The sequence below is a fragment of the Camarhynchus parvulus genome, chromosome 1A (assembly GCF_901933205.1).
Source record: "Camarhynchus parvulus chromosome 1A, STF_HiC, whole genome shotgun sequence".
In the NCBI taxonomy this organism is placed as follows: Eukaryota; Metazoa; Chordata; class Aves; order Passeriformes; family Thraupidae; genus Camarhynchus; species Camarhynchus parvulus.
This window is the reverse complement of record NC_044586.1, coordinates 55,005,673-55,127,568: the sequence shown is the minus strand read 5'-3', so window position 1 is coordinate 55,127,568 and position 121,896 is coordinate 55,005,673. Positions and strand designations below refer to the sequence as shown.

At 42.1% G+C, this 121,896-nt stretch overlaps 2 protein-coding genes across 3 annotated transcripts; one reads left to right on the top strand and one right to left on the bottom strand.

The window, feature by feature from the left end:
* Nucleotides 1-3,466: 3,466 nt before the first annotated feature.
* LOC115910471 (histone H2B 5-like) lies at nucleotides 3,467-22,399 on the bottom strand. The gene is made up of 2 exons (XM_030960652.1): nucleotides 22,269-22,399; nucleotides 3,467-8,050 (listed from the first exon to the last, which is right to left on the bottom strand). The coding sequence occupies exon 2, from the start codon at nucleotides 8,016-8,018 to the stop codon at nucleotides 7,638-7,640; it is 381 nt and encodes a 126-aa protein (XP_030816512.1). The 5' UTR covers nucleotides 8,019-8,050; nucleotides 22,269-22,399; the 3' UTR covers nucleotides 3,467-7,637.
* A 359-nt stretch (nucleotides 22,400-22,758) lies between these two features.
* On the top strand, nucleotides 22,759-99,131 carry GRAMD4 (GRAM domain containing 4). Of its 2 annotated transcripts, XM_030960378.1 has the most exons (20): nucleotides 22,759-22,851; nucleotides 46,944-47,154; nucleotides 55,410-55,530; nucleotides 68,552-68,672; nucleotides 76,083-76,144; nucleotides 78,043-78,175; nucleotides 78,676-78,701; nucleotides 80,533-80,624; nucleotides 82,151-82,242; nucleotides 83,185-83,233; nucleotides 84,057-84,128; nucleotides 85,456-85,499; nucleotides 85,598-85,707; nucleotides 86,924-87,078; nucleotides 88,315-88,347; nucleotides 91,044-91,191; nucleotides 91,649-91,742; nucleotides 92,812-92,896; nucleotides 94,628-94,696; nucleotides 95,249-99,131. In XM_030960378.1, the coding sequence occupies exons 1-20, from the start codon at nucleotides 22,823-22,825 to the stop codon at nucleotides 95,348-95,350; spliced, it is 1,848 nt and encodes a 615-aa protein (XP_030816238.1). In that variant the 5' UTR covers nucleotides 22,759-22,822; the 3' UTR covers nucleotides 95,351-99,131. The 2 variants fall into 2 exon arrangements, with proteins under 2 accessions (XP_030816238.1, XP_030816239.1); XM_030960379.1 differs by lacking the exon at nucleotides 88,315-88,347.
* Nucleotides 99,132-121,896: the final 22,765 nt, after the last annotated feature.

The following is a 121,896-nucleotide window of genomic DNA, read 5'->3' as shown; positions in this document are numbered from 1 at the left end:
TCCTTTTCCTTTTCCCTGATGAAATCCTTTCTTATATTCTTTTAGTAAGTTTTAATATATCATTTCCTTTGAATATAATCTATATCATAAAATAATAAATCAGCCTTCTGAAGCATGGAGTCAAGATTCTCATCTCTTCCCTTGTCCTGGGACCCCTGCGAACACCACCACACTCTACTGTGGAGCTCCCACTTCAAGCTGCAGTTGTTTGGCTCTAACCCAGGGCCAGAGTGCAAGTCAGCATGGGAGCAGCTTGGACTTAGTGTGAGTACAGTGGATGCAGCGTTTGCAGGGTGTTTGTAGAAGAGATGGGAGGATCCTGCATCTCTGAAGTCAATATTCAGATGTGACTTTTTATTACCTTGATGACAGGAGAAATGAGTTGTGAGATACATGTTCAGCCCAAAAAAGCAACCTCCCAACAAAGCAACCATCTTCCTCTCAACATGCTCAGGCAGCCCTCACTGTTGTAGGCCTCCCACTTTGCTATAACTTAGTCATGCCTCAGAAAGCTTTGTGCAAGGGCAGGTTTTATCGGGATGGAGCAGTTCAATAGCTTGTTTCCATCTGTGCTTGCAAGACCAGGATTCCTTGAACCCCTTGAATACTACGGCAATCCAAACCAAAAGCCTACCAAAAAAAAAAAAGTTTCAATACCCTCACATTTCCTTTGCTTTAGTGAAATTCAGTGTGGTGTACTTATGTTCCCTCCTTTTTTGTTTTTCACTTCCAGGCACTGTCAGGCAAAGACTGGATGCTGGGTGCTTGTATCAGCTGCACTCGTAGCTCTCCCATCCAGAGTGAGTTTTTCAGAGGCAAGCATTGTATTCACCAGAATGTGCTGAGTCCATAGGACAGGTTAGGTCAGAAACATCTCCTGGTTTATTTGAAAAGTTGTGCTGGACATTTTTCTGAGTGTTGGCAAATAGGGCTGTGCTTTGTATAAAGAATGCTTTCCACACCCGATTAGGAGGAGGTTTAATGGCCCATAAATGGGAGCAGCGCCCAGAAGATGAGAAAGTTTTCCTGCCCCAAGGCTGGATGTACCCAAAAGATTGATGAGCACCCACAGTGCAGCAAACTCAACACAAATCCCTATAGGAGGGTGACTTGGTGTCTTTATTGGCAGACAAAGTGATTTTACAGCAGCAGCACCCTGATGAGATGGCTGTATCCAAGCTCTCTGACCAGCACACAGGATATGTGTGCCCAACTTTGCAATTGCTTTGAGTATGAGAGATGATGCCCTCATGTCTGCATCACATTTCCTGTGCTGCTCTTGAATTGGTGACATGTGCTGGCTCTGGATGTGCTTTTTGTACCTTTTCTGGTAGCAGCTACACCATCCATGCTGCTCCAGCCCTGGCCATTACCAGGATTCACTCCCTGTCCCTGCTCCCCTGTCTCCAGACAGCAGCACACTGTGGGTGCTGGCATCTTGGTAAGCTCCTCAGAGAGTTCTCACCAGCCTCTGTCAATCTTGCAGCAGGCACAGTCTCCTGCCTTTGGTCCCTTCTGGCACCTCACACCCACCCATTGCCATTCCCTTCTCATTCCTACCAACCTTCCCATTTCTATTACTATTGGAATATTCTTCTTTTATTTGAAGACAGTTAAATCTGTAATAATTTTTTTCTGAATGAATTTCAGTAAAAGACTTTTTGTTGCCAGGGAGTGGAATTAGCATTACAGACATTTAAAGACAGGAAATGGTGTATTTTTTTTTAAAAATCAACTGCTTCAAGGGAGAAAATGAGAAATGTTTTTGAGAACAGCTTTCCATTATATGAGAAAGGAGAAACTCCATTTCTCATTCTCACAACATCTGTGCTTATTAACCCTAACTATTTTAGAAACAAAACATCTCTTACATCTTTCATGTAATCCAGGGTAACAGAATCCACACAACCATCAAAGCAAGTGCAGGAGCACACAGAAAAATGAGGTAAAAAACTTTCTTTCATGCTTAGATCTAAGCCCCATAGACCTAAGAAAACTGCCTGAAACTCTTTACAGTTCATGTGTGTACAGACCAGCCCTTTGGTGCATCCAACCCAAAATCCTGTTTCCAGCTGTGGCTGTGATAGAACAGGCAAGAAAGACTGTGGGGATAGGACAGACACATATAGTCACCTCTTTTCTGTATTCTCTCAGCCTATAATAGTTTTCAGCACAGTTTATGTGTTCAGCAGGACTTAAGACTTTTTCTCCCAGTAGTTTGTCCTTGAACCAGTTCCAGCATCTTCAACAGCCATTGGCAAAGGCTCTACAGGTGGACTGCTCATTGCATGAAGGGCTGCTCCTCTAAATTCAAACCTCTTCCTCTCATCAGTTATTTTGATGTTCCCGAGCTCTTCTACTTGGTTCTGCCAACATTCATCTGGCACCTGAGTCCACTTAATGGTCTTTGAATAACCAGTCAGTAATTATTAGATAATAACTGGATAATTAAAAAAAATTATCTCCCAACATCCTGGAGAAGCATGACCATAAAGTTATGCGCTACCTTTTATAACCTGGTTTGGGTCTTTGTGATACTTTGGTGTCAGCTGTTTTGAAAGTGCATGTGGGTGTGTCTCTGGAAAGGAGCATGAAAATGGAAATCAGTACAAGTAGCAAAATTTATTTCCTTGGAAATAAATACTTCGGATCAGCTAGTTATAGGTTGGGATTTTTTTCTCTAAATACTGATTTTTCCCAATTATGTTAACCTTGCATTTTTTTAGAGACATTAGAAACATCTTTAGCTCCGATTGCTGTTATCTGCCATGTCTGAAGTCTTGTTTCTCCAGCAGAGAGTGACCAGCATGGCCCATGCATTTCCCACTCCAGTGAATGCATTATGATGCTGATGTCCAGCAGGTAAGTGCTTCACTGGAGTGTATTTACCAATCATTCTTTAAAGGGATGATCTTTATTTTTCTGGAGTTTTCAGATGCTACATCTCATCCCATGGCTGTTGCCTATAAACTTCTCAGAGTCCAAGAAAAGATGTTTCTAGTGCTAGCAATTGTTAATTGAGATCAACAGAAATTCTGCGTGTGCATAAAACACTTCTTCAGCCACAGGATCTCACATTGTTCAGTCCAAACTGTTCCTGCTTGGGGGTAATGATGGGTGCCAGGCAGAGACACCCCAAGCAGGAGAGTGGCAAGGACAGATGGCAGGCTCAGCTCTGCCTGGGACAAGATCATTAGAAGGGCTTGAGCAAAACAGGCGTTGATGTTGCACTCATGTTTGGCTTGAGTGACACCCATGAGGACTCCAGTGGCAGCCTGTGATATCCCTTCAGTCAGGGGCTCCTCTGGTTTTTGATTGACCCTCTGTCAGATCAGTTGTGCTCCATCTCTGTTGGAAGGGTGGCTGCTGTCACCCCAGGCCTGGAGGAAATATGGAGAGGGAGAAATGCAGGGCTTGGGGAACACTAGTGATAAGGCAGAAGCAAAGACACTCCAACAGCTGGGTACCATTGACTTCCAACAGGTTGGAAGTTACATTTTATTTAGACACTTAACAGAAAGCAGGTAATTAGCACTAAAGTCATAACCCAGCAGCAATTTAACATGGATCATACTTGATGTAACACTTATTGTCAGAAAAACTCTGTGTACATAAGCCCAAGAGATACCATGCATGGAGTAAGCATGAAAGATTGCTCCCCAGGTGGTGGTCCCAGGAAACTCTCCAAATTCTGTCACAAAGTGGCTTTTATTATTCAGTTCCCATTCCTCCTTTCCCTGTAAACAATTTGATCTGGATGTAAACCCTCAGGAAATGCTGTGATGGAACAGAAGCTCAGGGCTATGCAGAGGCCATGCCAAACTCTGCTCCAGGGGTGGCAGGACTTGGGGCTGCCTCTCACCAGAGTGAAGGGTGCACAGACCACACAACTCCACTGGGCAGGACCCTTCAGTGTCCCTTGTGGGGCACACAGCTGTGTCCAGGACAGGCACTCGTCCTCCACACTGGTTTCTGCTCGTTTTCCCCAAGCTTGACTAAAAACCTGTGAGTCCTGAGCAGGAGCAAGACTCCATGCAGGGGACACTCAGCTCCTCTATAGGCTGAACTCTGCTGTGGAAGGCAGATGGACTTTAGGCCCTTCTGGGGAAGCAGGGTGGAAAATCAGATCTATAGCAGCTTGTTTTCTCTTTTAAAGTGTACATGAAAACAAATAACAAATAACAAATACAGTGATATCCTTGGGGTTAACAGGAGGTTAGTATCAAGGCTGTATTACCTTTTTCATCTTCCTTTCCAACTTTCAATCTGTAGTTGATTTACTTTAATTGGCAAAACACAGGCATGGCCCGGAGATGCTTTTGGGACTGCAGAGGGGATCAGGCAGGGACAGTGGGCCTTGGTATATTATCTTCAATTTTAAAACATTTTCTCAATTCCAGAGCTGGAAATATGTATTCTTTAAAAGCACGGATCCCGTAGTGCAGAATCCATCTTCTGCAGCAAACCTCCTTACCAGGAAAGTGTGAAGTATGTCACACCTCAGATTGCTTAGAGGACAATCAATCCTTGAACTTTCAGACCACCTTCTGCTGCCTCTAATATTAAGGCTCAGCCCAAGCTTATCACATTCAAACTAATTCCCATTTAATGCCGAGGATGGTGTCCTGTACATTAACTTCCCAAATGCTTTCTGTGTCAGTCCTAGCTTATACCAGCCTCGCCTTTCCTGGATCATCCCTTCCCTTTGCTGGCACAAATGTCTGCACAACAGTGACAGAACAGAGCAGCCTCTAGAACAGGGTTAAAACAAAGCTTGAAAGAAAGGAAAAAAATAAAAAAGGTTTGTTTTTACATGGATCAGTTCTTCAATCCTGTGCTTCACATTGTCAGGAGTGAGTGAAAAAAAAATAAAATGGACAGTGAAGAGAAAATGATGAATAAAAAGACAACCTAAACTATAAATGCATGGACATGATCAGTCTCAGTCACATGGCTTTAGACAATATAAAAATGTTATTTAAGCCTTCAAGTATTTTTGTAGCTTTAAATCACTGGTTCTCCTCCCTCTGAAACAATCTCCAAAAATGGAGAATGACAACAGTGGCAGAAGAAAATGGGACCAGTACTCTGAGTATGGAGTGAGCAGCTCCCATCTGAGTGCCCAGCCTCATTCCTGGCTCCCTGAGCTGCCCAGGAGACCCTGGAGGGCCAATGCCTCATTCTGTTTTCCTGATTTCTTGCAGCCTGTGGAGACTCAAGCGGGGCTCTGCTCAGAAGAGTGAGAGTTTAGAGGCTGTGCCAGGTGATCCTGGGAGATGTGTCCTGGCTCAAACACACTGCTTGGACTGGAGAGGGCTCATTCCACTCTGAATTCCTGCCTTCAGTAGAGCTCCCCACAGGGATAAATTCTGACCTGCAGCTCACAGGGACAGAGGAAGAAAGTTCCAGCAATGCCACCCAGCCCTTCACTCTCAACAGCCTCCCTGATGCATCATCCACTGCCTGGAATTCTCGTGGCACAGGTGTCAAGGATGGTGGCTCTGGGCTCACTGCAGGTACATGTTCACCTTTGGTATCTGATTCTGACTGTTTGATAGGAAACAGAAGGAAGTGCTAAGCTGTCACCTGCAAGGTGTCCTGGCCAAGAAGCCCAGGTTCCCAATGCCACTGACACTGAATACAGGTGCTGTTGCTGGGAGCTGCTCCTTGTGGGTGCTGGCACCCAGGGAGATGGGTTTGGTTCTTTCTGAGAGCTGTCAGCAGAGATTGCTGCTGGCACCAGGCTATGAGACACAACTGTGTAGTATCACTGAGCAGAGGGTGGGATGAAAGGCCCCTCTCAAGTGTGGGGTGCTCACACCCAAAGCAGGGTGTGAGCACTCCACATATACAAACTGACCTTCACTCTTGCACAGAGACCCCAGGCTGCTCCCAGGGCTATGCCTCAGACCAGCTGGAAAAACAACTGCAATGCAAATCTTCTGGAGCTGCAGAGTCCTACAGCTCCAAAAGCAACATAAGTTTGCCAAAGGTCTCAATCACTCTCAAAGTGTAAAGAAACAGGATAAAGGCAGGGGAAAGACAGAAATGTACTGCAAGGCTGTTATTTTGGGATATGAATTCACCTTTTAATTAAAAACAAGGTCCTGAAGCTTAGGGAGAATCTGCATCTAGTTCTGGATCCTATCTTCTTGCTGCTCCTTTTATTTACAGAGTAAGTTGCAGAAAGCTGTTGTTATTTTAGACATGAATATTTTTTATTTGACTGTTACTGCCTACCAGAGGCTTTGATATTTTTTAATGTTGTCTAATTTTGTGGTTTGAGTAGGAAGCTTCAACTTCACACCAGTTCTACACAGGCCCTTCTGCTATCCAGCAGTCTGGGCAAGATAAACCTGTAACCAAGACATTCCTCCCTTAACCTCTATGGCTTTATCATGATTTTATTATTGCTCACCTTACTGTGGACTTTGAAAAGATATGGGGAGTATTTGAAGTAGTTTAAAACTATTTATTCTTTTAGATATCTGGGATGCAGGCAAGTGTCCCTATATATCCACCCAGCTCCCAGTTTTGCTTTTGCTTTCTAACTGCTGAATGAATCAGGGAGGGCAGGGGCAGGCAAGCTGCCTGCAGTGATCTCTGAGGGGAGTGAGCTTCCTCCCACCCCTCAAAATGCACTGACCACCTGTGCTCCCACACCAGATACCTTCCCAAATCCTCAGTCCCTGCCCCAAACATCTGTGCTGCTTGTCCTGCACCACCCTATTGCTCACATGAGAGGGCACCCCCACGGGCACCACCCCATCTTGCCCACACTTATGGTGGAAGGGAACACCCAGGCAGCATCAAGGCAGGAAAAGTCTCTGAAAAGCAGCAGAATTAGCAATGTCTTGCATGCCAAAGCAAGTCCTAAGGCAGGCAAAGCAGCAGCCAGGAAAGACAGAGACCCACTCCCAACATCCCACCTTGTCCATCCCCCCACCTCAGCACAAGGTGGGAGGCAGTGGGCAGCTCCAGCACCCTCATCCTGCTCCATGGCTCATCCATCAGGACCAAGGAGGAGGATTAGTGCTTGCTATCAACGTGGGCATCTGCCTGCCTGCCAGGCTTGCTCTTTAAAACAGGCTGTCAAGCACAGATAGCTGTTGAATCAATATGTGCCTGGGAGCTGTTGATGCCACTTCTGCCAGCACGGGGTGGGCTGAGGCACTGCACACCAGGAGGGATTCAGGCTCTGAGAGAGAGGATGCAGCGCTGACTCCTCAGTAGCCATGTCAGATGACTGTGAGAAAGCAGTCAAACAGGAAGACTTCAGTGAGGGTGTCTCTGTGTTGCTGCTGCCAGTCCCCCCTCCCAGTGCCAAACAGGAATGTTTGCCAAGCACAGAGGAGACTGGATATACCATGGCTGGTCAGTTCTTTGAATGAGATGTAAAAGCAGGGGCCTCCACTGCCAGCCTCGGCAGATCCTTCCCACATCCTGAGCAGATGATGAAAATCAGCTGACATCCAGATCGCTGTCTCCTCCTCTGGGCAGCTTCTTGTGCCCATCCCCAGGCTGCAGATTGCTGTGGACAATAGCTGTGACCATTCACCAGACCATGGCTGCCTGCCTGTGCTGGCGTGGAGGGCCCTGCGCTCGATGGTGCCGCCGCAGAGGGGACAGCCACGCAGCTATTTGGAGCTGGTGTACTTGGTGACAGCCTTGGTGCCCTCGGACACGGCGTGCTTGGCCAGCTCGCCGGGCAGCAGCAGGCGCACGGCCGTCTGGATCTCCCGCGAGGTGATGGTGGAGCGCTTGTTGTAGTGCGCCAGGCGCGAGGCCTCCCCGGCAATGCGCTCAAAGATGTCGTTCACGAAGGAGTTCATGATGCCCATGGCCTTGGAGGAGATGCCCGTGTCAGGGTGCACCTGCTTCAGCACCTTGTAGACGTAGATGGAGTAGCTCTCTTTCCTGCTTTTGTGACGCTTCTTGTCGCCCTTCTTCTGCGTCTTTGTCACGGCTTTCTTGGAGCCCTTTTTGGGGGCTGAGGTTGACTTTGCTGGCTCTGGCATCCTGAGAGCTCTTTTGCTGGGTCTTGGAGATGCTTGGAGAGAAAATAAAAAAATTCTAATTATTTTTTGACCTTCTACAGAATAATTGTACTGCAAGATGAGAGAGTCTGAGTTGGAGGCAAGTAACAGCTCAGAATGTGAGACGAACACTCTATGACCCTGCAAGAGCATTTTTGAACTGCCAGCATTTCTGAACTGCCAGCAAGAATTTCTCTGGCTGTGTATGACTTTTTGTTGTTTTCTGTTTAAATACCTACAACGCTGGCCTTGTCAACATCTCTGAACACAAGCCTAATTGGCATCTACTCAGTAAATATGAGATGGAGCCTGAACATCTTTCTGAGAGAACACTGCAGTTCCAAAGAAAACACTAACTGCAGCATGGATTAAATAAAATCCTGCTGGAATAGGCCCAAGACTGTTGCAAGGTATCACTGCAGGCACATGAGACTGGTGAAAATTATTTCACATGGCTTACAATCTCAAACAAACTCTTTTTATTTGCATGTAGTTAGAAGTTTACTTTGAGAGTGCTTGCATTTCTGTGGCTATTGTTTGACACCATGCTTTCCAGTGAAATATAAAAAATAATACAGTTTTAAGCTAGCTGGCTGAGCTACAGGAATACATCAGTATTCACATTTGCTATCAAAAATACCAGAGAGTAGAAAAGCTTAGAGGAGGTGGCAGGAATCACCTGGCCAAGAAACAGAAATGTGGATAGGAGTCAAAAAGCAAAGCGCATTCAGGGTACATGTTGATGGAAAAAAATATTTCCTGTTATTTGATACTTTTTGCTTTCAAGAGAGCAAGCCTTTTCTGGACAGTTTACACCAAAGATGCCTGATCCTCCCTCTGAGTTTTTCTTCACTAGGTCACAACGTGCAGAGCCATGACCTGCAGCTGACTGCTCTCATCCAGAAGTGCAGTAAAAACCCAGTCTGTAAACCCATGAAAAAACTGTGTGCCTCCCCTACACTACAAATTTACATGTGCTTTACTTCATGGGCCAAGGGGAATAACAACTGTGTTGCAACCTGGTAAATGGTTTTGTGTTTCAGAGAACACTTCAAATGCTCCCTTGAAAGACAAGGCTCCTCCAGGTTTTGCTGGAGGATGAGCTTACAGCATCACCCCAGGGCCTGGGTTTTATTGCTCTGCATCTCCTTTGAAGATGGCCTAGGAATTACAGTCTGCGGGCCAAGAGAGACTAGTAGAGAAAAAAAGAGCTTCAGGGCTGATGGCACATGGGAAATGGATAGAAGTAAACAGAAGAGAGAAAGCTGGGATGTAACATATGGTCTGCACACTCTGAGTATCAGAGAAGGACCTAAACAGTGCCTGTGCCAAGGCAATGGCTGCATGCTCAGCCCTGCCTCTCCTCCTGGGGAGAGAGGGAGTGGATGTCTGATTTCTCCATCTGCAATCGCAGCCAGATGCAGCAGCACTGCTGCAAACAAGCCCAGACCAAGTTCCTGGTTGCTCCCTGTGGGAGGAGACACCTTTGATCCTGAGGCTGGATTGATGTGCCCACCCACACCTCAGCGGGTACCAGCTCCTGCTTCCAAATCCCCTCCATGGCTCCAAATCAGCCTGTGTGGCGCTGCCTCCCACCCGCAGCGAGCACCAGGGCTGGGCTCTGCTCTGGCAGCCCCTGGGCAAGGGCCACGCTGGGCACTGCAGGCAGGGCTGTGCCCAGCTGCAAGGGCAGGCTGGCATTGCTTGGGATGCTGTGCAGTGGGGAAGAGAGGTCTCCACCACAGCCCTCCAAACACCCTCCTGTCTGGAAGCCAAATTCAGCACTAGTGTCCTTAGAGCTGGGTTTCTGCTCCAGAACAGCAGTTCCTTCTCCAAAGACATGATTTTCATGTGATAAGTTTTTGACTCTGCCACCTCATGTCCTTTCTTAATTTTTTTCTGGCATTCTTCCCAGTGGTGGCATTTGGAATGGCAAGTGCTGGACTGCCCCAAAAGTTCTGGACACCTTTCAAAACTGACACCTGCCCACTTAAACACAACATTTTCTTCCTCGGGTGAAATCACAAGTTTTCTTCCTTTTCTTATCTATTTGGGAAACAGTCTTGGGAAAAGAAATCCCCTGTTAGTAGACTTGAAAATATGCCTTTTCAATGGAAAATGATTTTTCTACAAGAAGAAATAACTGTGCACTTGCTCCTTTTTCTTTTGAGCTCATTTCCTGACTGGAAAACACCACAACTGAAAAATGCAACGAGTATTTCTTGAGCATTTAGAAAAGTATTTCCTTCTAAAATAAGTATTAATTCTTAAGTGCACTTCTACTGCAGCTTTAAAAAAAATGAATAGAGCCTAACAGGCACAGAGTGATTTCACAGGGCTCCAGAACAGGTCACATCTACAGGACATCTCCATCCATTTGATCAGCCAACACCCTTGGGTAGCACAGCCCAGACCTCACTCCCCTCCCATGTATGGCTGCAATGGGGGAAGCAATGATGCTGAAGTTCAGAGATCAGCACAAAACCTTGTGCTTCTCTCCACCCATTTCTTTGCAGCTGACTGTTTAACAGGCAAATAAGACCTTCTTTGAAAACAGGTTGTGTTCTTTGTGGTTTATTTGGGCAGTGCCTAGCAGGCAGAGCCTGAGTGCATTTGCCAGGTGCTAAATAAATAATGTTAATAATGGTCAACAGTATCACCAATCCTTCTGTCAACAGTGCAGTGCAACCCACAGCAGGTGCTGCTCTGGTACAAAGACAGAACTAGTGAGATTTTTCCCAAAGTGTCCTTGTGGAGAGTTTGTTGAGGAAAACAAAAAGTGACCTTCAAAAGCATGGTTTCTTTTCATAAAAATAGTTGCATATCTTTGTTTCCTCAAGAAAAAAAAAAAAAAAAAAAGAGAGAGTTGGAGAGAGAACCTGAAGAGGTTAATAATTATTGGTTTTTATTTTGGAAGTGTTGCCAGCATGACTGACTTCTCCACCATGAGGCAGACCAAGCATTGGGTGCAGCTTGCTCAGAGAGGCTGTAGGATCCCCATCCTTGGAGATACTCAAAATCTAACTGGACAGAGCTCTGAGAAACCCACTGTGGCTGACCCTGCTCTGAGCATGGAATGGAATAGATGTTTGCCAGAGGCAACTCCAACCTCATCCATTCTGTGACTTTTGGAGACTGAAACTGGGTAGAACTTTATGAACACTTTATGAGCTGTGTTCCCTTGATTGACATCTCCCATGGGATAATGCAGCCTGAGATTCCCACATGGATCCCTCAGAAGAGATGATGTTCACCTCCAGGTCCAAGCCACTGAGGTCCCTGGGATGCAGGATACGGCCATGCAAGAGAAGGCATTTTCAAGCAGCACATTTGGAAAGTTTCAGGTTTTTGAGAAAAATCTCTGGGAACGTTTTTTTCTTTATGGCTTTGTATGCTCTGAGTTATCAGTGCTGGCAGTTTTTTCCTTCCTCAGAAAACCAACAACAAAACCAACCACAATAATTTTTCCAGCCAGTTCCAAGCAGCAGCCTGAGTGCTGCCAGAAACCAGAGCAGTGCCAGTGACAGATACATCTTCCTTTGTGCTGACACTCCTTTCTTCAGCATCATTAAAGGGAAAGTGAACGGAAAAACATATTCAAAGATACAAATCACCACAGTCTCTCAGATCTGAAATGGGAGAGGAGCCCTGCTGAGAAATCCCATGTGGAACCTGATGCTGTCTCCTATCCCGAGGCTTGATATATCAATGGAGAGAGACAAGCAGGGAAGATGTTTGCTCATTTTCGGCCTTGCTGCTGAGTCTGTAGGAGCAGTGCCAAGCTGCTGCCAGCAGTGTGCATGGGTAACCGTGGGTGGACTGTGAGCTGCCCTTCTGGACCCCTCCTCATGCAGGGCTGGAAACAGCACTTGGATTTTTTAAACTTTTTTTTCTTTTTGAAAGCTGTCCTTGCTGTGATGAGCTCTGGGGCATTCACTTTATATCCTCATGCCCTTTTTGTAATTTCCAATTCAACCATAAAAGTTACATTTGTAGAATCAGCATTTTGTTCTTAGGAGGTTTTGGTGACAAATTAAATATTTGTAGGAAAAAACTCAAGCTCTCATCATTTTGACATCTGAAATTCTGATATTTGTTAATTTTCTGTTGTTCTACTTTAATCCTTCCTAGAACCAACAGATACCTGCTGACAATTCTGCCTCTTAAATAAGAATGTTCCATCCATTCTGTCCAATTATTGCCCCTTTCCTCATTTTCTCCTACTATATAAAAGAAAGAATATTTGGCTTTATTCTTGCATGCCAAGAAATACTAAATGAAATTTGCTGCTGCTTTTTGTTTAATTTTATTTGAAACACAAAGGGTAAAAAATCAGTGAACGTTTCCACCAAAAGGAAAAGCCTTTCTAATGGATTCACCTGCTCTGAAATGCTTGTGAGATCTGGTAAATATAGTTTACAAATTACAATGTGTCAGCAAATGACTATTATTGGAAAAACAAATTTCTGCAAACTGCAAATCCTCTTCCTTTTATTATGTATGGCCATCTACTATTATACAAGAACTTGTTCATCTGTCAGGTGTCATTATATAGTCATAGTTGAGAAAACAAACAATATTTGTGATTATCTGGTCGCAAGCTCTGCCTCAGGTATAGAGCAGAAGCATGATGAGTCATTGTGAGACATTGGTGATGTTGCCTCGTGCAAAAACTGATAGTTGTATTTTGGTCTGAAGAGAATTTTTCCCTTGGTATGTTGTCTAGCATGTGATGATGAGGTAATATTTGCTTTGAAGTAAGGAGGAGGAGAATTTCCTAGAATAAGGTAAACTAGTCTGAAATGCATGATTTCTTCCAATGGTGGAGGGGTGCAGAAAACAGTTTTGAGATCCTAGGTTTCCTCCCAGGTAATCCAGTAACAGCACTAAGGCCCCATCCTTAGTTCCACATGCTCTGCTGCACTTTGTGTCTCTGTTCCTGTAAGGTTTTAATTTAATGGCTACCTTTCAAAATTGGATATACACATGCAGTTTTGTAGTGAACAGAAAGCTGTCACTGTAGCTTAAAACTGAAGATGACCTCTACTCACTGACAAAGAAGGAAATGCTACAAACTCAGTCCCTGGCACAGGCCCACGATGCTCACGTAGATTTTCAGATTTCTTTAGAACAAATACAAGCAGAACAGAGCACTGAGCTCTTTGACTAATACTTATCTTGCTGGTGCTAACCCATTGCTTGGGAGTTCTCTACAGAATACTACAGGAATCTTTTCTGTTATTTTCTATAATTTCAATTTAAGATTTTTAGAAAGCACATTTTTAATCACCAGTAACAGCTGTAATTTCTTGTGCTACTTCTGCCCAAGTTGCAAGTAATTCTCAGGGCTGTAGGGGTATCAGTCAGAGTTACTACAAAGTAAGGAGCAGGGCCCTACATCAGAGCTCTGTGCAGAGAAGATACATTGAAATTTTAAAGAAAATAAAATCTTACCCATGAGTCAACTAGAGCAATAGAGAGACAATGTTGCAAGAAGAATGACTGTCAGGAGACTAAATACTGCAGTTCTTATGCTGATCTAAAGAGCATCTGAAGTCAATGGGGATTTAACACAGGTCTGAAAGCACATGTGAAATGTTTAGAGATGTTTAGCATCAACAGCTGACATTGATTTCCACTGGAATCCAAAAGGCTCATTACTTCACAAAAATCAGACCTCATATTTTATCAAGGTTTTGTTACTGTTAATAAAGGAGTACTTTAAAAAGCTTTATTCTCTGCTCTTTGTAAGAGTACTCATTGTATACTTGCTTTGAGATAGCTCTGATCTCCATGCTTGAGCAAGTATCCAATAAATACAAAAAGAAAAATGATGTTTTCTATGGATCCATACCTGTTAAATGTGTGCGGGGTACACCCAGTACCAGCACCTGCTACAATTACACTCCAGTCAGCTTTCCCACAGAGGGTCAGGGTTTCAGAGAAACCTGTAGGAGTTAGATTTGATGATCCTTGTGGGTCCCCTTCCAACTTGGACTATTCAGCGATTCTGTGTTATCACAACCATCCTCAGGAAGCCCAAGAGAGAACACAAGCAGGCTCACTTCCTTCCTGATGTTTTATCAGTAACTCAAAACCTCACACATAAAATGCAGCATGAGCTTCCTCCCCAAGTTTTAGAATCATCAAGATTTTCTGCTTCTGCCATGAATCTCTTCCTCAAGCAACAGCCTTCTTTTCCCTTCATATCCCACTTCAACTCAACTGGACCCACTGGGAGCCAACCTGTCAGCAGCAACCCCATGTCCAATTGCAGGGTTTAGCTCCCATCCTCAGACTAACTCAGCAAAATTGCTCTGGAGGTAGGGAGATGTCAGAGCCTGCTCACCATGTAAGGACAGCTGATTGTCCCAGCTGAGCTGGAACAATCCTGCTGGGCAGAAGGAGCAAGACATCACAGCAGCTCCACTGCTCACAAGCATCACAAGCTCTACACGTCTTTTTGGTGGTTTGCAAAGTACAGACTAGCGGAGATGGGTGTGAGAACCAAAATCATAGATGACTGGGGTCCGTAATACCAATTTAAGAAAGGTGCTTTACTTATTCCATGACACCCTATGCTATTGAAAATAAAAACTCCAGATTTGAAACAAATTGCTCTGTTCTGTATCAAAAATGAAAATCACTTGCTCTTTATCCACATAATTTCAATTTCTCTGGAAAAGGAGGGGAGCAAAACCTCACTAAGGCTGCTATATCTAAATAACTCCTTCTTCAGTGGAACCATGGTCTCTAAACTAGTAATGACAATAAGCTTAAAGAACTGCTATCACATTTAAGCAAACTATTTTTATGCATTTTATGGAGTAACGGAGAATTATCAAAATTCTAGATTATTTACATAAGTGCTGAAAAAGGCATCCATTAAAAATGTGCTAATTCAGCCATTCAGCCAAAAATAGGAGAGAAGCTACAGCCCAACACCTGCAGGCCGTAGGGAGAGAGTGGGTGGGAGAGGGAGAGGGAGAAGAAGCTTCACCAAGAAATGAGAGCTGCTCTGAGTTAAGGTAGGAGTTATGTGGGAACCAATGCAGACACATGCAGCACCTCCTCCTCCTACACACCCCTCACCCAGGCTTTGGCAGGCTCCTGTAACCCTCTTCCAGCACCACGGATAACTGGTGTAGCAAAAAGAAACAAAAGCTGGGATTGTACCCCAAAATGTGTACTTAGGTCAAACCACACTGAGTGAGAACAGTAATTTGGACATAAACCCATGCTGAAGTGGAAAGCTATGTGCCCATGTTAGGCTGAAGACCAGGCCAAGGTCATTATGGGTTTTATGAGTGATGTGATAGGTACATCACAATGTAGTGATCTACCTGTGTAGTTACCACATTCTCAATGCCATGGATAAAATAAACCCAGCAAAACCTTTTAACAGCCTTCAAGGTATCTATATGGGTCTAAGGCATGTATGCTCAACAGACCTGGACCTTACCACCACCAAGTCTCCCCCCACATGGGAGAAAGTGTCAGGCAAGGGCATGATGTGTGCAGCTGTAATCAATCATGACCAACATTCCTTCTAAATGAGTCTCTCACTTCAATCATCCCTTCCCAGCTACATTACTCACATTTCAGCAGGTCCTGAAAATGGTTTCAGAAAAAATAGCAGAAAGCATGCAATCAAAAAAGTCAGGGATATGTGAAAGCTGCTTTATAATGGTGGCAAAGCCAGGGAGCACAGACTGTAAACACAGGAGGTACCAGACAGGTATATCCAAAAGGACTGCGTGCCATGTCACAAGCTAAAGGACAGCAAGTGACACAGCATCTGATTTCATTTCTATAGGATACGGAAAATACTGTAATGTGTGTATTAATAATTAATTTGGCATAGTAAAAGCAATTTTACTGTAAAACAGAGATGTGTGACTATTACTGGAGCCTGCAGGGAAACAAAGATAAATGTCCTTCCCCAGATCATTCAATAACTGGATTGGGAACACGATCCAAGACTACTGACACTTTTTTCTGCTGCTGCCACCAGATCACATTACCACAGGCAGAGAGTCCTCTGAGCATTAGAGGTCATCTTCTGTAGGAAACAGGAAAATGGAGAGTCCGTTAGATGGAAGGAGAGGAGAGAAGCAGGGCTGGGACAGCCAGGTCTGGCAAGGCTCCCCTGAAGACGCAAGTGGTATTTTCTCCAGAAACAGATGGGGGCAAGCACTGAAGACACAAGAGTCATTGAAGGTAAAAGTAAACTCTGAAACAAGAACTGACAATAAACAGTTTTATAATGTTCATGAATAAATTTACACTGGAGATGAAAGGGAACCTCACATCCTTACTTGGAACTGGGAGGATAAAGGCAAGGGAGGAGGGGAGAAAGACAAAGAAATCCATTCCTTCCATATTTCAAAGACAAAACTTGATATTATAAAAATTCTAGGAAATGACTCCAGCATAGCAAGTGACTGCTCTACATTAACCAGGCAACATTTTTTATGGTGTTGTGCTACTGAAGAATTGTTATCAGAATGCACAGATGTCCTTCACTTTGTACTTCTCTCTCCTTTATTCTTTTATTTATTGTTCCTTCCTTCTTTTTCTCACATCCAATACAAGTGCCAGGAGGTTCAAAGCCCCAGCAGGTCTGCTGCCACTTGGTCCTGTCTCACATGTGGTACTCATACAGAGACTACCACAGTACTTTGAACAGCCCCAGGGCTGAAAAACTGGCAGATCTCCAGAAACTTTAAAAGAAATGGCTGTCAAGTTAGCCCATGCCCAAATTCCACACTGTACAAATTGCTTGTGAATAGTGTTTTGATTTACCTCTAATTTGTGATAGCATCATTATTGCAAGAATTTAGTGTGCTAGTCACTGCGCTGATGCAAGCTAAAAAACACCACCTCCCTTCCAGAGAAATCAAGGTATAATTGGAGATACACCAATATTTACATCAGGCAAGGAAGCAAAGAGCAATATGCTGAAGACTTGGTTGCAAACACTAGACCAGCAGTGAAGAAAATGGAGGCTGCTGGACAAAATGACAGTGGTCCTGGATGGGCAGTAGCAATTGGAACAATTAAATGTAAAGCTCACTTTTCAAAACTCAGAAAGGCAGCAGGTCTAAAATGCCAGTGGAGTGCCATATTAGCTGTACAAGACTGTTATTTTTAACCATCCTTGGCTCCATCCTCCCACATTCACTTTCCTCCTGAGTTTTCCACGCCCTTAGTTTTAGTCCAACAGCCTCCCAAGCTGTTTCTTCCTCAGATGAAGCGCTCGCCCTTTGCTCTCCTCCCTCCCTGCTGGTGCCTCCCCAGCACACTCCCTCTGCAGAGCTCATTAGTGCCTCTGCTTCCAGAAGCACATCTTTGCAGGTGACTGCTGGGTCCTTGTCTTGAGCTGTGTCCCAGTTATCAGGCCGCTGCAGTCGATAAGGAGGATGACTGGAGCTGGGCTGAGGACCCACAGTGCAGGAGAGGAGACAATACAGGGTTAATTCTGGCATGCAAGAAAGAGGAGGCTGGTACTGGAAGGTCCAGACGGCTGCAGCCTCCGTATCTTCAGGGCAGAGCTGCTGCACTTGCAGTGCATTTTAAGACAAACACATCAAGAATGAAAACAGCCTATATTTATATTAGGTGTGGTCAGACAGCTCCTTCCTGACAGAATGTTCTCTGTCTCCCATCTTGTAGAACCCCACTTGTCACTCAGTCAATTTCCAGTTCCCCCAGAGGACTCAAAGAGGACTTCTGCCTTTCTGTCAACGTGGAAGCAGCTTCCCTTCCCTACACCTCCTTCTTTGATATTCACCAATGGTTCACTTCAGTCCTTTCAATGTTCCCCTTTCCTTCCTGTTCCTTGATTCTACCTGCCTTTGTGATGGAGAAATGAGGAGACTCTTACCAAATGCCTTCCCTGGCCCCTCTTCACACTTGGTTTTATCTTTAAGTGCTGAACTCCACAATACCTTCCTTTCTGCCCTTTGCCCACATCATTTCAAGAATTTCTTCAGAAAAAATGTCACAGGCTTTCTGCTCCAGCTTTCTAGTGTAACTCATGTCCTCTTTGTAACTCCCAACAACCTGGGGTGGTTCTGTTCTCCCACCCTTTCTTCCACTGCCTCCTGTACACACTGCCTATTGCATTGCCACCTCTGTGCTCATTTATTGGTTTTATTTACTTATTTGTGTATTTATTTATTGTTTTCATTTCTACCTTGCAGTCTTCTCTCATGCAGTATTTTCTACTTGACAAATATCAGTCTACTTCATATGATCTCTCTCCCCACAAGTGACAGTCACAGAGGTTACACAAACAGGTTACAAGGAATAGGTTATAAGGAGAGATCTGACGTGCCCAAAGGCATGTCTGTCTTTCCTGACTCTGTCTAATAGAGGCACCGTCTCTGACAAATTTTGCCCACTCTCATCCTTGACCATGGTGGCTAAAAGCCCACAGTTTCCCCCTCAGCACACACCACCTGCAGTGATTACCTGGGGGATGGTCCTCTACCTTCAGCTGATGGATTTCAACTCTCCAGGTGACACACCTCGTGTCACAGATACGTCCTCTGCAAATGGAAACTCTCTCTTCCATGGTCCTCAGGTAAAGGTTATATTTTAAAAAATAACACAGAAAACCTTGCTGCAATGGACCACCTATGCACTTCCACCAAATTCAGGAAAAAACCCTCGCCCTACTTTTATAGGAAGTTTTAAGGCTGGTTTGAAAGGTAAAGAATTCCTACTCCAAGAAGGTCGATGAAATAATATGACAAGGGTGGTGATTAAGTCTCACCACAAAGGAAAATGTTGAGCTGCTGTAGGTGGCACATAAAACCCCCCACTCTCTTTATGAGTCAGGTAAGCTGCCACAAAGCGGAGGTGGAATCCGTGGGATGGAGCTGTTTTCATTCCAGCCAGTAAGTAGTAAGCTCTTTGAACAACACAAAAAAAAGTAGTTTAAAGAATAAATTATATTTTTAAAAACTAAGACTCTTATCTAAATAGCAAAATCTAACAATTGTCCTTAATCCTCAATGATGGTGTTTGTAGTCAGTGACAGTCAAGGGAAAAAATTATTAAACAACATTTCCCCCCACCCTCTGAGGTTAATGTAGCATTTTTGGATTATGCATCTATTCTTCCATCTCCCACCCAATGCATATGATCCTGCAGTCACAGCTCTCTCCTCTCCCTCTGGCTCGAGAAAAAAGGGAAGCTGACAAGCTGAAATCCCAGTCTCACCCCACACAGAACCCTTTCCAGAGGAAGAGCTTAGCTCTGCTGAGGAGAAAGCATTTCTCCACTTTTTGCGTTTGTTAAGCCACTTTTGTGCAGCTATTTCTTCCAATAGCTGCACAAAGTTGGCTTACCAAATGCATAAAACAAAACAATTGGGGGGAAGAAAGAAAAACATTTCGTGAGGTCTTATTTTGGGTCAGTCCAGCATCCAAGGGATATTTCAAAGATATGGCAGTGTCCCTCACTTAAATTTTAAGTCTTTTTATTAAAAAAAACCAAAAAACAACCGTGACATTGAGAAACATAAAAAGAATGTCATTAGGTTCTTGAGTTCAAGGGGCCTAAAGTCCTCCTCTGGTACTGTCAGTGGGAGCACAACATCTGCTCTGTTCACAGTGCAGCCTGAGCAAGATGCTTCCTCAAGTACACACCTGAATTTAGGAACATTTCCCACATACTTAATTCTTCAGTCTACCCAAAACGTATGTTTGAGGATGGGCAGGAGCAGTGTATCTCAGGTGCTAAGAAAGGGATGAAATAGGGACAGACTATCAGCATGAGTAATTTCTTGTTTTCAGCTAGAGAGAGAAAGATGTGGAGTGGAAATATATGTATATCTATACATACATAATATTAAAATAAAATATATGTAAATGTAAGGGAGGAAAAGGACAGTGACCAAAGGAACAGCTTGGAGAAAAAATGTCAAGAGGAAGGTAGAGTTAGGCAGTGGACAGAAGTGAGATATCAGAAAGGAGTGAGAGAAGGAGAGGGTTTAAAAAGAATGACACAGAGGGAGAAAAAAAGAGATGTAAGAAGATATATGAAAGGGAACAAAAATGAGAGAAAAGACATGAGTGGACAAAAAACAGAGAGGAGGAAGATAAAGTAATGGGCACAATGCTTGGTAAGGCAGAAATACTTAAGTATAAATAAGACACAGGAAAGAGAAACTCATAAGAAGGGCCATAAGAAGAAAAAAAGACCTTGCATAGCAGAGATGGGAAATGAGCAGCAGGAAAAAAAAATCACCTGCTAGCACAGCACTTCTGAGAGTCATGGGTGAGAGGTGCTGCTGTCCCAACAAGGGACAGAGGCAAACCCTAGGAAGTGACAGGCTAAACCCAAGGAGAACAAAGGACAACGCTGGGAGAAGGCAATGATACCCTCGTACTAGGTTGCTGCCTTTTGTCTGAAACAGAAATGACAAAGGTCATTGAAATTGCTGCTTAAATCTTACATCTGATACTTGAAAAAAATCTCTTTCCCAATACAATCATTCTTCCCTCTCTCTCAGCACTGGATTAAGTTAATTACTGTACACTCTACAGTTCCTCCCTGCTGGGGAAGTAAACCCCAGACACCATTCTGCTAAAGTAGACCTTTGTCTCTGGCTCCCTTTGCCTATAGAGGCTTCTGTAGAAATCTTTCAGTAGATAAAGGTAAATTTCCTGCAGCTCCAAAATCACCATGCTGGATTTGGCTATCATTAGCAAAATGAGGAAAGAAAGAGGAAGAAAACAGAGGTAAGCACTCAGGAAAAAAAGCTTTTTTTTTTTTTTTTATTATAATTAGGAAATTTACCCAGTAGAGAGGGAAAGAAATTGCTGCCTGTAAATAAACTGTCACTCCTTTGAACATCAAATAATAGGAACAAGAGGGAGTGTGTGGGAAGTACATTCATATTATCAAATTCTTTCTGATATTAACCTGTTCAACATAATGAAAACATAATCAGGAAAATAACATATTGTAACACAAATACTATGGAGGCTATAGAGAAAAAATGCCAGGAAGATCAGTGTTCCCAGGGTAGCTCCAGTCTGAGAAACCAGAGCTTTATTAGTAGTAACAGGAGCAACATATGGAGATGAATGAAACCATGTTTGTAAATGTGATATGCAATTGCACACTCTCATTTGGCTTTCCTTTTTCACGATCTGACTCAGCCTCCTCACTCCCCCACCTTTTGATTCATAAATTCTTGGTATCAAAAAATGAAAGAGTTACAAAGCCCGCATGCAAAGGGCATAAGATGACGTGAAATACAAGGATGCTGGGGAGCACAGAACGTGCCATCAATCACCACCTTGCAAAGGGACAAATCTGCTGGAGACCAGCAGTGGGGACAGGGCCACCCTCTCCAGGGGCTCGCTGGAGGACGCTGCACAGCAAACCCCAGCTCACCTCCACTGCGCTAGAGGCGCATGCTGAGGTAGACAAATCTATTACAAAATTGTGTAATATTGCTTATGCTGCACAGTAGCCACTCGGTTAGGCAGCCCCTGCATCACCAAACCCGTGAGACTGGAGGTGAGAAGAATGAGAAATAAAAGGGTTTCCTATGGCGTATACTCCCTGCATTTTTTAAGCTATGGAAAAAAGATCAGGGTTAACCGCAAGCAACACAAAACACAACAAACAGTGCATGAGCAATGGTTTACAGCCCTATACACTCACTAAATAATTAACGACCTCACAGAGTGTTGACACAGTGGGGGTCTGTACACAGAATAATCCCTTCCTTCCCCGGGGGCCCGGGCTCCTCGGCATTTGCGCGGTCAGGCTGCAGAGTGCCAGCCCAGCCCGTAGGCACCGCTGCCCCACCGCAAGCAGTGCCCGGCTGCGGCCCCCAGCCCCGCCACGGCCGTGCCCGGCCCGGGCTTCGCCTTCAACCCCGGTTAACCGGAGCGCACTGAGCTCCGGCGATACGACTCCCACCATGGCAGCAAAGCATTGGCAAGGCTGACACCGTTTGGGTGCATTGGCCAAGCCCGGGGAACGACGAAGCCCCGACTCTGCGGGGCTCAGGGTCGAGCACAAGGCAGGGCAAGGCAGGGCAGGGCAGGGCAGGGCAGGGCAGGGCAGGGCTGGCCGCACACCGCATCGCGGTACGGCGGTGCTGCAGCCCGCACGCCCGGGCAGCGCAGCCCCGCTGCGGACACTGCGGCGTGCGGTGCCCACCGCTGCCGCACCGCAGGCAGCCAGCGCAGGGGAGGGTCTTGCCTGCTGGGCGTCTGGACTCCTCCGCAGGCGAGCTCCAGGCGCCGGCGTGGCGCGGGGCAGGTGCGGGCGGCGGGACCGGGGGTCTGCTCGCGGCCGCTCCGCGCAGATCCGGCGGCCGCCGCGCCGGGTGGGCCGCGGGACCGGGACCCGCCTCCGGTCCCGACCAGGCTGCGACCGGCGGAGCGCCTCGCTGTGCGCCGCCGCCGCTGCGGCCCGGGCCGTGCCGCACCGCCCATAGCCCGCCCGCCGGCTCCGCCCGCCCCCGCCTCTGCGGGCTCCCGCCGCAGGGCCGCCGGGGGCGGGGCGGGCGCGCAGCGCGGCCCCGGCGAGCGGCTCGGGCGCTGCGGCGGCGGCGGCTGCGCGGGGCGCTCGGCACGGCCGCGGCGGCGGACGGGCACCTGCTGCCGCCTCGCCCGCAGCAGCGCCGCGCTCGCTTTGTCCGGGCTGAGCGGGCGCGCCCGGCCCCGGCCGCGCCCGGCCCCGCTCAGCACAGCGGCCGGCGGCTCTCGGGGCGTCGCCTGGCTCCGGCGGCCTGGGCACGTCGGGGAGCGTGAATGAGAGTTTGCTCCGATTTTCGAGCAGGGTGAGTGCCTCGCTGGCCGTCTCGGAGGCATAATAATAATAATAATAATAATAATAATAATAATAATAATAATAATAATAATAATAATAATAATTGTGTCCATACCTTTACCTACTAGCCCGGCGCCACCCCCCTGGGGCAGGGTTGCGCGCGGGGCGCGGTGTCTCTCGCCACCCCTGGACGGGGACCCTTGGGAGGGGATCGCTGTCCTTTGGCCCCTCCGTTCCCTTTTGTTCGGCTCTCCCGGGGCCGGGGGGAAGGGGCGAACCGGGAGGTTGCGGGGCAGCCAACGGAGGTCTCGGCCGGTGGCCCGGCTGTCCGGGCGGTTGCGGCACGGCTGTCCCCGTGCGCGCAGGGGGTGTCCGGCTGCTCCCTCCCCGCTTCCCGGGCAGAACAGTGGCCCTCGTCTCCTCCCCGCGCCCCGCCGGCACGGAGGAGCCGCCCTGGGCTGCGGGGACAGGCGGTGGCACCGCCGCCACCAGCCAGAAGGCAGCGGCTGTAGTAAACACAGCGCATGGAGCGGCAGTGAGCGCGGTAAAGGTCACATCCTTGTGTGCACACGCAGCCCGACTATCTGGGCTCCCCAGCTGCTGTCTCGGGGCCGGTGTGGTGGCTGCCGGTGGCGGTGGTTGGCAGAGCCGCTCCCGGCCCTTGGCTGGGCTCGGCGGTGTTCCCCGGCTGCGTGCAGGGATCTCCCTTGGCGAGGAGCAGCAGCGGGAGCTGCGTCACACCCTCCTTTGCCTCCTCCCGCCCCCGGCCGGGGTGGCAGCTGGGTGGCATCCGATTTAGCAATAAGAGCTGGGAATGCAGGTTCTGCTGTGAGCTTTGATTCCTGAGCGGTGGCTGTGCCTAGCCTAGTTCAGGGCTAGGCACACGTTCGTGTTAAATAGCAGCCAGCAATGTACTGATTCCTCAGAGCATGCAGTGTCTGGATGCTTCTTGGTGTGGAGCAGTGAGGCACGGGAGTGTTGGAGCAGTAGAAGCAGAGGAATGCTGCTGGAGAGCTTACTCGGGAGGAGACAGAGAGGATGGCATGGTAAATGGCTGTTTTGCAATTCAGGATGTCAGCCTGGACTCCTGCAGACAGGTCAATAGGTATGCGTAGATTTTGTGGTCTTCTGTGTGCTCCTGTGGGTCATCGTGTGCACAAATGGCAATGGAAATGACAGCTTTTTGTCATGTTTTTGTGTGTTGCCTTGTTGCTGCAGCTCAGGAGTTTTAGATTAGTAGATGTGGTACTGTTAAGCTTGTGTGATTATGGAATGAATGATGGACAAGTTCTCGGTATCACATTTCCAGTGGTGGTTGAGACGTGGGTGGGGAGAGGAAATATTTAATAAAATAGGTCTCTCAGGTCCCTGTGCTTCGTGTTATCTGGCAGTATCCTGCCTTTAGTTTTAACATGTGATAAATAGCTTCATTCCACAGAATTGGAAGTGTGAGCTTAACTACTTTTTTTAATGCCATGTTTAGTTATCAAATACCAAATCTAGTTGTTCAGAAAGGGAAGGCTTTTTTTAGTCCTAGTCTGTGTTCTTCAGAAGCTGACAGTTAAGCTGCTAGCTCTGAAACTGATAAAATACAAAATTGATGTTGTTATGGCACTGAATTGTGCAAAATTCCATGAAAGCCTGAGTTATGGTTCACTATTTTTCATATGGTTGCCACAAGAATGTTTGGCTCATCCCTCTACCCTAATAAAGGTGGTTTTGGGCCGAGATGCCAGACTGAACTGAAATGAGCCATGCCGTGCATCCTGCTCTGCAGGTAAGCTCTCGGAGCTGGCTTTGGATGGTGGTAGCTGGGACTAACCTGAGTTCAAGTATCAGACTCATAGGTTTGGTTTTGGTCTTTTTTCTCATTTAACTGTGGCACTGTTGAGATGTGATGTGCTCAGCATGTCCTTGGTCCGGGGGTGGCTCTCAAGCAGCCTTGGGTTGGCTGCTGCTGTTTGGATGTGTGTGTGTGCCGCTCCTTGGCATGGTACAGCTTCTGCTCTGGGTGAAGGCATCACCCAGGCTTTGACCTCCTGCTTGATGCCTTGCCAGCATCGCTGTGTCCTGGTGACCTCACATCAGTGCCTGGGGGGGGTGGGTGAGGAATTAAGGGCAGCAGCTGGGAAAAGCCTGTCCTGGCTCTGCTATTTCATGGGACCCAGTTTCAAAGAGACTGGTGGAAGAGAGATCCCAAATGAAGAGGCAGAATCAGGGGGCTGACTGCAGCCCTGCTGTCCTTCCAGCTGGAATCTAACTCCCAGTGATTTACAGCAGAAACTGTTCCCTGCCCCTACCCCTTCTCTTCCCATGAGTGATATTGAAAGGTTATAGGAATAGAAGTTCATTATACAAATGAATGGCTGGAGCAGTGTTATGTGCCAGAGAGATTCAGTGTTGTTTGAGACCTGGGGGGAAAAACCCCAGCTGGAAGACTTTGTTTTGGCAAGGGAACCCTTTCAGTGTCTGAGAAGTGATTAGGGCTGCTGTTAAAGGTCATGTGAAACATTGTCTGTGGATACATAGGAAGTACATACATGTGGTACTACATATGTGTCGTATGTCTTCAGCATCATTTTGGTACTTGAGTATTCAATCCTTAATACAGAAACTTCAGAACTAGGGAGAGGCTTTAGCTGTTTAACCCCCAAAGTGATGACAGATCTGTTGGAAGAATAACAAAGATCCCATTTCTCCTTCTTTCATCTGCTGAAAATTCACATTTTATTTTTTGACTCTATCACCACCAAATGTATAGGGACTCTTGAACACCAGTCTGTGTTTTGTGTAACATATGGTCCCATTAACAATTTTATAGTGAATAATTTTTTATTTAAGGAGTGATAGATCACATTTCCTGATGTTTTCTTTTTTATAGGTCTGATCTAATAATAACTGTTCAGGAAGGCTTGAGACAAGGGCAACATATACCTCAGTGACTTTTTTGGGTTAAAGTTATGTAGCTATTCAATGGTTTGTCATGGTCTCTACCTTCCTCTCTTACCCCCAGTACATATCAGGCTTAGCAGTGATGCTCTCTAACTTCAAAGTTTTGAAAGCCCTGGCTATAACTAAAATACTCCAGTATTATGTTCAGAGGATTCCTTCATCTTGAATTGGAGGCTTTCTTGTCCAAACCTGTGTCAGGCCCAAATAAACTGCACAATTTTCTAGCATTATCTTGTAACACTGGTTCAATTTCTTTCCTACACAGACTTTTGCAGCTAAAGAATGTCTGCATGGCAGCATCCATGCTAGGAGGAGAGATCACTTTCTCTAATATGTTATTTTTATGACACACAGTTTGATCAGAGGGAAAGCTTTCGACAGTAAGTGCTTAATCAGGGTTTCTCAATACAGATTTTCTCTCTGCCCACTGCCCTTAACCTGGCAGGTTAATCCATGTAATAATCTGTGCACAGAAATACAGACAACAAATGTAATGCTTCAGTTGTAATGTTGGGTGCTTCGAGGTTTTTATCTGTTTTGGTCTTTGAAGTTTCTGAACATGCAAGTTTCCTCTTTGCACCTTGTGTTCGTTGCCGTTGCTATAGGACCAAAGAAATTACACGTTTTCCTAGAGGTCAGAATTTACTAAAAGAGTTATAGTTCAGTTGTGAACTCCTCTTAAAATTTAATGACTTAGTGCTGCTTTTTGTTATGACATGAGAAAAATGAAGTAAAGAGTCTTTGAAGCTACTTCAGACTTCATAAATATTAACAGGCTCTGCAGTCTTCAGAGAGAGTAGGTTCTGGATGTTTTTCTTCACCTTAATAGTATGGTTTCATTTGCAAAGTAAATCTTCTTGTCTTGACTAAACTGAAAGAGCAGTTATCAGATGCAAATCAGAAATGCTGTATTTGTGGGTGGGAGCACCCTTGCTGTGTTTTCCCTTCTCTTGAACACTCAATCCTTTCTCCTGGTGCATGCTCTGGGAGCAGTAAATTTAATTCCATGGTTTACAAGACCAGATCTTCAGAGGTGCTTAAATGATTGAAAATGCAGATTTTTTGCTTCTGAGGATAATGGAAAGTAAAGATTCACAGCTTGCATTGAAAAAAATACTTTCTGTTTGCATCTTAGCCCCTATATGCCTTTAATATTTGCCTGTGTTAATGAGGGGAAAAAACCCACAGGAAGTGTTCTCTAAACATGCCTTGAGTATACTCAAAATTGTCTCTAAGTTTAAGAACTAGTTTGCATTTTAATAAAAACTGAAGTTCTGTTTGGTTGCAGCTTCCTATAAAGCTGCAACCAAAATCCTGGGTTAATGCAGAAAACTTTCTGTGGTGGTGCATAAAGAACACTTCACCTGTAGATACACTTTGGGTGAAGTTTGATGTATTCTTTTTAAACTTGCCCTAGGTATCTCATCAGTAATTGAAGAGAATTAGTTTCTTTATTTAGCAGCATCATGGAATGACTGAGGTTAGAAGGGACCTCTGAGGATGCCTGATCCACCTCTTGGCTCAAGCAGAGCCATCTAAAACAGGTTGCTCAGGAAAAAGTCCAGATGGATTTTGAGTATCTCCAAGAATGGAGACTCCACAACCTTCCTGGGCAGCCTGTGCAAATTCTCAGTCACCCCACACTAAAAAAAGTGCTCCCTGATGTGCAGAGAGAACTTTGTTTCAGTTTGTGCCCCTTAAATGTGTTTGTGTCACAGCACCACTGAGCAGAGCCCAGCTCTGTCATCTCTACACCCTCCCTTCAGCTTTTTATCTACATTTATAAAATCCTCCCCTTGAGCCTTTTCTTCTTCAAGCTGAACAATCCCAGCTCTCCCAGCCTCTCCTCACAGGAGAGATGCTCCAGTCCCTTTGCTGGACTATCTCCAGTATGTTCACGTATCTCTTGTGCTGGGGCCCTCAGAACTGGGCACAATGCTACAGTGGTGGCCTCACGTTTCCCAGTGTGCTTTAAAAATAAGAAACTTCTAAAGTAAATTGTGCTTTTTTTTTTTTTTTTGGATGCAGGTTGAAGAGGTCACTTTGGTGCTGTAAATCACTGACGATTTGATTTATGCTCTTGAGTATTTCTGCCCTTCCATAGGAGCTAGTGTTCCTTGTTTAACTTCAGCATTTTGCTGATCCCGTCAGTGCAGGCTTTGACAACTCTTTTGACCTGTGATTAAGGGATTTATGACTGGGTTTGCTGGCTGCACATGCCTAATAAGCGTAACCATTGGATGCTGAGTCACATGGGGACATGTGTTTTTGGGGTGTGTTGATGCAGACTCCTGTCTGAAACGGAGCTCATTGCAGCTTATAATGAATGTCCGCTTACATTTGGGAGGGCACATTCCTGCTGTGGGCTGGTTTGGCTCTCCAGCAGTCACCCTTGTGCTCTGTTGGGGCTGCCCTGCCCAGCCCTGGGCGCTTCTGCATAGCTGCATTTCCCCAGAGATGAGCCTGGAGGGGAGCAGCTGTCTGTAGACAAACCCAGGCAAGTTTGGATGCTGTGTGCATATATGGGTGACTCTGTAGTTGATGTTAAGTACAGAATTTGTAAACAGGGGCTTTATTTTTAGGTCAACAGGGCTTCTATTTTTAGGTGAACACTTCCAGGTGGAGAATAAAGACGTTGGTGTAATGCTGCTAATGCTGGTCATGGACAGGAGGGAGAGAGAAGAGCAAGAAAAAGGCATAAAGCACAAAATATCACTTTATCATTGGGTTTTGCATCAAACTCCTTGAGAGGGGATGCTAATTTCTTACCATTAAATAAATGTGATGGTTTACATTACATTTACATCCTGTTAATGTTAGTATGCGTGGTTGGTTAAGATAGGATTTTTTGAAGGTTCTTAAAGAATATAGCAAAATCATGTGGAAAAAGCAGTTGGAAGTTGCTTGCCTTGTCTATGTCCAAATACAATGATTAATAGGCACCTTTCAAATTTTCTTAGTATCCCCCTAAAAGTAACTTCACAACATGGGAGGTCTGTACTTACTTTAATTGGAAAGAACAAAACCATACCCTTCAGGCTGGCCTGATGCATGCAATTAATGACTGAGTGCAGTTAGTTTCCAGGTGCTAAAACTGTCTTACCAGATCTCTTGACAGGACTATCAGCACCAGTTTGTGTTGGTATCTAGCATTACTAGTGCTTGGCATTTTACCATGTTGTAAAAGCCACTTGTTCCTTCAATATTCATGTCAGGTATCAGGGTTACTGGCATAGGGAACGCATCAAATTCACTGGTTTGGAAACTGACCAATATGCAGAGATCAAAAGTTAGTACCAGGTTTTTCAGTGAAGGATACACAAGCATGTTTAGATGCTCTCAAGGCAGGGTTTAATTCATAAACTAAAATTTATCATTAACTTAAATGTTGAAAACTGTCTTCTTAAGTTAGAAATGTGAATGAAAAAGCTGACTCTCTTAAGAGAGTTTTAGCTTTAGAGGTACCTTCAGAAAAAAATCCTCCAGCCTCTCACTATGTGTTTTACTACCTGAGGCTTCGCATTCCTTCTGCATTCGGAAACTAGTTTGCATGTTTTTCTTTCTTTCTCTCTGGATCTCTTCTCTGCATTCCCAGGTGTGCACAGTAACTGCTTTAAAATGCCTTGCTGCACTTCTCAAGGTCAGAAATGTGTTGTAATTCCTGGGGAAGTGTCACAGAGATGTGACAGATTTCTAACAGTCAGCAGTTTTTCAGGAGTGTCACAGCCGTAGGGGTGGGGAGACAGGAGGTGTCTGGAGAAGGATCTCTTAAAATGTGGGCATTTTTTGGACTTCACCTTGAGTAGTCCCTGCTGCTGTGTTAGAAGCCTGATGAAGATATCTTTTTTTTCCATGTTGTTTTTTAGAGGCAGGTGATGTCTGTAGCTGAACAGCTTCAGGGACCTGCCTAGTTACGTTAGGACTGATGAAGGTGTCTAAACCCTGTAATTTACTCCAGATCATTTGCTCCAGATCAGAATCCAGGGAACTGTATGTTTGTGTGCTTTGAGTAAAGCTGCTTCCCATGACACTTCCCTGGTAGTGAGACCACTACCAGTGTCAGACTTGGTTCCAGGGATAACCCAGACAATGGGTGAGTTTATGCCTTCTGCGTTGTCTGGAGAGAATGGGATGTCCAGTTTGAGCCTTAGAGATCTTAGCAGTAGAGCCTGGTCTGAAAATACCTATAACCCCATTCTGGGAGTGCAGGGAGCTATAGCCTGGGCTCTTGAGTGTTTTGTGAAATGCACAAGTATTGCAACGAGATACCAAGCTGGAACAGGAAAAAACAATAGCATTTTAAGCACCCAAAGATGAAATGCTGTGTACCTTCAATGTGATATTCCTTGCAGTTACATAGCCCCTGATGAACATGACCTTTATGTGATTGAAATCAAGTGCAAGATGATCTGTAATCCACAATTCTATCTCTGAACTCATTTTTGTGTTAGGGGCTTTCTTCATCTTCTCTCTTGCTCAGCTTTTCCCTTGTGAGACAGGAAGTAGTGACAAAGGAGTTGCCTTCATGCACCTTGCTGTCTTTAGCTGAGATGTCTGATTCCCAGCAGCTGCCATCCTGTTTGTGTGGAGCAGAGATAGCTGTGAAGTGTGGAACTTGGGGGCAGCAAAACATCCAAAGCATCCTCATGGGACTCACACTGGGGTGTCTTTGACTGATGGGATCATCAGATAATAGTAAAAACCATCTCTGAAGACTGCTAAGTCTTGCATCGCCCTGCAAGGATTGTGCCATTGGAAGGAGTAGGAAAAAGGGCAATCTGTCTGAATGTTTTCTTTGTGTAGTCTGACTTTTCAAAGCATTAAACCACTTGCAGGTGTTATTACAATTAGATTAAGTTTATAATTCTTTGCACTTCTGCAGTACTTTTATCCTATATCTCACACTCCTTTAAAAGCTAATCTACAAAGTAACCCGGGGGATACCTCCAAGTGTCTGAGATCACTTTTTGTACCAAAATGTGGTGTGACTTGGTTTTGTGTAAAACCCTGCATGGTCCCAGCAGCTCTGTGGGATCACAGTGGGTGTGCAGTGGGGAATGCCCTTCCCAACAAGCCTTGAACAGTGTGGCTGAGCACGGTGATCCTTTCAGAGAACTGCCAGCTGCCACCAGGTGCTGGGCTTGCAAGATTTTCCTCAGATGTAAGAGCTTCCTGGAAACTTGCAGTAAATAAAACTAATGTCAAGAGTTTTCAAAACACTGCAGAAATGAGAACTCTGTTCTCTTCCAGATTATCTGGAATAATAAGCAAGCCTTTTCTATTTGGAAGAAATGTTCTGAAAACAAAAGCTTTTGATTCTTAAGAAGGGTCTCAGCCTATTTTGAGAAACTTTGTCTTCCCTCCCTGGCAGGGTTGCTTATGGGACTGATGAATGTACATGCATTGAACAGCTCTTTTTACTTTCAGTCATGGGAATAACCAGCTGAGGTGGAATAGTTCCGACTTCCCCAGAAAACTGTATTAGGCAATATTTTTACAGCAAATACACATTTTGTAAAGCTACTTTTGCTTCTTTCCTGTTTCTTCCAGTAGCAATTCTTCCCCAGTTTGAGGGCTCTGCCAACAAAAATTCTCTCTAATGCTGGATCACTTATCCCTCTTGAAAATAAATGAAGCACAAATACCATTTCTTGGAATATTTTACAGGAGGAATGTGGAGCTGACTTTGTTAGCAGTTAGAATGTGCTTGGTGAAGCTCTCTGGCCCTTGCAGTCCTCTGTTAAAGGAGAGCAGGGACAGTATATGCTTTTTGAGTAGGAAACAATGGCTGACATTTTCAGTCTGGTTTTCCTGGTGCAGTGCAAGCCTGGCTGTGTCCTGTGTCCACTCTGAGTTTCACTTGGGTGGTTGCAGCTAACCTGGCTTGAGACACTACAGGGATCTATTCAAAACTCATTTTGTGTTTTGTTGTTAATACTTTGAAATTGCATAAATATTTTTTTCTTTAGCAATAAGCTCTGAGTATTAAGCTGTTGTCTGTGACTCATTAGTCTGCTGTTGGTGACAGTTAAATCATGGAAAATCCTTCCATGCAGTTTGTATTCCTTATTGTCTGAAGCAAATTACAGCTGTTTGTTTTACCCTGAAGGAGGCTTTCTTCTCATCTGGCTAAAAGTTCATAATAACATCTGAGAGCTAATATGTAAGTACAGCAGACCTCATTCATTGAACAAAATATTTCATGTGCATATTTAACTGTTGAACATTTATGTTTATGTTTCTTACCTTGTTTTTTAACTTCTTATTTCAAAAGCTCCAGCAGAACTAGGTGTTGGTACTTGCACAGAGTGGTTTTGTAGAACTTTTTTAATCAGTAGCTTAGTTGCTATGGGTTTATACTGCATTCTTGTAAAAGTCAGAAGAAAAGTCAGTTGAAGACCCATATACTTACTGGAAACACTGTGAAGGGGTTTGACCTTGAAGATGGCTGAACAACCACAGATTGCTCATTGTGTGAAATGAGACATGGGAAACTGTGTTTAGGAAACAGATGCATTGCTGATGGTTCTGAACCACAGAGGAAGCATCAGACACGAGATCTTGAGGTAGATTAGCTACAAGCTTGCAGGTTTTCTTTCATATGAGTTGATAATTGGAATAGCTTATTTTTATTTTTAAATAAGGACTTACTCGTAGATTCAACTTTTACTTTAAAAGTTGTTTTGAAAAGTGTAGTCGTAACTGGCAATGTGATTGTAGTCCAGTGTGCACCCTTGTGTAAGAATTCTGTAGGAAGTGGTCTACCTCTTCTGTATGTTTGTTAACTATATACCAAATCCAAAGACTTCCTTTTCTGTACATATGTGAGCTCTTGGTCAAAGTTCTTAGTGCTGGTTGTATACAAATCAGACCCAGCTTTCTGATCCCAGTGTCAGTTGTGATTCCTGGGCACTCGGAAACCTTCACACTTCCTAGGAAACAGTCTTCTAATTTGGAAAAACTTGCTTTCATGTCTCTGGGTTGTGTGCCTCCCTGTTCTGAAGGTAGGGTTTTAGTAGGGAGAGGTTTTTATTTTGCTTGTTGCAATACATCTTTTGAAAAGCCTGATGCCCCTAGTGTGTTGTCGGGCATGAAAGTTGAGTGCAGCAATTAAAAGCTAGACCAGTGCCAGATTAAAACTTCAGTTTAGTTTCTGAAGCTTTTGTACTATCCAACAAATAGAATGGTTTGACAGGGGTATCCATAAGAGAACTGTTCCTTCATTATGTATTTACAACTTTTCTTTTCACCCTAAAGACAGCCAGTCCCTGTTACTCATCAACTCTTCTTCCAAGACTAAGGTGTTGTTTACAGCAGACTCCCATTTCCAGCCATCCAAATCCCTGCTCAAGTTTAGTCTGTCTGCCTAGATCCTGCAGCTGGGTGGAGGCTCCAGGTGTCTGCAACAAAGAAATCCAAAGATATAATTTTCCTTTTACTTTCCCTTCACCAAATTTGATGTTTTGTAATTTGCTTTTGGGCATATTTTGCTCTGGAGGTCCCTAATATATTCAAGAAGAATGTAGTGTAGCTTTTACTTTTTTCTCTTTTTTAAAAAATCTTTTATGCCAATCATGTAAGCAAATCAGAGGCTAGTGGGAGTTCAGTACTAGCTGGTGGTTCCATCATATTCTGCAGTCTTGAGTATACTTCTGACATTAATGCAAAAAAATCTCAGAATTCCAAGTTTCCATGACTTTGAGAGACTCTATCTGTTAAAACATTTGTATAGTATAAACAAAAGGCTTGATATCACTATACAGGAATTTGAGCCTGACTTGTAATTCAGCTTTTGGGATCCTTCTTGAAAAGTGAAAGCTATGGTTTAGGTTTTAAAATTCCAATATTTAAATACTTGAATATTGTTTAAGTAATTGGGAATAAGTTAGAGCTGTAAAAAATCCCTGTTAAGAAACCGACAGAAGTGCCGAAAATGTCGCTCTCTGACTTCATTTGTATCCATCCCCACCTTCTTTAGAGAATTTTCATGAGGCCTTTGGAGGTCTGTGGGTGGTCTCTGGCCTTCAGCTGGTGATGTGGCCTCTCGGTTTTAAGATGAGGCACCACTGGCTTCTCTCTGGCTTCGACTTGGAAAAACACTCTATTTTGTAGGAGTGGTTGGATGAAGAAAGGTGAGATCTCTCCAGAAATCTCCTCTGTGGACTGAGGCAGCTTTGAAATGGGCACAGCTGAAGTGGCTTTATGGTGGCAGGTGGGGGGGTGGCTGCAAGGGCTGTGGCTCCCGACTCCTTGCTTCCCCGCTCCAGACAGACTGCTTGGAAAGACACACGTCCATGGCTCTCTGCCTCAGGGGACTTTGACCTCTTGGACCTTTATGGTTGCCAACTGAAGTGTCAGCATGGCATAAATAAGTCAGATCAAGGAGTGTAGTTCTGGCCCTCGTCCCAGCCTTAGAGGCAGATGTAAATGCCATCCTCTAGCTGCCTTTTAACTTGTTTGGGCTGATTGAAACGATGACTGATAGAATCTTATTTCTTTTCCCTTGGTTTCTTCACTTTGTTACTAAACTCTTTCCCTCTATCTTTGTGTTAATTTAAATCTATTTTGAGTCTGAAGGCTCAACATGTGCCAGTTTGCTATTTGCTGTCATTGGCTTTGGATTATTTTAGCAGCCTGACAGGCTTTGCGTTGTAGCTGTGACATTTTGAGACAAGAAAGTACTGGGTTTTTTTTATAATAGAGCATGCAAAAAGTATGGTAATTTAGAGTGCTTTTACAGAGTTGGTTAATGAACCAAAAAGCTGATCCATGAAGTGTGGACACCATTGGATTAATGTGTTACCCCATCATTGGGATCAAACGGACCAATCTGGGAGAGATTTTTTTTTTTTTTCCGTGTGTTCAGTACATATCATGTTGAAACCTGGTGGAAAACTTGCTAGTACTGCTGTTTCTAGAGAGGAGCTGGTTCTCTTGGGAGAAATGCCACTTAGCCTATGTGTATACTTTGGTGGTGATGCTAACAGCAGGCTCCCCCTTTGCAGAGAAGTGGAGCTGGTTTGTTGACATGCCCTGCTTTATTTAAAGACTTGCTCTAAGATAATCTTGTTCCAGTTGTTTCAAGCAGCTTCAGAAATGTAGTTGTTAACACCTCTGCATAACTTTTTGTCATCTGCGGTTATGAGGTGATAGAATATAAAAGGCACCATTAAAATGGTAATTTTTTACAAATATGACCAAATTAGTATGAACTGGGCAAGCTTATGGTAATTACCTCGGCTGTGTGTTTTATTGTTAGGAAAAGGCTTTGTATCTTCCTTACGGACTTATGTAAAGCAGAATTTCTGTGTTTCCTTGAAATGAGGGAATTTTTTCTTTAGTTTTCCTTGGCTCTATTCTTGCTTTAAGGAGGCCTCAAAATTGCTCATAGAATGTGGCTGCACGTCTCCATGTTTTGTCCCTGTTCCTGTGGCAGCCTGTGTGTGCCAGGCTGCTGGAGGTGGGGACCTGAGCTGCCCTGTGTGTGTGTGTGAAGATGAGTGTGTTATGATTGCTGGCTGGAGCTTGTTTCCAGCAGTGTTGAGTGTCTTGAGCAATGAGTTATTTTGGTTTTGTTTGCAAAATGAAATAGGTTTTGTCAACTAATAAAATTTGGGAGAAAACAAAAGAATGCATGGGAAACTCGAGTAATGTCTTTTTTTTTCCTTTCCCTCCCTGACTTCTCCATCATTCTTTCCAAGGTTATTCTACTTCCTCGTAGGCTGTGGTCCCCATCTGTAGCTGTTGGTGGGGTGAGGGGATGTACTTTGCTCAGCCTCTCCTTCATGCTTCTCCATCAGTTGCCTGTTGAACTCTCACTCCTGCTAAGTGTGTGTGGCAGCCTTCTTCTGGGCACTGGTGTCCATCTTCAATCCTCTTCTTAGAGCAGTTAGTGGTATCACCCAAATTGGCTTTTTTGACAGCAGTTGATGTTACAGGCAGAGATTGTTGGGAAAGAGCGTGGAGAAGATACCCAGACAACAGCTGCTTCTTGGAAGAATCAGATTTAATAGCAAAGATTTCTACTGAGTTTTGCTGTCCCAAGCATGTTAAAATCAACATGTGAAATGAAAGTTATGGCAGAAGACCTGAGCAGTTTACTGAACAAGAGAGTTAGCTTGCAGGATTGTGGTTCTATTCCTTGGGGATCTTGTTTCTCGCAGGACTGTACCCTCTGCTCCCTGGTATGGCTATAATAGCTGGGAGTTTGGTTTGGGTTTTGTTTCTTTAAAAATGTAGGATTTCTACTGTAAGCATGGGGACAAAGAGCAGATATTCTGGCTACTGTGGGAATGATATAGTTTGAAATGTGAGAGAATAGAGGTTTGCTCCTGTAAGGAAGATTACCTTGAGCAGCAGGGCTTTTCAATCTGGAGCCTGCCATTTCACTAGGTTAATTATTTAAACAAGTAATTGCAGTTCAGATATCAAGCCCATATTTCGGGTACAGTGATTTCTTTCTTTTTCCAGCAAATGTAACAGCAGTGCAGTTGGACTTACATGAAGGGTTGCAGTCAGAAGAAATGCAGGAGGGGTCTGTGATAACTAGAGACCAGATTCAGTGCTTTCCTTTGTCACACAACTTCCTCTGCTATTTCCTAACTCTTCTACGTGGAGTAAAATACCTCCCTCATCTTTTGACAAGCTGCGTGGGTGGAATGAGGAGACTCTTTTCCAGAGTGCTGCTTTCCAACAGAGCTGCTGTCAGTCTGGTGGGAACTTGACCTTGACTTTTTTGCTCGGTGGTAAGATTTCAAGGAATAGTTTACATGGCTTTTACAAGTGGCTGTGTAGTACAGATAGTGCCAGAAATTAAGCTGATGCCTGAAGCCAGACTTATTGTATAAAACTTGATCTTTCTGTGTTACTTCTTCATTTAACTAACTCTGATAAACCCCATTTTGTGTGTTGTGCCTGTCCTTTCACACATTATTTATGCAAGTTTTTACACAAGATATTATGCCCCTTCATTTAGAGGTTGACATGACGAGTAATTATAATACTGCAAACTTGTGTAATCCATGGTGTATTTTAACTTCCCCCCTTTTCCCTCTCTTGTGTACTTGTAGCACCAACTTCAGAAGCATTTGCAGTTTTTTGTTGGGAAAAAGTGACAAGGAATAGAATGAGCAGCAGCTCTGCTTCTTGCATGGAAATGTCTGTGATTTGGAGATTATACACATTCTTTGTAAGCTCAGGGCCAGTATATAGGTAGGAAAGAAAAGATGCTGAATTATAGTGGTGGTTGTAATTGGCATGTGCTAGCTATGTCTTTATAGTTCTTCATGAAATTGCAATGTTATATTTAACCAAAGGGAGAAGTTAAAAATCTTTAATGCATTAACATTATTTTTATAGCTGCATGGCAGTTGGAGAGCTACTGGTATTTGGTAAAATGCTCAGTTCTTTTCCTCAGCCGTGTCTGTCTTTTGATTTTTGTAGTTGGCATAACTGAAACACTTGATTTTTTTTTTTTTGCAACATTCAAATTTCAGAAGGTTAATGAATTCTCAGATCAGCAGTAGGATAGTTAAAACTTAGAGAAACAAGTTACAAAGTGTTGTACACAAAATTACTGCATCTTGGGAATCTTTCGCTGAAAACTTGCATCCGGATGGTTTCATGTTAACTGGATACTCACAAAGTTCTAGTGTTGGCTTCTACTGAATTGTCTTCCTAAATTGAGGGAAGACCCTCAAAGTAGACCATCTTGTTGTACTCTGGCCATTATTCTTGTTCTCAGTAAGGTATCCTGATAGGTATGTAATTTGGGAAGTATTTGGGAACATGGGCCTATGGTTCCTTAGTGTCAGAAGGGTAGGGGGGTTCATTTTATCCCTGCATGTGTGACACAGCAGTTGCAGCCTGTGGTCTTTTGCCTCTTAGCTTGAGTAATTCCTTCTGTATGGCCTGGCCATGAGTGAAATCACAGTACAGGAGGCTTGGCAGTGTGGCTCAGGGAAGTGTTTCTCACATGTCAGAGGTGCAGAGGTGGTGAGGGCTGGGGCAGGCTCCCCTTCAGGCCTGGCTCGTGCTCTCAGCTGTGCTCGTGGCTGTACGTGCACGGCAGAGATTGGTCAGGCTGTGCTCGTTAGCTGTGAGCTGTGTCTGCTTCACTTGGGTACATCTTTGTTTTTACACACAACAAACAAAAAGGAGTGCACAGACATTCTTCTAAACTAGACAATGCTGTGTACCTTTGCTCTGTTTTCATAGGCTGCTGAGTGAGCTGTGATCAGACACCCTGAGCTGATGAAACACTTGCTTCTGAGAGTCCTCTCAAAGAAATACCTGCTAGCACCAAGCCAGTCTGTGTAGACCTTGGAAGGCTGTTCTCAAAGAATCTTTTTTTAAGCTTGGATTGCAGCTTATTTCTACAGTGTCTTTTTTTCTTAGCAGTACCTTCATTCTCTGATTTATCTGTAGTTACCCTCTGAAGATGAACATGCAGTTGAGATGATGAAAAACTTGGCATCAAAGAGGTGTCAATAACTTGCTCATTTTTACATTGAAGGAATATAATCAAAATTCTTCGAGGCTGGCAAGGCTCACAGTTTTTATAAACAGTCAGTGATTACCTTCTTAATAAACTTATTAGTCTTCATAAGATGCTCCTGCCAGTATATGTACTTCCAACTTTAAATATTTATTTTAAAGTAGGTTGCAAAAGACCAGCATTATTCTGAGTGTTATGTCAAGTTAGACTTCTTAGAGTTTCCATTTGAATAGTGGAAGAGGAGATAAATGCAGTGACGACTTAATCTTACCCTGTGTTAGTTGTGTCCTGTCCTTCTGCCCCATTTGTCACTCCCATGTCTCTGTTTTTATGGGCAGAAGCTGTGCTTGCTGAGGGCAGCACTTGCTGTGTGCCCCAGCTTCTTACCTGTTGGAAGCCCATCCCGTTCTGAGCTGCTCTTGCTAAGACGGTGATGCTCATCTTCCTGTCTTCACCCTCAGCTCTGCCCTGACTAGGAGACAAAATTCAGAGCAAGGAAGCAGAAAAAAGCCTCTTGTCAATGCCAAGCTGTGACAAACTCTTCCCTGTCCTTCAGAGTAGGGAATGAAGCTCTTGGGTCCCATTTCTGAAATGTGCCTTGTGGCAGCTTCATAAACACTGTCTTTAGGGTGAAGCTTTGCAGTTGTTGAACGTCATTTAAGTGCAGGTGGCTCCTGTAAAAGGATGCTTTCTCCCTCTGCCCACCACCACCACAAACGTTTTCTGTGTGCGAGTAGCAGAATCTCCAATAGTCTGTGCTTCCCGGAGTGAGACTGCATCCCTGTCTGCTCTGATTAAACTGACCTTGCCAGAAAACAAACACAGAAATTAGTTGCTCAGCAATGAGCTGATAAACTGCATGAGTGATCAAATGACATAAAGGCTGTGGCAGAAATTAATGGGGTTGCTCCCTTTGGTGTCAGCCTGTAATCTAGTGGGCTTCAGGCTTGGTGGGCTCCTCTGGGATTGGGATGGGAGCGCAGCAGGGGAGAAAGGAGGGCCCACTGGGTGACCTGGAAGGGAAAGTTTATGTCAGCCTTTATCACATAACCTTTATCACAACATTTTAACCCTTTCACAGGCTATCTGCCATGGCTTGAACTGGTGGCTCCTCCAGTCCCTGCATGCTGCTGGAGATCCTCTCTGCAGGCAAAGTCTTCATGCAAGGTTTTTTGTGCAGCTCTCCTGGTCTCACTTTTATTGTCTCCCACACAGGTGTCCCAAGGAAGAATGAGTTTCAGGAGTTGTTCAGGGGTTAAAATTCTCAATTTACAGACAAATTAATTTAACAAAGCTTGTTAATTTTAGGTTTCTTAATGAGAGACAGAGGTTTCACGATGATAGACAGAAGTGTATATGGTGGCTCTCTGTTAGCAGAAGAGGTGTTAGGGTAAGTGGGGAGTTAAGGATAAAGTACAACTCCCACAGATACTCAGTGGAAACAATTACTGCCTTTTGTTCCTTGACACAACAGGGTTTGACCTGGATAGGTACGTGTGTGTGGTTTGGGATTTTTTTTTTGTGAACCATCCACCCACAAATTTCCAGAGGTGGTCAAGTCAAGGGCCCCATTTCCAGCTGTCTTGGACACTGAGCAGCAGCTCCCCCTTCTCCATCCTTCTGTGGAGGGTCACTGGTGCTGCTGCCTGGCTGACTGAAGGGCTGGTCCCCAGGTGCTTGAGGGATTAAGGTCTGAAACTCTGCAGGAACTGAGCAGCTCATTTTGGGAGTGTCTGCCTTAACATTTTTGGCAGATATGTGTGAAGTACTGTCTGAGGAAGGCAGGGAAGAGAGCCCTACAGCCTCAAGCCACCATGTTTGGGTCTCCCCTCTTCCACCAATCCTTTTGTTTGCAGCAGCCAAGCTGAAGGTTTTGAAGACAGCTCACTTTTACTGTGCAGTCCTGATTTGTCTCCCAGGGAGCTTCATGTTGTGAGCGGAATGACACGTTACTCCCTTTTGGGGGAAAAAAAGATAGATTTTAGCATAATGCATATTCATGAAGCTGCATTATGGTTGCTGTGACAACCTCACCAGTGGTAGTCGAGATCTGTATGTTGAACTTCATCTCCAGTCCCCATATTGAACCATAGAATATGTTACACAGCTTTCCACTCTTTTCTCCCTCCCCCCTCCTCCCAGTGGACAATATAAATTGTTTGACTTGATATTTAATTAATAGCTGCATCTGTTTAAGTCTGCAACACCAAAGCACAACTTCTGTTGGTTTCCAGACTGTGTTAACTGAGTGTTGCTTCTGCTGGGAGTGTGTAACACAGAGGAAGTGATTCTGGTGGGATTTTTTTGTTTGTCTCCTTTCAAATTTACAGGCATAATAATCCTGAGTTACTAAGCATAATGCTTCTTCAAAGGTAGCCTGATAACTTCATCTATTATGAAGAGAAACAACCCACCAGAGTCCATCCCCATAGTCTATCCCTGTCTAGTCTAGTCTGTTCCTAGAGTTTTAAGGACTTCTGACCCTGAAAGGAGCTTTTAGGAGGTGCTACTCAAAACCAGAAAGGAATTTGTTCTGGGTGTGTTATGGCCCTGAAGCCAAAGGTGATGTAATTCAAGGAAGACTTGACCAGACTGTGACGCTGAGGCAGTGAGTGTTATTTCAGGATGAACTTGTTGTGATGGGTGTGGGGAGGGCTCAGTTAGAAGATTTGTTTGCGTGTTTGTGATGTCAGAAATTGAGGGCACTTGTGCAATGCTTGTAATTTTCAGAGAGTGTTTGTAAACTGCTCTTGGCCAATCCAACTGAATGTGTGGCCCAAAGTATTACAGTCTTGGTTTCCAATGACAAGTGATTACATCATATACCGAGAATCCAAAATGTTGTTTTGTCCTGGATGAGCTCAATCTCATTTTGAGGCTGTTCATGAAAATGAAAAAAGGGCTGTGTTGAGTGTGAGTTGTGCCCCTTCTGTGTGCTAAATGTCTTTGTTGAGTCGAGCTTAATGCAAAGTTTTCCTGAAGGGTGCCAACTTCACCTTTACAAAACCACTCCCTGCTGTTCAAGAACTGTGGATGAAGTTTGGCTTTCTTCACAGATGTGAGTCTTCTGGAGAGTAGTTTGGGAGAGGTCTGTGCACAGGAGGAAGGAAAGTGTCCTTTTCTTTTATCCTTTGCTCTAGGATGACCCTGCTTGAGTAGGGAAGTTGGACCAGATGACCCACTGTGGTTCCTTCCACTCTGACTCATTCTGATTCTGTGAAAAGCTGAGCAGACAAGGAGCTCTCTAGTGAGGTTGATCTTTCTCTGGTTAGTTTCTTAAATATTAATAAGTACAGAATGTTCGGAAAGTGACTTGAAGTGAGATTCCATTCATTAAAATGAAAAATTGGGGGGAAAAATAATGTAGCAGGAGGAAACTTTTTGCACAGGACATTATACAGAGGACTCTGGCTCTGTGTTAGGCTTCGATATACTCACTTTTCCTTCCAGTTTTAGTTAAACATGTCTGGAAAGGAATACACCAAGCTTAATTTTCAGTGTATGTGGATGGATTGAGTTTGTCTTGTGTTACTGCTCTCCTATCAACTCTCAGGGTATTATTAAGGAGCATTTCAGTGTAGAAGTAATGAATACCAAACACAATCTTGATACTTTCCACTCCCTCAGTTTGCACATCCCTTCCTCTTGATAAGACCAAAATGTCCTGGTCTTGACAACAATGTCTGTATTTGTTCATCCACACACAGCCTGGCTTTGCTGAGATACTAGAGCTCTTACATTGGACTTCTGCAGAAATGTATTTTGAGAATGAAAGGACAATATGAAGGAGATGGAATGTAGAGATAAGAACTAGGGGTATGCTAGATTTGCAGGTTATCTTCAGCTTTCTGAAAAGCTATTTTTCTAGCAAAAGGGAACATGAGTGCTTTGAAGGTTACTGTACTGTGTCATATCTCATAGGGCCTTTTTGACCTGGAATGAAATTCATCCATGATGTTTTAAGTGGTTTCTTTGTTTGTTTTCCCTCAGGCTCCAGACTAACACTTGCTGAGGCAATGCTGTTTGACTTTGTGTAGCAGGTTTGTGTTTTGTTAACAGCCAAGGAAAACTGACTGAACCCTCTGTTGTGAAGCAGAGCCCTTTCTCTGAAAAGTGCACTTGAAGATTTAGCTGTTCAATCCCTGCTGGGTCTACCAGGCCACAGACTGTACTTGTGTAAAAACTAAATGCAGCGACAGAAAACCAAAACCTGTAAACTACTTGTAGGAGCCTCTGGGGTGAGTTAAGGCAGGTTTCAGACAGCAGCAGTGCATTGGGTACTGCACTTCCCTGAGTTCCCTCTGCATCCCAACCTCTTCCACCTCCATGCAGGAGTACAAATGGTGTAGCAGTGGCACAAAGGGGTGGGACGGTTGTCCATGGGAACACATCTCATGAACAAGTCCCTCCAGGTGGCAGGGGTGGCTGTCAGTATTCCCTGGAAGCTGGTTGTCTGCTTACTGAAGTGTCTCTATAAATGTAGGCTGAAAAATCTTTTGTAGATCTCCGTACGATTTTCATGCGGAAGTTTGATTTTTCTGTTCTTAGCATAAATTTGAAATGTGAGCATATGTTGGTTTTGGTTTTTGGGTGTTGATATATTCATTTGAAATAAAGGTCTGACAGTTGTTTGAGGGTTTTACATATTAGGTCAAACTAAAGGCATCTCTTCCCTGGCCCTCTCTAAAAGGAATAAAGCTTCTGGCTTGAAGGATTTGTGTTAGCTGGTAGATATTAATGGCAATTAAAAAGAAAATCTTTAAAGATTATTTTAGTTAGGAGGTTTTTTAAGCATGGAGAAGATAGACCTGTTTCACTTGATTACTGTCACACGTATGGCAGTGTTGGGAAATGCATGTTTGGCAGTGTTTAAAATGCATGGAGTTAAAATGCTTGTATTTTTATTAGAGTGTTATGATATTTGTTAATAGTTTGAAAGCAGAGTGAGATGTGGCTCTGCCTTTGCACTATGAGCTCCTCGTGTGCAGAGTTGCATGGTGATTTTGATGTAGTGAATATGGGGAGTTACTAGAAACAGCCAGAAACTCACAGCTGAACCAGCTCAGCTCAGAATGTGTGTTTGGGTAGGGATGGGTCCAGGATAGGTAGTTGGGAGAAGGTGAGGGATGAATAGCTATGATGTTGAAGCAAGTGTTTTGATACTTAGTTGCTGTATTTTACAGTAAATCTAATTCTAGATCAGATTCTGGTCTTTCATTTTACAAAAGCTTCCCCAAGCTTGCCTAAATTTGACTCAAGTCAGTTGGAATACAGAATCTCCAAGAATCTTTTTTCCTAGTGAAACTGCTGAAATGTCAGCATAAAAAAAAAGTTGCTGGTTGCAGGAACAGGCTGCTGACATAAAAAGCCTGTCTTAGATCCAGCATTTGGCTGGAGGCCAGATAATGACTTTTCATAGGAGCTTGTTGGCAAGCTTACATTTCTGCTTAGGTTAATGTAATGTAACTGTAAGTAATTTGGGAACCTGGTACATGCAAAACAATTTTTAGACAAAATGATCTTATTATTTTTAAATTTTAACTGAGAAGATATTTTTATAAACCAGCTTCTTGTACTTCAAGCACTTCAGAAATGCCTTGGAGTGTGGTTCTTTACTATGTCCTCCTTTAATGGTTAACCTACTGAATAATCCTTTAGAAATATTGACCCTCATGACATACTCGTCAAATCAGAAATTCAGCTGACTTCATTCAGTGGAGTGATTTAAAGAAAGGTTTGCATTTTTAAAAGGCTAGGTGGTAGCATACATAGGGGTAAGTCATCAGTTTTGTGAGTAAAAAATACCATAAATGTGTTCATGGGTGACCTGTTGGCCGCGTTATTCTGTGACCTAGGGCTGAAATGCATGAACCATACTAGGATGAGAAAGGACCTCAATTTCCCAAAATGATGCCCATCCCTGGCAGTTATGCCAGTGGGTCTATTCACTGACCTTGTGGCTTTTTTCAGTCTTCATTCAAAGAGTTGGAGATTGCTTTGTCTCAAGATGGTTTTGTTGCTTCTCATTTCTTAGGTGTTCAAGTGAATGTGAATTTATGCTAAGGGGAAAGAAAGCTGAATTCTCATCTTGATCCATCTGTGGAACTGCTGGATATACTAGGCTATAAAAGATGTCCAGATCCAGCCCTGTTCTTTGAGGAGCAGTGGATAAATGTGGTTCTAACAGCAGAATGCTGAGGACTGCTGTTTCTGTCCAGGACAGCAATGCTCGTCTGCAGTCACTGCTCCATCTCTAAAGAGGGATAGAGAAGGTGTGGGATGGATGCTTGTCCTGCATTGTTATGGGCTGCCAGCCACTCCAGAAAAGGAATAACTCTTCCATGCCTTATTCTTTCCATGCGCTGCTGTATCATTAGCAGTGGCAGCATGGATGATGAGCAGACAGGACTTGATTTACAGCTGCTTTGCTGTAGGTCTCCTACAGGGTGTGTAAATCTGGTTGAACATAGATGGAGATCATTGTGATGGGAGAGAGAGGCATACAATGGTGCTGGTGCTTATCAGAGGTTTAAACTTCCCTCATACCATTTGTTCCCTAATTGCTATTAATAGTAGGGCCTAGAGATATTTCTGGATGTGATAGCTGACAAGTTTCTTCATCAAATAGTCAATGAATGAGCAAGAAGTGTTTCTATTTTAAACATAGCTCTGACAAGTAAAAGAACTTCAAAGAAAAGCTGTTCTTAGAAAATAACCTTGGTGTGAGTTACCACAAGTGTTTCTCTAGAAGTGATAGATTAAACACAGGTTGAAACTTTAAGCATCACTGATAAAGGAAGAATTTTGTGTTGTGTGTTTTTTTTTTTTTGCCAGCTATACTGTAAGGGGTTTGTATTGGTTTGAAACTTCTGTGTTTAATTGAAAGGTGCTAAGAAACTTTGGCAGAGGTGCAAACTAATACATATTTGAAGGGAATGATCTGGTTTGAAGTTGGTGTGAATAGTCAATGCCAAAGTGTTAGGGTAAGTGGAGAATTATAGGGGAAAGTTGAAGAGCTCTGTTGAAAAGAGGTTTGTCCTGAGAGGTGGGAATTGCCTTAGGTACAAAGGCTGTGGTAGCAAAAGGTTTTTGTATTTTGCTCTCTCTTTTACTCCTGAAGTGACATGTGTCTGAATTTACCTTTGTACTTCCATCTCACATCTGTGTCTGGGATGATGTGCCATGAAACCAAGCATGACTTCTAATGAGGAGGATGGTAGTGCTGACCACAGAGGACAAATGGTGGTACCAGGAACAAGTGCCTCAAAATAGGTTTTTGAAAATCCATTTGCTAGAGCATGGTATCATCCTCCAGATGCATCTCTGTGTGCTGAGATAATTGTGGCTGTTTTGTTATAAACTGACAGAGCAGGAGTGACGGGATCAAGGAACTAACTGTTGGGTTTGGCTTTTTTTTTTCGAAGATGGAGCTTGGCAACTTTGCTACAGAGTGAGATTCCTTGAATGGGACCAGTTTGGCAAATCTGGATTAAATCAGAAATTATACAGTGCAATGTCTTGAAAAGCTACCATTACAATGGGTTTACGCACATAAATTAAACTTTCTTCTGGTGTATTTTAAAAAGCAAAATGCTTCTCCTAGTATAATTTCAGGGCTATACAAGATTGTCAGTTGTGGTAATTTTAAGGATTTTGGCAGTGTGTTTGAATATGATTTATGGTCTGTTTCAGCTGTCTAATTTTTCATGAAATCTTCTGCATGGATCTGTGTGACAGTGTTCACAGGGGGCTTATGTTGAAGGAAGAGACAAGGGATCTGACTCCATGTTACAGAAGGCTTGATTTATTATTTTATGATATATATTACATTACAACTATACTAAAAGAATAGAAGAAAAGGTTTCATCAGAAGGCTAGCTAAGCTAAGAATAGAAAGGAAGGAATGATAACAAAGGCAGCTGTCTTGGACTCTGTCCGAGCCAGCTGGGCTGTGATTGGCCATTAATTATAAACATCCAAGATGGGCCAATCACAGATCCACCTGTTGCATTCCACAGCAGCAGATAACCATTGTTTGCATTTTGTTCCTGAAGCCTCTCAGCTTCTCAGGAGGAAAAATCCTAAGGAAAGGATTTTTAATGAAAAGATGTCTGCGACAGATCTGTCTGTGGTTTTTTTCAGTAAACCTTTGGTACTTTCTGTTTTGTTAGCCTGAGGTCGTAGTGAGCTAGGATAACATCCTTACTCTTTTGCTCTAGTTTGTCTGGGGATTTAAAACTTGGTTGTGAAGCTTGGTGGATTTTCCTGTCTTTGATTAGAAGCATCACAAATTGAAGAATATTGACTTACCAGCTAAACTTTTTTTATTTCAAGTAACCTGTTAGGAACTGACTTCCTAATCTTTTCTTTGGAGTGGAGGTTGTTACTTTTTGCCTATTCTGACTTGCTTTAAAAACTGCCAGGAGAGAGGGGCCACGATAGTCTGGGAAGAAGGTAAATGATCAACTTCTGCAAACTAAACCATGCATCTGTTACACTGTGGAAAAAACTCCTGTTAAGAAGCTAAGCATGTTTTTCCTCAAGTGGCAGGAAGGCACTTGAAAGATGGTTGGGAGTAGTTAGTGATTAGAATGTGTGTGTATTTAGATTTCTTGCAAGCTTTCTAAAATACTCCTGATTTCTTGATCTTGCAGAGACTCCAACCGTCATGTTAAGGTAAAGCAGAAAAGTGCAGTGCTGAACATGCTAAAGAAGTTGGACAAAATAAGGTTCAGAGGTCACAAGAGAGATGAGTTCCTTGATTTAGCAGAGTCTCCAAATGCTTCAGACACTGAATGTGGAGATGAAATCCCGGTGAAGATACCTCGAACGTCAGCTCGAGACAATGAAGAGTTGAGAGACCCTGTAAGTACTCAATTTAGGTATTGTTATATTATGTTATTTACTTTTCAGGCAGAAAAATAATAGAAATTACCAATTCTTTATCCTTATATTATGGTTGTAAAACTTGAAGATTGTAGGCTAGGAAGTAACTTTCCAGTAATAGGCCTTCATTTTGTGGGAAGATCAATTAATTTCTTAATACTAGAGTTTCCTGTCCCTACTTCTAATTTTAGATACTGTGAGTTGACAGGTTTGTTAACTTTGGATGTGCTTCTGAATGATATCTGGTTTTTATTTGTTTTGTTGAATTACTAATGAACATATGAAAGAGCAAAGGCAACTTTTCAGCCTGAGGAGCTCAGATCTGCTCAAATGACACTGTCCAGGACTTTAAGGATAAGACTTCTGGTTGCTTCATTAGTATTAGAGGGTCACACTAGCTCCTTCTCCACAACAGTGTTACAACCAGTAGTGCTTCCATGCAATTAGAGCTGGTTTAAACCTGTGAAGGGGATGCTAAAGCATTATGGTGCTTAAAAACAGAGGCATCAAAGCACACCTACCTTTTTCAAAGACATTGCTTCAGTAAAAGTTAAATATTCGTTAAAAAAGTAAAATAAAATCCTTCTTTAAGTGTTAAAAAATGGCTGTGGATCCATGAGCTTGGAGTGCAACAGTATTAGTTTAGATTTGTCTATATAATTCTATTGTCAAAGTGACTTGGAATTCAGAACTTATATCACCCTTTGAAAACTTCCTGTGCAGTTTTTATCCCCAAAATGTAATCAGACTGTTGTCTGAAGGCTCATTGCTAGGAGCATGGAGCTTGCTCACAGGAAGCTGTAAACTAAAAGATTTTAAACTGGATATGCTTATATATCTCCTTTGGGGTTGGCAACTTGTATCTAGTTCTGTAGCTATTACCTTTTTTAAATTTAAGTGAGCTTTCGTGGTACTACGTATAGTTCTGCTTATTGAGAGCTTTTTTGCCAGACTGTTTTTCCTATAATCATGGAACAAACAGGTGGTAATGACAGAGCATGTTTTGGTCACAAAAAGTCTGTTATATGTAAATCCTCAAGCTTCTCAGACAAGGAAGTCTGTTAAATGCTGTTCCTTTGCTCTTATTCTACTGAAGACATTTGCCATTTGTTAAGATGTATTGTGCATACTGGGACTAATCTCTGTTGCTGTCCTTCCGACGTGGTATTTTGTGAGTTTTTAATAGGTAAATACTGGCTCATTTTCATTAAACTTCAGTCTTTATGTTTGGTGTTGGTATATATGCCTTTTGTATTTAATCAGAAGTATCTGGATGGCAGAGCTAGAGGCTACAGAAAGATCTGCCTTAAACTCCAGGTACCATTTTCTGTATTTCTGCAGTGGAATAGTAGCTCCTGGGTGGTATGGAGGGTAGTGGAGGGCACAGCAAGGTAAACTTGTAATTTTGAATAGTAATAAAGCCTTAACAGCTGCACATCTGCAGTGATGATCTCTGTTTTCTCAAAATGTTGAGCTCTGTGTGCTGAGAAGGGACCTTGGAGAAGTATTTGCTTTCTGGCTGATTACATACTGCACTGGGCTATTGTGGTCCTTGGATCCAAGTCCTTGGATACAGTTGAGGGCAGTTGTTTAAAATCAGGGAGAAAGAAAGAGAGGAAAGCAGAAATGGCATCAAACTTGTTTTGCCCCACTCCAGATGTTTGGATGCTCCAAACCCAGGGTGATGCTGGAACAGCCTAAGAGCAGTGGCTGTGTTACAGATATGAGCAAAATAAGCAAATTGGTATGAGGAGAAAGGTCTGATGTATGAGGGATAAATTTCAGATGGGAATTTTGAGAGATTAACAGGTGGCCCTCACTGTGCACTCAGTGCTGCTACCCATCCCTCAAATGAAGGGAGAAGAAATAATCCCCTGTGCTGCAGAGGTGCCAAGAGTAAAGAAAGCAATGCTTATATATTTAAATCAATATTAAAGTAGTGGTGTCAGAGGTTGTGTAAACAGTACAATTCTGAATTATTTGTCTGTTTCTTATTGAGATTATATAGTTGAGTTGTGCCTGAAATGGTTTGAATTCAGTGTCTAAAACTCATAACTTAAATTGCTTGTACAGAGTGTTTTATAGGCTCTGTAAGCAACTTAGTATTATACTTGTATTACACTGATCATGGGAAAACCAAACCTTACTGGTTTCTTCCTGTTTAATACCTTTGGGAAACTGTTGAAAGCACACTAAAACCAATGCAAGTCTTCTGTGTAAATGGAAGTTAGGCTACATGTCTTTTCAGATAGATGTGAGCTGTACTGTGCTTCCACTTCTGTTCCTTCATTGCTTCTATTGAAATCTGGGTACAGGACTCATGGTCTTGAAAAAGCAAGGTTGTTGTCTTGGAACTGAACATAGGCATCCAAAATTAGGGTCCTAGTCCCCTTATCTGCATCTTCACTGTCAGCCATTCCCTAGACAAAGACTTCATCTCTGCCCCTCTCTGCTTCCCTCCGCCTGCCCCTGTCTGGTGTATTATTCATTATGGAGGCATTAAGGAAAGATCTCTGTCTATTAGAACAGCACAGTGCAGTCATATGAGTGAAGAACCCTTCTGTGCTTCGTGGGCTTACAGTGCTCTTAAAAATGTGCCTCTTCTTTAGGTATGTATCTGAACTTGACAAATGAGTGCAAAAGCTTTATACAAATGGAGGTTACAGAGTAAAAAGCCTTGTCATGAAAGCTTGTGATTGCAGAGCCCTCACCATCTGCCAGGAGGAGCATCATCCTCTGTTGCACTTGCAGCACATGAAGTGAATGCTCAGTCTCAGGCCACAGATTGTGCAGTGGCACTTAGTCCCAGCACTTCACATGCCTTATTGAAGTCACACATGTAAAATTCATACCCTGTAAAAAGACAGAAAGGATGGCCAGATAAGGTAATTTCCTGTTCTTTATCTTTAAACTGAGCTTTACCTATTTAGTTCAATAATAAACATCCTAACCTGTGTTTGGGTAAAGCACCCAGCTGTCTCCTGGTCCAAGGACTCTGGAGCTCAAGGATTTATATTTTCCTTTGAATTCTCAGTGGTTTCTGAGAGTTTTTGTTCAAAAGGTGTCTATTTGAGCTAGTTTGGATTCAGCTTACAGGCTGGCTGCTTGCTTGTGTGGGTTTCCCCCTCTCATTTAAGTGCCCCAGCTACCAGATATGCCTTGAATAGGAGATACTTTCTTAGGTCCCTGTGGGTGTTTGGGTGCTGTGATCAGATCATTGCCAAGACAGCAGTACTGGTTAACAAATTTAACTCTTTGCTAAGCATCTCTTTCAATTCCTGAATGGCTTCCTAGATTTCTTCCTTCATTCCCTCTTTACCATAGCTGGTTGTTTGGTTTTTCTTTTAAGGCAAGGATATTAGACTCTCCATGCAGCACCGCTCTTTCTGCATTGTTTTGTAAAATCACCACAGTTGCAAAATAGGTAGAGGGAGGAACCTGGTCCATTCCAAATCAATTAGCATGTGATTTGTTGTGACATTAGAAATTGAGGTAATGTTGCTTGCTCAGTAATTAAAGTCGCCTTTGTTCAGTGCTACCCTTCCTGTTTGTACAGAAGGGGAGACAAGATCCTGTTCTACATGCAGGTGTATGAATGAACGTGTTGCAGACAGATCACATCCCCTTCACAGAGCAGAGAAAGAACAAACTGTGTTTAAACCTGGGGAGGCTGGCACTAACCTGGCAGTGAGAATTACTGGTAAAGCTCTCTTGTATCTGGCATGTTGTACTGAAAGCAGTCTAATCTACTTATGCAAGTTCCCTGCCAGTGTGCTAGGATTAAATCTGAGTTATTGTGGCACAGAAAACATTACTTTAATTGCTCTTGCAGTATAGCTTGGTTTTCCCTGACACATGTCAATTAAAAACTCAAATGCTGCTCTTTTGGTCGTCTCATTTACAGTGATTGGAAGGTATAAAGCATGATGCAAACATTACAGTTAAGAAGTTAAAGTCTGTCAACCTGGCTAGCACTAGATTTTTAAAAATTTATGTAGAATATAGCTGTGGTTTAGGAGCATGCCAGTATGGGTATGCTTCCATGAATAGCTACTAAGAATTAACTATTGATGCAGATGCTTTCATTCTTATGCAATGTTGTTGAGTTTTTCCTTTTCCTACAGCAGGTAATTGCATCATTCATGGGGAGCCCTTTCATAATTTGAAGTAAGAAAATGCCCATGAAGTGTCAGATGAAAAACTCAGGAGGCTAGAACTTCACAAGACAAGCTGTGTAGTTTGTTGTATTGCTGAAGACTTCTCCCCTCCTCTTTTTTCCTCAAATGAATGCAAGTTAAAAATTTCTATTTTAAACTATCTCTTCCCTGTGTTGTGTCCCAGCCACTTTCTGGGCTCTGAGGAGTGACTCGAGTGGAGGATTTTGCCCCTGGCATGGGCATGTTGTGTCCTCAGTGCTCCCCATCCTTCATGTTTGAGAGCTGTTCCTTTCCAAGGAAACTTGGAAATTAGACCACCATTTTGTGAGATATTTCTAGACAAAAATCATCCACATACATATGATGTTGTGGAAGGAAATCAGAAGCATAGAGTTGGGCAGTTGTGTTTCTGTGTGATACTGAAGATGTGCTGTTCTGCAGGTGGGGAGGACAGATCCATTTAGCTGGGAAGTGACTGGGACCCTTTCTGTGGCTGTCCAGCAGCAGTGGCACGCACAGAACAAAATCCCAGGGCTTGCAGAATGAAGGAGTTTTGGAGAGGGAGGGCAGAGACCTCTCGGGCTGGGAAGTGTTGCTATGAAAAGCCTGAACTGCTGAAGGCTTGAAAAACACTTTTGTGGGGAGATGTGGGTTTTGGATCTGGAGCTGGATGTGGCTTGGACAAGCAACCCTGAGCTCTGCTAATGGGTTGCAGGCAGTCTGTTTTCATCAGAAATGTTCCTTTAACCCCTCTGTCTCTGTGTTCACCTCAGGCATTTCTCTGTCTTCCTAGGCACTGCCTTCTTCTCATGGTCTTGGCTAAGTAATAATGATTGCCAACCTTTTAAGAGGGCTCCTGTGTCAAATGCTGTCGAAGCTACAGAGGCAGAAGGAAAAGCAGAACTCTGTGGAAGCCTTCAAGGCTTTTACTGTGAGTCAGAAACTAGAAAGGACATCTGTACAGCGCAGTGTAGGTAATCCAGCCTGAGTCCTAGCGCTGTCCACAGAGGCAGCAGAGGAGAAACCTTTACCCAGATAAAACTGGAATTAATACAAGGATTTTGTTAACATGTGAATTGAGCCAGATATGCTAGCTTCAGACAGAGAGACTTTTTTGAATTCAGAGGCAGGCAGTTGACCTTCAGCAAATGTAGAGACCTTATTTCTGCTTTTCTTAGATGTGTTGGTGTGGGGAAAAAGCTTTGGTGACAGAGACATCTCCTTAAATGTTTTCTATATCACTGTCCTAGGCATCCTCAGTTTTTCTGAGTGTTTCTAAATGGTGCTCATAAAATGTTGTGGTGATGTTAATTTTGGAAATTGGGTGCACCACCAAACTTGTGTCACTGTGTATCTTAATAAACCATTTTACTATTACATGTTAATTACATTCTCTTGCTCCTAGTATTCTAGTGAGCAGCCTTATGTTTTAACTCAGTGGATTTTCTTTCTCCTCTCTGAGTTAGAAGGTGATTTTAACCTTTTGTAGCTAGTTTAAAGATGTGTACCTTCTCATTGTTAACCCATCTGTGGATGTCAGGCAGCTTGGATCCAATGCTTTAGCAGATAAACATATTTGGAAACTCTAAGAATGAGAGTGTTACCATGTTAACTGGTATCACTCTCCCCAGTGCTCTGCACCTCTTGTTCTTTCTTTCTTCCTCAGAGGCACAGTTAAGGTATCCTGGGCTTTAATTATTCACTCAACAACTCTGAAGAAGCAAAAGCAGAGCTGGTTCTCTAGGCATATTTCTGAAATGTAGCACATCTTTGGGTAAAATATCTTGAGTACCTTCAGTGAGGATGAGAACTTGAATGTGCTTAGGTACTTGCTAGCCCCTTTCTTTTTCCTGTCCTCCCTCACCTGGCGTGGGGACCAGCTGCTGAATAAGCACGGGGCTGATGCCCAGTTCAGGCACATTCCTTTTGAGTACAGCACCTTGCTCTTTGTCCTGTATGTGATTTTATTTGTTTATCAATAAAATATTTAAGCAGTGGTACTGTTTCTTCAGACAGCTCCCTGTGAAATCCTGTGTACTGGGAGCAGAGATTGTCCCTGTGCGCTAGATGTGGGTGTACAATACAGAAAGCCATGCATTAACACCTGGGGAGCAATCTGAATTTTAATAACACTTTCCTTGTGCCTGCCCATGTTGTAAGGGTGCTGCTTTTCAGCTTCAGCCACACCATCCTCCTTGGGGCTCTCCAAAAGTCTGGCAAGTGATAGCACTAAATCTTGCAGTGTAAATAAATACAGCCCAGCTCTGTAGATAAGAGATCAACACAGGGGTCAATTTACATCCTGTGCTCATCTGAAAAGAGTCTCTGATAATCTTCTGCAGTGGCTGGAGCAGTTGCAAATGGCATTTCTCGCTGCACCTCCCTGGCTAAAGGCAGGAGTGATGGGGAAACGTGGGCATGGCACGGAGGATGCTGTGCTGCAGCTCCCGGTGTGAGGACTGCCCTGGGCTCTCTCCCTCTCTGCTGTGCTGTGATTCCTGCCAGCTCCAAAATGGGAAGTAGCCCAGGGCTGCTGCTGAGCTAACAGCTTCTGCTCCTCGTCAGGGCCAGCAGCGTTGACAGAGTGCTGTGTGGGTGGTGCTGCTTGGGGGACTGGAAATAGCATCTCTGCTTGGCACTGTGTTGAGCAAGCCCAGGTGGGGAGTTGGTGCTAGGCAAATGCTGGGCAGTGACTGCCTACAGATTGCTAATATGCCTGTACAGACAAATTCTGAGGCTTAAACTCAGGATCTGTTCTTAAACTCAGTTTCAGTGCAAACAAGAAAACAGATGTTTAATAGGTATTTCCACACTGTTTTATCTTGAGAGTACAGATCAATCCCAACTGTGAAAGTACTTTGCTGTCAGTAAGCTTTCTGCACATCTTTCCTAAAACATAGAAAATGTCTGAATTTAATGTCTTCTGTAGATTACTTGAATTTATATATGTATGTAATTTAAGCTGTCATGGTTAAATGTATGCAAACTGGTGTTTGAAAGGAAAACAGTTCCTGTATGTTTGCAGGGTTCAAACAAGGAGTGGGGAATAGTCAGAATACGTAAATAAATCCCTTTTTGTCTTGAGATCGTTTTTGAGATGTAGGCTTCTGTAATCTGTCCCTTTGGTTTTGAGTATAAACTGCTAGAGAAACTCCTGTAATTCTCATTGACAGATTTTTCATATCTGGTGGGGACTGTACACAAGCACTGAGCAACCATTACCCAGGAGATATGCTCACCCACCCTTTCCCCTGCTGTCTGAAAATGCCCACTTTATGAGAGAAAGAAGGCATCACCTGCCTTCTGTTCTGTGGCCTTGGGGTTTTTCTGTGTTTAATTCATGGAGATGGTGGTTGTCAGTGGTCTCACTAACTAATCAATTGATTTTTAATTCCTGCTTTCTGCAGTATTTCCAGTATTCTGCTGAGTTCATTCAAGGGATGCTGGTAAATCTGTTGAGGCATGCAATCTTCTGATTTCCTGCTCTCCTGGCCTGCCAGTGTGAGCCCCTGGGCACCAGCAGCATCCTTCTGCAGTAACTGGGAGAGTTACTGTTGTGGGGGAGTGGGGAGCCCCTTCCTTGCTGAGAGACTGCTCTCTTGAAAATTGCACATTCCATAGATGGATATTAAAATATACAATATGTGTTTCCCAGTAGCTTTGTAATTATCTAGAAAAGTATTACTTTTGCTGGCCTCACAATTTTATGTTTGAAGTGACCATTCATTCTATGGGAAGAGGAGAGGGATAGGATAAATATGGCTTTTCAGTCAGCAGAAGGGATTAAATGATGATGCAGTAGAACTGGTGAGGGTGGTGGTGGGAAATATTTGTTTTCTGTGGCTTCCCAAGGTTTGCAGAAGTGTGTTCTGTAAATTCACATTTGATTAGCTTTCATTCACTTCTTTTGGTAATCTGATGCTGAAAGAGGCATGTAGAGTTGTTGATCTTGCATGTTTCTCACATGCTTGTTTCTTTACTGCCCAGAAATTGGTTGATGTATTTAAATGACGCACACACGCACACACACAGAAAAAAATCCTTCTGAACTTTCAGTATGTTCTGGCTTTCTTATAGGCTGGTCCAGGGACCACCATCATGGCTTCAGGAGTCCAGGATTTTAACAGAACAGAGTCTGACAGACTGAATGAGATCAAAGGTCACCTGGAAATAGCCTTACTGGAAAAACACTTTTTACGTAAGTATAAAATGCTCTGTGGAGAGGAATAGTTTAGGCCTTCTGAAATAACGTTTCTCTAACTGTAGGAGCTGGCATCAGAATTTTGAGGTGTGCTGATGTGTAGATAGTACGTGGGTTTATGCTTCCCTAAGAAGAACTGAAAAGCATTCCCAGGGTTTCTGGGTCACTTGGGTATTTTTTTCCTCATTGCATTCCTCACAACATATTCACTATGTGACAAAAGCTGCGTAGTTGAAGTCTTGATGTTGACATCTGCAGGTTGTCTTAGAGCTAAGTCAACCTTAATGTGCCTGCAATAGGTGTTTTTCTTTCTAGTAGTAATTGCTAAGAAGAGATTTATGACAGGGAGACCAGTTTATTCTCGTGGCAGCTGTTTCAGCAAATAATGCACCTTAAAGCACGTGTCTCTTAACATTATGTGTATTATTGGTAAGTGGTGTAGGAAATACAGAGAAGAGTGTCTGGAAATTTAAAGTGCTGTTTTTTTGGGTTTATGCTTATATATGTGTACATATGTGTGCATAAGGAGAAAAAGTTGTCATTCATGGCAAGGGGAAGCTGCAAGATTTTGGGGATTTTATCTCAGCAGGTCTGAACTGTTGATTTTTAAGACAGGATAGTTAAAAAGAGAAAAACGGAAAACAAAACAACTTGATACAAGTAGAGATCTCTGTAATAAACTAATGAGAATTCTTGCTCAGTTGCTTCCCAAAATGGCCATTTTAATATTTTGGTTTTGAACTTCAGGGTATGAGAGTTGTTTTTATGTGTTCAAAGCTTGTCAGATTTTTTCTAAGGAGTAGAAATAACAAGACTATAGATTCTGTTCAATTTCTAGGCTATAATCCAATGACAAGACTTAGGTTTTTATCTTCAGCATGTTCTCAAGGATTTGTCATTAATTTTCTGTGACTTGTTTTTCACTTGGCAATACCTCTTTGATATGTTTTCCTCCTGATATGTATGAGGGAGGCCTGATAAAGGAGACTGGGCAGGAATTTATAACAAGCTGCTGTCAGCTTCCACCGATACCTGGAAGAGGTGTCATGGTTGTAATGTCAGGTAGAAACTGAAAGATCTGTTTGACTTGCCTTGTTAGTTTCAGTGATTTACTTGAATTTTATTTAACTATTTGGTACAGAGTTACCATGTACTCATTCCATCCCCAAAGATACATTGCTCCTGTTACACAGCTGTTTTTTAGGCTAGGTTGGACACATGTGATTTCTCGATGCAATCTAATGTGCAGTAGAAACAGCAGGACTTAGCAGAACTGATTTCTGATTTGAAGTAGGATGTGCTTTTTGATGTAAAAACATGGTAGGGCTCCCAGGCACTTCCATGGCTGATGAATTCATTCCCCTTCTTAGTATGTTCTTACAGTAACTAAATGGGGCACACAGGTTTGTGAGTATTGGTAGTCCTCAGGTTCATGCTGTAATTTGAAAACCTTCTGATCAAATCTTATTTGTAGCTGAATTTTCCTTTGCACAGAGCTTTGTAGCGAACTCCAAGGTGAAGGATAAGGAGGATAAAGTTTTTACCCCTTTGTGTAAACTTTGAGCAGATGTTTGGGGCTTCAGGCCAGTGGGGTGGTTCAGCTGGGTGCCTTGAGTCAGCCAGGGGTGTCTCCAGCCCTCACCTCTTCACCAGAGCCTGATGTTCACTGTGGCTGAAATAAGTGTTGTCCTGACAAATTGGTTGTAACTCTGTACATAAAAACAAGAGTAAGAATCATAAACTGGTTGAGAAATAAGTGAGATAAAGTTTATCCCTTATTTGGCCCCTTTCCATTCAAAATTTTGGGATGAAATAGGTCACCATGTTTGTCAGCTGGAGTGAAGTAGGAGTTCAGCTTTTGCGTATGGCTCCTGAGTTCTTACCTTTCCTTTTTCCTTCTCTTTTGAGTTGGTTTGGGATTTTGGATACAAGAAATGCTTCATTATTGTTTTCTTCCCCAAACTGAACTGATGGTCTGCAGAAAAACATTCTTGAAATGTGCAGTTTGTTCACTTCAGTTTGCCCTTGGAAGGAAGCCTGGTCATTAGTTTTTTAAAATCCTATTGCTGCAGTAGGTGTTTTTTAGGAAGGCTAGTTGCTCTACAGTATTTCCATACTGTTTTTAACTATGGAATCCCTTAAGGACACCTTGCTATGATTGTGGTTTTGCATAAACTGTTTGCCATGTCCACATACTCCATTTCCTCCAGCTGGGCATGCAAAAATCAAAGCAATTGCTAGTTAGTGAGGGAAATATATAAAGTTTCATGCATTTGCTTTTTAATGTGCTGTGATTCTACTTGTTATCAGCTTGATTCTGACTTATTTTTGGTCTCTTCTATACTTTTATTTGTATTGATGTCATCAGGCAGGAGGTTCAAGGAGGAGAGATTTCCTCTCAGCTCTACGTCATGTGTGATGTACACATACATTACACAGCTGCAGGTCAGTGTGGGTCTGTAATTTGAGGTGCCTGGCTAAAGTTTTTCTCTAAACTCCATTCAACTGTTAGTAGGCAGCAGCAATGGGTGCAGTTTGGCTGAGTAGCACATTCAGTGAAACACATCCCAAACCTCACTGTAGCCTCTATGAGTTGCAGGGGAGATCCAGAGCAAGTAGGTATGGAGACAAGCTGTTGTCTCTGAGGAAAATATCTTGATCTGAGATGCCAGATGAATGTCTTCTTTAGCAAAGAGGTAATCTAAACACCCAGAGATGTGAACATGGAGAGGAATTGCTTAGCATGTGCAGAGCTGGAAATGCAAATCAAATGTGTCTGGAAATGCAAGGGATTTAAGCTGTGGATTGACAGGAGGGTGAGGCATGCAGAGAATGGAATCTTGGATAATGTCTTAAGCAAGGGGGAGGGATCATCTGATTCTCCCAGCTAAAGGGGCTAAAGTTGCTTTTCCTGTCTGTGTGGGAATGGTCTTAATCTCTTGATCTAATGGCTCATTCTGAGCCTTATTATAGGAATGCTGAAAATGTGCCTGTTGGGTTTGTGGTATTGGTGTGGGTTTCTTCAGAAGAAATCTTGGAACAGCAGCTGAATGAAGAGTGCAAAGGGCTTAGTCTGCTGGAGTTTCCAGTGCATGTGGTTGGAAAAAGCTTTGTCTTGGAGCTGGGACAATCAGAATAATTTATTTCTAAAAGACTTCCTGTTATTATAACCTAGTTTTTAATACAAGTGAACACTGCCTTGGGCTAGTTGAGGGCTCAGTTTTGGATGGCAACTACTGACCCAGGGCAGTTAGATTGATATACTAAGATTAGTAGTGATTTTAGTGTTTCCACTTCAAAACCTAGTTGTATCTTAACAAAAAATAACCTTGTACCTGCTGCTGTTGCATTTAAAAGACAAAACAACCAACAAAACAATCTTTCTGCTTTTGCACCTTTTTTGTTTGAGGTAAACGCCTTGCTTCCTTGTGCCTGCTTATAGGGGGCAGTTTTGGAGATATCAGTGCTCCTGTTCTGGTGCCACAAGGTGCTTTGTAAGCACACATGCATCCTGTGGTTTACATGAAGTATTAGCTAATTCTGATTCAAGGGTGTTGAAGCCTTTTGCAATGTGGAATTCAGCAGCTCAGGAAAGAGGAGTTGGTAGCACCAGCTGAGAGTGAATAAACCTGGTGACTCTTAGAGAAGAGGGTTAGTCATGAGCTGGTAAATCAAAGGAACCTCACATGAGGATGAGGAGTACTAGAAGGAAATATAATCCTCTCCCACAAGGGTTTTTGCATTCCACACCACACAGCAGTCTGTGGCAGGAGGCTTTAAGGTCTCACCAAATCAGTGGTCTCACCAAATCATGGTCTCAGTCATGACAAAAGAAGTTGGGATTATGTTGCTTTCCCATTGAAATTTCTGCTCTGGCACACTGTTCATTCTCATGCCTTTTTGAACCATTTATGTGACTAACTCCACAGTGTTTTCTCTGGCTTCCACTTCATTTTCTGATATAATAGACCAGGTGATTCTTTCTAAGAGCAACCTAGAAGAATACTGACCTCATGGAAATAGATCCATACATGATTCTCAGGTAGAACTGGAATGTTAGAAAGTGTTAAACCTCAGAGGCCAAGCGTGTGCTGACCAACAAAAGACCTATGCTGAAAAGTCCAGTTCTGTCAGAAATGCTGATACCTCCTCAAACAGTCCCAGTCATTCTGTGCAGCAAATAGACAGTGAAGCTGCCCAATTACCAACTGTGTCAGAACACCTTCTGTTTAATTTCTCCTGATATGAGGGTCGCACCAGCTGCAGTAGCAGAGCTAGAGAGGAGCAGAACAGATTCACTGCATTGGTTTTGCTGTTTTCTTACTGACCTAGCAGCCTGAACCTTAGGTTCAGAAATCTTGAAGCAGAATTTAGAGCTGATTTGAGCTGATTTACATAAGCATGTGAAGACCCTGGCAAGAGAATAAGCAGCTCTGTGTTTATCTGAGAGACCCGAGTACCAGCTGTGGGCCATAATGGCCATTCCTTGTTACATGGTCAGCCCTTGGCCAGGTGATCCTGATGCTGCACCAAGGGCTCTGAAAGGCAGTGTGCTGATGCTGGTGAGTGCTGAGGGTGCTGTGGCACTGGAGCTTACCCTGGGTTTCTCACGTCCTTTACTCCTTCCTCTAAACTTCCTTTCTTTCAGTTTAAAATCCTGGACTCCTTAGCACTAAAAATGTGTCCCTAGGAGATTTACCTGTCTCTTTTGAGATTGTAGAGTTCCTCTGATGAAGACTGGTTTGCCTATGGTGACTTTTGGGAAATCTTTAATGTTTATCCTGGGCACCCAGAGATGATGCAGCAAAAATATGTGAGTCCAGGCTTTGCTATAGTGCTGTCTCTTCGCTAGAGCTACTCTCATTTACTTACTAACAAATTTTAAATTTTTCTAGGTCTGACTTCTGACTGGGAGACTTCTCAAAAACTGCAGAAAGTTTCTTAAGAGGTGTAGGGAAGGTTTTGCTTATACCCGAAGATACTCAATGTGTATGTTGAGTTCATTTCTAGCCTTCCTGGGAAAAAACAAAACAAAACAACCCTCCAAAACTCTGACTTCATTTTCCTAGAAATGCTTTAGGAGGACACAGTTGTGAGCAGTGTAGGGCTTGTTTGGGGGTTCAATACAGACTAATGAGCATTCAGATACCCATTTCTCATCTTCAAGGACTCTGCTCTGACTGGTGGAAGAGACAGATTGGGCTTTTGCTCACTCTCAGCTTGGCTTCCCAGAGCATGAGGTTTCTGAGACCAGGGCAGAGGGATGGGATGTGACTCCATGCCAGTACAGCAGCAGGCTGGAGTCCTGGGCTGATCCTTGGTCTGAGCCTGGCTTGTGCAGTCTGCCCTTGTCACTGTACAAAGCATGCACTTGGTGATGCAGGGGATGGTGCTGTACGTGAAGATGCCCAAATGCTGCAGGGTCTCGTATCGTCACACTGCCTTTCATGAGGCTGATGGACCACAAAAAATGCAGCACAGTGCTCAGAGGGATGTATTGTTTGAGCTGCTGTAGAGCCTTGAACAGATCCCACCTACACACTGTGTTATGTATGTGGGCTGTGCCTGTTTCTGCCTTTTTTTGGGTGCCCAGCTTGGCTTTGTTAATTGCAGAGATGGTGTGAAAACCCAGGCAGGGCAATGGTCAGTGCTGTTGTGCCTCTCCCTTTTGTATAACTGGGACAGAGATTTTGGGAGCTCCATGTGGAACCTGCATTTCCCTGCTTAGCTTAGTAACACAAAAGCCTTGGAAGAGCCTGCTGCTATTCCTAAGCCAGACGTTATTTCAACATTTATAGACTGTTTCACTTCTGCCAAAACCACAGAGTGAAAACCATTCCTGCAATAATGACAACATTTTTGCAGCTCTGTTTATTTTAGGTGGGTTTTGCAACACTTCTGGCATTTTTATTCTCTGAGATTTCTGAAAATTCATAGAGGAGCAGTATTTTTCATTGCTTTTAAGCTGACCTTTTAAGTGTATCTAGCAATACAAAACTTTCCACTTGGTGTTTTGAGAAGGGGGTCTGTCTCAGTAAGCTATATTTTCAGGAAGTGTAATTTAGAATCCTTCCCTAATGAAGGGGAAATGATCCTGGTCTGTGTCTATTACAACATGATAAAGCTCCACTGAAAGCACTTAATGTAAATGTAAAGTTACTAATTGGTAGTTAGCATCATGATTTTGTACAAACCTTAGCAATGGCATCTTCCTTCTTTCTAACCTCACCCACTCCAAGTAGGACATGACAGGAATGGTGAGAGAGGAGGCTGGAACAGCTTGCAAGGAGGAAGAAGACTTTATAAAATATGATGTGTTTTGTAAATCAGTCTTCCTCATCACATGAAAGAGAACACTTTATGTGAAACCCTTGCTGTTCCGGTGAGGAGAAGTGTTACCAGTGAATATTAACTGACTGAGAGAAGATGATGGTTCAGACTCTGCCTTCCCTCCACTGTCTCTGGATCAGAATTGGCTTGTTTCTTATCAGCAGAGCAGGAGCCCTGTCAGCACGCTGCTCCCTGTCCTGTGGGCATATGCAAAGAGGCTCAAAAACTGGTCCTCTAAAGCTGTGCTTAGTGTAAGTACTGGGGCAGGAGCTCTGTCTTTGGAAGAGCAAAGGGAAGCACAAAGGAATGATGGAAACAAAATAAAGCAAAAAGCCATAGTTTAACTGCCAGACCCGTGTTAAAGTTTTTAAAGGGAAATTGGCATGACTGGTTCTGAAAATGACGGGTCACTTTTTTGTTTTGATGTGTGCAGACTTAGCTGGAGAAAGGTGATACTGAAAATGTGGGTTTATATTTACCCATTTCACTTCTCCACTCTACCAAATGCCTGTATAAAATGGGCAGAGGAGGGAAGGATATGCACTCAGTAAAGATACTTAATCTTTAATGATTCTGTCTGCCTTTTGGCTTTTTATGACACCAGTATTCCTATTAGAAAATCTTTTTTTGCTGTATGAAAGATTCATGCAAACAAGCAAGAGGCCTGACCATAAGGGAAAACCATTAAATTGACAAATCAAGGTGTTCACAAATGCAAAAAAAAAAACCAACCAAAAAAGAGGAATTCTTCCAGACCAGTTGTTGTTCATCTCTGGAAGAGCTATGGACAACAAGAATACTGGTATCCGTTTTGACAAAGGACATTTTTAGGCTCTTCCTTCATAAAATCCTTGGAGTAATCCTCCTAAGCAGTGAGCTTTGAGATTCCCAAGCCAAGTGTAGAAATCCAAGCATGAAAGATGACATGACCTTAAGAGGTGACTTAAGGATGAAAGGACAGTTAATGGAGCTGCTAGAGTGGTGGCTTAAATAAGCACTTTGCCAAGCATCTGGCATGCAAAGTAGAATGTCTCCCAATGTCTGGGATCAAAAGGTAATGTTTTATCTGAGATCTTTTGGGTAGATTTATGATAAGTTCTTTGGCAATCTCCATGGTTCTCAAGTCACTGATGGAAAAAACATATGCCCTGGAGAAGGAGAATCATGGATTAGAAGAAGAACAGGTAACAAATAATGCACAGTTAAGCTCTATCTGGTTACAGCTATGAATTGTGACCATGTCTTCAGAGGAGTATGTAAATTCCAGAGTAAGTGTAAGCAGGAAAAATCAGCTTAGGGAATTCCATTGCAGGTTCTTCCTCCATCACTGCTTGTTGGTCAGACAATATTCTTTGTTTGTCCTTGCTTTATCAGAAGTGATGGAGCTGTTCCATGTCTTTCACAGCACTGCCATTTGCTGCTGGTTTAACGGTGAAGACTAAAAGCTCTTCAGTGTCTCTGATGATAAAAATATCTGATGTTTTCAGATTCCTGACATTTTGTTAGTAGTGTCATATAGTGGGTTTACCCTGGGACAAAGTTAACATATTAGCTTTCTGCAGGAATTGGGAGTCTGGCAAGGGTGGAAGCTGCCTGCCCTGGAGACAGCTCCCAGTGTCTAGCTCCATCAGCACAACTGCTGAGATCCAGATTGAACGTGTGTGGTTGGGATTTAATGTGTTTAGTAACAATTAAATAACATACTTGAATTCTAGTAATGTTCAAAGGGTTTTAAGGAGATTTACCATGATTAACATAGATGTAGAAGGGTTATTTTTGTCCTGTTAAGTACTGGTGTTTCCCCATGTAAATATGACAGGGTTGCACACATGCTTTTTGCTGTTTCTAGTTTTTAACTCAGATTAAATTCCTTAGATTTAACACTAGACTGAATTCAGGTAGCTAGAAACAGTGACTGGCAGTCTCTAGCTCTGCTCTGAAATAAAGTTTTGGTCACTTTGTCCCAGAGGGGGATTTTGCAGCATACCTGTAGGTCTAGGAAGAAATGGTATTATATAAAACAGCTACGAGGAGGCTCCCTAATCTACCTCCAATCCTGGGATTAAGGGAAACATCCGCTTTACTGCACAAGCAGTTTGGAATTAGAAATCCAACATTCTGCCACGCCTTTCTAGCCTGATGTACCATCCTTCTTTTCTAAACACTACTCACATTCTGTTCAGTCTCACCAGAACTAAATACTGAATACTAAACACTTGGGTGCTAAAGTGCTTTTTATCAGAACGTTTCTTACAGGTGAGTATTCTGTGGAGCAAACTGAAATTTTTCATTTGCTGTAGTGGCTGATGCTGTAAGATGATGCAATGAAACACTGGGTGCTGCTGTCTTTTAGCAATTACATGGTATCAGCTAAGCTTTTTGAAATGCTAAGTTTTCAATTTTAGTTGTCAAATCCTAAGAGTTCAGGTGCAACAGTTCCATTACACTTCATAGAGGATAAAATGCTGTAGAAAAACTGAAATGGATAAGTTTTTTTGTTAACCTGTGAGATATATCACTGATGATGGTCTTTACTATGGGGTCAATTCACCTAGGGTTTACAGAGCAATAAGAAGTGTAGTGATTACTGTCATTGAAACACCACTGTTGCCTTGTCTGACAGACTTTTATAGATCATTTTAAAAGAGCAGTAGCATCCAGATATTGTTCTGCTTTTCTACACAAGTTGACTTTGCTAGAGAGCTTCTAAAGCATTTTTTTCCAGAGTCACACTTGTTGTCAAAACCTAAAGTTACCCAGTGTGTAGGTATTTAGAGGTTGTGACTGACTTCATAGGCTTCTCTAAGGCTCAAGGGCATGGAGGTTTTTTACTCTAAATTCTCTACTTCATTACATATTGTGACAAAAATCACGGCTAGCAACAATATGTATGATTTATAACTCAAATATATATATATATGTATATATATGTGTATGTATATATGTATAAAAATATATATTGAGCTATTACAAATTCCTGGGAGCAATCAGTAGTATAGCTGCAACTAAGTAGGTGTATAGTGTTACAGGCTACTACAAACTTTTCACTAACGAAGCAAACTTTCCAGTAAAACCACAGGAAGGGTAATTATGATGGATTATTTATATGCACATTTACATATGTTTATATTGATACCAGTATCTGGCTTATTGGACAGATGTCAGAGTGGGCCAAACCATCCCAGATGTTGGAGGAAACTGTCCTAGGTGAGGGTCCAAGATCTCTTAGAAAGTTTGTGGGAAGGGTTCATCCTGTTCAGGAAGGGAAAAGTATGTGCAGCATGCAAAGTTCTTGGAGAGAGAAGTTTTGTTTTGGATAAAAATTAAGTCATATTAGACAGAAATAAGGAAGGGTAGGACATTACCACTTCAGCAGCCAATAGATGCTGTTAATTTCTATATTTCACTTGGAATAGCCAACATTTGTTGTTTTCTGTTCTCTCAGTACAATTACTTTTCTAGACTAGTTTCTTTTTCCTATAGATAAAGAGCCAATGGCAATTACCAGGTCTTACTTCCTCAGGATGCTTTCCCTGTTTTTGGACTACTTTTCACCTTTTCAGGTGATAAGTGGCTGTTGTGGTTCCTTGTTTTTGTGCTTATCAATGGTATCTCAAGATGTCTCAGGTTCCTAGGTACCAGGCTGTGCATTTCAGAGAGGCCAGCTGCACTTCTCAACAATGCTTCTGGTTCCCAGGTCTAGTTCCCAGGCACACCAGCATTTTCTCTGTCATTATTTCATCAGACACTTTCTTCTTTTAGTAATTTCCCCCCTCTAGCCAGGTCACCTTCATGGCTGCTCACTTCACCTGGATGTCCAGCTAAGACGTGCACTGAGCCTCCAGCAATATTTTAATGTTTCTTGCCCTGCAGGAGATAGTGAGCCATGATGGATGTGCCTGGGAAGGAAATGATGAAAACTGATTAATCTGGAACCTTGAAACTTGATGTTTGATGTTTTATCATTTTGTGTGTGTGCAGAGGGGAGAGGATGTTTGAATTTTGACTGACTGAAGATGAAATCCAAGGAGCCCTCCATTCTCATCATCATGGAGGGTACTCATCTGTAAAACTCAACAGATAGATACCATGGTGAAATATTCTTATGTATTCTTCTCAGGGGTCCATGACCTCTGCTCTTTGTAGCCAGCTTCAGTCATTCTGCAGGAGGGCTCTTCAGGGACAGAGAAATTTGCTTTAAAAGTGTAGTTCAGCTTGGCCAAATGTTAGATTATTTCAGGGGAGAGAGCAAGGAAGAACTTGTCCCCCTTCCCCTCTCTGTGGCTTCTGTTGCTTAGCAGACTCAGGAGTATTTAACTAACTGAACACGAAGGTTTTACAGTGCCAGACCACACTGCTGCCAAAGTAGCAACAAATACTGCTTTAAGGGCTTGATGAGGTGGATTTGAATTGCAGTCATGTATGGGAAAGTTAGGAAATGCTCTGAAATGTGAAGCAATGACAGTCCTTAAGGATTGGATGTTGTATTTTTTTTTTTGTTTGTTTTATAGGAGTTCTGCCTCTTTCACTGTGCACCCTTTAACTCTGCCTCTTTCCATAAAGAATATTTGGCACTGCTTGTCCTCTTTGGAGGACAAGAGGTACAATTTCTGGAGGTTTTGTTTTGGTTTTAGTAGTACAAGATGTAGCAAAATCAGAACAGCTGGAATTAAGGAAGCTGGAAAATCTGACTTTCAAGGACACTGAGGTTAATTTATAATGTGTGTGGGTTTTTTTATGTACACAAAATGCATAGTCACTTCCTCTTTAATAAAACAAAAAATGCGTAATGAAGAATTTTTTCCCTTTAATGGTCTTGAGAAGATAGAGTTTCTATCAAGCTTTGGAACTTTCTGTGATATCTTCATGATATTGCACAAGCTCCAGTGCATTTGGAGTGCAACGGATGTTTCCCCTCAGCTGTGTGCAGGCTCTTGTTCTGGAGCAAGGCAAGCCCTTGAAAGTAGGGTAAATTAATTATAAATTTAGTTTTCTTCTTGGATTTAAAATTCCTTGTGGATACGTAATTAGGGACAGCCCCATGTAGAAGTCTGCCCTTATATCCATATCTTTCCATTTACTTATAGGAGAGTCAATACCAGTGACATTTCCCTACCCCACCCTTGGGGGTTCTCAGTTTCAGTTGCTGGCGGATAGCATGGTGGTTTCTGTGCTCCAGCTCTTCTTCCCAGGGTCACCATCTCTCAGTGGGAGATGGTAACAGCACTCCTTTCTTTTTGGTGGTGCTCAGTTGTAGCCTCACCGTGGAAGCCATAGTGTTGTCCCCTTGATTCATGTGTCTTCTTCCCATCTCCCCTAATTCTGGTGCTCTGAAGCTCCTACTCTGCTGCAGGACAATCAGCAGATGGAGTGGTTGGACACCCTGCACAGGGCTTGCTGCGGGGCATGGAGAGTGCATCAGTTCCTCTAGACATTTGCACTATGGCTTCAGACCTCCTCAAGAACCATAGTGGTTGGAGTCAGTGAGGCTCAGATACCAAAATTCTCTGATTATCAAAGATTTAGAAGGCAGTATGTGAGAAGAAACAAAAGACATTGTGTAACAGCCCTCTGGAGGGTATAAAATGGTATTCCAGTCTTGTAAAACAATGTAAAAATCCTGAACCCCTTGTGCTTGTAATGGTAGTGGAAATAGAAAGTAGTTTCTATTCTGGTTTGCTGTAAACCTGAAATACACCTGTTGTTGTGCTATTGATTGTTGTGACTGAGCTTAAAAACCATACTAGAGAAAAAATGTAAAGTAAATTTTGGTTTAAAAAGAAAAAAAAAGAAAAAGAGAGAGATTCCCAATCTTATTTTTGCTATGTCTCATGTATGCCTATCTGGGAAAAGCTGTCAGTAATAGTGACCCCATTTTAGCTCTAGAGTAAAATAAGGTCATGAGCAAGGACACTGCCAGTGACAAAAAGCAAGGCTAATTAGCCACAAGAAAGCCTTATACATACTTGATACTAACTTCTTGTGAAAAATGTTGTGGGAGTGTGTATGTGTTTGTATAAGTAAATTTGTGAGTATATTTATATATAAATTATTACTTGGAAGTTAGTAGCTTTTACACTTTTCCAATGACCTTGGAAAAGTGTAAAAATTTTAGCTTAGTTTCTTGTTTCACAACCCTTTCTTAAAATTATAAGGTGCTGAGGCTCATAGAGGGACCATCTGACTTAGTGCCAGGAATTGATGGGCATGGGTTTATATGGCATCATATAACTTCTTTTGAGTTTATGGTTTTGTGTTTTCCCACACACAGACATGAGGGAAGAAAACAGATAATTTTTTTGTTGTTGTTGTGACAAAACTGGATTTAGCCTTTAGACAGCCTTTCCTGCTGATTATTTCTTTGGGGAATGAAGAGTATGTCATATTTAAGTAAAGATAGCTTGTACCAAGGCCTTATTTTGCATCTTGAAAAGAAAACTTTGGAGCTATTTTCCTCCTTGCTTAACAACTGTAATGAAACATTTTGTACTTGATACAGCTGTGTACTTTTTATGAAGTCTGTCTAGCCCTTGAATACTTGGTTGTTTTTTTTTTTTCTGGTGAACATATTTGGTATAGCATAGCTAAAAAAAATCCCCCATACTGAATCTGTCATAAGTAGATTTTAAAATTTCTTTTAGAAATACTTTAGGGTAACTAAATCTTTATCTTCTTCTTTAATTAACAGAGGAGGAGCTCAGGAAGCTGAGAGAAGAAACAAACGCTGAAACATTAAGGCAGGAGCTAGAAAAGGAACGGCAGAGGAGATTAGAACTAGAACAAAGAGTCAATGAAGTACTTAAAGCAAGGTAAGAGAAGCATGTTCACTGTAGAACTGAAAGCCACTTGAGATCTCTGTCTCTCTCTGGGAAGTGCTGGTAAAAGCATATGTTTCCAGCCTAGGTGCTCTTAAAATAAATTACTGGTCACAGAGAGAGCAGCTGTCTATGTTATCCTGTAAAATTACATCATTAACATCCATGTACATATAAGTTACTTGACCATACATGCTGCTGTACCTATAGAAATGGCCATGACCCTTTCTAGCTGAGATATTTTTCATTTCACCTCTTCTGATGCCCTCCCTCTGGGGTCTTGCTTTCCTGGAGCCACTGAATGCCAGAGCCTTCCATTGCATATGCTGATCCTTCTCAAAACCCATGTCTTCTCCAGACTGTCCAATCTTTGTTACTCTTATTCTAACAGCAGCAAGGATGTCCCAGTGCCACAGCGAAGCCCTAAATGCATGTAACTGGAATTTGAGCCTTTCTTGCCACTGCAGTGACAGATGGAAACACCTCCCCATGCTCAGAGGTCCTTTCAGCCTCGAGGGCACCCATCTTGATGATGCAAAGCATCACATTTGATTAGTCTCTCCTTACTCTGCTTAGCTACATAGATCTTCAGACCACAGCAGTTGCTTGGGGCTGGTTGTTCTAGACTCCTTGTGTGTGTAGCTGCCTGTTGTACCTTCCCCAGCAGGAGCTGAGATTACTGGGCTGAGCAGCAGCATCTGTGGCTCACCACCCAGTGCTGTCATCAGGAGACAGTGCAGGCTGAGTTGGTGATCGTGTGCTAAGCACTGCCACTTACTTAGAGGTGACAAGCAAGAGCAGACAGGCAAAATGTTTTGCTTGGATAAGCAATTTCCCAATGCCATGCAAATTCTTCCCAGCCTCCCACTTGATTCTGTACTCAGGTGTAAAAATACCTTCCCTCTCAGGCCAGTCCACATGCACTAGTAGCAATGGAAGTAGGAGCTATTTATAGGAAACATGTGGGCCTGCTTTCTTTCTGTTCTCTGTCTGCCTGCTGCTCCCATGGAATCATAGAATTATTTCATTTGGAAAAGACCTTTAGGACCATCAAGTCCAACCATTAACCCAGCACTGCCGAGGCCACCACTAAACCATGCAGTCCAGAGCCACATCTACATGTCTTAAATTCCTCAGGGATGGTGACTCAAGCACATCCTTTGGTAGCTTGTTCCAGTGCTTGAGAACCCTTTTGGTGAAGGAATTTTTCCTAATACCAAGTCTAAAACTCCCTGGTGCAACTTGAGGTAATTTCTTCTTGTCCTATAGCTTGTTACCTGGGAGAAGAGGCTGTCCCCCACCTGGCTACAACCTCCTTTCAGGCAGGTGTGGACAGCAGTGAGATCTCCCCTGAGCCTCCTTTTCTCCAGGCTAAACAGTCCCTGTTCCCTCTACCACTCATTGTGAGCATACACATACACTCTATTTACGGGTGTCAGAAGGTACATTGCTGTCTTTCGCTTCAGTCTCTGTTACCCATGAATTTATTTAACACTGGTAATTGCTGGAGCTATCTTCTTCTGGAAACTATGGAGACAACACATTACAGAAGTCCCCTCTTAACTCTAAAGAAACATTTTATTTGCTTTCCTTTTTAACAGATTTTATAGTGGTTTCAAGAAGTGCCCCATAGTTACAGAATTGTAAGAAATGGTGAATTACTGTTTAGCATTCAGTTTATTTGCCATCCTTAATGAGTCCTTTCTTCTCCTACATTCTCTCCAGACTAAAGAGTTCCAGCTTTTCCACTGTCTCTTTAAGATACTCCATCCCCTTCATCAATTCAGTTGCCATTCTTTACCTGTTTGAAGACTTTGAGCAGTATTCAGTGTTGGTGCGCCAAGGCTTTAGATAAAAGATAGATGAGGCCTTCCCTCTTATTCTCACTACAGTGGGATTTTTTCAGGTGATATTTCACAGTGGTGGTTTTCCAAAATCGCTGGTTCTGTGCAGCGTTGGTCTATGTGAAGTCTTTGACCTGTGCTGCCAAGTCAGCTTAGAAGGGGCTCTCGAAGGTCCTTGTGGAACAGTCTGGTTCCCAACCAGCACCACAGCTGTGCAGTGGGAAGGTGGCCCAGACTGCTGTGATCTGGACTTTTTTTGAGTGACATTTTAAAGTTGCTCTTACAGCTGGGATGTGAGAGTGCATTTTTATTACCTGTGCTGGTTGGTCTGGCTGTGTGTCTGGACTGGTATTTCCTGATAGAGTGGACAGCTGAGGAGGAGAACCTTGAGCTTGTTGTGTGCTGAGAGTATCAGTTGGCACAGTGACAGCTGTACAGAGCACTGAGCCTTGTTCTCTGCTCTTGGAAGATGAAACTGATGCTTCAGGAAAGGATCATTTCTCACCTGTGACTTGCTGCCTTGAAGGAGTTGCTTGAGATGCAAATTCCTCGTGCTTGTCTGTAGAGCTGGCACAGCTTTGTCCCAAGGGCTGTGCCTGCACTCCAGGTCATGCACAGAGAAGGGGGACAGGGATCTCCTCATGGCTGTGAGTCCTGGAGGAGGATGAGGAGCTCTCTGCTTCTGCACGATGGTATTCATCATTCCACTCTGTTTCACAATAATAAGGCTGACTCAGAGTCTCATCTGGCGCGCTGCAGCTTATCAGCACAGGTTTTACAGAGAAAAGAGATGGACAGCCTTTGTTTATCAATATTTGTGTTGACATCTGTACCTTGTTGGGTTGTGAACAGCAGCAAACCTCTAGCAGGAGTGACATTGCTAAATTAAGGTAGGGTGACATGGCTCCCTGGGTGCTATTTAGATACCCTAAGGATTGCATTAGTCCTGTCAGCTTGGGTATTGCACTTGGGGATTACATTCAGCCAATTATCCTCTCTACCAAAGTGTTTTTCTAACTGGCCTTACTACCATTTCGACCTCTTTGTGACAGGCAGGATGCATAAGGTGACAACAAAATAAGACTTTGAAATTTTTTTGGTTTCTACCCAGGAGGAGAACAATTTGTTTGCCCATGATTTTTCCTTAACTTGTACTTCATTGTGTGAAATTCTTCACTGCTTACTGTATTTTACACGTCATTGTGGACATTTAAAAATACTTTTATTAGGACTATAGGGGAAATGTTTGCGTAGTAAAATATATAATAGCCCATATTTATGCCTGATGGAAATTTAATTTTGTTAAGCAAAGTAACTGCAGCAAGTTCTGTCTGGTTATGTCAAATTCACCCTGCTTCTAAGGTTATTGTTAGCAGTTTTAAAATAGAGATTCATATGTCCCCTGGTAGGGGAGGGAGCAGCTTTGTGGAACTTAGTTGAAGGCTGGGCTTTTCATGTACTGTTCTTTTTGCTTGCAGAAGTAAACTAATGCTAATGAAAATCAAACTGTGCTCTGGTATAAGAAAGAAATTATTTTAAAAGTTGCAGTATTCAAAAGTATTTGTGAGGCAGATAATACATGTATCAATATAAAACATGATAAAAAATGTTTGGCAAGGAGAAAACAAGTTCAAAATCTAATTTTTTTTTTCTAGTGAAGAACATGGGCTTTCTTCATTGAGATCACAGTTGTGCACAGGGAAGAGACTAGAGTGGAAGAAGAGGATTTTTGGTGCTTTTGTTTGTGTTGGTGTTTATTGTTTGAATATCTGATTATTCAGAAATACAGTGGCCTTAGCTGAAGTTTTCCACAGATACATTTCAGAACATCCCAGCATTTGGTATGGCAGCTGAAGCTTATGACATATTGCAAGTAGAATGATGCATAAATAATCTGGAATAGTTTGTGTGAGCTGTAACTGCCATATTTCCAAATTGTGAGCTACAGTCATGCAGAAAAGAAAAATAACAAAAAGTTTTGCAACACCACTTACCAGCAGCTTGTGACTTATGCAGCACACCTTGTTATTAGTTCCATTGTGAACTACTTTTACAAGGACCAAACAGACGATGCTTCTGCATAAATCATTATTCCTTCATTGTAGATGAGAATAGCAAGGGCTTCTGAAATGTTTGGTGTATTTTAATGGAAGGAGATGGAAAACATGAGAAGTATTTAACTTGGTTTTTTAACAGCTCTTCAGAGTAAGAAGCCATGCATACCTGAAAGATATGTTTTTAAACTAGGCTAAGAAAATACCTGCTTATTTATGCATGTATGAGGTTGGAATGTGCTTTTGATGGAAATACACACATATTCAGGTTGCTTTGAGCAGTAGGAAAAGTGTGAACAGCCTTGAGTATCTTTTACAACAGTGGTTGAAAAACTGGTGGTGGGTTGCTTGTGAACTTGGAGTTAGCCTGTGGGAAAATTGCTTTGAATATGTCTGAGAACATCATGGCAGTGACTGCACCTCTTGTCCAGCAATTATTGTCTGCATCCTGTTTTTTGGGGCAGTCTGTTGATTCACAGACATCTCAACTTACAGCTGTATTCAGGGCCTAATATGCACAAACAAAAATGTTTATTTTAGGGAAATGGTCTTCAGTGTCAAGGTTCCCTTAACTTTTGTGTTATGCTTGCAACTAAATAATTAAATAACACTTGGTGCTGTTCTGTGGGGCAGCACTGAATGGACACTGCATCAGAGTGTGCTAGCTGCTTTTGAGAGGTGCATGTGTCCTGGTCATGAACAGCTCTAATATTCATTAATATTGATGCTTCCCTGGCCTCAGTATATTAAAAGAGAGATAAACAAATAAGACAGTTTGTGTTTGTCTCCTCCAGTGTCTGAGGTTGCTCTTATCTGTTTCAAACAGCCTGTGCTTTAAATGGCTGCAATCTCTAGTTGCATAAAGATGACCTAGCTTCATGTTGGGGATGTGTTGGTGTTACCAGTTACACCCTTTTTCTGGGTGGAAAGTGTGTCCAAGGGGAATTAATGCAGCTTGTGTTCTTAGGTTCAGGCTGCTGTTAGGAAGCCCACATAGGAACACACTGTTGTTCTGGGGACTGTTTATGTTTTTCAGCCTTTTAAATTATCTCTAGCATGAAGAGTGGTTCAGAAACCTGGAAAGATAATTTCTTCCCTCTGTCAGTGGTTTTGATGAACAAGATGGTTCAACATGACCTAGTTTTGCAATTTAACTTCCCAGTAGGTGTGCAAGCCCAAACAATGAATTCTGAGCTTCCTGTCACAGATCTGTCTGAAGTGGCTAATTATAACCTGATTCACAGGTGCAGTAATGAGCTGTCATTAACCTGATGGTTCGTAAAGGTCAGGTTCTTCATGGGAAAGAAGTAACAGGCAGATGGCAAGTAAGACATTGCCAGAAAAATGAAACAAAAGCACCAAGAAGGGCCAAAGCCAACTGTCATGTGCTCCTGATGGAGCCCAGTAAGGCTGCTCTACAGAGCTACTTCTTGGTGAGATTTTCTTGATTTTTTGCCTGAGAAACATGGGGAGTAATGACACTGTGCTGCTTTTGAAAATACATCCCAGCATGTCAAAGGAAGACCCAGCCTGAAGACTCTGACAGCTGACAGTGGTGGGATCTCCTCTTGGCTCTGTCCTGGGAGTTCTGGTGTGACACCACCCCAGTCAGTGCCTCCACACAGCTGGAATGGGCTGAGTAACTGGCTCGTGCCTGCTTGTTAATGACCACCTCCTTTCCACCTAAATGTGGCTTCAGCTTCAGTGAAACAGCCCAAATGACAGATTTCAGCTGAAATGCTCAATATGTGGTGTAACCATCTGATGTGTGGCTGGTAGAGGAAAACAAGATACCACTGTATGAGAGTTGGTGCAAATTTGATCATGTTTATTGCTGTCTGTCTTTTGAGAGCTGGAAATGGAGGAGATGCAAGGGTATGGGAGAAGAAGCAAGGATAGGAGGAGTTTTTAGGTGAGGAATCTGTGATTTATATAGAAATTGGGCTAAAATGGCACAGGAAGCAAAGTTAGAGTTTAGCTAAAGAAAAAAAAACTGATGACATTTCAGGTGACTTTCAAAAGGTCTTTCTGCTGCAAATACAGAAGCCGTGGGGAAAAGTCCTGACGAATCGTGAAAGCAAGTGTCTTTCAAAGCAAAACCCATTGATTTCAGCTCATTAACACTAATAAATGTTGAGCTGTAATTCATAAATCAGTAAATTACTTCTAAGTGTTCTTTTTAGAAATGAACAAGGATGTGGAAAACTCATTAAGGATTGGGAATGCTTAGGAAGGAAAGGAGGTAACAAGTTCTGTAGTTTCTCCATCATGTTCATTGATGTATGGTCATGTTGAGCAGCAGTAGTAATGACCTTTTCCATGTGCAGGCAGTACAGTGACATCTTTTCCTAATGTCCTTTCCAGAGGAACAGCAGGAGAGAGGACTGTATGTCCATCTGTATTGCTGCAATCTGCCCATTGCAGTGCGATCCCTCTTCTTGCTCTTCATTTGCTGACCATGTTTTACTTGATTCCCTTTCTGAGGAGCAAAAGATGAAAGGAACATTTGAAAATGCTTACATTGCCTGATAAATGAGGGATGGTGAAATTGCACAACTGACACTTTTATTTCAAGAAGTAATCTTTTCAATCATACAGCTCCCTGTCAAGTAAAGCTTGCTGTGGCTGCTGCTAGGTTGTCAAAGCTCCTTCTTCCTTAGAAAAATCTTTCTGTATGATATCTGCATGGATGAATGAAGACTCTGGGACTGAAGCCTGAAGTATTCTCAACACAGGTTGGCAGTTGGAGGCTGTGTACAAATGTAATTTGAAGCCTTGCACATGTACAGAATGCCAAAAGCATTTGTATTTTAAAAAATCTGTTCACTTTTAATGGATGAGAATATTCTTGAGTAATTTTGAAAGGTGAGACCAATGATGCCAGCTACTTGACATATATTTTTAGAACATTTTTGTTGCAGTTTTTCAGGCTATTTGAATTTCTCAAGTTATTCTTCAAATTGGTTGTGATCTGTGTATTTTGAGAGTTTACAACATAACATTTTAGATCATTCTTAACACCTGTTCCTCTTGTGAAGTTGTTTGACCCTAGTAGCAATGGCAGGATTCAAGATTTGTGTGTTAAATTGTGGTTTTGTTCTGCTGCTGTGGTTAGCAACTTGTGATATAGAATCCCTTTTAATTTATTGCTGTGGGAAAAGTCATGGCTCTGAAGAATTTTCCTGGCAGGCATTGCAATGAATATACCACACAAAGGCATAAATAATGCAAGAAATTTAATACTACATTGTAGAGCAGTTGTAAGATGAAGTGGAGCTGTTGGTGACAGGAATGGCTAAATGCCACCTTACAGTGGGTGGCATTTCCCAGGATCCCAAGTGCAGTGAATATTTTGAGTCTTGTGAAAGGGTGTAAACTGGGTTTTCTTTTGTCATGGTTGTATAATCTCAGATATGGAAACCATGGAGGTTCTGGTGTTTCCTTTACCCAAAAGGAAATAAATTCTTCCTCTGTAACATTTCACATTGTTTCTGTTTTCTTTGTAGGGCAGAAGAGGTGCCTGCAGCTCAGCAACCTGCAAAGCCACAGGCACAAGCCAATGGAACAGGTGAGCTTGGTCAGATCTCTAACAGCACTTAGTTCAGTTGGATTTTTTTTTTAAGATCCTTTGAAGATCACATCTTGCTTCTGAAGAAGCTTTTTATAAATGACGATTCAAGCAACTTCTCTCTCTGTACATGATTCTGCATTTACTTTTTGTAGTTGACTTAGCATACCTGAGCAAGGAATTTATTGTGTATTGTAAGGCCTTTAGGTATGTAATGAAACCTATTGGCTCACTGCATCATTCTGGCATGCCTTGCTGATCCTTGACTTACTAGAAAACAGGTGTAATACATAGAAAAAATGTTCTGTTTTGTTCTCAATTGCAGAAGGTCTGTTATGCCACTGATCATATTACTACTTCCTTCATCTAAAGGAAGAGACATTCTAGTGAAGGAGTAAGACTAAGAGTTATTAATTTGTTGGACACCTACGCTGCCATTTCTCAAGCTGATGCTAATTATGAATTCAATAATGTACTACTGATGTATGAAATAACTAAGGCAACAGTCAAATTCTGAATCTTTTAGTACACTTTTACTTCACTTCCTACAGCTTGTGATCGAGATTTAGGCTTTTAAATCTGTCAACTAAATCTGAAATTTCCCCTCCTGTACTTCCATAGTGTCAGTGCTTTCTGTTATGTGAGCTACAACCTGACATTTTTTTCCTCTTGTCAAAATTTCTTTCTCAGTATTTTCTGAAGTATTAGCATGTGGGAAGCTACTTCATATTTTTATTCTCAAATGGAAGTGTTGTCCCAGCTGTAAACAGTCACTAGATTCCTTGTTTTTCTAGATTTTATTGTAAATCATTAATAAGTGGTTTGATTCAAATTTCTGAGCACCAGTGGCTTTTTCTCACGAGCTTAAATGCATCTTTTTGGCTGTTGTAATTGGCTGATGAATCTTCCATGCCTCTGTTTAATCATATATTAATTTAATGGAATTCTGTACTAAATTTGGTCATGGAGTAATTATGACCAGTATCCTCTTGGTGACATTGCTGTATTGAGCTATGTTTCCAAATAGTCTGTCTGTTCCTTCTAGACCACAATTTTGTGAGTTACAGGTGATTCTTTTGTTCTCACTTGCAGTGCCTTAAGGCTTTTAGCCTGACTTTATTGCCATGTACCCCTATATTATGTTATTTTTCCACTGAAACTGACGTAAAGAAAGTGTGCATCACTTCATTTTTTTGCTGTAAGACTTCCCAGGTAGCATTATGACTTTATATTCCATATATAGAAACTGGTATATGCAGCATAATTTCTGAAGGCTGACTTTAGAAAAAAAGAAACTCAGTGCTTTTTTTGTATAGCTCTATGAAGACACACACACACACACACAATCTTTATGAACTATCAGTGGTTGGAAAGTGGAAGTGAAAATGCCTCTAGCAGAATCTCGCTTATGTTTCCACCTGCCTTTCCTGTCAAATCCCTGTGGCTGCAGGGGGGTTGTCCAGCTCTCTACTCAGCAGTGTTTTGCTTTGCACTTGCTTTTCTCAAGGTGACCCTTCAATACAACGGGGAGCACTGAGATTTACATCAGACTTTCATTTACAGAAGTCAGAAACCAGAAGATGTTTTTACTGTGTTTGCTAAAAATTACTGTTTGTTAGGATGTTTTACTCTTTATACTTTGGGTAATAAGATGTTTCCATGTACTGTCCTAAGAGCAATGCAGGAATCACTTTTAGTTTTATTTTACCAATTTAATGCAGTTGGGTTCCTGTGCAATGGCAGAAGTAAATTGCAAGTTTCCACAAAGAGTGTTGGTGAAGGATGGGGAAGCTGTGCCAAGTGTGCTTCCCAACAAAACAGGGTGTGTGGGAATGGGCTGGCATTGGATAAAGGTGTCTTCTAGCATTATCCTGATACTTAGTGCTTCTTTTTTATAGATAAGAGCAGTCACACAGTCTCCTCAAGACTCCACAAGTGGTTTTGTGATAAATTTGGGGAGTATGTTGAGGACTTCAGATTTCAGCCAGAAGAGAATACAGTGGAAACAGAAGAGCCACTTAGTGCTAGAAGGTAAATCCCTAATGTCATTTTGAGAAATTCTTGATGCCTTTACAAGTTACTTTTCTTCTCACTTTTTTTTTCTTTTTAACCAGCCTTTTGCATGGTTTGAGCAAGTGTTTCAATAACAAATAATAACACCAAAAGTACAGAACTACCTCAAAAGTTTTGTGACTGCTTTGGACAAAACATGAGATTTTAAGTTTATCTGCTGTATGAAATAAAATAAGATTTGTATTCTTTACCAGGTTTTGTCATATACCTCCCAGAAACAGCGAGCAAAGCCTTAGTTAGGCTGGAGAGCTTTTAAACTTCAGTTCTCAGTCTGATGCAAGGTAGACTGTATTAGTAGAAACACATTTTGTAGCAAGAAATTATAAAGAATAGGCAAGAATAAAGGCAAGAATAAAGGCTTATAGTTTATAAGTGTGAAGAGTATTTCGAGGATCAAATGTACACAAGTGTGCACTAGTTGTCTATTTAACAAGTTGCTTTTATCTATTATTTTTCAGGTTGACTGAAAATATGAGAAGATTAAGTAAGTATATGGAGTAGTTTGTTCGTTGTGTTCTGGTTTTGTTTGGGAGAATACTTGTGGCTTGTTGTCAGTGGTGTACCTGCATTGCCTTCAGAATACCTTTTGAAAAATAGCATTAAAGTTAAATTCTGGGTGGTTCCTAACTTCCACTAGGTTAGCCACAAAATCTAGATCACTGTTGTCCAAGTAGCCTGACTCAGAGCTCTCCAGAGTGTTGTTGTCACCAGTGATTTCCAGTCTTTCAAGTCTTAATCTTCTTTATGGGCTTGGTGTAGGCTGCTGCAGCAGAGCAGGTGGAAGCAGCACTTGAGTCCATGAGCTCTTCCAGTGCCTTGGGTGTGCCCTTTCACTTCTTCATCTGCTGCTTTGGTTGTGCTGCTGATGCTTAAGGAAATCCAGTGCTTAATTACTTCACATAGGAAGTGTGTTTAGGATAGCTCAGTCTCAAGCCAAACAAAGTGGGACAGCAGTTCTGAGGCTCTCTTGAAGAAAGACTTGAAAAGTTGTGAGTTCTACTGCAAAAGAGAGTGAGAGCTTCTGAGGCTCTCTGTGCAGGAGGTATCATCATTCTTCTCATCAGGAAAAGCAAAACTGGTGTGGTGCAACAGGGACCTTGGTGGCCTTGCAGCAGCCCTCTCCTGTTTCCTTGTGTTCCCCAGCTAGTTTGCCCAAGTAGTGAAAAGGATAAGAGGGTTTTAGGGAGCTGAGGAAGAGCTGCTCTTGCTCTTGCTGGCTGGGTGTGCCTGTGTGTGGGCCTCTCCCACACAGGTCAGTCTCCCATGCAGTGACAGCCAGACCAGAGTCTGCAGAGTGGCACACAGACTTCTTCAGGGAGTCATCTGCTGGGTTGCTTGGCTTAGGAAGAGTAAGCAGCAAAGTGGGGAGAGTCCTGCAGAGACTCAAGTGCTGCTTCCTGCAGAGACACAGCCAAGAGATCCAGCCTGGCTTTAATCTGGCTGGTGAAGCAGAGCAAGGGAGGGAAGGGCTCTGGATGTTGTCTGCCTGGGCTGTAGTAAAGCCTTTGATGCTGTTTCCCACGGCATTCCCTGAAGAAAGTGGCTGATCATGGCTTGGGCAGGTGCACCTTTGCTGAGGAGAAAACTGGCTGATGGCCAGGCCCAGAGGGTGGTGGGGGATGGAGCTCCATCCACCTGCTCACAAGTGGTGTTCCCAGGGCTCAGTACTGGGGCCTGTCCTGTTCAATATCTCTATCAATGATCTGGACAGCAGCATGGAGTGCTCCCTGTCAGTCTGCAATGACACCAACTTGGATAGCAGTGTTGATGTGATGGTGGGTGGGAAGACTCGGCAGAAAAAATCATTTAGGGGCATGGTTGAGTGGTGGATTTGGCCATGCTGGGTTAATGGTCAGACACGATGATGATCATAAAGGTTTTTTCCCACCTAAATGATTCTGTGATTCTGGGTTGTTCCTTGGTGGCTTGTAATTCAGTCAGGTTAATGTACATTGCTTTACAGTGAGACAAACTGACCTGTACAGTGGTCTTTGGGGTGGTGTGAACATGGCTGAGAACAAGCTGCTTTTAGCATCCAGGGTACCCTTATAAATGATGTTATTTTTTTTCCTTTGTCTATACTTAAGAGTTGAGATGTAATCTTTGTCTTGGATAACACTTCATTTTTTGGAAATGCATTCTTTAATTGTTCAATTACATTGATGGGTTTAATTTTTTTCATTTGGATAAGCCTTTTTATCATTACATGTCATGAATATTCCTGTAGTTTTCTAATTTGATTGTTTGTAATTTAAAAGTGATTTAACCACTCCCAGCTAATTCTAATGCTGTGTTTTTTCTCAACTTCCATCTAGAGAGAGGTGCCAAACCTGTTACAAATTTTGTGAAGAATCTTTCTGCCTTATTAGACTGGTATTCTATCTACACTTCTGCTATTGCCTTTATTGTAAGTTATCCTACTCCTCCAGGAGTAGTAAGAACTTGAAAAAATACATTATTTGCTGAAATTCTTTGAAACTGCCATATCTGAGTAGGGATTGTGCTACAGTTCAAGTCAAATCAAAAAGTGCAATTTAATTTGACACAAAATAACAGTAGTGGTCACTTTTGTTATATATAAAACCAGTTAAATTGTGTTTCCAGGGTCTCTTCTAGCCCAGCTTTGTAATTGTTAAAATAACTTAGAACTGTCTGGGTGTTGTTCACTCCTTTCTTGTTTCTCATCTCCCAGATCTGGTAATTCAATGGTTACTTCAGGCTCTGCAAAGTTTCTTCTTGTCTAGGGCTGAAATGCTGATAGTGGTTGCATTTGATTGTCCCCATCAGGGCTCTTTGCCATTTGATAGGATCATACTGATGAGAGGCAAAATGCTTTGATTTCAGTAAGAATCCAAGTGCAAACATCAGGTCTGTGAGCTAAGTTCAAGCATTTCTATGCTATCTTAATGAGGTTTGGATGCCAAGAGACAAAAGTGTCTAGTGGAGTTATGATTTGTTTTCCTTCCTCCTATTGTTAATTAAATTATCTAAATTCTTTTGGTCATAGTGTATATGAAATGAATTTCTGTCAAAGGAATTGGCAGTAGCTGTGTGGTGAAAGTGTCACACACCTTTTGTTAAATAATATCTCCCTGTAAGTTATAGACCTTCTGCCATTTTGCATGGCACAGCTGAATGAATTTTGAGGAGGAGACTTCCCTCCCAGTGCCCTCTGTCTGTCCCTTCTCCATATCTGCTGATTTTTCTCTTGCCTCACCTGGTAAGCCCATATTTCAGATAAAAACTGAAAAAAGAAACTTGAGCTGGTTTTTTTGAACGCTCTGGGACCTGGGAGCCAGAGCAATGTTTCACTTTGGGGTTATCAGTAAAAACCTTAATGTCTCTCACAGAGACTCTAGTCTCTGTTTTCAGAAGCTGGGTACAGAATACCTTTTGAAGCTTTTTGTGTTTGTACTTTTTACATAAAATAAAACCTGTTTTCCTTCAATCTTTTTAGTTGTGGTAAAAATTTGGGATTTAATTGACCTGAAATAATAGAGTGAGAGTTTATCGTGTTGCCCAGTATGGAGCTAATTGCTTTAACTCCACTTCTATCCCATGGCTTCTGTGCCATTGCTGGCCATATCATGGTCATGTAGCAGATTCACAGACTTGAGGGTTTACCTCTTCTGTTTTTTTCCTCCTACCGCTTGAAGTAATTGTAGTGTTGAAAACACTAAATACTCTCTCTGGGGCAGCTGAGAACTAGTGAAGTGTCATCTTTGGAGATCTGGTTCATTCTTAGTTTTGATTTTGCATTCCTGAGTGTGGGGCCATTGTCAATTACAGAGTGGCTAAAATTTATTATTATTTTTTAATATGAATTGCATGGTTCTGAGCCCAAGAGCACAGTGGGAAGTGGTATTTCATGTAACTCACTGTACCCCAGTTTGTAATCCGCATCTCTCTTTGTTTTTTCTTCTTAATCTGCAGATTTACATCAATGCTGTATGGCATGGCTGGGCCATTCCTATGTTCTTATTTTTAGCAATTTTGAGGTTATCCCTAAATTACCTCATAGCCAGGTATTTGCATAAATACTAGCTTACTCTCTTAAGTAATGCTTTGTTTGAAAGATGTTTTGTTATCCTTGCACTGAGTTATAAACTGCTACCTTTGCTACTATTGTGAGTTACATTAAACACAGGGAAATTCAAACTCAAATATCCTAAGGGTCATTGCTTAGTTTCTATAATCTTTTACTATTATTGGGAATTATCTTTGTATCCTGTGGCTTGGGTCATCATAAACAATGTTGCATTCTCTCAGACAAATCCCTCAGCACACTGAAATTCTAATATTTCTAATTCTGCAATGTTTAGAGTACTTGAAGAACATCACCTTCAGTATTGAAGCTTGCTATTTTTCCCAGCAGAGAATGTTCACCTAGGCCTAAAATGGCAGTTTTGCCTTTTTCCATAGTCCTTGAATTACTTTATCCAAAGTATCTTCCAGTTGTAAAGTCAGTCTCTTCTAAAAATTAAGTCTGGGTGTTTGTTTTAATTAATTTTTTTTAACACACCTTAAAATGGTGTAGAGGACCTTAATGTGCATATTGTAAACTATTTTTCTGACTTCTTAATTGATACTTTCTGTTTGACATTGTATTCCCTGGAAATTGCTGGTAGCAAATAGGTTTCTGAATAAGTTGATGTAATTTTCTTCACATGAAAAAATAAGAGAAAAATATTCCTAATCCTTTACTCCATGCACACCATTAAGTTTTGTTGTAAAACCCAAAAGTAGTGATTCTGTTTAGTATCTACTTAACTAATATTTTTAAAGCTGGCTGTTGTTGGCCACTTGTGCTTCTGCTATATTGTGGGTTCTTTGTTAATTTGGGGATTATATTATTTGCTCTTAAGCCATAAGTGCTTATTGCAGAAAACTGCTTTTTAACCTTTTACAAATAAGCCATGTTGATGGATGGAGTTCTTGGTCTCTTTAACTATTTCCATCATTCCTAGGGGTTGGAGGATACAGTGGAGCATTGTGCCTGAAGTTTCTGAACAGATGGTAGGTCTTTGATCAGCTTCACCTGTATGCCTGCAGAAAAAATTGCACCTTTAAACCTTTGTGTTTGTGTGGGTGGCTGGAAAGGAAGGAAGAGCAAGCTGCAAGTGAAGACACTACATTTTTTTTCTTTCTCTTGTAATTTAAAAGTCTTTAGTAACAGCACTCTTGGGTTCAGATGCTTCACCCTAAAATATTCCAAACTTAAAACACATTTCTGAAATGAATTTTAATTTGTCAGCTTGGGCCAAATTAGATCCTGTGGGATCTTCAAGAAGTCTTGCATTCTGTTTTCTTTAAGAACATCAAGTCCATCTGTTAACTCAGCATTGCCACCCCATCACTGGGTCTGGGTACACATCCCTAAGTGACAGATCTAAGTGTCATTTAAATACTTCCAGAGATAGTGACTCCACTTCCCTGGGCAGCCTGTTTCAAGGCTTGACAACCCTTTTAATGAACCAATTTTTCTGAATAGCCAGTCTGCATCTCTCCTGGCAAAGTTTGAGGCCGTTTCCTCTTGGTCTGTCCCTTGTTACCTGGGAGAGAAGACTGACCTCCCACCTCATTACAGCCTCCTTTCAGATAGTTATAGATAAAGTCTCCTGTGAGCCCCCCAAAGCATTGAAAAATAAAAATAACCAGCGCTGAAAGACATAAAAGATAGCTCTGAAACAAGGGAGGAAAATGGTAAATGTAGAGACAATTAAAAGTGAGATGGGTATTGCTAAGAATGTTGAGGGGGGGGTCACCTTGTTCTGATAAGTTTTGTAAAATTCATTTTATCTGAGCTGCAAATCAATGGATTGTCTCTTTCTTGCTTAAGGAGAACCCAAAAGAGGACCTGACTGTGTCTGAAAAGTTCCAGCTTGTTCTGGATGTGGCTCAGAAGGCTCAGGTACTGTGCTGCTCTCTGGCTGCCTCCTTGGGAACAAGGGGGGTTCATGCTCCAGGTGGTCAAAGGAGGTTGTTAGGCAGCATGTGAAAACAAATGCTTAAAGAAGAAATACTTCATCTGCAAAGGGAACTTTACCTGTGAGCAGTGGAGATCTCAGTAAGATTCCTGGAGTTTTTGAAATGGCATGATGCTTCAAAGAATGGGTTGAGGTTCTCTGACTGCAGCTCTGAGCAAGCTCTGGAGGGGAGCAGCAGCAAGTTCTCACAGTTTTCTACCTTATATACGATATAAGCTTCTGTTAATGTAGATTGGGTGGTGAACCTTCAAAATGTCTTGGAGTGTGGATCCATATCACAAATCTGCTAGTCATAGAACTGATGTAGGAGACTCTGTTCCTTTAAGATGTAGCTGAAGGCTGTGGTCTGTTTAGCTGTGTTAATTCAGCAGTTTGCACTTCATCTCTGAAACAGCATGTTTGAAAAAACTCCACCCGCTCCGAGCCTTGAGATCTGCTGGTGTTGCAGAGGCTGAAGGAAAGTTTTCTCCCAGCTCCCTGAGCTGGCTGAGGTAGCAGCTGAGTGACTGCAGCATGCAGTTGGACTGCAGCCTTGTGCCCTGCTTGGTGCTGTGCTGCTGTCAGAAGGGCTTTAACCTTCCCTGCTGACTGTGGCTGCTCAGCTCCTTCCTCCTGCTGGGGTGGTGTCTGTCTATATGAACAACTTTGGAAATCTATTGGGAAGGTGAAATTTTCAGGTGCTCTGACAGTAAGGATTGGTCAGAGAATATGGCCTGAGTCCTGAGCAGGGGTCAGTTGTCTCCCCATTTTTTGGAATTCGTTGAAATTTGCTGTCTCCAATGGTTTATTATAAAACCTGATAATGGTCTGTTTCCAAGAAGCTAATAGTCCTTTTGATGAACTCAGTTACCACTTCCTGAAATTTCAGTACTCAAAATGTCTGAAGAGACCTGCAGTTCTGTTACTTACTAACAGAAGCTCTTTACTCTTAGATTGACAGCTTAATTTAAAATATTTGCAATAATGTAAGTGCTTTCCAGTCATGACAGTGGGATCAAATAGTTTCTTCACTTGTAAGGATCAAACAAAAGTTACAGAACAGGATTAAATGAGATGGAAGTCATCATGTATTGCTATTCTGTTCTGTATTTACTGTTGTGAAGTACATAAATGGCTAAAAATTAGTTTAAAAAAAGTCACTTCTGGGAATTGCTTACCAACAAAGTCAGAAAGCTATTTGTTTTCATTATGTGGACAAAAAACCCCAAAACAATGCAGGACATGGTTTTAATTCTTTTGCTTCTTACGCAGAACCTTTTTGGCAAGATGGCAGACATACTGGAGAAATTTAAAAAGTAAGTTATCTCTTGTAAGATTTTCTTCCCTTTTAAAACAAGACTTGACCAATATCTGTAACACTGGAAATAAAATTTTGCTTCTTTTTTGTTTTCAGCTTGTTCATGTGGGTCCAGCCAGAAATAACACAGAAGCTCTACATTGCTCTATGGGCAGCTTTTATTGCATCCTGCTTTTTGCCCTACAGGATAATTGGGCTTGCATTGGGTAAACACAATAAATAATTCACCTGTTACGGTCTAGACTTAATGGTTAAAACTTACATGATCTTTAGAGGGAGAATTTTAGAGTTTAAGAGAGAAAACCTGCATTAATAAATCATGCAGTGTTCTAAAATATTTTCATTGTGCTTGGCATCATTTGTCATGACCATTTTGAAAACCATCTCAGTGTATAATAGGAAAAGACTGGATAATGCTTTTGCTTCTTGAAGAGGAGAAGTCTATGACGAGCTGTTAGCAGAACTTCTCAGACTGTCAGCTCCAAGGCTTCTGGAAAATCCTGTATGTTGAGGGTTTTTTGCTCATACATCCTCGTAGATGAAATATGTGGCATGGCACAGGAGGCATAAAAATGACAATGTAGGAAAAAAATAAAAGTATTAGTGGGATTACTGGTAAAACTTGGAGAATGGGCTGGACAAAACGGACAGACTGGGTGGGTCTGTTACAGATACTCAGTTTCAGCTGGGAATTGAAAAAAGAGTTCTCACTACATCATGAGACTCTTTGTTATGGTGTGAAGCCCTGTACTGTGAACTAAGAATTCTATTTTTTTCTCATTAAACTAATGATGTAATCAAATTAGTATTCCTTTTAGTGGCACTGAACCTCAAATTTTGTTAGCTTGAACATAAATGTAGGTTTGCTTGCCACAGCAATTGAATTTAGATGTGTGAGGAATAATTGTTTGATTCTTAGGAGATCTGAATTGCACTCAGTAAAGTTTTGAGAGAGAATTTTAGCCCATATTGAATGGCACAATAAAAGGAAATAACTTGTATAAGAGTTGGGACTGGAAGATAGAGGTTTATGTAGTACATGAGAGCCCTCTGTTGCCATTGAAATTCTTGCAGGAGCTGCATAGTTGAATGCTCTGGTGTGTGTTTTGTTTTGGTAGTATATAATGTTTTCAGAATGCTTCTGGTAATAAGGAACATATGTTTGAATTATTCAAATGTTCTTCTGCATAATAGTGGCTATGTAAATGTTTAAAAGAACTGGGGATGGGAAGGAAAGAAAAATAATTTTCTGGTGTTGCAAGAAGAATAACAAAATAGTAAACCTAGGAGAATGTGACAGTTTTAACACTGTGACTAAATATACAGAATTCTGTTTCATTTGTGAACTTTTGAAAATAGGATCAAAAGAGTGATGTTCTTAATGCCTCTTCAGCATTCAAACTGAAGTGACCTTTTTTTCAGGACTCTATGCTGGAGTCAAGTTTTTCCTTATTGATTTTATCTTCAAACGATGCCCCAGACTAAGAGCTAAGTATGATACTCCTTATATCATCTGGATAAGCCTCCTGACAGATCCTCAGCTCAAAGAAAGATCTAATGCTACAGTGTCGAGACGGGTAAGGGTAATGAATCTTTTTGTCCCTATGTTCTCAGCCTCTGAAAATCAGATCCCTTTCTCCCTTTTCCTTTTCTCCAGTGACTAGAGCACATTAAAGAGAAGGTTAATTCAATCCTTACAATCAATGTTAGTTGATTGTAATATCCCTTTTTTTTTATTTTCAAGATTTACAGTTCTTCTATGAATTCTGTTTCTTGTATGAAAGGAATCAGTTATCAAAAATGTGGATGTATGCAAAGATATACTGTGAATCATGAAGCTGAACACACAAATATAACACCATCCATATTCATACCAATTCCTTTAATCTACATTCTGTGTAATTCTGTTGTCAAATACAGTATTTTTGTATCTACTTTCTCTATTCTTAGACATCCTTTTTCAGTGGAAATTTACATACTTATTTAAAATGAAGTGCAGTTAAAAAATAGATAAAGGCTTGAGTATAATATGCAATATTATAGTATATTGGCTTTCTAATGGGATAATCACTTACAAAGGTAGTATGGTAGTTTACTACCTTTTTAAAAGTATATTAGCTTTCTAATTTAGAAATTAGTTTTTCTTATTTTATAGTAGTATAGTAGTATATTTATTTATAGTTTTAAATTATTAGTTTGCTACCTTTGTAAGTATAATCACTTACAAGGGTAGTAAGGTAGTTTACTACATTTTTTAAAGTATATTAGCTTTCTAATGGGATAATCACTTACAAAGGTAGTAAGGTAGTTTACATATTTAGACATGATGTCTCATGGTTATTTGTATTAGGTGACCTTTTAGCATAGTGGTGATAAATGACTTCATGTCATACTCCAGAAGTACATTTTCTTTTTTTAAAGAATGTCATAGTTAAATCACTAAGTATTGTGCTTTGTGCATCTTGGCAAATTCTTTTGGGGCCTGACATGGTAACTGAATCAGGGTTTTCCATATCCCTGGATTTGTTAATGTTTGTTAGTTGAAAAATTAAAATAGGTATAGTAAACCTTGAGTCTAATGCCATTTTAGCATTTGCTTAATGCTTTTTAGCACAATATCTAATTGCATTCATGGAGTACTGTCTGAGTACTGTCTGAAGTGCACAGTACTGAGCAGTAATTCAGCCTGGGTATACAACTGGAGAGTAAAAGGGATAAGATATTAACCCTCAGTTATTAAGAGGAAATCTGGGGTTTGGGGGCTTGTGGAGCAGAGGGTGGTAAAATAACTGCAGCACAATTGAATATTTCAGAAGGAAGTGGACAAGGACAGTTTCTTACAGAAAGTGAGTCTCCTGTTCCTGTTTTCCAAGGGATGAGAGGGGTAAATAAGCACTTGGATGAAGCCATCCATGGCCTGTATTTCTCTTACTTGCAGAAGATTATCTTAAAAACTTCTTTGCTTCTCACTCTTTCAGGTTATCTTTCACATACTGTGGTAGTTGTGACATCATATTGCTGAGTCTCTCTAATCTGCCTCAGAGGTGGAAAGATTCTGAATTGTTGAACTTGAGTCCATAAACTTAGAGAATAATGATTCCTTTTGGCTTTTCTTCATGGTTTTAGTTTTGCAAGTAGAGACGGGTTTTGTACTACCAGGTCTGGCTTGGTGGCCTTGGCTTGTCTTCCTGGAAAGGATGTGCAGGACTGCATTACCTGCTTCCAAATGCCTTTGAACACATTAACTTCATCTCAGTAATTTTAGAGAAACTTTTTTACCCCTTGAGAGATTTCTGCAAACCTCATAGTATGAAAAAGAGATTTTTGTACTAAAAGGTAAAAACCAAAGAAGGTTTTAAATTTTTTTTTTCGTGGGAAAAGCAGAGCCCAAAACACGTAGTGCCAGCATGTGTGCATTTGCTTTGGCTTCTTATTACTCAACAGTGTACAAGGCAGAGTAAACTTAGACACAATGCAATATTAATTGCCTGTGCCACACTCTGACCTTGTGTCCTTAGAGAGCAGTCCTGACAGCAGTATCTGATGGGTAAAGGTTATTTGTCAAAAGCTGATGGCAGATCAAGTGGAAAGGAATACCTCCAGGTTGCTGGTGATGTTTTTAGACAATCAGGACTCTCCCAGCATTACAAATCCAATCACTTCGGGTTAGATTTAAGGCTTATGGAAATGCTTTTCTCTTAGTAGTTGGCCATTGGTTGTCTCAAGCCTGAGTGGTAAGAGGAAACATTTGCATGTGTTAGGCAGGACTAGAAGTAAGGGCACAACTGCTCATATTTTCAGCCACCAGATGGGTAATGGTACTGAAGTTTAAACTCCATTTTTTAATCTCTTTATGTAGCAGGTAGATAGGAAACATTGTAGCAGAGAGCAGAAATAGTTCTTATTCCAGCACAAATAGCATTAGACCTCTTGCTTTGATAATTTTTGTATTTTGGGCCATGGTACTTCACCTGGTTGTGGGCATGTGCAGCCAAATAGGTTGTCTAAGAAGGCCTTCAGAAAATTCTTTTCATCTTTAGTTGCACACAGATTGTTGAAGAAGCTGTTATTTTCCTTGGTTCCAGGGACTCAGCACTGCAGAAGTGATATTAGTTACAATCAGCCATTTGCTGTTCATGTTAACTTTATTTTTTTCCCCTGAGGCATCATTGTCTTACAGGTGCCCTAAAAAGGCAGATGCCCTCTGCTGTACTTGTTTTGTCAGTCTGGTTTCTAGTAAGCAATTGCAGTTCACAAGTTTTCATTTCCTTTGGATTTCTTTGCTTAGTGTGTAAATCCTGTGTGGTGTTGAGTGCTGCCAATTTAGTGCAGAGTAACAGAAAAGCAGCTGAAGGCTGCCTGGCCTTCAGCAGCACTGGGGCTGTAGAGTAGAAGAGCTCAGTCCTGGGCTGGTTGTCAGTTTGCCACTTGTTTAACTGCATGTGCATGGGAGGGCTCAGAGCAGAGCTGCTACTGCCAGCTCTTGGAATCATGTGGTGCCCTACCAAGATGAAAATGGAAGAGCTGTCCAGAAGAAACTGCCTGCTGTCCTTCCAGAAGCAAGGCTTGTTGCCAGAGCAGTCCTCAGTGACTTTTAAGCCCTGTTAAAAGCAGATTTTACTCAAGTACTATGGTTTTAGGAACTCCATACTACCTTTTTTCTTCCCGAAGATGCCAGCAACCATTCAAATTTTTTTTATGTGTCAGCACTCTGAAAATTCAGTGCAACTTCAAAGCACAGAAAAGATCACTGCTTCTAATGCAACCTGAATAAATTGAACTGGTGTGCTCTAACCACTCATAACTCTTTTTTAATTGCATTCATTGTGTGTAGTCTCTTGGTTTGTGAGCAAAATCTTGCAGTGCCACTCAGTTCATGTTTTATTCTGTTTATTATACTGTTAAATAGATTTCACTTTTTTTCTTTTGTCACTGTCACATTTGTGTTGTTTGTTTCTTTTCCTGCTAGCTGTCAGGGCATGAAAAGGTATGGATCATAGTGTGGAAAACTTCCTTTCATTTCCAGCATTTGTATTCATAATGAGCTTATTCAGTTCTGTGTGGCTTTTTTTTTCTCTTTTTTCTTTCTGACTTCTTTTGTGCAGTAATTTGTTTATCTCTTTGTTTATCTCTTGAAAACAAGCCAAGTATTGATAATATATTGTCTGTTAGTAATCCCACTAGTTACAGTCATTGGAGCTGTTTGCAGTGACTTAGCTGTATCTAATGAGACATAGCCTTTACTGCAGAGAAATGGTATTTTAAGATAGGTGCATTTAGCACCATGTGCTTCACCCCAGCAAAGTGTGTCCATCAAAAGGCAGCACTTTGAAAGGTTATGTTCAGGTAGCATATTAGAGGCTTGTGCTCTAGCAGCAGCATAGTGCACTAGTCTGAAGTTAATTTAGGGAAGTAGTTAATGAAAATTGTTGCATTATTGATTTTTTTTTTTATTTAGAAAGAGTAGTTAGCTAAATTATTTTTGGGAGTGTAGCTTAAATGTTGCTGCTCAGATTTTGGAATAATATTTTTTTTTCTGCAGCTTCAAACAGCAACCGCCAGGAGTTATGTGGGCTCAAGTGCCCCCACTGGAATAAGCAAAGATGAAGACACAAGTCGTTTTCATACCACCAAGAGAGGAAATTTCCATGAAGTTTTTAACCTGCCAGAGAATGAACGTCCTTTGCCAGGTATGATGCCACAGGAAGGCTACATTAGTAGAATATTTCGTAAAAAGCCAAGGATAATTTGAAGTTGAATTCCTTTTCTGTGCATTGTGTAGGTGTAAGCTTTTGATTTAAAGGTCTTGCTTTAAATTAGGATGAATGGAGGTGGTCTCTTTCATTCCATACCCTTGCAGCTCTTGGAAAGAGTGCACAGCCTGGTGTTCCTTTTATGGTTATGCAAATCCAGTAGTCAAATTAAAGGGAATAATTGTGTGGGTGGTTTTATTTTCTTTTTTTTTTTCAAAATAAGTGTTAAAACAGATGTTACGGTGTGTAGGACACAAGATTTAGGCTTTTCTTTCTAAGCACTTTTAGTTATCTGACATTTAATATTCAGTGTTTTCTATTGTATAAGGAGACTGTTGGGGATAGTGCCAGTCTCTTTTTCTTAAAGTCAGATTTCTTGTTGTGCCTTTTTCAGTGTGTGAAAATGGCTGGCGCTGTTGCTTGATCAACAGAGATCGGAAGATGCCCACAGACTACATCAGGAATGGAGTTCTTTATGTCACAGAAAAGTGAGTCATTGCACTCCACGCCTTTCTTAGGAGGGAAATTCAAGACATTAAAGTGTTTGAATCTAAAAAGGATCCTTTAATAATGTTTTGAAACCAAAATGCCATTTCAAGGTGCTTTGCAACCTCAAGGCAGTATCACAGGAGAGGGAGAGCTGAACCTGCTGTGTGGCTATGCTTAACAGATGAGATTTTGCCTTGGAAAGGCTTGCATAGGAATGCAAAGTAGCTCTGTACAGACAGCTGTTAGAAGCTGCAGCTCTTGATGTGGATAACATACTAACTGTATAGATACTAGAAAAGAAAACTAAAACCTAAGTGAACGTTGAAAATTGTGATCAACAGCTATTTGACAAATATTCTTAGTTTGGGCATTTTTCAAGCAAGCTGAATGTGTAGCTTCCTTGAAACAACAGCAACAAAAAAGAAAACTGAAAATTAAGCTTTGGATTCAAATTTTTATGGGTGAGTGGTTGTTTTTAAAAATTTCCTTGCTTACCTCCCAGCCTCCCAGGACTGAATAGTTATGGTCATTACTGTTTGGGTCGTGCACTGAAATTCCTTTGGAGTGTAATGAAAGGAAGTAAAGCTCATCTGTATGCAGTGTCACCTAGTGATGGAGGCTGCTCTCCAGTGTTTAGAAATCTGAGCTTTTGTCTGCAGCACAATAACATGAAACTAACACAGTGTTTCTCATTAATCTTCTTTTAGGATGGTGAAAGACATATAAGCCTTTTGACATTTGGTATTTCAACTGTTTAGGGAAATATGTCCCTTGTGTGTCTTTAAAATGCTTGTCAGGTTTAACCATTCAGTGCAGTGATATAAATACAAGAATTCTTGTGTGTATGTATACTGTATGTTCTGGGCTTTCAGACACACCAGCCAGCTGCTAGAATTTATAAATGTTTGTGCTAAATTAGAAGCCATAACTGAACTGAATGTCTTTTTTTTTATTTTGAAACTTATTTTAACTTGTGAGATTTCAAACTTCAGAAGAGACAAGAGGATGTTTGAGAAATTTATTTCAAAACACTCTATCAAAATGAGCACTTTCTTTTCTCGTCTTCAGTTACTTGTGCTTTGAAAGCTCAAAATCCGGATCATCAAAAAGAAATAAAGTTATAAAGCTGTCGGACATAACAGATATCCAGAAGGTATGTCTGGTTGGTGTTGGAAATAGGGGAGAAAACTGGTTTTCTGTTCAGCTAGTCATGTTTTGCATTTGTGTTTTTGCTATTTTGGAAAACCATGCCACTGGTAATTTGTATAAGTGCAATGTAATTCGTTGATTATGAATGTTTCACAGAACTGCTTTTTCAGACTCTGCACAAGCAATCTTGCTCTGAGCATGAAGACAAGCTAGTTTACTAAACCTTACCTCCTGCATTTTTTTTAAAATTTAAGTTATGTTATTTACTAACTCCAGTGTTGACCGCAGCTGTGTAGGCCTTAAGAAGATCTATTGGTAGCAGGAATTGCATTTACCTAACTTCAGTTTGGGTGAGAATATTGATAGATGCACCATCTTAAAAGCAGGTGCATTAGAGGGAGGCAGGATTGTTGTCAGTGAAGAAAGGTAGATAATTAGAATAAATTGATAAATTGATAAATAATGATCTAATTTTTTAGATCATTAGAATAGCCAGAGTGGGATGGGCTGGAGTTTGATCTAATTGGGACCCATCAGTAACAGAGGCAAGAAGTGGAAGGTTGGAAGCCTAGCAAGGACAATGTTGTCCTTCCTCTGGTTGAGGTTTATCAGCCTGTGGTTACTAATGGCTTTACTGGTCCCTTGCACCACTCTCTGTGGCCTTTAACATCACTTTTTGTTACCCTTTCTGAACTTGTCCCGATCTTGAACACAGACGCCCTTACTTTCTGCTGCATCCTTACCACAGATTAAATCATGTTGAGCAAAGAAACACCTCAGCCTGGTGTCTATTACTGCATAATTACCTCCAGATTTTCAAATTAATTCCTTCTATTTCTATGACATGTCTGTAAAGCAGACAGCTTATGCTCAAATTGAACATTCCTACTGGAATGAATAATTCATATTAATGGCTTTCAAACATCCTGCTTCAACTTACTTTGTTGTTCAGTAGGCCTTGACTGCCATAAAGTTTCTTTTGCATCTGTGTAGTGTTTTTAATGAAGATGAGACAGGGATTATGCAGTCAGGCATAAAAAAGTGCTGTGGTTTTGTTTGGAGATGGGAAACCCGGGTCTGACTTGAATGTCCCTTTCTCCCTGTGAATGCTTCTGAGTTCAGCCAACTGTATTCCTTCTTATCTTTATGGACTTCGTAAAAAAACAAGCAAGCCATGTGTGGCACTGGGTGCTATGGTTTAGGTGACATGGTGGTGTTCAAAGGTGGGAGCTCTTTTTCAACCTTAATGATGCTATTTCAACCTTACTGCTCCATGATACCCTGTTTTCTACCTAATTTTGAAAAAGCAGCTTTTTCTGGTCTGCTTGCTGTTCCTCCAAGGAGTGGGTGGATGTCCCCTGTAGGGGAAGCAGTGGGTGCTGCTCTCAGGCCCCTCTCACGTGTGCCCTGCCTGTGTTCCTGCACTGCAGCCAGCTCAGCTCCCTGGGCTGGGGCAGGACTGATGCTCACAGGGGGGCTGGGGATGCTTCCTGCAGCTCCTGGGAGGAAGGGGAGACAAGGGTCCTGGCTGTCCAGCTGAGGCTGTACCCAGCAAGTCCAGGAGAATGAGGCTCCAGAGAACGGCAGCTGGCTTCATCCTGCTTTCACTAGAGGTCTCTTAGTTGTGGCTGGGAGGACAGGCCAGTGATGGATTGTGTAACCTCTGCAGCATCTTTTTGCAGTTGTTCAGTAGAAGGTATCTTATGTCTTTGTATGTGGCTTTTTTTTTTTGTAGTATAAAGTGCTGTCTGTTCTCCCGGGATCAGGGATGGGTATTGCTGTATCAACACCATCTACACAGAAAGTAAGTAGCTGGCTGTATCTGTATTGCTGTGTTGGGTTTCTTACCTCCTTTTCCTCCTCTGGTTAGCACCAGCATCAAGGCTTTTTTATGCCCTTATGCAAGTGGCTGCCTTTTTTTCTTTTTTAAAAAATTCATTTGTCTATTATTCAGTATGTTTGTCTTCAGAATGTTAATGAATTAAATATTCAGCTTGGTCTAGTGCATCTGGAATGTTTCACTCTAACACTTCAGAAAGCTTTTCCCCAGCACCCTCCATCAGGAGCATGCAGTCTGCTATGCAGTCTGAAACAAAAAGCTGGTGGCTTGAGTGTATCCATGGGGAAGGAGGCTTTCAGGTGGGAGGGCTGACCCTCAGATGAAGTTTTTAAAGAAATGAAAAATATTAGAAAATATGCCACGTGGTCAAGGATTTAATAGAGAAAAGGATTATTTTGTCTTTATCAATGCATTTCTACCACAATTAATCTGTTCCTAGTGACTTGACAAAAATAAACCTAGAGGAAATTCTTTTTCTTTGTGGACTGACATGATGTGTTTTTTTCTGTCATTTAGCCTTTGGTGTTTGGTGCCATGGTACACAGAGATGAAGCTTTTGAGGCAATTTTCAGCCAATACATGAAAATAACATCTGCATCATCCAGCACTGAAAGCTAGTGTCTTACCTTGGAAGAGCTAAAGGAAACTTCCTTCTTGTATGACTTGGTAGTGAAAAAATGAACATCCTCATCTATTTTGCAATAATTTTTCTTGTCTGGTGGTTTATATTCTATCTGTTACATAAACCAAGTGTATTTTATATATGCCTTCATGTTTGTTTTTAAGGTTTTTGTAAAAAAGGAAAAAAACCAAATGAAAACAGTGAAAGTGCTATCATCACTATTAGCCTTGCACATTAAGCACTTTTAATGTTTATTTACTGACATTAAAAGCTGGGAAGATGCTCAGAGACCTGACTATATAACAGATTGATCCCTTTATCTCCACTGATGTCACTAGGGATTCTTTGGCCCTTTATCTTAGTTGTTTTTCCCTGAGATGTGAGAATGATGACTGCAGCAGCCTGAAGTCACCTTCTTCAGCTTGGAGTTTTTAATTGGGTCCTTTATTAAAACTGATGGCAACACCAAGGAAGTATTAGCTTCTTAGTATTTCCATATGTACAACTGCATTTAAAATAACTCCTCCTTGCTAATTTTTGCATTGCAGAAGGATGTTTTACTGGTTTGGTTAACTTCAATTTTTCCTGCGTAGAGATGTTTAAATTACTTGTACAGTGAATTGGAGGAGAAAGTTTGTAAGTATATCTTCCTTTCCTCATTAACCAAAGCAAGAGGATGGAAGGCAGGCAGATGCTTTTTATAAAAGAGGGCACCAAAATGTTGTTCCTAAAATGTTAGGCATCTTATAATTATATTTCTATAGGTACTTGTCCTAGAAGGGCTCAGCTGTTGTACATGTTGCATGTACAAGGCGTTTGTATGTAATGCATTAAAGACTTGAAGGCTTTTTGTGTTGAGGTGGGAAGGATTAAACTAAACTCAGATGCGATCTTTTTTAATTTGGCTCTTTTCTTGGGTTACCTTGTGATAAAATTATGCTATAATATAGCAACTGAAAGCACTAATTCTCTCAAAGCATAATTTGAGGAGCGTTGGTGTGCTTCTGTCTTCCCCCTTGCAGAACTAAATTTTAATAACAAACCCAGCTGCCAGGTAAAACAGGAAGGCTGCACTCCTCTAAACTCTCTCAGGCCTGTCTAGCAGCAAAGCACATATTGACCTTTGTCTTTAATATTAGAGAGCTTTTATACTCTATATAATAGCACCCATCTGAGAGGTTTTAGAGTTTTATTTGCATTTTCATGAAAGCACAGTAGGAGTTACGCCAAGCCTTCCTGAGTGTCTTTTCCTTTGCTATGTCCTTTGAGTTGAGTAGTATAGATGTCTCCAGACATTATATGAATGGCCCTAAAAAAAGCAATGGAGATGCAAATTCTTATGTAAAATGACACTTAATTTCATGGATTTTTTCTCTGTTTTCTTAACAGGAATTTCCTTTCTTTGTAAGGAAAGGGGTAAAATGAAGGAGGGAGAGGGGTAGCAAACACCAAAGGGTGTTTAACTCTTAGCACAGTTTTAACTTGAAGTGTGTCAATAAGTACAGAAGTAATGAAGAAGGTGGAGGTTAAACTCTACAAACCTTATTTTAGTCTGGCCATGAAAAGGTAGGATATGAGAACTTAAAACAATTTTTATATGAAGCAATCATGTTGAATATCATCATTTGTTTGAGTATTGTAAAGTGAAACACTGATGGGGTATACCCTGGGTGGAAATGTAAGCAAGAACAGGGAGGAAACCACTGTAATGGTTAAAATGCAATTTTCAAGTTCTCACTTTAGAGTAGCACTGGAACATGTCTGTACATGACCTGAAAAATGGGTGCATTTCTAAGACCACCTTTGGTATGCTGTAACTCAGGGCCTAGAAACTTCAAATACAAATGAACTGGTGGGAAATCCATTTTGCCACCGTTTAAAGTGGATGTAGCTTGACAGTTTATGGTTTCATAACTTTACACATTCAGGTTATATGTTTAAGAAAAAATTATTGATCTTAAATCTTTCTCATCAAAACTACTTTAAAATCAGCTAATATCTTTTTTGTAATTGCTACATATTATAATTTGGCTTTTCTTTTAGAATCTTCCTTGAATAGCAAGTGCAGCTAAAAAATAGGCATTAAAATAGCTTAATGTTATATAAATCTTAATCAGATTCATTCATTTTGTCTTAAGAAGAAAATCCCTTGGATGTGTTTTAAGGTTATCCGTTTTTTTTTTGAAGAAACAGAAAACTATATTTTTTACAGAGAGCATGCTCTTTTTCTTATTTTTGTATCATTTTTCAAGTGTAATTTATACCTTCACTCTGATCATAACAGCAGTTTCAGTAGGAAATCAGTTGACTTGCACTTATTACCTCCTCCCCCTCCACCGTTCACTGGTGACCCTCGTGTACAGGGTTCTCCTAGATTCTGGTTCCTGGAGGAGCTATAGGATCTCTACTGCTGGTGCCAGGACAATGAACCACACCTAGGCTTCTGAGAGGGAGAAAAGATAGGATTATCCTTTTCCCAGACTGAAATGCCTCATGTGTACAATATACTCTTAAAATTTATTTTCTGAACGAAGAAATTAGAAATGTCTTATAAAGTCTAATGTGCTGATGTTTGAAATGAATCCACGCTTTAACAGTGTGAACTTAAAAGTTAGCAATCCTTAAAGCAGCAAACCTAGTGCAAACTGCAATGCAACATTGGTTCTAGTGTAGAGAAAACAGACTGGATTTCTTTGTTTTGGCTTTTTTTAAATAGAGCTGTAATATAATTGGCAGACATCTGTGTACATACTTTGCAAATTTCACTTTACATTGGGTTATCCGGTTTCCCTGCTGCACAGCTGCTCCTCCCGGGCTGTCCCTGACTTCAGAGACTGGAGGTGACCTTTGGGTGTTTACTCAGGCTTTTCTCTCCTGCTGCACCCTCTGGAGGGCAGGAGGGGATGGGCAGTGAGTGAATGTATCCTGGACTTGTGTGATCACACTGAAGCTCCCACCTCAAAATCCAATATTCCTTCTTAGTTCTGCAGTACAGCCTGGTGCACTTCAGAAACAGGCTGGGTCGGAACACTTAATGTAAAGTGCTTTAAATAGCTGAAAGTGATGTTCTTGTCATTCTGTCTGTCTGATTGCTGTTTATATTTGCAATTCTGTTCATGTCTGTGGATGTCTGGATCATTCACGTGTAATTGGATTTAACTTCTTTAGAAGTTGATTGGTTAGTTTGAGTCCCTTTTAAAGACAATTTAAAAAGGGAGATGAAAACTGACTAATTCTTTATCACTGACCATTTAAATTCAAAAGCGAAACAAGCTGAAATATGAAATCATGCCTTTCTGTGCATTGTAGCTTTTTTGAGGCAAGATTGAATGAAACAATCTATTTATTAGTAGCAACATCACACAGGATGCCAGCAGCAAAACTCTACCCTCGTTCTGCAGACAAAGAGAAAAGGAATTTTACCCGACTGTGAAGAGATGAAAGGATGTACCTGGTTTTTGGCTACTTAAACCTGTTTGAAAACATTGGTAGTTTTTACTGAACTCTGTACATTTTGGCAGATGTTTAATTTCTACTAATCATTGAAATATAATGGGTGTTAAAATTTTTATGTCTGAAGTTTGAGTCTATATTTTGAAATTGTAAATAATTCATTATCAGTGTAACTTTTGTTCGACAGAAGACTTATACTGTATGAATAATTGAAATAATGAAATTATTTGCCCTGTACATTTTTTAAGAAAATCTTGTTTGTTTAAAAAGTCTTGTATAAATTATAATTTTTATTTAAATAAACCTAAAAATGCTTTGTGCTAATGCTTCTTGCAAACTTCAGTTACTTATCTATCAAAACTACACCTGATTTCTTGGAACAAAGTGATTTAATGCTTTTTGGCTGATTCACAGCCATCTCTGGGGGGAGGCGGGTGGGTGTCACTGCTTTTGAAGCCCAAGGAACTTGAATTTTATTTAAAATAATTCTGTTACTTTATTGGAGAGTGTATTAATGTTTTGGATAGTCTTTTCTGTGAGTACATCAGTCCCTTTGTAGTTACATGGTTAGTTTAATGAATGAAAAAGCAAGCAGTGATTTCTAAGATGCCACTGCAGGAGGGCATGGATGACACAAGAGTGCTGGCAGCAGTACAAGCTCCTGTCAGCCAGAGCTCCACTCCACCGTGCTGCCAGAGGTAGGGACAAGCCCTTTCCATCCCGAGGGTGTGTAGGAGGGGTGCTCAGCAGCAGCATTCCCTCATCAGGAGCAGCATTCCCTCATCAGGAGCAGCATTCCCTCATCAGGAGCAGCTGCTCTGCAGCCTCTGTGTCCCCTCAGCTCCCTGCTCACAGCAGCCACCCTGCCCATTTGTTTGCCTCTACAATGCTCCAAGTGTTTGGCTCATCTGAAATAGACCAGTCTGGGACAGATCCTGCACACGTGAATGTGTGCTGCTCTCCTTATTTCAATATTTAGTTTTCTCCTGGTGGCAGCAATGCAGCTGGTAATATAATGATTTTTAGGCTGGTATTTTAAGTGTTCTGACAATACCTAACTTGTTCAGAGAATACTTAACTTCCCTCTTGTACTGGTTTAATGTGTTCTTTGTTAAATGTTTGTACAAGGTGAGTTGCGCCTGCAGCAGTACTCACAGAGGTTGGATTCAGTCCCACCTGCCTGAGGCTTTGTGGAAGGAAAATGTGGAGCCTGGCAGTCTGGTTTCGGCTATAGACACCATGGTATGTGTGAGGGGACTCGGTCTTTGTGAAAACAGAGCTTGCTGTGCCAAGGTCACTTCAGCAGCCCATGGAAAACAGAATTGAGCTGAACGAGCTGTTCACCTGCACTCTATTTAACTCCAGCCACACTCTGCAGTGTCACCCACACACAATGGCTCAGTGCACCTGAGCAAGGCATGGCCTTGGGCAGTCCTGGATTAATGATAAAGGGCAGTTACAGCATTCAGCTTGGAGAAGCTGAGGGTGTTTTTGCTGTTACTTTTAAGTAATTTTCAAGTTAAGTCTGAGTTCTACTGAATCCTTGGATTCACTAAACTGCCCAACTTAGTTTTAGGTTAGGTTGTGTTTAGTACATTAATTATTGGCTCATCTTAGACTTTTAAATATTTTTATTTCAAAAGAGAAATACAGAAGATGTAAAAAGTTAATTTTTTGTCTTAGAGATGTTGGGATATTGCAAAGGGATCAGTCCCTTGCAGCAGTGTCCTCACTGATTTGTGGATGCTCCAGAAGTAAGGTGGGCGTAATGCAGTGTCTGAAGGATGTAGTTATGAGCATGTCTTTAATACTAGATTTAGCTTGAGCTGATGCTGTATTTAGTCAAGTTGGCTTTGACTGGGAAGCAGAGAGATGAGGGGTAGATAAATACCTTTTTCTGTTTTTAAATAGCTGGCACTTTTCTGCACCTTGAAAGCTGCAAAGCCTAGTTGAGATGTGCATTAGGCAAAATTTCTGCTTTTGTATTCTCTACTGAAGTTCTTTCGATTGTTTCCAATTTCTTTGACATATAGTTTAATATGGATAATGATTTCCTTCAGCTTTCATTTTTCACTATCCTTCCCTTTTCAATACCAGATATTGATAAAAGTTGCTCTTTTTTCATTCCTAAATTTCCCAAATTTCTCCTTTGCTGTCTGTGAGTTTTGAACTGAGAACTTTTCCACTGACCTTTGTTTTTTCTCCTTCAGTGTTGTTCGAGTTTTCTTCTCACAAAAATAACTGTGTTATTTCAGTTCTGATTATTTAGAGATACTGATGGACCATGTCCCAGTGAGCATGTCACAAGTTCACTAAAGCAGCCTTCACCTCTTATATCTTCCATTTTGTATAAATTGGAGCTAAATTGCTGTATCTGCTGGTTTGGATTACTCAGTGGCTTCCATTTCCTCAAGCTAATTTGTCATGTCTTTGCTCCTGATCATCTGCATGACTGGGAAAGAAGATGCTTCTTTAACTTGTGGAGTGAGCTCTTTAAAGCAAACAATCTCTTCTTGAAAAAGCCAGTTTTACTGGTGCAAGCATTGGTTGAGCAAAACATGTATCTGCAGAGGAGCAAATGTAGATATAGATGATTTTGCCTGCTGCAAAATGGTGTTTGGGAAGGAATGTTTGGAAGGAGCCTAAGCTATTTGCTGAGGCATCCCCATGCCAATCTCTTGAGCACAGGGTTTGAGGTTTTAACCCATCATGGCTAAGTCAGTAAGAAATTCTGCAAATCCTCTCCCTAGGTTGTTTATGTCAGATAAGTATTTGTGAAGAATTCCTGGTATAAAATCTGTGAACAAAGCAACTGTATTCAGTGTTGGTTTTGCTTCGTGAAAAAATGTTGCCCCCAACCAGAAATGTCTTTGGCCAGTCACAAATACTAACCAGCCACACAGCAGAAATCAGAGTCATGAGTTGATTCTAAACCTAACAATCCTTAAAAATATCATGCAAGTTATATATTTGTAGAAATGGGATCTGTACAAGAAGTATTTGGGGTAAAAAGAAGCTCTTTGCCAAAAAAGAAAAAAAGGAAAAAGGATTACATCTTCTAGATGTTATTTGGGAAAAATCTGTTGATGGGTCCTGGAGTGTGAGGTAGCAGCAACCTCCACTGGACATTTCTCATGAAGTGTGAATGTGTATATATATACACCTTTCTTTACTCTCATAGTGCAAGGCTTTCCTGCGTTTCAGGTGTGTTTTTCTTGCCATACCCTGCATTTGGGATGCCTGCAGGAAGTGTGTTGGTGTTGGTTAGTGGACATGCTCAGGAAGTTTCCAAAGCTACACAGGATGTCATCAGTACTCCCAGCACTCGCCTGGCAGGGGAGATGCCTTAAAAAGCCCTTTTCCTGCTCATGGAGGGAACTTCACATTGCTCTCATGGGGTGTTGACCCCTGTGACTTACCAAAATAGCAGCCCTGATGCACAGCTCATGGAGTGGTGGCAGCTGTGTCTGTGCTCAAATCCTTCTACAAGATGAGTGGCTCTGGGCACTTTCCAAGGAAAGCAAAGCACAGCTAAGCCCTGAACTTTACCTATGTGATGCAGGGCTGAGATGGTGAAGGGAAGACAGATAGGATATGAGGGAGAGGCAGCTTTGAGTCCAAAACTGGACTTGTGATGACTGTGGGTGCTCCTCATCACCATCTGTGACTGAGCAGGGGTCAGGAGGGCTTTTGGAAAAAGGGGAGATACTGTCTTCAAAGCTGTGTAATTATGTTGAGACTCTAAATATGCCAAAAAGTGTATAAAGAATGTCTGTATGAAAAATCTAGCTTTACTGTATTGCTGTAATACAGCCATTTTCATATATGACCACTATGGTTATCATGCAAGGTGGCAAATCCCAGTTGTATTTGGGGACTTCTCAGGAAAATAAACACAAAATCCTCTAAACCTCAGCAAACATCTTAAACCTGCTGCTTTACTAACTCCTGTGTAAGATTTATTTCTACTGTATGAGAAATTTTATTGTTTTATATTCCTGACAATGTGGACAGCTTAGTGAAGGCTTACGGTGCATCTCCTGACATGGAGATGACAGGAGCCTTGCTTCTACAGGTGTGCCAGGCTCCATGTCCAGCTGGGTAAACACCTTGAAAAACCTGAGCTCTGCTCAAGCAAACCTTTTAAGATGACTGTGGTTTCATGCCAAACTAAGAGCTCCCTGCCTCCTGCTTCCTATCTTATGCCAGTGCTGGGGCTCACCAAGCCTGAAAGGGCAGGAGCCCAGCACAGGATGAGAGCAGTGAGAAGAGCAGTGCATTATCCCCCTTTCCAGTAAGCACAGGGGGTGTTACAGGTGAGCTTGGCTGCCCTGGATCTGCAGCCCAGGTATGGTTTTGGTGGCCATAAGGGATCTGACATACAATTACCTCTGTGTTCCCCTTGTCAGGTTTGCAGCGTCTGTCAGATTTCAGAGGTGACTTCTGAATATAACTTGGATAAATGTTAAGGGCTAATCCTGAGCATATAGTAATAAAGAATAATGCAAAGAAACTGAGCTAAAATGTCTGTGTGTGCAATCTGCACAAAACCTGATTGTGCAAATATTTAAAGAGTTGGAATGCTGTTGTTAGAAGTATGTTTAATCTGCTAAATCTACTTCCTTCAAGCACTGACTTTTGCCCAGCTCCTTCCCTCAAAATTTCAACTAGGGCTGGCAAAAAAAAAAAACAAAACAGTGAGGGGGTGGTGTTGCTCATCAAATTTTTGGGGTCATTGCAATAAGAGCAGGGGTGGTTAGAGAGGAGGGAGGAAATACAGCCAGGAGAGGTCGTGGGCTTTTTTTGTTTGAGCATGCTGTCTCAGGGGCCATGCTGGGTTAGACGCATCCCTCTTGGAAGCAGGAGAAAAGAGGGGATGGCTGTTTCACAGCCTCCATGCAGAAGAAGAAGGCATGTTATCTGATGTGTGGCATGTTTTCATCCTAAAAACCATGAATAAGAACCTTGGATGATGTTAAATTTAAATTTTAAAAGGTTTTGATTTAATTTGCATTTTTAGCCCATGTTACTCTTTGGTTTTACCTTCTTTCTGCATGTGTGCCTGTGGACATGCAGCTGTGTGCACTGAAAGAACTTAACCTCTCTGTGCACAGCAGATACATTCACATGAAGGCTGGCAAAGCTTAGCCCTCTTTTTTCCAGACCCTTAGCCCCACCCAGCCTGCTCCTGCTGCCCACCCAGCCCATCGTGCCCCTGCAGCTTTCCCAGTTCAGCTCCCAAAGCCGCTGCCAGCCACACCATGCTCCCACAGGGGCCGAGTGCCACTGTGTGGCTTGGTGGGTGATGGCACTGCTGAGGTGGTATAAAATGAAGGTAAATACAGGACTGGGTTGTTAAGCCATGTAAAAAAACCTGCTGCTGTCCTGTATCTTTGCAAAAAATCTCATCTTTAAGTTGTAAGATGTGCTGTGGGTTGCAGCAGCGGCAGCTGCTTGGAGGAAGCTCAGGTGTCCCAGATCCCAGTCCACAAATGCCTGAGTATAAATTTTTTGCAGGTATACACAGTATCTAACATTTGCTATTTTTAAAACCAAGATAGGACTAACTCACATTAGAGGGGGGATGTCCTGCTCCTGTTACACCCCATATCCTCAGCCTGGAAAGAAAGGCATCTTGCTTAAACACCCCCAGATCTGCATCCTTGCACTGGTGCCAGAGATCCCAGCACCTGCTGTATTTATCTCTCTCTTTATGATTTTGCTTTTTGAGAGCATGAGCTGCCCAGGCTGTGGAGCCCACGAGCACCAGAGCAGGGTGGGGAAGGTTGGGTTGGCTTGTCTCTCAGTGCTGCTGAGGCTGAAGGGCTCCTGTCACAGCCCTGGGAACCTGATGTGTAAGCCCCACATGGAAACACATCACACTTTATAAGCTATTTTGTTGTATTAAACACGTTTACAACAATACATATACAGTAATATATTATACAACTATACTTATGCATTACAGTAATACCTTATACCAGTTACATTACACCAGCATCTATCTCTATTTGTCGAGGCGGTCATAACATAAAGCAAATACCTCAAATATCCTAAACCAAATCCCTCATTGCTTGTTGGTGGCTCACCTATTCCCAGGTGTCTTGATTAGATAATCAGGTCTAGACCTCTTTGTGGCTTCCACCTGCCACTCTCAGCTTCACCAACGCCGCCTCCCCCACTCCGTCCCAGTGGGTCACAGTAGCCCTAAACACTTTACACTAATACTTATACATAACAGTAAACAATACAACAATACTTCTATATTACAGCAATACATTACAACAGCAGAGTCCAGCCCCTCCAGGGGCTTTTCCCAATGCATGTCCATCCCCTCCAGGGGCTTTTCCTGAAGCACCCAGCCAGAAGCTTCTGCAGCTAATCCAGCAGCAATCCAACGAAGGATATTGCTGCCAGACTACCACAGAGCCCTGGCATGTCCAAAGCCTCTCCAACCCTCTCCTGGGGTCAATCTTCCTCTGGAATTATTCATGCCCTCCAGGGGAACTCACCATCTTCTCCTCCTGCAGTCTTTTCCTGAGCAGCCTTCTCCTGCTTCTTGCAGTCTTCCTCTGCAGTCATCTTCTGGGCAGCCTTCTGCTAGCTCTTCTTACAGCCCTCTGACTCATTGTCCGGCTCCACCCTTTTATGGCCCTGGTTCTTAATTACTTACAGGTGTCAACACAGCTGCATCTCATTGGGGAATACTGTGCCCCCTTACAAGTCTCCCTACACTATTTATGTTCTTCTATGGCTGAAATTCTTTATAACACTGTATTTTAATCCTCCTTGCTGCTTACATTTTTGGTGGGGAATATATTATCAAAATATAGTTGCCAGGTTTCAATTACTTCTCAGTTTTTGTTCTTGTTTTTAGGAATTATGGTGTTGGGTTTCTTTGTTACTGCCGAGAAAGCCCTAATGAGAGACCCTTTTCTCCTTCTCTCAGGAGTGTTCTTTTGGTGATTGCACTGGGTTGCTCAGCGGTGGATGAGTTGATGAACAAAGACCTGAGCACCTGAGAGGAGAAGACTCGCCCTGTGTCAAGACCATGAGAGCAGCCATGATGAAGAGAGAGGGACACCATTACAAGGAGTGTCTCCCCTGTCCCATGTCTTTCATCCTCTTCTATTAGGTCAATTTTCTGTCTGGTTTCATACTGGTTTGTATAGTTCCTGGATTGCAGGAACTACCTAGGCTCTCCTTTTGGGGCCTAAGTCTGCAGATCTGAAATGTGGCTGTCAGAGACAGGGGGACAGTGCTATGCCAAGCCAGTCTGGGCTCAGGGGACCCTTGGTCTCCATTTGCTCTTATTATTGATGTGGTTGAGTTAATTTAGATCCCCTTTCCCTTTGTTAGTTTTTTCCTGACATACACCTGCTGAGTGAGGTTTCTAACCAATTTGAAGGGAAGCCCCTGTGAGAAACGAAGTGTATTTATCAGATGTTGGTTTTGATGCTGTCTTTAGGAAAAGCAACCTTGTGGTTTGTCTGACTTTGTGTTTTCAATAAGCAGAGGCACTGTTTGCTGTGGTGGGTAACATGCAGAGCCTGCTGAGCTGTGGGGGTGACGTGTTCTGGGCACAGACCGGGGAAGAGCTGCTCATCCTCATGGGGCACAAGGATTGCACTGTGCTGAAGCTGGAGGTCTCCATCACCCACAATATTGCTCACCTGGACACCTCTGAGGGCTCTGGGGTGGGTTTTTAACAATGTGTTTTCTTGTGAGCTCTCCTGGTGGAGAGCATTCAGCTCATAGTTGAAGACAACCTGCATCCTCCCTGAGCCCTGGGCTGGTTTCCTCTGCTAGTATTAAAAAATGAAGAGAAGGAACTTGGAATTAAGTGTGCTGCTTTAGATCTCTTTGGCAGTTTCTACTTGCACATCAGCAATGAGGTGAAAATAGCATCTGGCAACAGATCAGTGTGCAGGTCTTGGAGAAGTCCCTGTGCCCAGTGATTGCAGTGGCATTGAGATGCAAGGTTTTGGCAGGCACCTAAGTCCTTTATAAGAAGAAAAAAGCTGCCCATTCCAAGAAGAGAAGCAATGTTGTTAATCCAAGTGCTCTGTAATACTGAAATGTTTTTGTACCAAGGTGGAGGCTAAAGGCTGAAATAAATTGTTATCCCACACCCCCCAACCCAGCAGAGCGGCAGATGTAGGCAGGAGAGGGATGGAGAGGCCTCAGCTCCAGCCGGATGTGTGCTGGCTCCTTAGGCTCCAACAAGGAGAACAGGTGGAAAATAGCTTGGAAAATGTCTTTACCCTCAAGAGTGCCATTTCTGTTGCCCCAGGGGCTGACCAGTGTGGGTGGGGTTAGTTCCCCGCTGCTTCCCCAGCCTCCCTCCACCCACAGCTCCCTCCTGGGCTCTGAGCCCCAAGGGCACCCCTTGTGCTCTGGCTGGCAGGACACGGCTCCTGAGCTCTGTGGCACTGTGGCACACCAAGGGACAGCCCCTCCTGAGCAGAAACCACTGGGTTTTATAGGGCTGGAGGGAGCTGTGCATGGCAAACCCTGTCCCCTAAGGCTGCTAAATGAGGCCTGCACGTAGGCAGGTGTGTTGCCTGTACCTGCTGTCTCTACTGCCTGGTTACTGATGTCAGGCATTCTGGGGAGGAAGGGCAAAATAAGGTAAGTAAGGGTAAATATCTGCCCAAGCAGAAACTGGCCTCTGGCTGCCCTCCTGCTTCCCAGTCCTGCTGCCATGTGCTGATTTAGGGTGCATTGAACATCCCAGGACTCCAGCCTCAGCTGCAGGTGGGTTTATTTTCACAGAAGGGGTTTTATTGAGAGGGTTTGTCAGATGTATATGCAGATCCGATTGAATATTTTAAAAAATACAGTAATAATTTTGTTATAACTCTGATTCAATTTGCTTTTTCCTGAAACACATCATATCTTCCAGAAAATGGGCAAAGATAGGAGAGAGACAACAGATAATGTCATTATTGATCTAAACATTTTTAGCCAGGCAGTAGCAAACATTTAAAAAAAATTTATATCTCATCTCTAATATAATTAGCTGTTGCTGTCAGTATCTAAGGAACAACTGAAATAACCATGTTAGACTGTGCTGTATACTGTGACAAGTAATTTTAAGAGTCTTTGAATGTTTAGCAATGGAAGGAGGAGGTAGAAGCAGGAAAGGTTGTTATAAAAAAGTCTCTGAAGGCTGAGGCACAGCAAGACACTGTGATCTTCTTGCAGGCCTCAGTTATTTGCTTTCCCAGGTACAACACTGTCTTTTACAACTGGAATGCATTTTTTATCCCAACACATACTTAAATCCTTCCCCGGTGGACTAATTCCTACTTGCTTCCCTGTTCATGCCCCTTAAACTTTGCATCAATAAATAACAAGTGTAGATTTGGGGAAATTCAATGCTATTATGAGAATGTGCATATTTTCTTCCTGGTTGTTTCAGGTCTGTTATCTGGTTCAAAGTCAGAAAAAACCTCCAGATTTCATTGAAAAGACGTAAAAAAACCACATACCCTTTTAAGACATCAAATTCTCTTGATAGTAGTCCCTCTGAGTGCTGCTTTGTTGCTATGGTGATTACTAGTCCATTTAAGCCCCTTTAAAATTGTAATGATAAGCAAGAAAACCAAATTCATAACAATGTCATTAGCATAGCTATTTTCGTGTGTTCCATGAGATTAGGAAATGACCAAAGTCTGGGGAATAGTAGCCTGATTTCTTTTCAATTTTTGTGGGTTGCTAATGATTTAATGGCAAACAGATCTGATGCAAACTGCTATCAAAGACATCAGCTCAGAGCTCTGAGATGATAAAGCTGTGGGGCCTTTGTGAACCACTATGAAGAACAAGCGAGCCTGAACTAATTAAAATACCTTCAGGGGCATGCTCCAGCACTGGTGTGACATCAGACTTGTGCTCTGTGAGGAATCTGGTCCTGCTGAGGTGGTACCAGGGAAGGGAAATCCAGAGTTAACTTGGTTCCCAAACTTTCTGGGCTCTCAGGTCCTCAGAGGCAGTCAGCTGAAGGGTGGATCCCATGAGCCAGCAGCCCTGGCACTTCAGCTGAAGAACCACAGCAGTGATGCTGTGCCCATGGGCAGTGACTCTGGGCTGGAACTCAACTGGCAGATCTGCAGAGGGAGACCTCAGCTCAGTGTGCGCTCTGAAGGGGAACAGACGGGGGAAAGCCCAGCACTCACCACAGGACACCTCTCTACCTATCAGGACACATGCTTTAGCTGGAGGGCTTTGGATGAATGAAAGGCATCACACATGAAGTGCCTGGTGAGCTCCACTGGCTATGGAGGGGACATGGAGCATGGCCCAATGTGCAGGGGCTGGGGCAGCAGCAGGAGAGGGACCTTGAGGCAGCACTGGTGAGCTGTCCAGGCACACCTGCACTTCCTTTAGTCTTTTGGAGACTGTTTCAAATGTGTATTTAACCCTTCAGTGAATAAAGTAAATGTGTTTCTTATCTGAAAGTATCATTGGTTTTGGGTTTAGGCACCAGCAGGAGTTGTGATGCCCTCCAGCAGCAGGAAGGATGCTCCCAGCCAGCTGACAAGTCTTGTGTGAAGACAAAGGACACTGCATGCCATACCAGAGAGGCACAGTTGACACAGGCAGGTGACAGACATCACCCCTTGGCCAGCAGCAAAGTCTGATCCAGGGATGGGGGCACCCTGCAGTGCCACCCCCTTGCAAACTGGGTCATTAAATATTTGTCCTCAATAAAGTTACACATCAAGGGTGTGACTCCAAAGTCTCCTGTTTAATGAAATATGCTCTAAAATATATTTTAGTGACTGAAAATCTTAAAAATATTGGTCAGCTGGCAGAGGAGGGGAAGAGCTCAGATAAAATAATAAAATAGATGAAATGGCAGACTCTGTGCTGCTGGTGTCGCTGGTGCACCTTTGGTTTAACACTTGTATGAGGCAAGAGGAGTCTGAAGTCCCAGATATGACAGACAGGAGTTATCAAAGTAAAGTTACTGTGACTATTTTTATAAGGCTTCCAGAAAATTAAAAGCCTCTCCTTTCCTTGTTAAGAAAAAGTTTAAGCTGAAATACAAAAATATCACCTGCTGTTCAAGGCCGAATTCTTTTTCACTTCTGAAAATGTAGAACTTGTTATATCCTGAGTGACTCAACAAGTGATGAAACTCTAATTTCAGAGGCAAGAGGCTGGTGCTTACAGCAGCCTTTCCATGGCAGGAGGCACAACAGGCACAACTGGAAATACTCTTGTCTCAGCATCTGGCTTTAGAGTCTGTCTGCCACTGCCATTCATTTTATAATGAATTGTAAAATAAATTTAGAAAAAGCGAGGTATTGATTTTGTGATATTTTTGCGTGACCTTCTTCCCTTTACTTAGGGGTGACTGTGTTTCTTGTTGATTCACATGCAGTGCTGACAGCCTGTGGCAGCCTGTGATGTGTAGTGAGAAGCCCCCTCCAGAAAACAGGCTCGGAGAAGCTGGGACTTGGGCAGCATGTTCCTGAAAAACTCCCTGGTGTCATCATGGCCCAGCCATGCCTTGCTGGTGCAACGTTTGCTCCTTGGTCCACCTTCTGTAGGAGAGATGCTTGAAGTAAATCCAAAATTTTAGTAAATCCAAAATTAAGACTGCCACCATTTCCTTATTTTATACATACACACATATATAGAGAGTATATGTATTATTTTTATATAACAACTGGTTTAAAGAAGGTGAGCAAAGGTACACAAAAAATGCTGAACCTAATATATCCTTATAATTTGATATCAGTGTCTGCCTACTGCAGCAGGCTGCTGATGACCCTGATGAAGCAGAGATATCAGGGCTCTGGCTCCTTGTTGGTGCCATGGAGATGCCCATTGCAGTGGCTCAGGCACCAGAGGATCTGGAGCTGCCATTTGGAAATTGCCATAACCAGGGTCATGGTGGCAGGCTCATGTGGAGGGGGTACATTTAGATGAGAAGTTTACTTTGTAGACAACAAGAGATACTAAAATTATTGAACTTGTTCCACTCCAAACTTGTTGCTGCTTTCACTGGGAAATATGAACTCCCTGAGTAATCCCTCTTAGAAAAGTGGAAGAAATTCAATGCAGGATCTTTCAAGTGGTTGGCTCTGTGAAAAAAACTGTGATGCAAGAACTTTATTTTAATTCCAAGCCTGCACAATGTGACATTTTCCTTTATCTCCTCCATCCATATGTGGCTTCCATGTGAATAGCAACGCAAAACAATCAACATCAAAATTAAAAAGAAAACCATAATATTTTTGGCCTGCAGAAATTGTTTCATCAAACAATTCATCACAGAAGGGACTGAGTGAAGGCAGACTCAACTTGTCATTTTGGATGCAAGCAGATGGAAAGGTAAATGAAAGGAGAAAAATGAAGGTGTTGGGTCACTATCTCTAATAACACATCTAATTCTGTTGTTATTCCATCTCCGGGTTGATCTGGGGAATTTGTTGAACTATGAATTTCTGTACACATATAGGGTTCATGCTTCAGTGCACAGGGCTGATTGCTCATCAGAGGCCTGTGAGCAAAGGCAGCTACTGCAGAAATTCAGTTCTCCTTCTGTAATGAGCTTGTCCAAAAGAAAGGAGAAAAAGGATTAAAGTCAGTTATAAATTGTGTGTGTTTTATTTTCCATTACGACCTTTCTTTGCAAATATCTTCAGTTTTCCCCATATGATTTCTGTACTAATGAATATTTATATGTTTTTCCTCATTTAAATGTAGCACCAGATGAATTATCTTTTGTCAGAGTCACACAGCAATGAAGAGAACAAACAAAAACCCACTGAGTGGTTATTTATTGCCTGTGATGTTTCAGTGAGGAAAGACTTCCTGTTACCAAATTAACCAGCTTCTCTCTGTGTTTATTTGACTAACAGATGAACAAGACTGAAGGGATTTGCTATTGCATCTTCTCCCTGGCAATGCATCAGTGTGGATCCAGAAGGCAGCAGGAAGGAGCTCTGTGCTTGCAGGGGGTCTCTGGCTGTGGCACTCCCATAAATGCCTCTCTGGCTTTTCATCTAGGAGGGAGATTTAGCACAGCAAAACCGGAGTTTTAAATAAGTGGGCTGTTTAGAAACCATTCACACAAATGGAATGAGCCTTAGAGTGTGTTTTAGAGCAGCAGCAAGGAGGAGAATTTCACAGAAACTGTTTCCTGTTCATCTGCTCTCCTGGAGGCTATTAATGGCTTTTTATTGGAAAGTGCATTGAGGACAGCTGGGTAGCACTGAGCTCTGCAAGGACAGCTTTCATTTCACCTGTGAGCCAGGCTTAGAGCAAGCAAGGGTCTTTCTTGGAAGGTTCACAGCAAATGTTCCTTTAAAAGAAGCTTGAACTCTGTAGGTTTTAGTATAATTTCTTTAAAATCCTGCCACTGTGATCTCTGCTGGGCTTCACTGCATTCCCCACGAGGTGTTCAGCTGCATCCCTGCACAGCAAGGGCTGAGGGGCTGTCTCAGATTGGCTGTTCTACCAGAGGTGGCAGTACATTTTGTTTCCACCATTTCAGAAGCACTTCTCTTTTCCATGAGGTCTTAGTTGCAAGCTGGTAGTAAAAACACACAGATCTATAAAATACATCTTGTTAAGGTAACTTCTTCTATCCTGTGCATCACTTAAGTGCTTGTCTAAGCTGTGTTTATCTCCAAGGGCTCCATCAGTAAGGGTTGTGTTCCCAAAGCCCAGCTGCTCTTCAGAATTGCTTTTCTCTTTACACTGTAAAGTCAAGTAGGTTTGAATTTTGGTTGTTTTTTTTTCTTTGAATTGCTCACAGAAACTATTGAAAAGTGAATGTTTGCTAGTTTTTACCACAGGTATAGCTGGCTTTTAATTAAGCCTCTAAGCTACTGCAGATTGTTTGTTTTCTGCTGCCAAGTACATATTGGGTTTTATATCCCAGGGGGAACATGAGTTCTTCAACATTTGCTGTTTGGCCTGATGCAGGTTGGAATATTCACATGAGCACACAAAAATCTGAACAAATTGTTCAAAAAGCATCATCTCATTTGAAAACACCTCGATGTTTTGGTTTCAAGCTGCAATCTACAGCACGTACCTGTTCCTGAAGCTGCAGTCCTTGGGGCCATGGGTTTAGGTTCCCTTTGTGCCCATTTTCCCCTGTAGCATTAATCTTCAGGCTTAGCTAACTCAGACAAAAATCCTGGGGAAGAAGTGCCAGTTAGACAGCAACCTACTTTGCTTTCTCTCAACCCAGCTTCTTATGGATTCTTGGCAGCCTCCTGGGAGCACACGGAGGTTTGGGAGTCTGAGGATCCTCTCTTTGGTGTGACTACAGCCATCATTTACCCACAGTAATGCTGAATCAAAACCTCCTTTTGATAGAAAGCTCCTGCTGGAGCATTGCAAACATTTTTGGTAATGGCACCAAATTCTCATCTTGAAAAATGAGACTCAAACAACCCACCACATTCTGTGTGGTGAATTTACCTGTGCTGTGTTGACTCCCAGATTGCTCTCACTTTAGACAGGGCCCAATTGATGTCTTAGGTTTGGTGGGATTTCTGCCAAATCAGGCACTGTGAAATGACTAAAGAGATTTCTGGGTGCAATTAGGCAAATGTTCTTCATGGCTGAACTCAAATCAAGTTTTCTTTCCCTTTCCTTCACTCATTTTAGTGCCCAGGTCTGCCAAGGCTCTGGAGCATCCATTACATATTTATGCTCATTTCAGATTCAGAAACAAAATTAAAAATGCAGGGAGAGGCATTCACATGATTCACAAAGTTTCTAAAAACATGAAGAAAGCATAAACCAAAGAGAATTTAAACTTTGAGTGACATGAGGAGCTCCTGAAGAAACTGAATCTGATGCAGCGCAGGAGGGATGTTGATGGGATGGCCTTGTAGCTTTTAAATATTTTCATGTCAGGAGATTTAGGAGGTCAAGAGTTCCTCAGAGGTGGTGAAGCATAAAAACTAAAAGGTAGGATAAAAATGTAGGTTACACACTGTGAGAAACCTCAGAGAATGAGTAACAGACTAAGGCATGGTGAAATAGGAAGCTGAGGTACTGGCAATGCAGGGACCCAGTAAGATGAAACTTTGAAGAAATGGAGGATGAAACGATCTTGTAAAATTATCACTGACAACAAGGGCAAAGTAATGTCTTTTACCAGTTTTAACACACTTGTTGGAGAAAACAAACCCATTCCTTTGACACTTCAAAAGCAAACCTGTGTTTTGCTATAATTTCAGCATTCAGTGTGTTACAGGTTTTAAAATAGATATTTAAAAATAAATAAAGATTTTAAAATAAACTTTAAAATTATCAGTTTTTCATTTAGAGCCATGGGTAAAGCAATATCACAGCTCATTTGGATCTCAGTGCTCCCATTTTGGACAAGCTGTGGCCAGGCTAAAATTCAGAGCATTATTTTGATATACAGGGGCTCACATGAGTGGCAAAGCTGCTGGTGGGTCCAGCCATAGGATCAGACTCTAACTTTCCTTCTAAAAATGCAAGACCAACAAACAACACTCACTCCTACACTTATTAATCACAAAACTCAAGCAATTTTTTGGTGTCTGAGATTTTATTTTTAAGGCATAAAGAGCTAATCAAAAAAAAATCAACAATAGGTTGCTTTGTTTCCCACTAACAATTAAAAAAGACAGTTTGCTCCCCCATGTTGTTATCTTATTGCAAAAGTCCCATGCCTCCTTGGCGATTGTTCATGGGCATCTCCTCACAGCACTGACTCCTTCTTTACAGCACAGCCAACAAACCCCAGCTCTCTCCTCCCCAGCTAACCCACTCTTTTGTAGCACTCATCCTTATTGGACACAGCTGTGGCCTATTAAGGGCAGCCTGTTCCTAATCTTTGGTGATTAGTACAGCTGCAACTCCTCAGGGGTGAGACTACCTTCTGCAATATCTTTATTTTCTTACGTTCTATCCCTCCACACCCCCAGGGTTCAGGTCTCCGATACAGATTTTCAGCAAAATCCTGGCTGAATTTTTAAATTATTTTTGGTGTTTGGCTTTAGATTAGGGTGGAAGTCTGTGGGACAGGTTTAGTTTTGATCCCTTAGAATAGATCTGCATTTCCATGCCATCATTGTGTAGGCATCTGAAGGGTATAAAACTATTTGGATTTGGAATCTATTATAAAGCCAAGTGAGTCCAATGAAACCTCTTTGAATCACAGCTATGTAAGAAATGCAGAATTAAAGACAATGATAAAGAGGAAAATAATTTTTGTAAAGTTCAGTTGAAATAAAATCTTGGAGATAAATCGAGGCAAAGATTTTTAGTTACTATTACCTTAAAATATAATGTAACACAGCAGCACAAAACCTAATATTGAAACGTTGCACTGAGCAATTCCTTGTAGCCTCCTGCTGCAGTGGGACAGCAGCTCAGGAAAGAGCATTCAGGTGCAGCACAGCGTCTCTGTGTGGTGATCTGAGTGTTCCCATCAGAGAATCACAGATTCTAAGAATAATTTGGGCTAGGAGGGACCTTTAAATGCCATCTAGTCCAACCCTCCTGCAATGACACCTGCAATTAGATCATGTTGCTCAGAGCCCCATCCAACGTGGCCTAGAGTATCTCCAGGGCTGGGGCATCCACCACTCCTCTGGGAAACCTGTACCAGTGTTTCACCACTCTCATCATAAAACATTTCTTCATTATATATAGTTTAAATCTATCCTCCTCTAGTTTGAAACCACCACCTCTTTTCCTATTGTGCAGTTGAGCTTTGAGGAGGCTTTTTGATTCTACTCAAGGAGAAGGGGAAAGCTGGGGGATGGATGTGTGCATGTAGGGGGGATTTATGGTAAGGGGAGATGAAGGCTTGGTGCTCAGGGAGAGCTGTGCCTGCTGGGACCCAGGGATGGGCTGACCACTGGGCTGCTGTGCCAGGCAAGGAAAGGTGATCAGGATAGCTGAGAGGCTTCCTATATTCCAACTTTCCTGGTTAAACACAGCTGTAGAAGAAAAAATTCCCCTATGTTTCCATTCTGAGGCCAAACTCGACTGGAATATACAGAGCAGCTCAGCTGCATGCACTAGAAGTTTTACATGGGGAATTTATGGTTGACTCTGAAAGTGTTTTCTGGGTCAGCTTTTCCCTTTTTTGGGCTCTCATTTTCCCAGTTCACTTCTATCTCATCTGGACACACACCAGCTTCTAGGATATGTAACTTTCCTTTTGCCCTTTACTAGCCAGCTCTGTGGTCTGGAATACAGATACCAGAGAAATGAATGTGTTAAAAGAGGTAAAGTTTGTGTGTTCATCTAACACATGCTTAGTCTAAATCTGAGTATTGATCACAATAGGCTTATTGCAATACTTCAGCACATGCTTGAACAATTTTTTATATAGGAAATATAATTATGTGATATTTATGAATGCTATTATGAGTTTCTGTGTCATTAGAGATTCATTATCTTACTGGAAAGTGAAAGGTGGTTAGCTTATGACCATATTAAAGTGTTTGGCTATAATTTTATTGTTGGTGTACTACATTTTCCTGTGTCTATCTAACATTTTGTTTCAGGACAAAGCTATGTATTGTAGCACACAAAACCAACTTGCTGAAGCTGGAAGCATCTCAGAAGACCATCTAGTCCATCCCCTGCTCAGAATAGGGTCAGTCACAGCAAGGTGCTCAGGACCGTGTCCAGTCAGCCAAAGGTGGACACCCTACAGCCTCTCAGGGCAGCCTTTCCAGTGTTTGATCTCTCACAATAAAAATAGTGCTTAAGTGCTGTATACTACAGATTCTGGCTTCCTTAAATCACCATACAAAGCAAAATAGAAATCAGTTTAAATAAACAAACACGCATTTCATCCTAAGTGTGTTTTTACCACAGTGCATTATCTTATTGCAGCAAGGAAAGTGCCACTAGCTGGTACAAATACGATGGCTGGATACATAAAACTATTTAGGTATCTCTTACCCAACCAAAACAAGGAATGTGCACAGAGCTTCCAAAACGTGGTCTGAGTAACTTGGCCAGGATCAAGGTTGCGTCTGACTCCCTGGCTGACTACCCTAAACTTCTTGTTGCACTTGGTCTGTCTTCTCTCTCTCTTTCCCCCATGCGATCTGAAGTAACAGTTTTGGCCTCTCCAAAGCCTGACACAGTTTATTCCTTGTGGAATTAAGACATTCTGTCTTATTAAAAACAGTGTAATATTGGAGTAGCATTGGGTGTTTTGCTTCATGGACAGTTCATTATTGTAGGAGGATACAATATAAGAAATAAAGATAGTATAGAAAGTAATCTTACCCCTTTAAGGAGTTGCAGCTGAGCCAATTATTAGAGATTGGGAACAGGCCTGATTTTAACAGGCCACACCTGTAGCCAATAAGAAGAGTGTTATAAGAGAGTGGATTAGTTGGCTGCTGTGAGGATAAGGAAGAGTCGGTGCTTGGGGGAGGTGCCTACAAGAAATGTCAAGGAGGTGTGAGACTCTAGCAATATGGAGCCCTTGCAATATAATGACAGTAGAATTCTTGCACTTTAATGACAACACATTATGAATGTCACTCAACATTTCATGAAAATATTAAAAAATGGATATTGTATAATTAAAATCTTTACTATTTTAACCTTCTTACACACTGCACAGACATGACCAGCTCTTATGAAGTGTGGGTTTGGTCCAAAAAATAAAAAAAAAACAAAATAAAAAACCCAGAACAAACCAGTAGGATGACTGCTTTTCAAGTATGGAGCTTTACCTTTCAGGCAAGCAGAAGCAGTGAACACTGAGTACTTGCAGGCTACAAAACACAAAAGCAAATTTTTTTTTGTTGTAAGCGGTGAATTAAAAAAAATCATGGAAGATTAATATCTTAAAAACAAAGCAAACCTTGATTTAAATTTCTTATCATGAAGCATTTTCTCTTTGACGGCTGTGGAACAGCAGCTCAAATCAGCCCCCTTGGATGTTGGGCAGGTGGGGTCTGACTGCAGGGTTTGGCAGCCCAGTCCCACCAGGATGAAGCTGCCAGCACAGTCAGGCACTGCTGCAGCATAGCCATGGCTCGTTGCTGTAAAATACCTGTAGCACTTCTCCAAATGAGGTCAGTGAGTGCCTTAAGAGCCGAATACTCTTGCTTTGTGTTAGTTCTTAATAGTGGGTGGTGGAGTCATATCTCAGAGAAGCACTGGATGGCAGTAAATGCCCAGCAAAACCAGGCAGACAAAGGCAATTAAATAAAGCAAGGCAGGGAGAAGCTGCAAACTTCAGCTGCTTCAATGATCAGTTCTTTACAAATGGCTATTATATAATATAATAAGTAACTGTAGTTTTACTTATTCATTAGAGAGTTTTGTGCATGGCTACAATCCATCTACTTTAAATGGCTTGAGAGTGAAATTGGCTGTCTCAGACTTTATAGGAGTTGTTGAATATCAGGAAGGAGAAAAAAACCTTTTTGTTTTCAGGTACATTGCAAACTGGATGAACAAAAGATTTTTCTTTGAAAATTTAAATAACTGAATATATTTTCTTATTTGCCAAGGTTTTGCAGATTGATTGCTTTTTTGTATGTATAGGCAAATGGGCACAGAGCAGTACTTCTGTTGAACCTGAATTGCTTTTTCTTTGAGATGCATTTGACTGATAAAAGCAACGGCATTGCCAGGCTTGACACTGCAAAGCATTTCATTTGATAATGGACAACATTCTGCTGAAAAAACCCAGCATTTCTGTACATAAAGCATTACAAATCCCTACCAAAAGGCTCAGAAATCAGCTGATAGACATATCTCAGAAGGTAATTATGTCTAAGAAAGCAGTGTCCCAGTGGAGGTGCTCACTGGGATTTCACAAGGTGCCTGCTCATGGTCATGCTCCCATCACATTCTCTGCAGCCAGGGTGCAAAAACACCCCATGGACTTGACTGCAAAAGGTTTGTGTGGAGGAGGGGGACAAAGGGCAGCCCTTCAGGGCTCTCCATGGGCACAGCAGCTCGGGCTCCCTTGGGTAACTCACCTTTTAACAGTGGGCTGAATTACTGGAGATGGAACTGCACAGCTGGAATATTTTTATGCAGGTACCAGTGACAGGACTTAGGGCTGTATTTCAGCCAGCAGTGGCCAGGAAGTGTTTTCACTGTGGGTAGCTGGCGGCTGATGGGCTCCCAGACTAGCCAAGGGGTTAAAGTGCTAAAGTAATCCACGGCTGCATGGGAAGGAAATACTCATGAGAAGTGGGAAGGGAAATTATCACTCTGTGAGGCATTAGCAAGAGCTTTACTGGAACAAACTGTCCACTTCTTGGATCCCCAGTTTAAAAAATATGCTGATAAATTGGAGAGGATACACTGAAATACTGCAAGAATGATTTGAAGTCTGGAAAAGCTTAGAGCATGCCAAGAGCTCAGTATAATTCATCCAGAAGAGCTTAAGTGCCTCGGTCATGGCCTGTAAGCTCCTGTCCAGGGAAAAGGCTTCTGAAGTTTCTGAGTCTCAAGCACAGCAGAGAAAGGCTGGAGTCAGGGTCAGAGGAAGGCTGAAGATCTAGGATGGAGAAAAATGACTTTTTCAAAATCTCTGTACATTATCCATCAGGACCCTGGGCTCAGCCATGCAGGGACAGCCATTATTGAAAAAAATGAACATTCAGTGGAGGAGTTTCTCCTCTGGTACAGCAGTGGGTATTTAGATTAGCAGCTTAAGTCAACACTTATTTTAGATTTACTCAAGTGTAAATAAGAGCAGATTTTTGTCTGCCCTTCACCAGATAAGCAGCAACGTTCCTGATTTTTCACAGCAATATTAAAACAGAGAGCTAGATTGCCATGAAATAGATTGTATAGGGCTCAGAAACAGCGTACTGTAGACAACAAGGTCCTTAGGATAAACAGATATTTTTGTTGCAAAGGCAACAGAGTTCTTTTTATATAAAGAATACCATAGATATGCCAGGTAAAAGCCTTGATACATAGCTAGATAACAGACCGTATTCAATAAGTTTTCCAAACATCTTGTTCTGTCTGTCAGATCTAATGATGACTGGTGACTAGACACTTCAGTAAAATGCTGCTTTGCTATTTATTTCTCATTTATTCTCTTGAGAAATTGCAAAACATTTCCAATTTGATTTAAGGAAGTTTCCCAAAGTCAATTGGACATGCTGCAGAAAGCAGTTCACTTTCGTGGTCAATATGTGGTCTATAAAGAAACAATAAGGAGAAGGTAATTTCATTTTGATCATGCTAACCTTGTATGTTTATGCTCTGCTTAGATTTTAGTACTCCTGTCACTTGCTCTGAAACTTGCATGATGTTGAATCCTTTTGTCACATCCAAATCTCACTTGGATGGAGTATAAGGATGCACCCACACGAAGGCCAAGCTAGTCAGCAGCCTGGGAGGCATGAAATGGGAGAGCCCACAGCCATGAGTGGTGCTAGAGAGCTGTGCTTTCAGCCCATTCTGCCACAGCCACAAAGCTGGATGTCCTTCTTCAGCTCTCCCTTGGCTGTGTTTGAGAACATCACCAGGGAAATGAACTATTTTTGCCAATATAATTGGATGGTAAATCATTGCCTTCATCAAGCATCAAAGACCCTCAAGCCATAAGGCTACTTTTGCATTGATAAGATTGACCACGTAGACCACCTTCAAATCCATACCCATCCTCTGGACAGCAAACATGCAAGTCTGATCAGCAGTGTCCAGCAGGGACCTGCAAACCCCAGCCATTGCTATGGCTGCCTGTAGAAAGGAAAAGCTGCCATTCCAGGGGCAGCAAAGGGTCTGTGTTTAGCCTAGGAAAACATGGAAAGAGAGAGAATATATTCAATATTCACGGAAAGGTCCTCAGGGATATTTGATCTGAAAGGAAGCTTAGATGTGGGCTATAAACTGGTCTTTAATAAACATAAGGTGGAAATTACCAGAAGTGTCCCAGTCTGTTAGAAGAACAAGAACCATAGTGTCCTAGTGGAGGAAATGTATTTACCCTAATAACCTTGAGGTGGATCTAGGTCAGTTTATGAAGGTTATATTACATGCCTGCTGAAATGGACAAGGGTCGCTGCTTGACCAGGGAGATCCCCCCAGCCTTGTGCCAGATTTATCCCTGTTCTCCCAAAAGTCTCATGCCAAATGGCAGCCTGGTGTTTTCTGCTTTCTCCCTCCCACACAGTGTTTTTATTTACAGCAATGATAAGAAATTTTCAGTCTGTGGTTTCCAGACATTGTGGGTTGATTGAAAAAAACCCACAAAAAACCCCTAACCCAGCAAACAAGCTATAGTTTTACTGTGAATTTCAGGCCTACAGGAGTTTTTTTGGTGGTTTGTGGCCATATTAACTTTTTTTTCTAACATCATTAAGTGCTAAAATTCCATGATTTAACACTAGAAAATTTGTGTGTGTGGACGAGGCAGCTCTGCGTTTTAATGATTCTTATGTATATGGAATTTTAATGAATATTGCCTTCAGTGGGCCATTTGTCTAACCAAGATTATGTAAAATGCTTCTTTTCGTGCAGCATCTGAAGAGCAGTGAAAGACAAGAATTTGACCTGCCCCCATGCATTTAATGGAGAGAGATTTTCCATCTACAACCAGACAGGGGAAATGGGGACAGGCCCATGCAGCTGGGCATCCTGAGGAGCAGGAGGGACTGGATTGGGAAAGCTGCTGTGGCCTGAGGGCCAGGAAAGGCTGTTAGTGCTTCAGGCATGCCTCTCTGAGAAGATGAAAGGATGCTGAGCCCTGAAGATTGCTGGGGTAGAGTTTCTTTACTCACCACAGACAGAAATGCAGCACATGGGGTTATGTTTCTAACTCCCCATTCCACTCCCTCCATCTCTGGTCCTAAATAAAAGAAAGTAATTTCATAATGACATTCACAAGGCATTCAGCTCTTTGCAGATAAATGAAAGACTTTGTAGTCTTTCCTGGTGCTGCTGCTCATGGCAGTGCCTGTTCCTTGGGGACCCCTCTGTCCTGTGTGACAGTAGAGCTGTGGTCTGGAGGACACTGGCAGCACAGGGTCCTTTCCCCAGTCAGACCCCTTGGGAAGCAGAGAGCCTGCTTTTCCTGGGCAGGGAGCAGAGATTCTCCCTGCCTCCCACCATGCTAAATTCCTTG

Coding starts and splice junctions, on each gene's coding strand:
- LOC115910471 (XM_030960652.1), bottom strand. CDS start 8,018: ATGCCAGAGCCAGCAAAGTCAACCTCAGCCCCCAAAAAGGGCTCCAAG.
- GRAMD4 (XM_030960378.1), top strand. CDS start 22,823: ATGAGAGTTTGCTCCGATTTTCGAGCAGG. Junction 80,625..82,150: donor CTTCTGCTATTGCCTTTATT/GTAAGTTATCCT, acceptor CTTAATCTGCAG/ATTTACATCAATGCTGTATG. Junction 94,697..95,248: donor CAACACCATCTACACAGAAA/GTAAGTAGCTGG, acceptor TCTGTCATTTAG/CCTTTGGTGTTTGGTGCCAT.